The 104445-nt window shown below is 39.3% G+C and overlaps 1 protein-coding gene across 7 annotated transcripts; it reads left to right on the forward strand.

Annotated features, from left to right (window-relative positions):
• The first annotated feature begins 7662 nt into the window (after window positions 1-7662).
• Window positions 7663-70074, forward strand: GUCY1A1 (guanylate cyclase 1 soluble subunit alpha 1). Of its 7 annotated transcripts, XM_045997565.1 has the most exons (11): window positions 8048-8188; window positions 8314-8387; window positions 9671-9716; window positions 40185-40544; window positions 43919-43980; window positions 47406-47464; window positions 48794-49503; window positions 51081-51566; window positions 55086-55229; window positions 58680-58834; window positions 67858-70074. In XM_045997565.1, the coding sequence occupies exons 4-11, from the start codon at window positions 40290-40292 to the stop codon at window positions 68057-68059; spliced, it is 2073 nt and encodes a 690-aa protein (XP_045853521.1). In that variant the 5' UTR covers window positions 8048-8188; window positions 8314-8387; window positions 9671-9716; window positions 40185-40289; the 3' UTR covers window positions 68060-70074. The 7 variants fall into 7 exon arrangements, with proteins under 7 accessions (XP_045853517.1, XP_045853518.1, XP_045853521.1 ...); XM_045997561.1 differs by lacking the exons at window positions 8048-8188; window positions 9671-9716 and adding an exon at window positions 7663-7926; XM_045997562.1 differs by lacking the exons at window positions 8048-8188; window positions 8314-8387; window positions 9671-9716 and adding an exon at window positions 7663-7926.
• Window positions 70075-104445: the final 34371 nt, after the last annotated feature.

The following is a 104445-nucleotide window of genomic DNA, read 5'->3' on the forward strand; positions in this document are numbered from 1 at the left end:
TGCTTTTGTGCCATTGTCAGTTGTGGGCACAGGAAAAAAACCAAAGCATTTTTTTTTAAAGATTTTATTTATTTATTTGACAGACAGAGATCATAAGTAGGCAGAGAGGCAGGCAGAGAGAGGGGGGGGGAAGCAGGCTCCCTGCCGAGCAGAGAGCCCAATGTGGGGCTCGATCCCAGGATCCCGGGACCATGACCTGAGCTGAAGACAGAGGCTTTAACCCACTGAGCCACCCAGGTACCCGTATTCTTTTTTTAAACCAAAACATTTTGAGAAGAAAAACTTGTTTTTCTGCCAAAGATGCCAGGGCTACCAAGGATTACTCTCAACCCAACACTTGTCCTTGTTAACATTTTATTAAGTTGTCATGACAAATTTCCTATTCTCAATAAAGTGGAGGCCAGCAGGTTTTAACCTACACATTACCTAGAAGACAGAAGAATGGACCTGGAAGATGATGAAATATTCATATATTCATTCATCCACTCTATAGTTATTTTACTGAAATCCTCTTATGAACCATGTTCATTGCTAGGCACTTAGGCTGCAAAGATTCCTTCCCTAACAGCAAGGAACTCTTAGCAATTTTTTAGGGCATATCAAACATCCAGAGTAGAACATATGCTGCATGATCACCCATCACCCTAGATTGGTTACTTTTCCCACATTCTGCATTGCCTGACAGTCACAAAGGATGGGAGAAGGAGAATACAAGCCCTCTCTACCAGAAAGTCTATTCTTGGTAAAACTGAGTAGCCTGGGGGGCAGAGCTTACTGAGGATAAATGTAGTACTTGGGAAGGACTTTGGTGTGCACTGGAATATAAAGATGGTGAAGGCAGAAATGAATGAGTTAAGCAAGTCATGTGTCAGGATGAAAGGAATTTGGTACGAGTAAAGGAACACAAAAACAAAAACACAGATTTTATACAAGCTTATGGTCATGCAACTGGAAGACAGGCCAGTGGGGCCATTTGGCCCCAACTGATCTTTCCACTTTATCTTCCTAGACTTGTGTTTCTTTGTTTTTCATTTACTTCCTATTTTTATCTATTGACATCACTCTCTATTTTTTGACTATTGGTCTTCGTGCCTTCCTAACTCCATGCCCTTGTTCACAAGTTTCCCTCTGCCTGAAAACAAAACAAAACAAAGAAAAATCTCCTTTGATTAAGGAGTCAATTCCATTTACAGTTGCACCCAAAACCATAAGATACCTCAGAATAAACCTAACCGAAGAGACAAAGGATATGACTATAGAACAGTCATGAAAGAAATTGAGGAAGACACAAGATATGGAAAAGCATTTTGTGCCAATGGATTGGAAGAACAAATATTGTTAAAATGTCTATGCCACCTAGAGCAATCTACCCATTCAATGAAAGTCCTATCAAAATACCATCAACTTTTTTCACAGAACTGGAACAAATAATCCTAAAATTTGTATGGAACCAGAAAGGATACTAAACAACCAAAGGAAAGTTGAAAAAGAAAACCAAAGCTGGTGGCATCAAATTACAGACTTCAAGCTCTATCACAAAGCTGTCATCATTAAGACAGTATGGTACTGGCACAAAAACAGACACACAGATCAACAGAATAGAACAGAGAGCTCAGAAATGGACCCTCAACTTTACGATCTACTAATCTTCAACAAACCAGGAAAGAATGCCCAGAGGAAAAAAGACAGTCTCTTCAACAAATGGTATTGGGAAAACTGGAGAACGACATGTGGAAGAATGAAACTGGGCCATTTTCTTACACCACACACAAAAATAGATACAAATGGATGAAAGACCTAAATATGAGACAGGAATCCATCAAAACCCTAGAGGAGAACATAGACAGCAAACACTCTGACCTCAGCTGCAGCAACTTCTTGCTAGACACGTCTCCAAATACAAGGGAAATAAAGACAAAGAGAAGTTGATAGTATCTGATAGAACTAAATGTTTTATCAAATGTAGGGCTGGTATCCAAAACCTATGAAGAACATGTCAAAGTCAACACCCGAAGAACAAATAATCCAATCAAGAAATGGGCAGAGCATTTCATGAACATGAACAGACTCTTCTACAAAGAAGACATCCAAATGGTCAACAGACACATTAAAAAATGTTCAACATCACTCGGCATCTGGGAAATAGAAATCAAAACTGCAATGAGATTCCACCTCACACCAGTCAGAATGGCTAAAATCAATAAGTCAGGAAATGACAGATGTTGGCGAGGATGTGGACTAAGGGGAACCCTCCTACACTGTTGGTGGGAATGCAAGCTGGTGTGGCCACTCTGGAAAACGGTATGGAGGTTCCTCAAAAAGTTGAAAATAGAGCTACCCTAAGACCCAGTAATTGCACTACTGGGTATTTACCCTAAAGATACAAATGTAGTGATCCGAAGGGGCACATTCACCCGAATGTTTATAGCAGCAATGTCCATAATAGCCAAACTATGGAAAGAGTCCAGATGTCCATCTACAGATGAATGGATAGAGAAGATATATATATATATATATATATAGATAGATAGATAGATATAGATATAGATATAGATATATAGATAGATAGATAGATAGATATAGATATAGATAGAGATAGATATAGATATATATCTATATATAGAGATAGAGATAGAGATAGATATAGATATATCTGTATATAGATATATGAATACTACTTAGCCATCAAAAAAGGAAAGAGATCTGGTCATTTACAAAGATGTGGATGGAACTAGAGGGTATTATGCTTAGCAAAATAAGTCAATTAGAGAAATTATCATATGATTTCATATGATTTCATATGATCATATGATTTCATACGATTTCATATGATCATATGATTTCATATGACAATTATCATATGATTTCACTCATATGTGGAATTTAAAAAACAAAACAGAGACAGGAAAAGTAAAACAAGATGAAATCAGAGAGGGAGACAAACCGTAAGAGACTTTTATTTTATTTTATTTTATTTTTATTTATTTGACAGACAGAGATCAGAAGTAGGCAGAGAGGCAGGCAGAGAGAGAGGGGGAAACAGGTTCCCTGCTGAGCAGAAAGCCCAATGCGGGGCTCAATCCCAGGACCCTGGGATCATGACCTGAGCCAAAGGCAGAGGCTTAATCCACTGAGCCACCCAGGCACTGGAGACTTTTAATCATAAGAGAGAAACTGAGGGTTGCTGGAGGGAGAGGGGTGGGGGAATGTGTAACTGAATGATGGACAATAAGGAGGGCATGCAATGTGATGAGCACTGAGTATTATAAGAGACTGATGAATCATTGATCACTACCTTTGAAACCAATAATATGTTATATGTTAATTAATTGAATTTAAATTTCAAAGACATCTTTTTTTCCTTTTTTAAAAAAATTTTAAATTTCTTTTCAGTGTACCAGAATTCGTTGTTTATGTACCACACCCAGTGTTCCATGAAATACGTGCCCTCCATAATACCCACCACCAGGCTCACCCAACATCCCACCCTCCACCCCTTCAAAATCCTCAGATTGTTTTTCAGAGTCCACAGTCTCTCAAGAATCATCTCCCCTTCCAATTTCCCCCCAACTCCCTTCTCCTCTCCATCTCCCCGTGTCCTCATGTTATTTCTTATGCTCCACAAATAAGTGAAACCATATGATAATTGACTCTCTCTGCTTGATTTACTTCACTCAGCATAATCTCTTCCAGTCCCATCCATGTTGATACAGAAGTTGGCAGGCAACTGGGTGACTCAGTAGGTTAAGCCTCTGCCTTCAGCTTAGGTCATGGTCTCAGAGACCTGGGATCAAGGCCCTCATCAGGCTCTCTGCTCAGTGGGGAACCTGCTTCCTCCTCTCTGCCTGCCTCTCTGCCTCCTTGTGACCTCTCTCTCTGTGTCAAATAAATAAATAAAATCTTAAAAACAAAAAACAAAAAACAAACAAAAAAGTTGGGTATTCATCCTTTCTAATGGAGGCATAATACTCCATAGTGTATATGGATCACATCTTCCTTATCCATTCATCCGCTGGAGGGCATCTTGGTTCTTTCCACAGTTTGGTGACTGTGGCCATTGCTGGTATGAACATTGGGGTACAAATGGTCCTTCTTTTCACTACATCTCTATGTTGGGGTAAATATCCAGTCATGCAATTGCAGGGTCATAGGGAAGCTCTGTTTTTAATTTCTTAAGGAATCTCCACACAGTTTTCCAAAGTGGCTGCACCAACTTGCATTCCCACCAACAGTGGAAGAGGGTTCCCCTTTTTCCACAGCCTCTCCAACACACATTATTTGCTCTCTTGTTAATTTTGGCCATTCTAACTGGTATAAGGTGGTATCTCAATGTGGTTTTGATTTGAATCTCCCTGATGGCTAGTGATGATGAACATTTTTTCATGTGTCTGTTAGCCATTAGTATGTCTTCATTGGAGAAGTGTCTGTTCATGTCTTCTGCCCATTTTTAACATGATTATCCGTTTTGTGTGTGTTGAGTTTGAGAAGATCTTTATAGATCCTGGATATCAGCCTTTTGTCTGTACTGTCATTTGCGAATATCTTTTCCCATTCCATGGGTTGCCTCTTTATTTTGTTGACTGTTTCCTTTGCTGTGCAGAACCTTCTGATTTTGATGAAGTCCCAAAAATTCATTTTTGCTTCTGTTTCCTTTGCCTTTGGAGACATATCTTGAAAGAAGTTGCTGTGGCTGATATCGAAGAGGTTACTGCCTATGTTCTCCTCTAGGATTCTGATGGATTCCTGTCTCACGTTGAGGTCTTTTATCCATTTCCAGTTTATCTTTGTGTACAGTGTAAGAGAATGGTCGAATTTCATTCTTCTACATATAGCTTTCCAGTTTTCCCAGCACCATTTATTGAAGAGACTGTCTTTTTTCCACTGTATATTTTTTCCTGTTTTGTCGAAGATTATTTGACCATAGAGTTGAGGGTCCATATCTGGGCTTTCTACTCTGTTCCACTGGTTTATGTGTCTGTTTTTATGCCAGTACCATGCTGTCTTGGTGATCACAGCTTTGTAGTAAAGCTTGAAATCAGGCAACGTGATACTGTCAGTTTTGTTTTTGTTTTTCAACATTTCCTTAGAAATTCGGAGTCTCCTCTGGTTTCATACAAATTTTAGGATTGTTTGCTCCAGCTCTTTGAAAAATGCCGGTGGCATTTTGATCAGAATGGCATTGAAAGTATAGATTGCTCTAGGCAGTATAGACATCTTAACAATGTTTATTTTTCTGATCCATGAGCATGGAATTGTCTTCCATCTTTTTGTGTCTTCTTCAATTTCTTTCATGAGTGTTCTATAGCTCCTCGGTACAAATTCTTTACCTCTTTGGTTAGGCTTATTCCCAGGTATCTTATGGTTCTTGGTGCTATAGTAAATTGAATCGATTCTCTAATTTCCCTGTCTGTATTTTCATTGTTAGTGTATAAGAAAGCAACTGATTTCTATACATCGACTTTGTATCCTGCCACATTACAGAATTGCTGTATGAGTTCTAGCAGTTTGGGAGTGGAGTCTTTTGGGTTTTCCATATAAAGTATCATGTCATCTGTGAAGAGAGAGAGTTTGACTTCTTCACTGCCAATTTCAATACCTTCTATTTCTCTTTGTTGTCTGATTGCTGTTGCTAGGACTTCTAATACTATGTTGAACAAGAGTGGTGAGAGTGGGCATCTTTGTCGTGTTCCTGATCTCAAATGGAAAGCTGCAAGCTTTTTCCCATTGAGGATGATATTTGCTGTGGGTTTTAAATAGATAGATTTTATGAAGTTGAGGAATGTTCCCTCTATCCCTATACTTTGAAGTGTTTTAATCAGGAACTAAATTTCAAAGACACTTTAAAAAAAAAAAAAAGGAAAACCTCCTTTATTTCATCTTTTCGTAATGACCAAATTTTTAAGAATGAACTTTAATGTTGCTCCATTATAAAGTGTTTCTCCTATCAGAAGGTATCTCTTCTTCCTCTGAGCTTTTATATCACTGAATTTATTTTTAAAAAATAGTAAGAAGTCCTATCTCAATTAAGTTGTTCACTGAAAGAAAGCCAACCTCGTTAGGTAGTTCATCAATGCGTTATTCATTGTCTCTCTGAGGACTATAGCCTGGGTAGTATTTCAGATTGCTCTGAAGAACTGCTTCAAAGCTTGTGAGCTACAGGAGATTATAGATATAAAAGGTGAAGAATGCATATGTAGTTGTTCTCCAAATACTTGCACGTCACAAGGTATAATTCGGTTGTAAAAATATATATGCAGTTGTAAAATATAATACCGTTGTAAAAATTAAGCTTTTCTGCTTTCTAAATAGACACCAGAAAGACCCTTAGTCCTCTTAATACTTTGTTTCTATCATATCTGATTGTTTAAAACTATTGTTTGCATGCCTCTACTTAACTGGTTTTCTAGTTCTTCCTGTTCTTAATTTCTCCGTAAGATGATCTGAGACAATCCCACAAGGCTGACATAGTCACCTATTGCAGATTTAGTTAGTGCACAGTGTATCCCTGGGTTTTTATTTTTACTTTTTATTCCAGGTCTTCAATTCTAAGAGCTCTGAGGACAAAAGTCCTACTGACTTAAGACATTAACATGGGTTGTGAGCCTATCTCAGAGAAGGTTTCAGAGATGGTAGAACCAAAAAATGGTAATTTATAGCTCTGAACTTTTGCCTGATACTAAAGCAAAGTTTACTTAATTTTTATTTTATTTTTTTTAAAGATTTTATTTATTTAGTTGACAGAGAAAGATCACAAGTAGGCAGAGAGGCAGGCAGAGAGAGAGAGAGGGAAGCAGGCCCCCTGCTGAGCAGAGAGCCCGATGCGGGACTCGATCCCAGGACCCTGAGATCATGACCTGAGCCGAAGGCAGCGGCTTAACCCACTGAGCCACCCAGGCGCCCTTAATTTTTATTTTTAATTTAAATGGCTTTCCCCCCCTTCTTTGCTTCCTCTCACTAATGTTGGCCATGAGGAGAACACAGTACACAAGCCTGGGAGAAAATTTTGCAAATATAGTGAGTCTAACATGGGATCAGGTTATGTAGTGGGTTTTGGGAGAAATGTAAGAATTGCAGATAAACCACGAACGATTTGTTTCAGAGGTCCTGGGTTTAAAGAAGGAACACATAATAATCAGCATTAATTATGGATTCACAATGAAACAACATAATGAGATTTTTTTATGTCAGAAAACTGACCCAAAATGAATATCAGAACTTACTTTTCTGTGCTGGAATTCTCTCTCTCGCTCGCTCGCTCGCTCTCTCTCTGTCTCACACACACACACACACACACACACACACACACACACACACACCACCAATAGAATTAAATGCACTGAACCAAGCAGAATCAGGACTTTACTGGGAAGATGTGTAAGTTTTGCAACTGCAGAATCGCATTTGCAGAGGCGTAGATTGGCTTTAAAACCTGTAAAACAGGAAAAGAAAGCCATCCATTTGGTATTAACTTCCCAGTAGAAATGTTGGAGGTTTTAACTACTGTAAACGACAGTTTTTCTGGACGAGTGCGTAGTGCAGATTTTTTTTTCCTAAGTGAGCCAAATTTTCCTTGAGTTTCCTCCCTTTTTTGTTTCTCTTCCTTTGTCCCCGTCCCTTCTCTCTGTCTCCGTACTGTAACTGCGGGGCTGCCGATTGGGCGGCCGGAGAGGCCAGGACTCAGCTCTGCTGCCCTAGCCTGGGCGTAGTGGGTGGGACTCTAACACAGAGCAGATTTTCCAAAGCAGGTTTCTTTGCAGCTTACCGACACTTTGGCAGCGCTAAACGCGAGGCCAAAAGGCAAAGAGCAGCCTGGAACCGCCCCAGGCGACCGACACCTGCGCGGGGTTTGGGGGGTGGAGGGTGGGGAGAGGGGGCAAGGAGCGTCGCGAGCTTCAGCAAGACTCAGACCCCAGTGACCTCACCATGGTTGGTTTTAGTCGCTTTCTTTTTCAGTCTTTCGGTGCAGGGAAGGGGAAGGATTCTGATAAGAATTTGATTGAATGCAGTAGGGAAAGGGATTGTAAGGGATCTTTTGGAGTCGTCAGGAAGAGGGAGAGAGATACAGAGACAGGGAGGGACCACGGCCAGAGCTGATTGAGTGTTTGGGAGCAGAGCGGGGAATCCGGTTTGCAAGGCACGTCGCGTCCTGCCCAGCCTGTTGAGCAGGTAGACAGGAGTGAGCCCAAGTGTGAGTACCGCGGTCGCGCGTTTGGTGGATGCACTCGCGCCCGGACTGACAGGTGCGGCTGCAGGGTCCCTTCTCCCTCTCACTCTCTCCTGTCCCTGACACCCACTGTCTTTCCGCGTTCGCAGTGGGGATTTGCGGGACGCGCCCGGGAGCTGCCCGAGATCCGGAAACGCAGCCGCCGGGTCTGGGAAGCCAGCGAGTAAGTGGTCTCTGCGTGCCCACGCGGCTCGGGGTTCTCCAGAGAGGCAGTTCTTCTCCCCCGGCCGGTGGCCTGGGCTCATCCCCTTCCCCTCCCTGGGAAGACTTCCGTGCGCTCCCAGCTGCTCGGCCCCTGGGGGCCGGGGCCGGGTTCCCACGCTGGGGAGGAGCGAAGGAGCAAAGGAGACGGCGCCCGGGGGGCCCTGCTCAGTGCCCAGGGGGGGGGGGGGCGCTTTGCGGGGCCCGAGGGAAGAGGACTGACGGGGGTGGGCGCCCGGCCGTGCAGCGCCAGCGCCGGTGCTCGGAGAGCCGGGGCGTGAGAACGCGCGGGGCGCGCTGGGGCCGCTGCTCTCCCACGGCCGGGGCGCCGGGGCCTCGGGCGCACGCGAGGGCCAGCTGAGGCAGCAAAGGGCGGCCGGGACCTTAGAGCCGGCCGGGACTCGAGGCCGCGCCCCGGCTTCACCGCAACTTCACCCCGCCGGCTGCTGCGTGGGCGAGCCATTCGTCCTTGTAGGGAGCAAACCGCTGCGATCGCGCAATTGCTTAGAGAAAGCAACCAGCAAACTTCTAGCGGGGCTGCTCAGGGCTGAACCGAAGAGTAAGTGTGTGTGTGTGTGTGTGTGTGTGTGTGTGTGTGTACGCGCGCGCGCGCGGTCTAATCTGGCACACCAATTTTCTGTTCTCATTAAGACCGCAGCACTTGGGGAAATGGTGAGCTGGGATCAGGGCCCTCTCTGCGCGTCTGGGCTGTGCCTGCAGCCTGTTCTGCTGAGCTGAGCGGCCTCGCGGTGGCATTTGTGTGAGGGGCTGCAGTGCTTCGTGGTCATGTGATTTCAGGCTATGGATTTCATCGTCTTTCTTTTGCTCACTTATTTCCTGTGGTTCTTCCTTTTGCACTCGATGAGCAGTTTGCATCTTCCGAAGTAATGCAGGTTGGACGTCTGCCTTCATGGTAACGGTCAGAGGCACCGGGTTTCCAAGGTTCTGAAAACTCGTCAGAGTTTTAAATACAACAGGCCATATTGTGTGTGTGTGTGTGTGTGTGTGTGTGCGCGCGCGCGCACATTTATTATGTATCAGTAGTGATTTTGCGGGATCAGTCTTCCGATGGTGATATCATTAAATGTTTCCCTACTTGAACTAGTCTTGGTGGGAGCATCATTTACCCCCTGGTTACATACATAAACGTTGAAGCACTTAATGATAGAGATTTTTATAGCTTGGTTCATAGTGTGGAAGTAAGTAATCTGTTGCTTTTCCTAAAATGGCTGTATTTCTCTTCAGGAGTGGTCCTGTCAGGTGCTTTACTATGAAGAGTGGTAAAAAATCAGTAACAGTAAAAATATAACAACAATCTGAAAATCTGAAATTCCAAAGCAAACTTTAATTTGTCAAAAAGCCCTATAAAGCTTCATTACTCTTTGAGTGAGACTATCTATGTAATCTGTGTTCGTTAAGTTCTTAAGCAACTGAGTCCGTAGATCTCTGTCAAGGAGTCACGAAGCCCTTGATATTGTATGTAAACATTTGAGTCCCTGCATTTTTAGGGCAATAGTCCAGAGTCCTCAGATATCCAAAGAGATTTTTGACCCAACAGAAAACTAACCACAAAGTTGAAATATAAAAGCTTTACTTTTTCTTGTCAAAACAATAGGCTTTCTACATAAAGCCTACAGACATAAAATGGTGGGAAAAAATCTTGAATAACTCATGTTACAATAATTAAACATTTCATGTAAGATAGGCCCCCTGTGTGTTTTTAAATGTATCAGGAAACTTAGATAGAGGAACTTTATTTAGTAGAAATTTGTGATAGATAAATAGGTACATTCCGTTTCTGCTTGTACTGTAAGACCTCCTGCTAGTATGACACAGAAAATTAAAAAAAAAAAATTCTATTTTTCTCTATTTGAAACCAAACAGAAATATAAAGTACTTATACTTGGTGTGGTGTTTCAAAGTGTGTGAATATAAGTAATACCTTAGAGGCCTTGTTTTTAGATGTCTTGTTTTAGATGGTATAACATATCTAAGATAGTTTTCTGTCATTTAGAGAATGTGGAAGAAAATGTAAAGGTATTTGACTTACATCTGACAATAGCAAAGGAAAGAGAAATGTGGGCAACTTCATAAGCCTTAGTCCTTATAGTTCTTATAACTATGGTTTATGAAACAATCTTATTTTAAGGCATTATTTTGAAAAACTGTTTTAATATTGCACCAAAAACTAAAGAAGTGATAACTAAAATGAAATTACTTCTGTTATAAATACGTCAATAAAATATTCTTGTGCCTAAATGTCAACTGTTGTGTCATGGATATTTTTGAAACAAAAAGACTTAAATCTTTAATTAATACCAGGTTTGTTTGTTTTCTTATAAATTAAGATTGAATAACCTTGAATTTTGTCAGAAACCATATCGGGGAGATTAAATCCTGTATTTGCATTTGTAGATTACATTTGCTAACAATTAATAATGACTGTAGGGAGGAGATTTTTTAAAATAATATCAATACCCAAAAAATCTCTAGTTAAGATCAAATTTGCCTTAAGAATTAATTTCTCCAAGGAAGGAGAAGTAGAAAGCTAAAGCAGTATTTGAATAAACCAAAAGGTATGGTACTGATGGGAAAATTTTTGGAGAAAATTAGATATTGAGAATATTTTCTGTATGTCAGATCTGCCAGCAAGTTGCTTAGCTTTTCTTTTTTTTGCTGAAATACATAAATTTTATGGCACTGATTTTTATACCATTTAATCATAGATATTCACCCAAGATACTTTTCTTAAATACTACTAATTACTTTTCTGCGTATTTGTAGAAAGAGATATTTTATTTCATAAAAGAGCAATAATTTTAGGTTTTAGTCTCTAGGCCATCTGGATTTATTCAGTAAGTATTTATTAGGTGCCCTATGCAATAGTTTTGAGTATCTCTATCTTGACCTGATACAAGAAGAATTTTTGACAATTTTTAGGTCTTTATATGAACAAATTTGGTTGTCCGTGGACTCGTTGACTTATTTGAGGTTAGAATACTGTTTTGACTATCCTGAATCACACTTGCTAATTTTATTTCTCTCAAACAGTTTGGAAATGTCTGACCTATTTCATATTATTTTCTCTCTCTTGGGTTCAGGCCAACAGGTTTTATCTTCCTACAGTCATGAGGGTTATACAGTATGAATAGAATTATTTGCAAGGAGTGAAGAGCTTTAGGTAAGCTCCCTCCTCCAGCCTACAGTAGGAAAAAAATGAATGCTTTATAAAACTTGAGGGTCTCTGGGGCATGGTTACCCCTTGCCACAAAAATGTGATTTTCACTTCTTGTAGTTACTCCTATCACTTACCCGAAATGCTTTCTGGCAATTAATACTAGTTTTATAAAATGAACCCTCCCTTTCAGAAAATCAAAGGCAACTCAATTTAATTAACTCACATACCACCTCCTCCTACTCACCACAGTAGGAATTAGCAAGAAGCCAACAGAAGACAATGGCTTTGGGAGTGAACACTCTGGGGAAAGGAAGTTGGGCAGACCAGAAAAAAAACTTCTTAGTCCTGAATTTTCTTCCAGGTTTGACCTATCTACATGTCTCTTTCTCTCTGCGGCATTACATTAAAAATACCTGTAAATATCTGTATTGCCTGCCAAACTCAGATCTCTTTCAGGATACTCATCACGGGGTCCACAGTACCTGGCACACAGTAAGTGTCTAATAAGATTAGTTGTGTTGTCTTTGTAATTGTTGCATTAAGGTGGGGTTTTTTTGTTTGTTTGTTTTTAATTCTATTCAAGAATACATTTTTTTTTAAAGATTTTATTTATTTATTTGACAGACAGAGATCACAAGTAGGCAGAGAAGCAGGCAGAGAGAGAGAGAGAGGAGGAAGCAGGCTCCATGCTGAGCAGAGAGCCAGATGCGGGGCTCGATCCCAAGACCCTGGGATCATGACCTGAGCCTAAGGCAGAGGCTTTAATCCGCTGAGCCACCCAGGCGCCCCCAGTTTTTTTTTTTTTTTTTTTAATGAAATAGTCGTCTTGCACTGACGCCCTGTGGAATATTCTAGTCTTGATCATCCAGAGACTTTGCTGTGCTCTTTTCTCATATGGCTTTCAGCCTGTTCAGAACTGCTTGTGAACTGCTGTTTCTTTCACCATCGTCCAATTACCCTTTGTTTTTTTAATTTACATCTTTAACTTGTGTTACCCTGCCCCCATTACCAGTGCTTTTGGACCTCCTGAACATTCTGCTTTCCTTGGGAATCGAAAATAATGGGAGGTTGTTCAGGGCTTCATTCAACATCTACGATTTGGCTTTCACAGGACCCTAACCTGCTCGACCTCCCGGTGGGGGTCCACTAGTATTCACCCCCTCTGGCCTTCTCATCCCTCAGGGTTGCCCCAGCTGAACCAAAAGCTAAGCATTTCATATTTCTTACCAACAACATCTTATCCCTCCCCTAATTCCACTCACTCATTACTACCCAACACCCTTCTCTCCCAGTACTGTTAGTTGGGCACCCCCAATTTTCTCATGTTTTCCTCTTTACTTACCACACTCATCTTGAACGGCAATGTCAACTCTGCTCCAGACTTCAGATCTCTTGCCACCAGAGCTACCAGAATCTGATTTACTCTAACTTCAGCTTAAGAGCTGGTTAGTAGGGCACCTGGGTGGCTCTATAAGTTAAGTGTCTGCTTATGACTCAGGTCATAATCTAAGTGTCCTGGGATCGAGTCCCACTTCGGACTCCCTCACATGAGTCTGCTTCTCCCGCTCCTTCTCCTCCCGCTCGGTCTCTCAATCTCTCTCTCTCTCAAATAATAAATAAATAAAATCTTAAAAAAAAAATAAAAGAGGTGGTTAATAGTGCTAGGAAGCTATTTTATCCTCTCTTGGATAATTCCATATCAAATTCTCCATTTACTTCTTCCAGATTTTTCCAGATTTTCCAATCTGCCAACTTTAGCCTTACTCTTTTCGTTCTTACTAGATGACCTTATTTCCATATTCACAGAGAATATTAAGTTCAATTTAGGCAAACCATTTATCAAGATTCATCTGGAACTTAGGAAGTATTTCTTTATTTGACCCATCGTGAGCATAAGAACTCTCTTCTTATATTGAACAATACTATTTATCTCTGTAATATTTATGTGCTGATTATTACCTCTTAGAGTACTAATATAAAAGGCTTTTATATATGACAACTCTTGTGTCTCTGTGGGTTCCATCCAGTTCCTTCAACTCATCTGTATTTGACATGCCTTGAAAGTCTTATCATCATCAGGGAATTTCTCTTTTGGATGCCCTCCTATTTTTCTTACAGTGTGGTCCCTAGAGCTGAACATAGATGAGTGGACTGATATCATTGAATATATCTGGTTACATCCTCTGGATACTGTATACTAATCATCCTAAACTCTAATCTGTCTTTCCCCCACTTTTTTTTTTTTTTTTGCATCCACACTACACTGTTTAATTTTATCCACACTCTGATGCAGATATACTTCTCCCCAGTTTTACATTTGGCCACTTGAGTTGGGATTTTTAAAAATACTTACTGCAATTAAATTTAATCTTTACCATTAGTCTGTTGTTCCAAAAGGTCAAGGTATTTTTGGATTCTAATTCCTTGATAAAGATTAGCCATTCTTCCCAATTTGGTGGCATTAATAGATTTGATTAGGAACAGTTAAGATCTTCATCCAAATAACTGCAAAATGCTGCACTGGAGGGACATCTGGCACGATCCTAGATCCGAGACACCTTCTTCTTGCTTTACATTAGTCTGTGAATTAGTAGTCCTCTTTATGAGGATGTCCCCCCAATTATATCCTTAACTAATTCTTTTTCTTTGGCATTTACATTCCTTTGTGTAGCCCAGGAGTATACTGTGACAGATGTGGTCAAATTCCTTGGAAAAATGCATTTCCACTTTCTGCAGAATAGATACCAAATTATTATTTTTATGTAATGATATGCTCCCTGTGACCCTTCACTAGCTTGTAGGTAACAACACCTCACATTCTGAATACTCACATACCATAGTTTTACAAACCCTATGGGAATCATACCTATAGGGAATGTCAAGCTCTCTAGGCTAGAGTTCGTGAAATCACCTTCTCTATTTTGAAAAATGAGACAATGTCTGGATTCTCCCTTTTCTACCAACCCTTCTCCTCATTGTAATATTTTTAAAGATGATTTTAACTAGTCCCTTATTTCATCCACAAATGCTTTCAGTCCTTTGTAATGCGGTTCCTTCACATGAGTAGATTTAAACTCGTTTAGAATATTTAATATCATTCTATACCTTGGGCCTTAAATTTGTTATTTTGATTTTGGTCTTACTTTTGCCAGCATGAATATTGTTTTCTTGAGGAACGGAGATGAAACGAAACAAAAATAGAGTAATTCTGCTTGACCAGTTCTGTGCCATCTTTTGAATTTCCTCACCTCCCCCGCAAGTCCTCGGATTCTTCCTATACCCAAATAAATGCCATTATCTCCACTTTATCTGAAAGATAAATTAAAAGAATTAGAAGAAATTTTTAAAATTTATAATTTTTGGAGGCTTCAGTTTATTATATATTTTATGACAGTCTTCTTAGAGTCTCAGTCTCTTTCTGGTACTTCTCGAAATAAGGTTTATTATGGATTACGTTCGTCACTGGGCGACATACCAGCACAGTTTATGACACAGTCGCTGACTTGAGGGAATTTCAAGTCTGCATGTAGAGATAACAGAACCCAGAAGTAGTCTCAAAATTACACACAGCAGCACTTACAAATGAGCTTAATATCAGTGGTGCCTTTTTAGGAAGGTCTGAAGAACTTAAAGGAGAGAACTTGGCAGGATGGAAATACTGAAGGCTCCCTAGAGAAGATCAGGCTCTTCTTTGAGATTTTGAAAGAGGACTGATGTGGGACTTTGCAGGACCTGTAGGATTTAAATATAGAGAAGAGTGGGAAGGGTGCTCTGGGCAGAGAACAGGAAAGGCGCAGAGCCGCAAGCGGGTGAGTGGGCTGAGCGTGGGGTGTGCGCGTGTGCGTCCACGTGCGTGCATGTCCATGAGGACCTGGGGTCTGGTGGGAGAAGGGGTAACAGCAGGGCCCCTCAAGCACAGCTTTGAAGTATTCCTTTGTGGAAAATACTATTACTACATTTCCCTCCATTTCCTGATCTCTTTTTCCTTTGCTCGGTTTTCGGGTGGCCCATACCTACTCAACCTTGTAATCTCAAACTAGGCTCTACTTCTCAGAAACTTTCCTTGACCTTCCAGCCTGAGTTAAGTGCTTTGTTATGTTTTCCTTCAATGCCCTGTGCTTCCCCATCATATTATTATACTACCCTGTAATTGCTTGTTGAATTGCCTGTTTTCACCAGGACCCTCCTATTCCGTGGCAGGAGGTACCATTTCTGCCTAGTTCTCGTTCTAGTCACAGACACCTAATAGAAGTGTCCCATGGATCCTCAGCACTCAGTAAAAATGTGTCATATGATACAGGCCTGCTTGGAGTGATGAGGCTATGTTGGGGCATATTTATAAAAAGATTTAAGGTAAAGAGAGGTTAGGTTATAAAAGTCCAGGATGCCAGGCTGAGTTTTGGCTTTATTAGGGAATGTAGAACTATCTTGTTTTTTTGAGTTTAGGGACAGGATGCAGCGCATGCATGACTTTTAATTAAACCTTCGTAAATCAATTCAAACTATTCAAAATTTGATATGTTTTTGTAGATTTAACGAGGAAATTATTTGGCTCCTTACCTTGCATCAGGTGTTTCCATGTGTGAGGTTGAGAAGACCCTGTAACTTTAATACCATTCGTTTTATTAGAGAAGTTTTGTTCTTTTACTAGTCTAATTTTATTTGAAGGACATTGTAGCTGCTAATTGTTCTCAATTTTCAATCATTCTGCAGCTTCAGACACTCTCTATTGTTAAAGTTGTTAAATGTTACGTGGTTTATATCATTAAATCAATAACACACAGGGTGAGAAATTTCAGTGTTCCATTGGTATAATATAAACTTTTGAGTCGTATATTTGTGAGCATAAAATTTAATCAAGATAGCACAATGGGTTGAGTATATAGGGGATTAGAACTGTAACATGGAAGAGATTTGGATAAACACATTAACCTTGTCGGTACTTAATATGTCAAAATTTAAGACAAGATATTCTCACAATAGATTAGTATTCATTTTTAACTGTGATTAACAAAAGACACTTTTCCCAGTGAAGACTCTTTGGCTAAAATTCCATTTTTTAAGTGTTTTAAAATATTTGTAGTCACTAATTGTAAGCAACATTACTCTTTGTCTACCTCTACTCCCAAATAACAATTTAACGTGCCGTGCATCTATTTCTGGTTCTTTTCCCCAGTGACTGGCTTAGAGTAATTCTTAAGCTCTTGTCGTGTGTGTTGTCTTATGCTCTTGAAAAATCAGCGGTGGTATGTAGGAGAGCTGCGATCTTTCTTCAGACAGTCTGTTCCTTGGATAGATAGCAAATTATCTGAACCGAATTTGTTAACTTTCCCCATCTCCTCTTTCTCTGCCACCCTTTGAAGCTATAAGAATTTATCCTGATTTATACCGGATTACCACCTGCAACTCATTTGATAGCTTGGCCAAGGGTAAGAAGGTTGCATTTGAGAGGTATCATAAGGCCATCTACCACAAGAGTTTTTCTTCCACTGGTCATCTGCTAGGGACAACTGCTTTGGATCAATGTAATCCTTTGGATTTTATCTTTAGGAGGTCCTGGTATAACTGTTTTACTGGGAAGAACAGCATTACCTTGTTTGCCCAACAGCAAAAGTCACATTTATTATGTTGCCTTCTACCTTCAAGCAAGAGTATGGTTTCTTGGACCATAGGCCTTCAAATGCAAGAGAAAAAGAAAACTGAAAGACCTAGCATGTAACGCCTAAATGAGAAAGGTAGATACAAGTAGGGTACACTGGGGACAATATGGTGTTCAGACAGGAAGCTGAAGGCTAAAAAAAGTTTAGGGTCCTGAAAAGAGTTGTTTCTTCACACTTTTGTTCCCTATCCTAACTGGGGGTGGTTAGGACGTTTTCCTCACCAGCATGTTGTGGCCTTGATTATCTATCTACATCAAACCAGATTAACATCAGTTTAGTTATATTTATCTTAATACCGGATCTGTTTCACTACATAGTGGAAATTGGTAGCTGTAGGTTGTCACAGTCTATTTTACACACGGTAAAATGGTGTTTAGTTCTGTTTCTTTACATTAACTGTCCTTGGTAAATAATCACTGGTCATTGCTTGAGTATCAAGAATTTGCTCCATGCCATGTATTAAAAACCATGTCAAGTGGTGTAGAGATCATGCAGTGTTCATAATTTCAAGTAGTCCGCCAGCCTTACTTACTTTACGGTCTAACTTTGCTGGTCAATGTCTTGGTTATTCTCTTACTTGAATTCTGTGTTATGGACATGTTGTCTTTACTGTAATTGGTCACCAGGCTCGTTTTGTTTGTGTCTGCCATTGTCTTTTGCACATCTTTTTCTTCTTCTTGGAATTCCTTTCTTGTTTTCTATGCCTTGTTGTTTTGTACTGATTCTAGAAGATGCAGCTTGTCTTTTTTTGAGGAAGCCTTTACCAGTGTACTGTGTCATATTTAGATGAAGATTTTCTGGGGCACTGGGTGACTCCGTTGTTAAGCGTCTGCCTTCCAGCTCAGGTCATGATCCCAGGGTCCTGGGATCCAGCCCCGCATCAAGCTCCTTGCTCGGCGGGAAGCCTGCTCTTCTCTCTCCCACTCCCCCTGCATGTGTTTCCTCTCTCACTGTGTCTCTCTCTGTCAAATAAATCAATAAAATCTTTAAAAAAAAATGGATGCAGATTTTCTGTATTCCTATCACATGCCATGAGAGATCACACTTTAACTGAATTTGTGTGCTTTTACTCTGTCCACATCTGATTCCCTACATGAAACATTCCTTAAAGGTCTAGGGCAGGTTTATTTTTATTGCTTTTTGTTTTGGGTTTCTGAAATCTCATCTTTTAGAAAGTAGTCATAGATGCTGAATAAATATTTCTAGGATATATGAACAAATGGATGGATGGATGGATAAATTGAAGAATTCAGGTAGAAGAAAGAGGGAAGATTTTAAGGGAAGTTTAGGTCGAGTAATTATAAAGAAAGGTCCAAGAGAAAGCATGTTGTGATGGAGTCCAGAACAGTACATAGACTTTGAAGAGGAAATACCTTTTCTTGTCCAGTATCAGAGACAAGGATACTGAATACAGAATTAGTGTAAATGCTGTGGAAGAAAGAAGTGCTGTTACCCAAATGATTTGTGAAATATAAACCTGAAGTATATTATTTATAAGCACTATGTATTTGGTAAAAGAACCCACACTCATTATATACTTCTTTGATGTAAAAAGTAATATATTTTTAAAAGATTTTATTTATTTATTTATTTATTTAGAGAGAGAAAGAATGTGAGTGGGAGGAGGGGCAGAGGGAGAGGGAAAGAGAGAATCTTAAGCAGTCTCCTCCCTCAGCATGAGACTGACGCAGGGCTTGATCCCAAGACTCTCAGATCCTGACCAGAGCAGAAATCAAGAGTTGGACTCAACCAACTGAGCAACCCAGGTGCCCCAAAAGTAATATATTTTTTTAACATTTAACAAATTCAGGTTGTTTTTGTTGAAGTATATGAAAAAATTCCAGCCTTCCTCTGATATATAGTTGAAAAGGGAGGAGTCATTTAGTAGTATTTTCAGGTAATTATAGATTTTTCTGGTATAAAAATTTCAAAATTTGAAAAATGATTATAACTTAAAGGTTGCTTTCAGTATGGGACGTGAAACTATTAAAATCTATATTCTGTGAAGGGATCTTTATTAATGCATGATTTTGAAACATCATGGTCATTGGAAAATACTGGTTCACTGAGCTTTGCCAGGTCTAACACGTTGATACCCTTTACGTTTTATCATATAGTAACCAAAAATCACATTCATCAAATTCACCATGGATCTCATCCAGAAAAAATTTTAAGTATTGGGAAGCTGTCAAATTCACCATGGCAGATGTAGAAGGTACAGCTGTTGTGTGGTGTGAAGGCTGAGAAAATCTTCAAGCCAAGAATCCACCCATAAATATATGAAAAATACCAATAAATTTTCCTTTCAATTGGAGTACATATTATTAAATTCTAACATAGCAGTTTAAGTGAAAATTTGTAAGTTAGAAAACAACATAATTTAATATTACTGAAAAACAAAACAGAAAATTGTAGTTATTTTTTGTGTTCACATGCACGTGCAAGAAAAACTTGGGAATTTCAAAACAGTGATTTGTTGGATAGTGATGAAGTCAGGGAGATAATAGCAAGTATAACCAGTGATTTCTGGGAAACACAGAAAGAACACAGCAGAAGTTCTGAGAACAAACCGAGTTAATCCCTGAACATACATACATTTTTATACTAAATCTACTACTTTAGAGTATTCTACACAAGGGCACATTCTGTTAGCTGATAAAATGAGGACATTGTTAGATGTCGTATAGCTTCTGGAAAGCTGCACTCGTTACCTTTAAGAGAACGAGAATGGAAAGGCCACCTGTACCTCGGTACTGTTATGAAAAGTTGTGACGTTCATATCCTTTAAAGGGCCTCAGGGCATCCGCAAGAATTTGCGGATGACACTTTGAGAACTACCGCTTTAGGTCAACCAAGCCTGCAACAATGTAACATACATGTGCTAGAATAGTTTTATACCTAATTTCAGAAACTAGGAGTCAACATTTGTTAAGTACATATTATATTCCAAGCATTGTTAAGACTGAATTAAAATGAAACCTTTATTGAGTCCCTGAGAAATATTCTTTGTTATCACTTAATGTTCAGATGGGGAAATGGAGTCAAAGCGGAAAAGTAATTTGCCTTAGTGTCATACCTTCAGTTAGGGGTGGGTGGAACCAGTGTTTGTAGACAGTGTCCATGCTCTTAGATACTATGTTTTACCACCATTCCTGGCTATAGAACAGGTTTTCTGTGGTTTGTAAATGAATTTTGCCCATGATCAATAGCGTATTAGCTTATATCAGTAGTCAACTTAGACTCTAGATTTAGGTTTCGAAGACCTGCGAACTTCCAAAAATATGCATGGAACAAGAGACAATTAAGGTGTCTGAAAGAATTTTGATAGAAATTTCGTTAAATTAGGGATACTGGGTGGCTCAGTCAGTTAAGCATTTTCTTTGGGCTCAAGTCATGATCCCAGGGGTCCTTGGATGAAGTCCCGGATGGGCTCCTGGCTCGGCAGGGAGCCTGCATCTCCCTCTGCCTGCCACTCTCTCACTCTCTCTCTCTCTGACAAATAAGTAAATAAATAATCTTAAAAAAAAAAAAAAGGACTCTCTTTTTCCCTCTGCCCATCCAACCTCTCTCTCGTTCTCAAAATAAATAAATAAATAAATCTTTAAAACAAAACAAGGGTGGCTCAGCAGGTTAAAGCCTCTGCCTTCAGCTCAGGTCATGATCCCAGGGTCCTGGGATCGAGCCCCGCATCGGGCTCTCTGCTTGGCTGGGAGCCTGCTTCCTCCTCTCTCTCTCTCTCTGCCTGCCACTCTGCCTACCTGTAATCTCTATCTGTCAAATAAATAAATCTTTAAAAAAAAAAAATAAAAAAAAATAAAACAAAACAAAACAAAAAGAAATTCAGTGAAATTAAAATAAAATATCTTTAAATTTTCCACCAGTCTAAAGTTGTTATGAGGGGCTCCTGGGTGGCTCAATGGGTTGAGCCACTGCCTTCAGCTCAGGTCATGATCTCAGGGTCTTGGGATCGAGTCCCACATCGGGCTCTCTCTCAGCGGAGAGCCTGCTTCCTTTCCTCTCTCTCTGCCTGCCTCTCTTGTGAGTTCTCTCTGTCAAATAAATAAAAATCTTTAAAAAAAAAAAAAAGATAAACTTAAAGTTGTTATGATTGTAATGTTCAGGCTATTCTTTCCTTCATATGTATTAACTCTTAAAAGAATTTTTTGTTGGGTGTATAATTTAAGGGAAAAAAACTTGTTAGTTTTCTTTCTTCATTTCTTAAATTTTTGTTTCACTGTTTGCTACTTTCCATGATTCCCCGGCTGCTTTTTTTTTTTCCCTTTTTATGTTTGAATTTTAGAACTTTGGTAACTAAATGCTTAGGTGTGATTTTCTTTGTATTTATCATGCATGGGGATTTGCTGAACTTCTTGGATCTGTGAGTTAATGCTGTTATCAAATGTAGACTATTCCCAGCCATTTCAAATATTTCTTCTTCCTGCATCACCTCACTCCCTGACCCGGTCTCTAAACACCTTTTAATACTGCTGTATAGATTACATGTGCTCTCCTATTTTTATTTATTTATTTGCTGCTTATTCTCTTTGTGATTCTCTTGGGGTTGTTTCTGTTCACCTGACTTCAAGTTCACTGATTATTTCCTCTGATGTTAAGTCAATTAAGTGGAATTTTTTTATTGCTGATATTACATTTTTCATTTTTAGCATTTCCAATTGTTTCTTTGCTAGCCATTTCTCAATGGATACTCTCTATTTACACATGCACACATGAATATTAAGCTGCAAATATGGAACTGAGTCAATATAAATTGTGGGGCGTCACTGAGTTCTAATCTATCTTGCAACAGTTAAAAGGTTGATAAACATTTAATCAGTTTTCCTTGACCTCTGCTCAGGGGAGATTCTGTCACCTTACACCACTTCATCTGGGATGAAAATAGCCATGAGTTTCATCTCTCCCTAGGCCTGTTACTATTTTATTTTATTTTTATTTTTTTAGACCTCTTTTATTTAGATTTCTCTGAGTTCTCCACTGAGTTGTGTGTGTGTTTTTTTTTAAGCAACTTAGCCAATGTGTAACTTATGTACAATAAATCTCACATATATAAAATACAAAGTTGGATACGATTTGACAGATGTATACACCTGTGAAACCACCCATCATCAATATAAAAAAGATCTCTATCACCCCTTAAGTTTTGTTGTGTCTGTTTCCGATCAATTCCCCACTCCTCCTTTGTCCCCCAGGCAATCATTGATCTGCATTGTATTCCTGCGGATTTGTTTGCAGTATCTAGATTTTATGGAAAGGTAATGTATTCTTGTATGTGTGGTCTCATTCACACAGTTTGGATTTATCTTCCTTGTTGTGTGTATCAGCAGAGTAACCATCTTTTACATGTGTGGCTATACAACATTTCTTTTTATCTGTTGCCATGATCAGAGACGTTTAAATTGTTTCCAGGTGTTGACAATTAACCCCCCCCCCAAAAAAAACTGCTATCATTGTTTGAAAATAAGTTTACCTTTCTTTCTGGGTGAATACTTAGAAATGGGATAGCTGAGTGGTATGAGAAAGCATGTTTAACATTTTAAGAAACCACCAAACTACTTTACAAAGTGGTTGTTCCTTTTTACATTCCCACCAGCTGCATTTAAAAAAATTCCAGTTATCCCACATCATCACTAAGTCTTGGCATTGTCAAACTTTAAAAATTTAGACATTCTAATGGGTTTTTTGCTTTATAATTAGTATTATTGAACTCAGGAAGAGACATTTATGGGCTATTCATATATATATATATATATACATATATATATATATATTTGGTGGAATATCTTTTCAGATTTCTTGCCCATTTTTAATTGAATTGTTTGCTTTCTTAGTGGTAAAATTTATATATTCTGGATTTAATTACTTTGCTGATATATGTGTGGCAAATGTTTTCTCCCAGTGTGTGACTTAGCTTTCTGTTTATTTAATGGCATCTTTTGAAGAGTAAAACATTTAAAATTTTGATGAAGTCTAATTTATTATTTTCTTTGGTGTTTCATGATTTGTTTTTTTTTAATTTAAACATCTTTGCTGTGTACAAGGTCACAAAGATTTTCTCCTGTTTTCTTCTACAAGTATTATCATTTTAATCTCTACATTTATGGCTGTGATCCATAGAGAATTAATTTCTGTATGTGGTGTGAAATATGGATCAATGTTCATTTTTTTCCATATGCATATCCAGTTGTTCCAACATCATTTATTGAAAAAGCTTTTTTTTCACCCCTCATTGAATTGCCTTGATATGTTTGTTGTATAACTGAATACACAAATCTGGATCTGTTTTGGGGTTTGCTAGTCCGTTAATCTCTATGTTACTCCTTTCAAACCAAGATCAATCTCTTTCAATTACTTCAGCTTTATAATAATTTTTAAATAAGGTATATAAATCTTCAAGTCCTGTTTTTCTTCTTTAGTATTGATTTAGCTATTCTCTATATGCCATGTATTCCATTAAATCCTAGTATCATTTTTTCCATATCTCCTAAAATGATAGCTAGGATTTTAATTAGGATTGCTTTAAATTTATAGACTATTTAGGGAAATTGGTACATTAACAATATTAAGCATGGTATACCTCTGCATTTCTTTGGCCTTCCTTATTTTATCTGACCACTGTTTGTAGTTTTCAGTATAGAGGTCTTACAAACCTTTGGTTAGATTTATTCCTAAGTATTTTGTATTAATTGATATTATTATATATGGATTCTTAAAAATATTAGTTCCCAGTTGTCTACTATTAGTACAGAAATTACAACAGATTTTTGTAGATTAGCATACTTCCATAATTAGTTGTATTTGCAGCTTTGCTAAATTCACTTCTTAGTTCTACCTGTTAAAGGCACATTTCACTTCATTGTGCTTCACAGAGACTGTGTTTTTACAAATTGAAAGTTTGTGGCAACCCCAAATCCAGAAAGTCTTCTAGAGATATTTTTCCAACAGCATTTGCTGACTTCGTGTATCTGTGTCACATTTTGGAATGATCATAGTATTTTAGAATTTTTCTTTATTATATTTGTTATGGTGATCTGTGATCATTGACTACAACTCACTGAAAGCTCAAATGACAGTTAGCATATTTTAGCAATGAAGTACTTTTCAGGGGTGCCTGGATAGCTGAGTCAGTTAGGCTGCAAACTGTTGATTTTAGCTGTGGTCATGATTGTGGTGTGGTAAGATTAGGCTCTCTGTTGTTGGGGGGTGGCTCTCGCTCAGCAGGGAGTCTGCTTGGGATTCTCTCTCTCCCTCTCCTCCCACCCCTCCCCCCCAAACCCTGCCCTCTCGCTCACCTGCTCTCTAAAATAAATAAATCTAAATCTAAAAAAATAAAGTACTTTTCAATTAAGATATGTACATTTTTTTAGACATAATGCTATTGTATACTTAATAGATTATAGTATGGTATAAACATAACTTTTATTTGCATTGGTAAGCCTAAAATTCACTTGGCTCACTTCATTGCAATTTTGCTTTATTGACGTTATTTTTTTTTTTTTAGATTTTTTTTTTTATTTATTTACTTGACAGACAGAAATTACAAGTAGGCAGAGAAGCAGTCAGAGAGAGAGGAGGAAGCAGGCTCCCCACTGAGCAGAGAGCCCGATGCGGGGCTCGATCCCAGAACTCTGGTATCATGACCTGAGCCGAAGGCAGAGGCTTAACCCATTGAGCCACCCAGGTGCCCCTTTTGAGATTATTTGAACCTAAACTTTCAATATCACTAGATATGCTTATGTTTGGTATATCCCTTGGGAATTCCTACATGAACAATTATCATAGATACATACAACAAACTGGGACAGTTTTACCTCTCTCTAATCGTTCTGTCTTTTGTTTTTCTTTCTTATTGCAATGACTAGGATCTAACATCAATACAATTGATTAGGTGTGGTGAGAGGAGGCATCTTTGCCTTATTTTTGATCAAAGTAGAAAGTGTTAAGTCTTTAATTGTGGTATGACTTTCACTGTAGTTTATGCAGACCCCCTCTGATAGCGTTTTTAAAACTATAATTATGTAGTTTATCTAGCTAGTTCTCATTCTTGGGGCTGGAGTAGGAGTCTCTTGTGATTCTCTGTGATCTAATCAGAAGTGAAGACTCTGTACTTTGACTTTAAGCTAACTTGATACAGATGTGGATAAGTATTTCTATTTATAGAGAACTACCAGTATACATAAATAAAGAACAAGAGATTTCCCATTCTCAAAATCCTTCCTTCAAACTTGATGTTTCTCAGTGTCATCTGTCATCGATCACACTGTAGTATCTCCTCACCAAAACTCCTCATCCTTTCACCTTTACTCTACTATTTTTATTGAAACTTGTCTCATAAAAGCTATAAATGTCTTTTTTGATGGAAAAATCAGATGACGTTTTCTCAATTCTTCTGCTGTGGGCTGAATTGTGTCCTCACCCAAATTCATACGTGACAGCTCTAAAAATCCCCAACGTATTTGGAGGCGGGGGCCTTTGGGAGTAATTGGGTATAAGGTGAGGTCCTGAAGGTGAGACCCTCATAATGGGATTAGTGCCCTTAGAAGAAGAGAGAGAAGAGAGAGCAGAGAACTTGCTCTTTCTCTCTCTCCTTGCACCATGTTAGTCTACAGTGAGAAAATAGCCGTGTACAAGCCGGGACGAGAGCTTTTACAGAACCCAACCATGCTGGCATCTGATGTTAAGCTTTCAGCTTCCAGAACTGTGAAAAATGAATGTTAACTGTTTAAGCCACCCAGTCTATGATATTTTGTTATATTGGACTGAGCTAATAGACCTCCTTTCCCTCTTCAGACTAGCAAAATACACTTCTTTTTGAACATGTGTCCTCTTCTGTTTGCATTCTCATCACAGTTTTCTGATTGCTATTTCTCCATCTTAGTCATAACAATTCTTCTCTAACTCTTAAATATGAATATTCCCCCAGGATAATGAATTCGGCAGTTTTCTCTCTCTACTTGCAGCCCTTGACACTAAACAGTTTGAATTGAAGTCAACTTTAAGAGCTTCCTCAGTGTGGAGAACCACACACTCAATGCTTAATTAAAAGTTCCAATTTTCGGGGCGCCTGGGTGGCTCAGTGGGTTAAAGCCTCTGCCTTCGGCTCGGGTCATGATCTCAGGGTCCTGGGATTGAGCCCCGCATCGGGCTCTCTGCTCCGCAGGCAGCCTGCTTCCTCCTCTCTCTCTGCCTGCCTCTCTGCCTGCCTCTCTGCCTAGTTGTGATTTCTCTCTGTCAGATAAATAAAATACTTAAAAAAAAAAAAAAAGTTCCAATTTTCAAATGTATCTCTACCTAGATGCCCTGCTAATAGTTCAAGATCCATGTGTACAAAACAGAATTCAATATTACTTCTCTCAAGACTTCTTCTATTCCCTCTTTCTATTAATGGCACCATTATCTTTCCAGACAAAACCTCAAAGTCATCCTGTTCCTCGGATCTAGTCATTTGCCTCATGATGCCAACTTTAATTTTATAATATCTCTAGAACCCATCCTTTCCTGCCCCTTCCCACAGCTTCTTTCACTCCGCACTTTCACTTACACTGTTTTCCCTCTCTGGGCTGAGTTTTTGCTAATAAGGACTTTATGGCCAAACCCCTAGTCACTTTCCTTTTTTTTTTTTTTTTTTAAAGGTTTTATTTATTTATTTGACAGAGAGAAATCACAAGAGAGGCAGGCAGAGAGAGAGGAAGGGAAGCAGGCTCTCCGCTGAGCAGAGAGCCCGGTGTGGGACTCGATCCCAGGACCCTGAGATCATGACCTGAGCTGAAGGCAGCGGCTTAACCCACTGAGCCACCCTGCGCCCCACCCCTAGTCACTTTCAAAACTAAATTCAAATTCCATGCATTCCAAGAAGTTATTCCTTCCTTTTTGCTGCCACTGCCTTAAAGCAATGTTTCTTATAAATATCATTAATTTTCTGCCTGTGCCTATCCTCCACTTCTTATTATAGCCATTTGTGAAAATATATTATCATCCATACTAGACTTTGAAGAAAATTAAAGAAAGGAATAATTTTATCTTTTTCAAAGCTCAATAAATATTGATTGAATTATAAGTTCATTTATTAATGTTTCATTATAAAACTTGTTTTTAAGAAGCAACACATTTTATAGGCTCCAATTTAGCCTTATTTTACTTCAATTTTGTAATTTTTTTACTGTTTTGTCTTTTATATTAGATATAATAATAGTCTAATAGTATATTTTATTGACATTAGCTCATATTTATTGAATACCAAATAATATATGATGCTGTGCTCAGTGCTTCTGAAAAGCAGTGAACTGTAGGAAACATGTCTGGTTTTGCACTTAGCTACTCTCACAGAGAACTGGGAAAAGAGGGTAGGTAATTACTTAAGCCATGTTGGTTTCTTTGTCACACTTTAGTAAACTTCATAAATTTCTATCTATAACAAGATTTCTCCTTTCCAAAAAAGGTAAACAATAAATAAGAAAAGAGAAGGAAAGAAATAATAAAAATAAATAAGTTGGTGAATGCAGAATAATAAAATAGAAAAGGAAAATATATGGGAAAACATTTTGAAACACTTTTCTTCTCATATATATATACAAGATCCAGTGAAAATAAAATGAAAAGATTGAGGGAATTTGATAAGAAAGATTTAATGAGCTACCCTAACCCCTTCCATGTTTATAACAGATGAGTTCAAGCCAGTTGTTCTGTCATTTAATTACAGCATAAAATAATTCATTTGAGGGACACCTGGGTAGCTCAGTGGTTAAGCATCTGCCTCAGGTCATGATCCCTGGATCCTGGGATTCAGTCCCACATAGGGCTCCTTGCTCAGCGGGTAGCCTGCTTCTCCCTCTGTCTGCCATTCCTTCTGCTTGTGCTCTCTCTCTGACAAATAAATAAAATCTTTAAAAAATAATAATAATAAAATTTTAAAAATAACTAATTGGAAGTAAAAAATTGATTAAATTGCGATCTACATGGATCAGTTAGATTAAGTCTGGAAACATACGTACTTGCTATTTATTTATTTATTTATTTATTTATTTATTTACTGAAGACTTTGAGCACCTGGGTGGTTCAGTCAGTTAAGCATCTGCCTTTGGCTCAGGTCATAATCTCAAGGCCCTGGGATCAAGACCGGCATCAGGCTTCCTGCTCAGCCAGGAGTCTGCTTCTCCCCCTCCCTCAGCCCCTGCCCTCCACTCCCAGCACCACCACCCTGCTCATGCTAGTGCTCTCTGTCTTTCATTTTCAATCTCAAATAAATAAATAAAATCTTTATTTTTTTTTTAAATTTTTAAATTTATTTTAGAGAGGGAGTGCGAGAGCAGTGGGTTGGGGGAGAGTTTCAAGCAGACTATGCTGAGCGAGAAACTGAGGTGGGGCTTGATATGATAACCCTGAGATCACAGCCTGAGCTGAAAATAAGAGTTGGATGCTCAACCAGCTGAGCCACCCAGGTACCCAGGTGTCCCCATACTTACTTACTTTCTTTCTTTTTTTTTTAAGATTTTATTTATTTATTTGACAGAGAGACACAGTGAGAGAGGGAACACAAGCAGGTAAGTGGGAGAGGGAGAAACAGGCTCCCCACTGAGCAGAGAGCCTGACAAAGTGGGGCTCGATCCCAAGACCCTGAGATCATGACCTGAGCTGAAGGCAAACGCTTAACGACTGAGCCACCCAGGTGCCCCCCTCACATACCTACTTTCAATTAAGTGGCAAAAATTGGATCATGAGTAAGGTTATTTAGAAAATATTTTTAGGTAATTGAAAAAGGGCTAAAGATAGCTTCTTGAGAAAGTGCAAAAGGTGATGAGAAAATCATGAAAAAGAGTCTGGGGAAATACTGTAGAAACTACAGACAGCCAAAGCAATGTTATGGTATGTTTTAATATTAATTCATTAATCTTATTAATAATGATGTATGGGTGAAATGTAAGCCTCTGTTTGGACTAAGTAAAGTATTTTTTTTGAGCTGAAGTATTTTCAGCTCTCAAATTATTAAGGGTGGAACTTGAACTAAAATTACTGTTAAAAGGGGGTGCCTGGGAGGCTCAGTTGGATAGGCATCTGCCTTCAGCTCCAATTGTGATCTCAGGGAGGGTCCTGGGATCGAGTCCCGCATCGGGCTCCCAGCTCCATGGGGAGTCTGCTTCTCCCTCTGACCTTCTTCCCTCTCATGCTCTCTCTATCTCAAATCAATAAAGATCTTAAAAACAACAACAACAGAAAAAAAACATAAGGAAAATACATGGACAGTACTGTATCATATTTATTGGAAAACAAATCTGTGCCTCAGCAGACCAGTGCAGTTCAAATTCATGTTTCTCAAAGTTCAGCTGTATATTGGAGTAAATTCTGGGCTGCTTGTAGTCCATCTGCCTGAGTTGAGTTCCCATCTGACCCCATTACCTCAGTAACTTTGGGGTTTGGGCCAAGTCATTGAAATCTGACTTCTGTTCTGCCATCTGTAAGTAGGAAGAGTTACAATACATAGTCTCTAACATCTTTCCTGGTTCTAATCTTCTGTTATGTAAATACCTATGTCTTTAGGTTCACTTTCACTTTTGTGTTCAAAATTGCTTGGGGCTTACTGTGAACAGGAAGGCTTCTTTTAACTTTTCCCATTTTGAATCAATTAGATGTAAAAATCATTAAAATAATATGGTTGTGTTTTTGGATTGAATGGGAAAGAACTCAGCCTTTCTCAGCATGCAACTTTGTGAGTATCCGAATATTTACCTGCAAAGGACACATCCAGAAGCCAAAATTTACTTCTGGTAATGATTTCTTTTCATTTCATCATTATGTAAAATTCAGAAGGAATGGAATCTGTGCTGGACTCTTGCTGGCCTGGTTCTAAGCATGAGCATCAAGGGTCTGTACCCCACTGCTGGTGACAGAAGTTCATCTTCTGTCTCAAGAATCAGAAGATCTCAGCTGCTGAACTGAGAACTCAAGAAGTCCCCTGACTATCCATCGTGTCCCCAGGAGCTTCCAGGGGAACATCTTTCCTGGGGTCTCCAGGGTGGGATTTTGGGGTGAATTATAAATTGTAGAAGAAGGAGGTCTTTTCACAATACAGCCTTTACATACCTTCTCCTCATGTGTTACCCACCTAGCCCTTTCATGTGTTCACCATCACAGGAGCTCTCCAAAACCCCTTTGGTTAGGATTTTTTACGGAGGCTTCATTAGATAGGCATGATTGATGAAATCATTGACCATTAGTGATTAACTCAACCTTCAGACTCTCTCTTCTCTCTAGAAACCAGGCTGGGATAGAGAATTCCGATCCTCTAATCATAGATATGGTTGGTTCCCCTGGCAACCAGGCCCCATCCTGAAGCTATCCAGGAGCCTTACCACTTTGGAGATTCCTTGGGTTTCAGCAGTTGTGTGCCAGGAAACAACAGGCAGAAGCCAAATATATATTTCTTATTCTGTCCCAGCGTGGCTGTGTTCCAGTGAAACTTTATTTATGGACACTGAAATTTGAATCTCATATAGTGTACATGTATCATGAAATATTCTTTGGATTTATTCAACCATTTAGTAACATAAAGACCATTCTTAGCTCTAGGGCAGAACAAAAACAGGCAGCAGGTTGGATTTTGCTATTGTTTGCTGACCCCTGCTTTCAGAGGTCCCAAGAAGGGTACCTGGGTGTCTCAGTCAGTTGAGCATCTGACTCTTGATTTCAGCTCAGGTCATGACCTCAGTGTCCGAGATTGAGCCCTCCCCCTGCCTCAAGCTCTGCGTTGGCATGGAGCCTGCTTAAGAGTCTTTCTGCCCACGTTGCCCCCCCACCCCACCCCCGCACACACATTCTCTTTCTCTTAAAAAAAGTGAGGGAGCATTCCTGAAAGTCCAGTGTTTTCCTGAGTCGTGGTTTAGCTTTATCTGACCTTCCCAGTCCTGGCCCAGTGTAGACATCTTTAGTGCCTGTGCTTCTATTATTGATATGTTTGTTCCTGTTCTTGTTTTTTCTCTTTGTTGAGAGAAGGTACTTACAAGTCTTAAGTTTTCATGGCTTTAGAGTTTTAAGCTTTTTTTCTCAAGGATCTTGAGAAAAGTTTCATGGGCTGAATTAGAATCAGGAGAGTCACTATTGTGTTTTCTTTCAGAATCTTCTTTCCAGATATGATAGGTTAAATCTATTTTCCTCTACCAGAGGGTGAGTTCTGTACTAGTCCAGTTACCCCTTTCTTCCCACCAAAAATGAGGCCACTTTGATATGATATCTCTTCATTGTTAAAATGTTAATTCAAATGCCCCATAGGTGAGACAGTCAAAACCAGAATCCACTTCACTCTTGTTAAGAATCCCAACATCTCTTATTTTAATCAGAGTCTGGGTGACTTAACTTGATTTCACAAAGATCCTAAAATTAATATGCTAGTTAATCTCTCCCTACTCATCTCTTAAATCTTTCTACAAGAGAAGTACACACTTAGAAGTTAGGTACATAAAAGGGTTAACGCTGAGTCAATATGGAGAACAGTTAACTTATGAAAGCAGTGATTGAAGGCAAGATTGGTCATATAACAATATGAGTCATTTGCCAACCTAGCATTCTAGGAAAAGAAAATCAGGTACCACAGAATTTCTATTTCAACTTGGTTGTTACAGGTTTATTTTATTTAAAAATTTTGCACATTGGGAATAATGGTGGGCTTATAGAAAATAGTATATACTTCCGTGATGTAAAGCATGCTTAACTTATATCACAGGTTTGGTTTTATGAGTGGAAAAACAGATTTAAAATTTAGCATAGTCCATCAGTTCTTAATTCTAGTATTTTACTAAAGAAATTTGGCATGCAACTCAGCTAATGGAATTATATAAGATAAAACCGAATTAAAATCTTACTCTTCTGGACTATACTGTAAACTCTATTATTTTGTAAACCAATAAAAGGCACCCTAATTACTGACATAGATATTATTTTCTTGGTATGCATTAATGTTTTTCAATTCGAGAATGTTTTGCAAATTTGTACAGGACCAAGCAGTTGGTGTATATTAGAGTTCCCTTAAACTGGCTTTGAAAGGTAATAGGAAAGGTGTCATAGGTTTAAAACCTGACTCAGTCTTTCTGAGGAAATAAAATAAATTTGTCAATCTTTTATTTAGTGACTTCGTTTAGCAGGATTCTCTTGTACAACACCTTTGCATAGATTTTTTTTTTCCTAGTCCTTCATACATCCCTGTTTCATCACCATTTTACCATTTTACAGTTGAGGTAACAGAAGTTCAGTGAAATTAAGAAACCTTTCCATTGTTGCGCTACTGCTAAGTAGGAATTGTGACAGTCAACATTAATCATTATGTGTTGGGCACCAGGCACTTTCCTAAGTGCTTTGCATTTATCATTTTGTTTAGTTTCAAAACACATTAATGAGACAGTTGCTATTAGGTCCCTGTTTTCCAGATGGAGAAATCAGAGGTGAAGTTAAGAACTTAACTGAGGTCACAGAGCTGATAGATGGTAGAGACAAGGACCAGACACAGACCACCTGGTCCCAGAACCTGAGCTTGGTCACTGCTCCACTAACTCTACTACCTGAGGGCACAGTGGTGTGAACTGATGTCTCCAAGCATGAAGTCTGTCTCCTACCACTCATCTCCAGAGATAGTGATGTAAATATGAAATCTCAGGCACTTAAAAAAATTGGCATTGCGCAAGAGGGCAAATAAGTGTGTACATGTACGTACACATGTATATGAAATGGAAGAAGTGTTTCCAGGTCTTCCTGGCTGGCCAAACTTAAAAAGAAAAGAAGATAGAGAAGTTCTGATGTTAGATGGTCATTAGTTTTATTTTCCCACTTAAATGAAATTTATCCGTCAGCCCAGTTGTTTAATCGTCATGGACTTGTTTTCATGCTATAAGTTTCGTCAGGCTGTATTACCTATATCATAATGGACTCTGTAGGCTGTTCAAGAATGTGACCTTACCGAGTGTTTTTTTTGTAGGTAGTTCAGGCAGCTTTTCACCTTACAGGCAAATTTAAATCAAACATTGTTGAGAGTACAGGCATTTCTAAAACAACACCATATATGTATTCCTGAAAAACCTCATGTGCTGTAAAACTGCACTAAAAATAAAAAAGCTTGTGGGAGGAAAATGTGTTAGGGTGAAACCAGCCCAAAGTCTGAGCACCAACAAAAGCAGTAACAAACGTAAAAGCTACATATACTAGCTTAGGCAAAAACAAACAAACAAAACAAACAAACAAAAAACGGTTGCATTCTAAGGAATACTGTACTACTGCAATCAATGATGGATCCGACATGAGGGGAAAGGGTGAAAGTAGTTTGATGGGCAGGAACTATAAGAAAGAGCAGAGCCTGCTGAGTTAGGGCGCCAAGGAAGAAAATAGAGGAAAACCACCATAGTAAGTACTACTAAGATGGAACATGAGGTCAGTTGAGCCAGGAGGAAGAATGTGAAGTAGTTAGAGATTCAGCATAACTGCTACTTTATACTAACATTATTCCCCTCTTTATGACTGCATCTGAGCTGGTTCATATCACAGAAATACACAGTATTTATCTGAAAATAGATAAAGGCAAAATGGTTCTTTATGGTGTAGAAGGGAATTCCATTTTGCATTTAACTCCTTTCATAAAATTGTTATGTTTTCAGTAAATGTATTTTTAAATGACTGAGTCTCTAAGGAACTATTTTAGTAATAAAACCATGATGGGAATCACAGAAATAGATTCAGGAAATTGTTTTATATATTTCAGGAGCAGAATATTGAAATATTTATCTGATTTCCTTATGACCTACATGACTTACTCTAAGTGGTAATTATTTTTAATTTGAAGACATACTAACTGCATGTATTCAAATTTCAGTGATAGTCACACTAAAAGTCTTAAACATAAAGATTTAGGATTTATAATTCCAAAGGTTTTGCTGTTTAGTTATAAAATGTCTGTGAACATTTTGATATAAAAATTGAGAATCACATAAAACCTTCTGCATTGTCATAAAAACAGAATCTTAGAGTTAAAATCTCTCTACTATAGACGATACTAAACTCTATTACTTCAAAGATGTCAGAGAATTACTCCCAATTCCAGTGAAAAAAATTGTGACTCACATACCTGCCTTGTTTTTAATAGAGAATTAACACAGTTTGAGGTAACTGGGTGGCTCAGTTGATTGAGTGTCTGACTCTTAATTTTGGCTTGGGTTGTGATGTCAGGGTCCTAGGATTGAGCCCCATGTGTGTCTCTGTGCTCAGCGGAGTCTGCTTCTCTCTCTCTCTGCTCTGCCCCTCACACTTTCCCTCTCTCAAATAAATAAATAAATCATTAAAAAAAAAGAAAATACAGTTTGTTAAACTAGAATTATCAGTATTAAATATAATTTTCATTATAATTATTATTAAACATAAGTTGTATGGGTACTCTAGCTTTGGGGAGGCAGTTGCCATGGGGGGGGGGCAGTTTCTGGCGTTTTGGCCCCTAGAACTGAGGTTGCTATTGCCCTTAGAGTTGACTTCTTTGTTTTGGGAAGGTTGGCAGTATGGGCTCTCTAGTTACAAAAATTCAAGGTAAGTACCCTGCACTCTTCTTAAAATAGCTGAGGACACCTTACATTGGTATGCAGATGCAATCTTGGAAAGTGAATGCTCTGTTGTATAACATAAACTGGAGTCAGCTTTCCCACCTCTGGGCTTTTGAAGAGGAGAAATTACTTTCCAAAAGGAGATTTTAGCAAAAGAGCTGGAGCACACTGACTCCCACAAGGTGTTATGTAATAGTGAAAACCCAAATTCTGGGCTCAAAATGATTGAATAACCAAAGTCGTGGGAAATGGATTATGGACTCTTTGATTGCTCTCCATGAGCCCTAGAGTCTTTCCTTGGCTGCGGTATTGAGAAGAAAATTCAGAGGAAGACATCTTCACGGTCCTTCAGCCCCCATATCCAGTTAGTAGCTAAGGGCTGTAGATTCTCTACCTGAAATACTTCTGGAATTGATCCACTTTTTCATGCTAAGGTCATTATTTAGTCCAACCCAGATCAGCCGCTTGGTTGATCTGACACATTTCTCATTCTCCATTCCAAATCATCCTTCAAAAATACAATCTAATCTATTCACATTCTTACATCTTAGTCTTTCAGGTGGTTGCTCTTAGAATAGTTTTTCTTTGTTTAAGGAGGTTTAGAGAGCCCTCTACAATCCTGACCTCTGCCTGTCTCAGCTCCCTCTGCCATCACCTTGCTCTCCCTGACCCCATGCTCTGGCCATGCTGGAATTATTTTAGTTCCTAGATCATGGCTAGGTCTGGTTCCGTTTGGAACTCTCTTCACCTGGTTCAGGGTCACAGCTCAGCTCAGATGTCTCTTCCTCCTGGGACGGGGTTTGGATCCCTGATTTGTGCTCTGAGAGCACTCCCTTATCCTTCCCCTTTCTGGGGAACTGGTATGTCAGAAAGAGTTCTCCTGCCAGACTGTGAGCTCCAAGAGGGCAGGTGATGTCCCTTATTCATTGCTCTGTCCCTGTGCCTGGAAGAAGGCCTGACACATAGTAGGCTACTACAAATACCTGTTGTACAGAATGAAAAGTGAATGAAGGTGAAGTATCAAAGAGTCTGTGGGAGTGGAGATGATGAAAAAGAAAAGACAAAAAGACAAATGGCACTTGAGATCCATCAAGTATGTTAAAAGCCAAAAAGTCCATGAGCTTTAAGTTTTTGGAGGTCATCGTGTCAGGGTGTCAGTGACGCAGCAGAAGCAAAAGCCAGGGAATTGTAGACTTAGGAATAAATTATTTTTTAAGGAAGTGAACACGGTACCTAAGTCCTGATCTTTTAAGAAGTGCAGGGATAATAGTAAAGCTAGGAAGGCATGATGAGTTGAAAGAGTCTGACATTGGCTTGCCTTTTTTTTTTTACCTTAGTCCTGGGAGTGACTTGGACATTCTTACCAGTTTTTCTAATACTTTATTCTGCTTTCCTGATAGATCACAGGGGAAAGTTCTATAAATAGTTCCCGCTGCAAAATGAAAAGAAACACATTGTAAAAGGCTGATTTATGGGATTTTATTTATTTCTTTCAATTTTTTGAAGAATAAAACATTTTTAGATTTCTGGTCTACCTGAAAATTAAGCTTGACACCAGTTTATGAAAATGGCAATGACTTTGTGCTGCTGTATGCTAACTTTATCCTCACTAAGGCAGTTTTTGTTTCTAAGTTCTCTTCTTCTTTCAGCTACTCTTAAAAATTTAGACTTTGGAATTCTCTCTTTAAACACATCCCTTTCACACAGATTTTGGCCTGGCTAGGTGCTAGGCCTGAAATTGGAAATCAGATATAACTATTTGCTTTTACTATGGAGACTTAGTTCTTAAGCTCCTCCCCCTACCCCAATTTCTAATTTGAAATCTGCTCTTTAGGACCTGCTGTCGTAAAAGAGGATTTCTGTGTCAGAGTTTTCTTTCAGATTTTTTTATAAATGGAAAACAAGACTTTTATGTGTAACTCTGGCGTTGAAATCATGGATAGGCCCTTTACCTGAATAATCACACATCTTGGTTATTAATATGAGGCCAACAGCTGGGTCATTATTCTTACCATAGCAGAGTTAATCACTTACTAGTAAAAGGAAGAGAACATTTAATACATTTGAGGGCTGTTTAATCATCAACCTTGAGGATGGCAGATACCTCTCCAAGTTTCTGAGAACATATATCCCACTACTCACCAAGGCCTTGTCACCAAGTTTATTACTTTAATTAATTTTTTTTCCTGTTACCGTGTTACTCTCACTTACCCAATCAGCCACTGACCAAGCCATTTCCAAAGTCACTGCTAATGTTACACCTGAAAATCATCACTTGTTTAGTTGAAGAATGTATTCTGTATTCTTAGCAAGCAAACACAAAACAAGCATAGGTTTCCAAGGTATCAGCACTGAGTGCATCTGTTTTGTAATGTAATTTCATCGGCTGAGCAGATGAAGAATGCTAATTAGCTTGTTTATACATATGTCATTTAATGAGACTAAACACTTAACTGATTTTAAAGTAAGCGCAACTTGTTTCCTGTTCCTGTTTTTACTTAATAAAAAACAGTGTTAGACACATTTTCTGGGAATTATAGTGTTGTGCAATATAGGAGAAAAAAGAATTTCATGGTTGACTGGTCAGTTTTATCCTGCAGCAAAATTGAATAGGAGGCTGAGAATCAAAATATTGGGTTTGGGGACAAGGATTGAAATTCAACATTAATGAGAAGTTAAACTTAGTGGGAGACTTTATCATAAACTGTATTATGACAAACTCCTAAGTCCCAAACTGAAATTCTGATATGTTCCAGAATAACTTATCCTAGGGAGGCGTTCTATACTGTCATCAGATCCAATCTAAAATCTTCTCATTTTTTTGTTGTTGTTCTTGCTTGATTTCTTTCTTTCTCTTTCTTTCTTTCCTTTTTTTTTTTTGAGTACTCTCTTCTTCTGGTTATTATAGTTAATTTTGATATAACTGAAATCATGGCATTCAGTTAATATAGCCCTTCTTCCTGAAAATTAATATAAAATAATGGTATTATAATTTTTATAGTTATTTAATATTATCCACTATGCTGCCTTTTTTTACTTTAAAGTTGTACAAAACTGAATCCACGCAGGCTGCTATGTTTTGGGAGTGAACTGGGTAGAGGAGATGAGAAAGTGACTCTGGCCCTAAGCAGAAGTCTGTTTGGATTAAAATGCTTCAGTTAACCTGCTCAGCTTTCTAAAATCAGGAGTCAGCAAACTATGGCTTGATCCAAATTGGTAGGGTGAATCTGAAGGCCAAATCCACAGGCTGTTCTTGCAAATAAAGTTTTATTGGAACACATCCGTTCCTCCTTTGTATATCAGCTATGGTTGCTTTCATGCAGCAATGGCAAGAATTAAATCACTGATAGAAACTCACAAAACTGAAATTATCTACTCTCTGGCCCTTTACAGAAAGGTCCATTGTCCACTGATCTAAAGCATTTATGAGGGTGGGAGTTAGTGAATAGTAATAGTTACATTCAGTTGCATTTAAGACTGAGTGATATATATTTTCTCAGAACTGAATCTTAAAATAAATGTGGTTGAAAGCCTGGGATTTTTAGGTCTTTCAGACTCCAAGTAACCATTCCCTCTGTCACTGAATTACCTTTGGGTCACTCGGTAGCCTGCTGAGAGAACTCCGTATTCTATTCTAGCAGAAAATGTCATCTGCTCATGAATAGATAGGATCTTCCTTGCATCTTCTTGAAGACTCATAAATGACATGTGATCACAGATTTGGGGGAGGACTTCAAGTAACAGAGTAGCAGCAGCTTCTACTGACCTGTCAGCATCCGTAATCTTCCCCCATACCTAATAATCCATGACACTCCCCGAGGGCCGTCAGATGACAAATTTAGATTCTTTAGTTGTCCCAGTTCAGGAAATGAATTGTCCATTGTCCTAAACTTATTAGAGAACTTATCTGTGACAAATTACAAGCTGTGGCTTGTACACATTAACAAGATATTAAAAGCACTGAGGCACACAGAAAAGAAGCCACTGAACTCCAGTTCTAAAGACTGAAATACAAGGCTTTATCCTGCCTCATTCAACTACTACCAGCCTATGAGCAGGAGAATTATGTTCTTATTTGCTTTTTAATATAAACTTGTAAACCATATCTTTAAATGAATCCTGGTTTATGAACTAAGCCTGATGATGTAGAAACTAGTCTAGGAATTTGGGTTCATAGAAAATACATTGGCTCTGGTGTCGCATGGACCCTATTTTGAAGCCTCGCTCTGTCACTTTCTAGCACATCAAAGGAAAGAAAATAACCTCAATTGTTGAGCCTCTGGCGCATTGAGGATAATAATAATGTGCCATATGGTTGCTGTGAGGCGTAACTGTAAATACAGAATCCTCAGCACTGTGGCAGGCATGTCACTGGAAGTAGGTAAACTAGGGCTCTTTTGCACTCTTTGTGTGTGTGTGTGTGTGTGTTTAATTTTCAAAGAATGGAAACAATGATCCCAGTTAATCAAGATCATTAGTATTACTGACAAACTGAATTCCCAGCTAGACAGTTTCAAGTGACAGATAACTAATTATCAATGGGTTGTGGATTGTGTGTGGGGATTCATGGTCACAACGTCAACACAAACAAAAGTACAAGGGAAATGCCCTGGAATAGCCATACGTATGATTTCAGCTGGCCTTTGGGAGGAGATGCCTTCTTAGTTTATTCCAGTGGCATCTAGACTCAGATCCAGAGACCCAGGAGTACTTTGAAAAAGTAGTATTTGTTTTTAATTTTGATGCTATTTTTAAATTATTTTGCTATTTATAGAAAGAAGTATCTTCTTTCGCTGTAATCATTTCAATTAATCTTTTTTCATCTGAAACTCAGAATTTCAGATCCCAAAACATATCCTTGAGCAGCACTTACATACATTTTTTTTCCCTTTAAATATTGGGAGACACTGGTTTCTGTTATCCTGATTTTTCAGAAAGGAGAGCGTAATGAGAATGTAGTGCTTAGCACTGAGACATAGATTTATTTATACTTGGCTTTTGTCATAAAACTCTAAAGTTCCATTCTTGTGGAATCAAAGTAGACCAAATGGACTATAAAAATGGAAATCAGTAATTTGTGGTAGGGACAGTTGGGAGAAAATTATGCTCCATTTGAAAACTACTAAAACCAAGTATTTTACTAGTATACTAAAATGCACAGATACTAAATAAAGATCTTTACCAAATGGTTCATCCATTTTGTAACTGACACGTCCACCAGAATTTTCTTCTTCTTGAAAATGACACATGAATGTATCGTCTTTGCTTTTTTACACCTATATTTTTCTGTTTTCCTAAGTATACAAAATCACTTATCTTTCTGTTCTTTCTACTTCCCATAGACACCCCAGTCACCCCAATCCTTGATCTGCTAGTGGCTTCCATTGGTCAGTCACACATAAGAAGAACGGCTCACCCGGAAGTACTCCGCAGCAGCTACTAACACCATGTTCTGCACCAAGCTAAAGGATCTCAAGATCACAGGGGAGTGCCCTTTGTCCTTACTGGCACCCGGGCAGGTTCCCCAGGAGCCAGCGGAAGAGGTAGCAGGAAGCTCAGAGAGTGGCAAAGCAACCCTGCCCATCTGTCAGGATGTCCCTGAGAAGAATGTACAAAGAAGTTTTCCTCAAAGAAAGACCAGTAGGAGCCGAGTCTATCTTCACACATTAGCAGAGAGTATTTGCAAACTGATTTTTCCCGAGGTGAGTGCTTTACCTTTTGAGATTTTACTGATATGGTGAAAATGGTAAAAGAATATTTTTTAAGGAAAACGTTAACCCTTGCTTTCTCACTTGCAAGGCTATAACATATACACACACTTCTTGAAAGTGATTGTGTTCTTAAATTGTGTTTACTCTTAATAAATGTTTAAGATCTTGAATTCTTTTCGGCTGGATCCTGCACTCTGATGAACTTTATGACTTTGAGCAACTGCTTAACTCCTGTTATCCTCACCTTCCTTATCTGTGAAATGATGGTAATTTTTCACCATCTCCTACTCCTAGAGTTTTAATGAGCACGATGGGACTTAATCCACGGCTTTTACCATACCATAAGTGCCTGGTAGTTGTTACCTATTCTCTTAAAATTAAATTCCTGGAAGAATAACTTACCTCCTGTCCATTTTCTTCTAATTCCAAAGAGCATCATATGTTCCCTGCCAATTTGTAGAGTTGGGAAAATCTCCATTTTCCTTCTCCAGCTCTGCATCTGAGGTCTCTGCGAAAGCCAGTTCTTGACCTGCCTCCTCGAGTCAGCATCTTGGCCCTGTGCTTGGTTGCCCATTAGCTTGGACACTTCTTGATATAGCTCTGTGAGCTGCATAGCCTCATGTCACATTGATATCTGGAGCACCTTCTGCTAATCCACCTATAAGAGAACCTGGGGACAGGACAGTACCTAATGAGGTCACATATCTTAGAATAGAGGGGTATGTGGAGCGCTCCTCTCCCCCTGCAGGGCTAGCGAAGAGTAGCTGACAGGTCTTCATGATGTCTTCCTCCCTCCGGCAGTGTTCACAGTTTTCTATAAACTCACTTTATCTAGGAGATTGGACATTGACCTGATCCGACTCCAGCTATAATAATTCACTGAACATTTTTAATTTACCCAACACTCACCCTGTTTTGTGCGGAGCACTGAAAAAACCATGGACTGCTGACTTTTAAAACTTAAAGGAACTTCGGAGGTAATCTTGTTTCATTCCCAGAATGACTTAGGGAGGTTAAACGACTAAAGTCCCACAGCTTTCGAAGGATAGAACATTACTGCTGTCAACAGGATGGCTAGAGCGACTGAGAAAGAAGAGACTAGCATTAAAGCTTGAAGATGGAGAAATTAGAATCAGAAGAAAGTTGAACGAATTTACTTCAGATACAGTATTAGCACATAGTACTTTGGTTAATGGCCTTTGAAAAGGAAATATGTCATTATTGTCACCCCACCCCAGTTACTAGACAGCCAGCTTTGGCTGGGATGAGCGATGTCGTCCTTCTCAGGGAGTTGGTTGGCATCATCCTCTGGGAGGTGGTTGGGACTCTCATTTCCAAGAACAGAGTGAGACGCGCAGAGATGAACAGATGGTGAGGATGGGAAAGCTGGAGAGCTTCCATGCCTTCTCTGGGTCCTGTCATTACCATGTTGGCTTTATTATTTTGTTGGATAAATTTTGAATTCCTGCCATTGAAGTCAGACAAATGTTGGAATCGCTTTTAAAAACATTCTGAATACCAACTCTAAATGATATTTTACCTTTTCTCTTTTTCTTCATTTGGAATAATCTCTGTTGTTTGTGAACCCACAGGAAAAAAATCAAAATTTGACTACAGTGTCATGTAGCAGGGAAGACAAAGCTGTCGGAACGCTAGGGGGTAAAATGGGTACATTTGGCATTAATGACTAGAACTCTGACAACTGAGGCCATTTGTCTTATAACAGTAAAATGTGCAGGTGCTGGATGAGTTTGGACTGGGCGGTGTTCAGTGTGGATTACTTCAACTGTCCAAACATCAGCATGCCTTTAATCAAATATAACTTTTTTTTTTCACTGATTCTTTTTCATGTGGATAGGTTTGTATGTAAGCCTCCATACTTTATAAATATTTGACGATCTGCTAATCTCTCTTAACAGCTTATTTTCTCTAACTTGTTGGTAAGTAGGATGTAGAGCGTTTAGTTTGGCTAAGTTTAGTTTAGTTTCAATTCTATCAACAAGAGACTCAAAACAGCATTGGACAGCATTGTAGTTCTTGCTTTAGATAATTAGATTTGACTCCGCAGTCATGGTGTTTTGAGTTTGGGGTTTTTTGGGGGGGTTTCTTTGGTGGGGGAGGGGACAAGTGTCCTCAGCAGATTGAGAACGGGGAGCTGTCATTCCAGTTGTGGAATAGAAGGACCTGAAAAGGTGTTATTGCTCATCCAGTGCAAAATTCTCATTTCTGTTTTTTTCAATAAATTCCAGATTTTTCCCCCTAAGCTCGATATGTTCTTTAAAACTGAAAGTCCTTTCCGTAACTCATTTTATTAAAACAGAAGCTTGCTCTATTTTGCTTAACTCTGCTGCCTCACTTGACCAGTGGAAACTGTAAGAGGGATATAAATAGTTCTTAGGGGAAAAGGAATTTCCCAACTTGGAACACAACCAGAAAATTCTTCACTTTCCTCTGGGCAAACTATAGAAAGAATCAACAGTTATATATACACATATAGATACATATGGTTTTTATATGGAATGCAAAACATTGGCAGTCCAGCTAACCTGTACTCTATGTCCAGCTTACCAACTAGTTAGAGAAAACAAGCTGTTAATAGAGATTAATAGATTGTCAAGTATTTATGAAGTATGGAGGCTTACATACAAGTAACTTACAATGTGGAAAAACTCATGAAATACTCAGAAACCAAGAGAGTAAAAAAGTAAGGTAAATGAGAGATTTGTTTCAAATCAACCATCAAGCTGGCCTTGGTGAAAGCTTGGATTTAAGGGTTTAGAGAAAGGGGAAAGATGGAGATAGCTGAAGTTTTCTAGGCCAGGACCTGTAAATCAAATATGAAACATAAACGTGCATCTGTAGTTGAGAAAATCGGGGGGGGGGGGGGGGACTGGGTGTAGGGTTTGTGAAGAGAACAGGAATTTGCTTGGCTGGAGCCACGCTGAGATTGAAGCCTTGGCAGCACATCCAAGAGGATTTCCTGACCCAGCGGAAGTGGTGCCCACAATTCCTTCATGGAAGACCTGGCATTACCAACTGGAATTTGGTTTCCATTCTATTTGGATTCCAATTCAGCCTGACCTTGTTTCGTAGCTGTCAGTGAGACCACCCACAAAGCGTGAAGGCTGTAAGGCATAGCCCACATCATCCAAACTCAAATTAGTTAAAGGGCATTGTTTCTTCCCAGAGCTGAGAAACTCCTAGAAAATCAGTCTCCGTTTCCAAAGCGTAAATTCACCGTACTCATCAGTAAAGTAATCATGTTTCTGCTGGATAGAAACTTTCAGGACACATTTTTAAAATATCTGTCTTCAAGTAAATTATGATTTAAGGGAATGTTTAAAACTTTTCTTTTCAATTTTTAGTTGGAGCGGCTGAACCTTGCACTTCAAAGGACATTGGCGAAACACAAAATAAAAGAAAGCAGGTAAACTGAACCACTTCAATTGTGCGACCCTCCCGTTACACTTAACTGATACCACTGCAAATAACCACCCCTTAGTGAAGGCACGCCATGTTTCAAATCACTGTGGTATTGGAGAAGCAGTCTAAGTGTTTTAACTGCCACTAATCTGAAAGTTAGTGCATTTATTTTTCACACTGAATACATCCCTGAGCTCAGATTTATATAAAATATTTAGGATTTCACAGCTGTTCAGGAAAAGTCAGAGATGAGTTTTAAGCCTGTTCTTTCCGGAGTCGGTGATCTTAAACCATGTTTCGCTATACTGCTTCTTTTAACAAGCCATAAGACATATTCTTTCCTACTAGAGGTAATGTCAGTACTTCACAGGTAAGGCAGGGATCCCAGGTGATCAGTACAGACTTCTGCCTGAAGGATACAGCAAAAGGTGGCAAAGGGTCCCAGTGCCCAGTGCAGGGGGTGGGGAGAGGAATTCCCACACACGTTAAACTTTCAGCTGCCACAGCCAGAGAAGACTGAAGAAGAATCAAAGTTGGGAGGGTGCTTAAAAGGGAGGGGTTGACTCAGGAGGCCTGAGGCAACAGCTGTTTATCAGTCCTAAGGGAAGTGGTTCCACATTTTCATAACCAGTTGGATTCTATTTGTATGCGCTGGCTGAGTATCTTCCGTTTATACTTTTTTCTTGCATGCTGTCTTTGAAATTTTTTTTAAAGAAAGCTTTCTGTGAAGGGTTAATATATAAGGGTTTTTTGTTTTTGTTTTTGTTTTTTTAAGCTGCTTTATAGAGTTAATTTTGCACAAATATCTTAGTGCGCTTACTGCTGGAGGGTTATTTTATTGGCCTTGTTTTTGATTCCTTGGATTCACAAGGATTGTTTTATTTACAAATGGAACAATTTGCAGAATTGAACATTGCAGCTTTGCAAACCAACGCCATTGTTGGGAATATTTTACACGTTCATTCATCCAGTTCTCATGAGTGGATTATCTGTCCTTCATTTTCCCTGTTGACTAACTGGCCCAGGACTGCAGGCAGCAGGCAAGCCAAGAAAGGGTCAGGAGGGGTCCAGAAGGAGAGAGTGTGACTCTGTGTGTCTGACAGAAGCTTTGTTTGCACAAGTGATATGAAAAGCATTCCAGAATGCCTCTGACCTTAATTCTCAGTCAAGCTGATAAGATAGCCAAGTCATTGTAGCTACGCTACTGTGCCTGTCTGCTTAAATCCTTGGCAGCCAGTTGGCTCAAAATTGATTCTCAGGGCTCTGTGTTCTGAAATGTTCCTAAGCTGGATGCTGCAGGGGTTCAGTTAGGATGTATTCCCAGTTGTGCAGCTCTTTAAAAATACCTCAAAACTAAAAAAAAAAAAATCATTTTTTTGGAAAGCTGAAGTTTTTTTACTGCTTCCTTGATTTCTTAAAGAGCTGATCATACTTTTAAATTGTGCTAATGATAATTATTCAGTTGTTGAAATAAGATGACAAACTTTTTTTCTCATGTCTGCCTGCTGATATGCTAAATGGCTTCTCTCTGCTTTGCTTTTTTAGTTCTTGGATATATTTTGTGTTTCCTTTTTTCCCCCATCTTCATTTTGGAAAGTGTGCTGTCGTATCTACTGCTCTCAACCTGCCAACCACACTGAACATAACTCTTTTTTTGGACTGCCTATTATATCATTTGAAAAGCAAAAAAATCAATATATTAAACAATAAACTGTCCCTAAATGAAGACTGGAGCCCCCCCTTTAAGTGAATTAATTGTAATACAGTCATTGTGATATCTCTCTGGGTTGGTTTCACAGAGAGCTTTTCCTTTTTTCTTTTCCTGGGATCTTCTGATCACATCAGCATATCTGTGCAAGGCTGGAGTGTGTGTGTGTGTGTATGTATGTGTATATGTGTATGTGTACGTGTGTGTGTATAAGCACACACACATTTGCTGGCACATATGCAAGTTTAGTCTTTTTTTTTTTAAGGTAAAGCTAGAGGACTTATTTTTAATTGCATTATTCGCTGTTTGCACTAAGTTTTGCTCACATCTCATATCATGGGCTCAGGGAATTGGCAGAATTAGGGTTATCCTGAGCAGAAATGCTTTCATTTCTTTAGGAAAATAAGACAAAACAAAACAGAAATTGAGGAAATGAAAAAAATAAGCAAGTCTGAAGATGATTAATATAAAATATAATGAGAGGTTTGGGGATATCTAGACACAAACTAAATAGAAAATTAGATAGTGAGCCTCAACCAATTTAGATAAGGAAGTATTTCTACCTAGCATTTTAAACAATTATAAGCAACATACCTTTATGTGATAAAGTAGTGGACTGAGCAGTTTTCTTTCTTGAAAATATTTCCTTTTGAAACTTCCGTACATGTATTGTGTTTTACCAAAATCTGTTTAAAATTTAGATTTTTTTTTCTGTTTGTAAACTTGGCTTATCTAATGGCAAATTGAACTATAGATAGAATCTTAGGTGTCTTTTAACATGTTAGTAATTTGGCCAATTTGGTTATCTTAAGTCATCTCTGTCAGAAATCACCAAAACATAATTAGGCAAACATGAATCAGTAAGTCATCTAGTAGAAATTACTAAAACTTTTTATTGGTCAAAATGTATGCTATTATATTATCAACTTCTATGCTGTAAAAACCAGTGCAGTGATTGAATAAAGAATAGATTTCTTTAGTTACTAATTTTTATACACATAGCTCAATGTAATAATGCCTGAGAGTTAAATATATAGAACTTTAAACTCAGGAGCAATATATGCTATGTATTTGCTCTAGAAAAGAAGATGGCGGGGGTGTCTGGGTGGCTCAGTCTGTTAAGTGTCTGCCTTTGGCTCAGTTCATGATCCCAGAGTCCTGGGATCCAGCCCTGAGTTGGCTTTCTGCTCAGTGGAGAGTCTGCTTCTCCCTCTGCCCACTTCTCCCTCGCCTGCTGCTCCCCCAGCTTGTGCCCCTCTCTCTCGGTCAAATAAATAAATTTAAAAATCTTAAAAAAAAAAAAAAGAAAGAAAGAACGAACGCAAAGAAGAAAGATAATGGAACTTAAAAAGGGTAATCCATCAGTGCATGAAATTTTCTTCTTGGTTGTATTATCGGAAGAACCCTGGACAGCTTTATTACCATCCCCTACTTGGCCATTTCATATTCTGATTCCCTGCCACTGTAAACCTCTATAGTATTAGCTTTCTAAACTAAGGTAAATATGGTAAATATGCCTCAAAAAATGAGGAAACACACCAAATCAGTGTATTCTGGGGTTGCACTTGTCATTGCTCCTTTCTTATAAACTTGATAGTCAAGATTTGCCTCTACAGAAAAGGCAACTCAAACTGTTTTCTGTCGTCATGTCTGTATGTTACAATCAGAAGTTGTAGCGTGCATTTATCAGTTTATAATTTAAGATGTGGACATATTTTCAGGAAATCTTTGGAAAGAGAAGACTTGGAAAAAATAATTACAGACCAAGCAGTTGCAGCAGGTAATAAAATTGTTTAAGTATATGTAATTAGGGAGTAATCATACTTACAGAACTAATATTTTACCTGTAAACTAATATTTTCTACTCGTAGAAAATATTTACCTGTAGAACTAAAATTTTCTCCTAAAATATTCATATTTATTTTTTGTGACTTCCAGTATGAAGTATTCAGTATAATATATTGTTGTTAACATAAAGAGTAATTCTTTTTCATGCTGTGTATTTTTGTTTGACGGAAAACATTTCCTTTTCTTTATAATGTTTATTTGCTGAGACATAGATAAGGCTGCATGGGAAGCTGACTCATAGACATTTACATGCTTTGGCCTTGAACATAACTAAGTATTCCTTATTTATTCATGAAAAATCTTATTCAACAAAGTAAAATAAAGAAATTTTTTGAAGGTTGGAAGCAATCTTGGGAAAAAGGATTAGCAGTGTTCTCATATTAATAATTAGTTTATGGGAAGGCTGTAGATGAGTAACTTTGCTGTACTGTCCTTTTTAAAGGACATGGACCAATGGGCTAAATCTTTCCAAAGGTACAAGATATTAAGAATTTAATGATGATGATGATGGTGACGGCTAACATACCGAGCCCTTCCCGGGAGCTGGGCACTATTCTAAACAGTCTCTACACATCACAACAGTGCTATGAAAAGGGCACTATTGTTTTTCCAAATTATAGATGAGGGGGAAAAAATGACACACAGAATTTAAAGAATAAGGAAAATTAGGGAAGGAGAAGTTACAGGAAGTAAATGAATTCCAAACAAATATTCATTCCAGTAACATTAAACAACAAGAATGCTGTTTTGCTTAAAAAAAAAAAAAATAAATGACTTTATATCATCTCTAGAGAAAAATGATAAAATTGAGTTTCATGACCAGTGATTTCAGATTCATTCCTGTTAACATTTCTACTGAGGGAGGGAGGCCCTCCAAGCATGGACAGTGCCCCTTCATCAAAATGTACTGTACAGAATGTCGGGAGAGCTTTTTCTAAAATGAACTTGATTCTGGAGTACTGATTGTTCTTTTGAAGAGCAACAGTCTCTTCAGGGAAATTAAAAGTTGTGTATTATACTTAATTTATCGTGGTTTTGTAATTAACTGATGGGGAATTTTTATTTGGAGTTTCCAGAATTGTGGAAACTCATCGATGTGGGTAATTTGAATATAGATGGTTAATTTTGGTCAGAACTCTTGTTACCAGAGGTAAATGGCACTAAATCCTCAAATCAAACTGTGTTAAAAATAGTAGTAACTGTGCAGCTCTTCCCAGAACGATATAGCTGATATGGCAGAAAATGTATTCTTTGCTTTCAGGAATTCCAGTGGAAATCGTCAAAGAGTCTCTCGGGGAAGAGCTTTTCAAAATATGTTACGAGGAAGATGAACACATCCTAGGTGTGGTTGGAGGAACCCTCAAAGATTTTTTAAATAGCTTCAGCACCCTCCTGAAACAGAGCAGCCACTGCCAAGAAGCAGAAAAGAGAGACAGGTTTGAGGACGCTTCCATTCTGTGCCTGGATAAAGACCACGATTTCTTAAATGTGTACTATTTTTTCCCTAAGAGAATCACGTCCCTGATTCTTCCTGGCATCATGAAGGCTGCTGCTCGCGTGTTGTACGAAACCGAAGTGGAGGTGTCCATCCTGCCTCCCTGCTTCCGGAATGACGGCAGCGACTTCGTCAATCAGCCCTATTTGTTATACTCCCTCCACATCAAAAGCACCAAACCATCCCTGTCCCCGGGGAAGCCGCAGTCCTCGCTGGTGATTCCCGCGTCCCTCTTCTGTAAGACCTTTCCTTTCCACTTCATGTTTGACAAGGACTTGACGATTCTCCAGTTTGGCAATGGCATTAGAAGGCTGATGAACAGGAAGGACTTCCAAGGAAAGCCGAATTTTGAGGAGTACTTTGAAATTCTGACTCCCAAAATCAACCAGACGTTTAGCGGGATCATGGCTATGCTGAACATGCAGTTTGTCGTCCGAGTGAGGAGATGGGACAACTCTGTGAAGAAATCTTCAAGGGTAAGGAAAATGTCATAGTAGTTGGAATATGAAATAAATCACTTCTTGTTTAAGGACTAGAAACAAAAAAAGTAAAGAGATATGCATCACTTCAAACGTTTTGATAAAACACCCATTATGTTTAAGACAATTCTAGTAGCATTTTATGGCTGAAATAAACTTAACATCATTTCTTCGTTCATGTGCGGGTTACTTGATTCATTACTTCACAAATATTTATTGGATGCGGTCTCCCTTTTAAAATCCTCTCAGGGTATTTTATAAACCAAATTAGATAAATATTTATATAAAAATATGTTTTTAGTCATCAAATACCTGGCAATTTGGAGTAACAAGAGGCATTATTCTGCAACAAACAAACAAAAATTACTTGTTTCCTGGAGGAGACAACTAAATGGATTTTTAAATCAATTTTTTTAAGATTTTTATTTATTTATTTGACAGACAGAGATCACAAGTAGGCAGGGAGGCAGGCAGAGAGAGAGGGGGAATCAGGCTCCCCGCCGAGCAGAGAGCCCAACTCAGGGCTTGATCTTTGGATCCCGGGACCATGATTCTAGCCGAAGGCAGAGACTTTAACCCACTGAGCCACCCAGGCACCACTTTAAAATCAATTTTTAATAGACTTGGAAAATCGGTAACTTTTTTAATTGTTAGAGAAAGTTGTGGGGCTTTTTCTCATGGTAGAGAATCTGGGTGGTCATTTAGTCCAAGGAAGGAGTTTGCAAAATCATAGTTGATTGTACAAGCAAAGCTAACATTCAGGCTTATATGTATATAAATTTTAAACATGTATAATTCCAGGAGATGTGGTTTGTTCCCAAAATGAAAACAGTTTTTCCACTCTTCATCACAAAAGCAATGTAGCTAAATGCTCAAAATAGGTAATATTTAGAGATGTTCCTTGCAGCCAAAAAATCAAGGACATTAGTTGGATACATTTTTGTGTGTGAAACAAAACAAAATACTACTTGAAACTTCCTTTTTCTCACTAAGCAACACATTTCGGGTATTCTTCCAGGCCATGGTGTGTAGGCCTGTTTCCTTTTTCCAGAGACTGTGTAGAATCCCATTGTACGCTTATCCTCTATTTAACCAGTCCCCTTCTGAAGGCCATTTGGGTTGATTTTGACTCTTTGCTGCGAAGAACGCACTTACACGTATTTGTTCTCACTCATACAGTGAACCAGGATGATCACCTACTCCTCACGTTTCTCGAGGCTTCCTTGGTACAATCCTTTATACTATCTGCTACTACTAAAAGAAAATAATAGCAGAAATATCAGCCTTCCGCCTAGTGAGAAAATCTTGAGGCAAGAATTTTTTGCGTGGTTTATTGAAAATCATGATCTCTGCAGAGCTACCCCCCTCTACCCATTCTCCAAATGTCCATGTGCATTTTACAATGCACAGTCAATTGGGAACTATAAGTAAGCATATTGTTCCTTTTCAGCAGGTAGGAAAAAAAATCGAGTTTAAACACAAAGGGATCTTCACCGTATCTCTGCTTTTCCTTTTGTCTCAAAAAGATGTTGGAAACTGAAATAAACCACAGTTGGTTTGCCTTTACTTCCCAGGTTATGGACCTCAAAGGCCAAATGATCTACATTGTTGAATCGAGTGCGATCTTGTTCTTGGGGTCACCCTGTGTGGACCGATTGGAAGATTTTACAGGACGCGGGCTCTACCTGTCAGACATCCCGATTCACAATGCACTGAGGGATGTAGTCTTGATAGGGGAGCAGGCCAGAGCGCAAGATGGCCTGAAGAAGAGGCTGGGCAAGCTGAAGGCCACCCTGGAGCAAGCCCATCAAGCCCTGGAGGAGGAGAAGAAGAAGACGGTAGATCTCCTGTGCTCCATATTTCCCTGCGAGGTTGCGCAACAGCTGTGGCAAGGGCAAGTTGTGCAAGCCAAGAAGTTCAGTGACGTCACCATGCTTTTCTCAGACATCGTGGGGTTCACCGCCATCTGTTCCCAGTGCTCACCACTGCAGGTCATCACCATGCTCAACGCACTCTACACTCGCTTTGACCAGCAGTGCGGTGAGCTGGATGTCTACAAGGTAGGGGCAGAGGAGGGCAAGGCCCATGGGACAGGCAGAATTCACTGAGAAAAAGCACCAGAGCCAGGACCCCCTAGTTACTGAGTTACCATGCAGATGAAAGTCTTTCTCTGCAAACAGCGTCCTGGGAGCAGGCATTGTGCCTTAATCCCGTGGGTGTGCTCTAGCCAGAAATATCTCAGAATCTGCTCAGAAACTGAGATCATTATTCCATTAAAGGACTGCCCCATTGTCTTCTCAAAGAATAATAAGCATAGCATGGAGGGGTGATAGGCTGAGTGGAAGATGGGGCATAGGACCCCTGAACAGGGACAATTTAAAAGTCAGTAAATGGGACACTTGATGGTGGCAACTGAGCTGACTTATCAAGCATGAGATCATTCCAAGCGTGACTTGTATGGAGAAAAGTTATCCTCTGTAAAAGGAAAAGTAGAAAAAAAAACATGGGTCTTATACAAACTGTCTTCAAATAGGTTAACTCAGTATGGAGTTAATGTGATGCTTTGAATGGCTGAGTCAGAGGAAAAAAACACTGACTTAAGTCATTATTGAAAATTCGAGGCCAAGGCAGAGACATAGGTTCAGAGAGAGGCCTGGCTTCAAATCTTGTTCTCCACTTGTTCTGTAAGCTAAGAAAGTGAAATAGCCTTTCTCATTTCTAAAACAGAGAAAGTAATATCCACCTACAGAGCTTATACGCATGAATAACATACATTATGTCCTATAAGGAACAGGCCTGTTGCAAAGATGATGGTAAATTGTATCAGTTATTCATGATGTAGCAGGACTTACTGAATGAGTCTACCACATACTGGGCATCATTCTAGGCACATGGAAGCTCATTAGGGAAGTAATTATCCCTAATGTGTACCAGCCTTTTTTTTTTTTTTAATGTAACTTGATAAGCTATAAGAGAACTAGTAAAGTAGTTTTGTGTTCTGTGTTTCTAGAATTAACCCCCCCCCCTTTTTTTTTACTAATTTAAAGTCTTTCGCATTATTTTAGCCACTGGCATTAAGAACAAAGCACCCCTCTCATTTGTGTGGCTTGAATCCCATTTTAGTTTGTGACATACAATCTGGCATTTCGGAGATTCACCCAACATGAAATAAGCACATCATTGAGGAGAAAACAAATATTATTTATGAGACTACATAAGCCTCTGCTTTGTTCCAATCTAGTGCCCAACTTAAAACCTTCCTTTTAAAAATTTCCAGCAGGAAATTCCAGACAGAGCCATGATCCCCTTGGGGGCGGGAAGGGGGGTGGGAAGAATTCCATGTATAATTACTGATAAAATAATTGGCTTTAGTTAGGTTAAGCTTGATGGCCTCTTGTGCAATTTACTATTGTTATTTGTAGATAGTTTCTATCTTGACATTGTCTCCTCTCGGAATTGTAAGAAGAAAGCCTCACTCTCCTTTGCGACTGCTACGATGGCTAGCAAAAGTAGTAGCCCTCTTCTACAAATTTCAGTTTGTTGAAGCTAATACAATTCAGTTATTCCAATCAAGTATTCAGAATCTGTGCTCCTTACCATGTGGATGGTAGCCACAGAGTTCCGTGGCTAATCCAGCCACAACCCAAGCTAAATAGTGCATCATCTGCTCTGTCCTTATTTCCACCTTCTCTTCGCTTCTGATTTTGCATGCAAATACCTGGAGACAGCTGTGAATAGATCAGGAAGGGGCTTCACCAGGAGATAAACGTAAGATGCACAGTATGTGTAATCATACGCTCACCTATGAGTGTGGTGGCTTCCAAGGAATAGTCTAGCTTCCCCGCCGCACCCCAGGACCTGTTTATACCAGGACTTCATTTAATCTCATTTGCTTATTGTCCTTTCGTCTTCTGTTCATTTTTCAATTTTTTCAGCTTTCATTTATTGATTGTTATAGCAGATATTCACTGTCATCCAGGATTGGTCAACTTGAGTGAGAAGATCTCATATGTGGGGGGATAGGAGGGTGGGGCTGACCAACGCCAGATTTCCATGTGACAAGGGGAATGCCTGGTTGGGAACACAGGTGTACAGGTGCTATGATAGAGAATAGGCATCTAGTAGGAGTGAGGGCACCACTTCTTTTAATTAAATAAGGTGCACTTATTGAGCACCTGAAGATACGTCAGCCATTATTTTAGGCAATTCTTATACATTCATTGCTGAAGAAAATCTTCTAAGAGGCACTGCCACCTGGTTCACTTGTTAGCAAATATACTGGACACTGGTAATTTAGGAGTTAGTAAAACAGTTTGAGAGAGCTGACATTCTACTGGGGAATAGAAGGGAAAATGAGCAAATGAGTCAACTTTTAGCATGCCAGTGGGTGTGCTATTCTGGATAAAGTTAAGGAGGAGAAGAGCAGAAGGTAAGGGTGATTGCTGTTTTACAGAGGGCGGGTGGGATAGGTGTTTCTCACGTGGTAATGTTTTAGCGGGTGCTGGAGGAAATGAGGGACACGCCAAGTGGCTGTGTGCAGGAGATTGTTCAAGGCAAGGGAATAGCAAGTGGGAACATGTTTGGTATGTTTGAGGGATAACGAGAGGTCAATGGCACTGGGACAAAGTAAGCAAGAGAAAGGATGAAGAAGTAAAATCAGAGATTAGCAGAAAGGTGAGAAGGACTTTGGAGGCATTTTAAGAGTTTCAGCATTAATTCTGAGTGAAATGGAGACTCACTGAGGGTTTGTCTCCCTTTCTCATTTTTCCTTTCTCATCTCCATCCCTCCACACTAGAAAGTTTGGATAAGAGGAGTGATATGATCTAGTAAGTTACAGTAAATATTTAGAGGAGAAGAAAAACGCAGTGATTATGATTTGGTGGATTATTTGTGGATTCACATTAACTGGTAGCTTTGCCATCAGCATTGCGGACAGATAAAAATTCCCCATTACAACAACAGTAATGACAATGATAACACTTGGAATTTATATAGCAGCTTGGTTTTCAGTAGCCTTCCAAGCACCATAGTTTGACATCTTGATTTCTGTACCTCGTGACTGATACTCCTGTAGACCCACTCAGAGTTACTATGAGAATCCCCAATCCTTTTGAAAAACTAGAATGTCTTAGCTTTATAGCATACATTTTTTACTAAATTCATATGAAATGATTGAGCAGCGACTATTCAAAACACTGTACTCTAAGAGACTATAAAATCGGCAAGTGATTCCAATATCTTTAAGTAAATTGTTACAAACACACAATATCATTTACATTACATCATTGGCCTCTACAGAGCGCGTTACATGGGGTCGAGGGAGTGAAACGCTCAGCTGGTCTGGGAGGAGACGCCACCTCCTGACGTTGTGCTCCCAGGACCACACCGCCTTCCAGAGCAGCACCTGATGTAAGGCGTCTCCACTTGATGAATTTCCTGAAAGGGAAAGCCATTTCTGAGAGTATCTGATTTACTCTGATGTTCCAGAGAGCCCAAACACTGCGGTGTCTGCTCTATGACGTGCACTATCATTCTTTCCGAACTTGTATTTGTAATACTGAAAATCTGTTACGTGCAGGTGGAGACCATTGGCGACGCATACTGTGTGGCCGGGGGACTACACAAAGAAAGTGACACCCATGCTGTTCAGATAGCGCTGATGGCCCTGAAGATGATGGAGCTCTCGGATGAAGTCATGTCTCCCCACGGAGAACCTATCAAGGTAAGGCAGATTATATATTGCCCAGGAAATGTCATGGAGAGTACATGCTTATTAATTATTTATCCAAAGAATAGTGCATCAGTTGGGGTCAGTTGCAGAGAGCAAAATCTCTGAAGTTGTTGAAGCCTGAAGAAATTTACGATAGGGTCTTAAGGGGTGTGCAGAATCACCAAGGGGACTAACGAAGCCATCCATAAGTGAAACCTTAAAAAAAAAAAAAAATGACTCTCAGAGCTGCGCTTGAGTCCTTGCTTTTTCTGAGATGGAGAAGCTGTCTCCAGAACTTTACCACCCCAGCCACAGCAGGAAACCACTGTGCTCAAAGAGCTGCCGCCTCTATTACTAGCTGCAGAACAAAACTGCACTTAATATAATTTGAATCAGTAACATGGAAATCCTGCATCACAACCCTCACAAGACGAGTGACTGGAAGCTGGGCTCTGTGCTAAGCACGCCATAGGAAACCAGGAGACTGCCACAGCCGTCCATGCTCTTGGAAGCTCCAGAGGTGCAGTCACAGCAGAAATCCTGGCTTCCAAATCGCTTGCAAGTGTATCTGATTCACCAACCGAAATGCATCTAGAAAATGCAAGCAAGTTTAGAAAACATCATTTCCCCTGTAGGGCAGGACATTATACTCTAATGAAAATTGACTGCTACTCCACCCCAATATTTTCCAAAGCATGTAACACTCTAAAATTTCTACATTATCTCAAAATAATGTCTTATTGCAGATGAGAAGATAAAATGACCATGTTAGGCATTAATTTCATAGAATACAAGATCACCTTGATTTGTCCTACTTGTAGTGAATCTGCCACTTAATTTTTATAAAACAGTCCTCGATGGATGACCGTCAGAAATGGGACTTTGAGGGCCACCTGGGTGGCTCAGTCAGTTGGGCATCTGCCTTTGGCTCAGGTCATGATCTCAGAGTCCTGAGATTGAGCCCCACTTTGTCTTCTTCCTCTCTCTCTGTTCCTGTTCTAGCTTTCATTTTCTCTCAAGTAGATAAATAAAATCTTTAAAAAAAAAAAAAGAAAGAAACGAAAATAAAGGGGACTTTGAAGTCCTATAGAGTCCTATCTGGCATGCTATAAAATAATAGAGAAAAGAAAGAAAAAATGTAAAATACAAAACTATTAATACTTAGAAGTGTAGCCTTGGCTCTCTTCATAATAGAAGCTGTATGCTGAACCCAGCCTTTTCCCTCTTTCTTACCCTGCTACCCGATGGAATGGAATCAAAGTGAAAGAATAGGAAATATTTCCTTTTTTCAAGCTCTATGTGTTTCTCCAACATGCCATATGTATAAATCGTCTGTCACTGTGGATTTCCTTACTACCATCCACACACTCTGGCTTAGAAAGCTGCAGGTGGAGTGTTGATAGAAAGCAGAGGGCCGAATGTGATAAGGGAAGTCGGTCAGTGCAAAGCGAATTTGGAAAAGGACTCCTGGACCTTCCTTCCTACTCTCAAGGCATCTGTGATGAGACATGTGCTGTGTCAAACATGGTCCCAAATGGAAGATTGCACCAGCAGCTTTCTGTTCAGGATGTGCTGTGCGTCTTAAACTTAGGGTCTTTTTCTTATGAATTTGAAATGAAATTTGTGAATTTGCTGGTGAATATGAAAAGTTCGCTGATAAGAAAGTTGTGGAGTTGAGAGCGAAATTCAGAACCAGAGAAGGGAAGAGAAGGAGGGAGAGTGGCATGGGAGGAGCTAAAGGCCATTTACTTTATCTGCCTTGTTTGGATTGATTGATTCTGAAATAGAAAAAAGTCTTGTCATAAATTTATCAAGACAAAGCTAGAATAACTAAGTACAGAGAGAGAAACAGGTTTAACGAGGAGAGTGCCCAAAGGGAGGAGCCTGATCTAAATTAAATTGTATTTTTACAGAGAAGATAGACTTTTGCTTATATTGATCAGTTGGTATATGTACAAAACCATATTCTCCTAAAGAAGAAAATACCAGATGTAATGGATATCTAAACTTTGCTGATTAAGATGAAATTGTGACAAAGAAGGGACTCTAAAACTAATTCAACCCTGTATTTTATAGATGAGGAAACACTGAACAAGACCTAAAGAGACTCACAGAAAGTCTCAGAGTTTTGTGGCAGATGCAGGTCTCCTGATTCATACTATATAGTGCTTTTGTTTGAAAATTGTGCAAAATTCATGATTTGACATTTTATAAGCAAATGATTCTGGAACATTCTTAGCAGATACCTAAAATCGGTTGTAAAACTAGGCAAAACTAGAGTCTTCTGAATAACATTAAATCATTGAGTACTTGGCCTTTGTTTAAAATGCATATATCTAACAAAACTTTTTTTAAATGGTCAGCTGAACAGAGGACTTGAAAAGAATGAACGTGGTACCCAGTTGTCATACAGAATATCCTGACTTTAGCTTACTATATTGTAGCCGCGATTTCAGAATTTGTACATCCCCTGAGATCATCAAGAATTCAGATCTTATAAAAGATGCCAGTTTAAAATATTGTTTTAATTATTTTTCAAATCACTGGTAACCTTCAGAATTCCTAAACTTTTACCCCAGCATATCCTAAACCTCTCCTTATTTCTGGATATGGCCCAACTCCGGTTTTCCAGGCATTCGGGCAGGTTTAACAAAAGTATGTATGTAGTCATTGTGATGTGGGTCTAAGCCACTTCAGCTCTGCTTCCTCTGTCTGTGATGTGTTCTACTTAAATATCACAATTCCTTTCTCCTTTCATGTTCGTCATTAAGAGGGGGGACGTGTTTGCCATAAAGTTCTTTTTATCCTTTATATTCTAAGAGCCGGCATCTCCTGCCCTTCTCTGACCGTGTGTTGGGAAACAACCCTTGGGGACCAGGATACTGTCTGTCTCCTTTGATGGACAGAGCAGGTTCCCATAAACAGAAGCGCACAGACACTTCGCCTTGTCATTCTGGTGACCGTGATAGGAATGCATAGAAATATGTTTCAGACATTGAAGGCAGCTGAAACAAAAATGCTTTGTGGAACAGACCTAAGTGCATAGTGGAGAAGAGTTAAGAAGTCTGACAGATTTTGTACTAGTAATTTTTTTTTAAAGATTTTATTTATTTTTTTGACAGTGATCACAAGTAGGCAGAGAAGCAGGCAGAGAGAGAGAGAGGAGGAAGCAGGCTCCCCGCTGAGCAGAGAGCCCGATGTGGGGCTTGATCCCAGGACCCTGGGATCATGACCTGAGCTGAAGGCAGAGGCTCTAACCCATTGAGCCACCCAGGCACCCTGTACTAGTAATTTTTAATTGGATGTGAGTAGAGGGAAGCAGGCAGGAGGTTTTGCAGAAGAGCAGAATGGTGTAGGGACAGCAGAGGGTAAAATCATATGAAGGGCATTCATCCGGTATGAACCAGCGAGCGAGAAGTGTTTTACCAATGACGAGGACATTGTGTGACTTTGGGCTTTCAGATGCGAATTGGACTGCACTCCGGGTCGGTTTTTGCTGGCGTTGTTGGCGTTAAAATGCCTCGTTACTGTCTTTTTGGAAACAATGTCACCTTGGCGAACAAATTTGAGTCCTGCAGTGTTCCACGGAAAATCAATGTCAGCCCAACAACGTACAGGTACGGTTTGCACTAAATGCCTGAAATCCCTTCTTTTCACTTACACAGTGTTGTCTTGTTTTCCCATTGGTTTATATTATCCTCCATAGCATTTTCTTGCTTAGATAATCTGACAAGAAAGAGAAAAGCAATAACTTTATCATCCTCGCCTTTTTTAAAATTACTCAGCCTCATGAGAACAAGTCTGAGGTGCTTATTGCCCAGGGGGCTCCTTGACTCATGTCCCGTCCTCCTCCACTGTTCTTCTCAAAGCACGGATTCATGCTCTCCAGACTTGGATGGCCATTCTGACAGCAGCACCTTCCCGGTGCTGGCCACCCAGACTTAGCATGGGCCGCACAACTTACAGGGCATGGTCCTCAACACACCTTTAGCTCAGATGCCAGAAGGGGAAACATTCCATCTCATTTGAAGAATCCAGTTCTAACAAAAGCTTGAATAGCAAAACGTGTTCAGACACGTGTGGTAGCTAACGTACCAAACTATACCCAGAAAGTTATCATTCCTGTTCTCAGAGAAAGCTATTTTATAGCATCTTCTTTCTCCTGAAAACTCCATGGCATTTCCTTTTAGAGTTGATAACTTCATTTCCTGTTTCACCAGAGAAGACATGAATGCATCTGATAAGTGCATCACCACCTTCCCCCGGGGACAGACCCCATCAGCCTAGATCCCCACCTCCCCCAGGGCCCTGGTCACAGCCTCTTGCTCTGGTGACAGTGCCGCCATCTTGCCTGCTCCTCCTCCAGACGATCCCCCAAGTTTGCTCTGAGTGTGACCACTTCTCGCTTTCTCAAGAACTTGTCTCCTGAAAATGCCTGGTTTCTCTCTATGATTAGTTTCTCTAGTGAAATGATTATTCCCATCAGAAAACAGATGTGTCTTCCTATTAGACCTCTTATAATAGTATCTTCCTTGTTTCCAAGCATATTTCAGCTACCCCCGCAACACCACCGCCATATTTTTGTTCTTTTTCCAACAAAACTCACTGCAAGAGTTCTTCATACTCACTGGCTCTATTTTTTTTTTTTTTTAAACCTCCCGTTGGCTCTCTGACTCATACCAATCAGCATGTGTCCCTTGCACTCCACTGAGATGGTTCTTAATGGGGTCACCGGGGTTCCTTGCTAAAATCATGATCAGTTCTTCCCTCTTATCTTCCTCAACATGTCAATGGCGGTGAATAACTTGAGAAGTCCCTCTGTTGAACGTTATCTTCCTTAAGCTTATGTGACTCAATACTCACCTGGTTTCCTCATTACCCTGTGACTTCACCGTCTCAGTGTTTTATGTTGTTATTCTTTTCCCTACCATAGCTTCGAAGTGCCCAGAGCTCTGTCCCCATTGTCTTCTGTGTCTGAACTTTATTGACTCACAGTTTTTTTTGTTGTTGTTGTTTTATCCCTAGCCCATCCTACAATTCTTCACTAAACTACAGACTCATATAACCTATTGTATATTTCTGCTCAGATGACTAACTGACAAACTAAAATTATCATGATGGTCTTAGAACAAGTGATTTCCTACATAGAGCAGCCTGATGAAATCCACTCCCCCCCCACAGCCTAGTTTGCTTTATCAATCTCCTTAAAATGGCACCACCATCTTAGACTCTAAATCTCAGGGCGATCATCGCTTTCTCCCCCTCACAGCTTACCACATCCACCCACAGATTATATCCTGAATATATCTTTTTTCACTTTCTTCTGTATCACACCCCAAGGCAAGCCTCCCTCCTCTGTCCCACCCCAGCCAACCCAAGATCACCCTCACTCTTCTGCTTGCTTTCTTGTACACCTCCTCCCCACAGTCCATCCCCCACACAGCAGCCAGATTGTCTCTCTAAAATCCAGTCTCGTCACTCCTGTGTCAACCCCCCCCCCCCCCAATGGCTTCCCATTGCAGCCAGAATAAAATTGAAGTATGCTACCACAGACCAAAATGTCCTCTTTGGTCAATGTCCTGCCAGCCTGTGTCAATTTTCTTTCACTTTCTCCTTCACTTACTGCCACCCTGCCACCCTGGCCTTCCTTTTTTCCTTCAGACTTGCTAAACCCATTCCTGAATCGAGGATACTGGCTGTGCCTCTGCTTTCTACTTGTTCCCTGGATCATCCTGCGTCATCTTCTTCCTCATAATTAGACCTTAAGTCAAATGTCACCCCTTCAAAGAGACACTGGTTAGTTAACCGCCATAGCGAGAGGAATAACTTTTGCCTCACACGCCTCACGTTATTTTATTTTTTCATCTTCTTAGCTCATACCTGTGTCTGAAATGATGTTTTCTTTCAGTGTTTATTGCCTACCTCCCCTCGGAGTGTGTCAGCCTCCTGTGGTCTACACTTCATAGCCCCAGTTCCCAGATCAGTACCTGGGATGCAGTAGGAAAGCAATAAGTATTTATTGATTGACGGTCTACTCTTTGACATAAAAATGAGTCACTATAGCATGAGAATTGGAAAAGTCCTCGGAGATTGTTGTAATGGTAATAGTCTCAGAGTCTTCCCAGATAGGCCGTGTAAGGAGAAGAACTCAAGTCCTTAGAGGATATGACTCTGCTCTCTGGAGGAAGTGAGAGTGATAGTCCTGAGATAACTTGAGTAGTTTCTTGTCCTTTCACTGCTGTTGAGTGTTCAGTAACATGATATATGTGCATGGACACCATGAGGAGTCCTTGGGTGTGTATGTATCCTTAAAACCAAACCTTCACATAGAAAAAAGTGTATTTTCTAGTTCTTCTATTTTAATTGTTTTCAGGAATTACAAGACAAAACTTTTTCAAATTCTTCCTTTGTTTCATTTCTCAAAGTCTTTTTGTCTTAAATCTTGATAGGAGACATTGATATCAGCTACTCTTTTTATTCCCAAAATATAATTTAAGATCTTGTGTCTTCCAACAGAGTATCATGACACCTCGATATACATTTTCAGCAACAGGAGAAGGCTCATAGCTTAAATCCTTAGGTTCATCATACAGAAAATGTTACTGGGCATGCACATACAAGATTTTACACCATACCTAGTGCCACCTTCCTTTTAATAAATTAGCTGTTGATTATAATAGTAATATATTATTTTAGAAAATCTACAATGTCAGGAAGTTATAAAGGAAATAAAAACAGTTCATAATATCACTATCCAGAGACAGTAACTATTCACATTTTTGTGGTTTTTTAATTATTTCTTAGTATGTATTTTTATGCACATCTATAAAGGATAATGAAAATTTAATCGATACTGAACATCAATGTTTTTACTAAATTTCTTTCTATCTTTTGTAGACAAATAAGGTATGGTTTATTTTTTTCCTTTTTCAATTTACTTACCTCTTACTTTCGTATAAGAAATATATATGTCTTCTCTAAAAGGCAAGTGGTAGTTAAAATGCTTTATTTAGGCAAGAAATAAGTATTTAATGTGAAATATGTTTAGCCACATTTTAAAAGTCTTTCTCTTAAAAACTATCTTATTTTTTTTCCCCAAATGATAGGAAAATTTAGAATTGATAATATAAATTTCAAACAAAAGTGAACACTTTGTGAAATTTAACAACTGGATTGTGAAATAGAGACATAATTCCAGTTCTGTCAAAGTTTGGGACAAACAGTAGACTCTACTAGAAGTTACAAATATAAAATCTAATTATTTCTTGGAGAACTTCACTGGTTGAAATCTGGGGTGACATTTGTCAAAAAAAATCATATTTACACATGTAAGTGTATCCTTGATACACTAATAAAACTTGTAAATTCAGGACACAGACTACATACCCCACATGCACAAAAAATCCTTAAAAATCCTTAACTTCAAATCTTACCTTTCACTTCCAGTTCTGATCAGTAATTTAGAATGTTGCTGTGTTATGACAGTTACACATTCCTTCATTCTAAATGGCACCAGGAGTTTTATTTTCAGGGACAATGTTCTGCCCTCTTGTTTGATCTCACTGAAGTGCAGAAAACTGAGACGAGACTAAATATTGTCCAAGTTTCAGGTCAGTGGATTAAGAAGACAGGTTTATGTGGTGATCCAGGGATCATTAAAGACAAAAATGGCCGGTGAGGGATATAAATGGATACTGCCCAGGACGGGTGGGAAAGTACAACCAGGAACTGCTGTTTGCAAGAGAGATCTGAGAACCTAATAAAAGACAAACAAGACTTCAATTCTGTAAAGGGAAGGAACAAAGAGAATATGGAGAGCTGACAGAAAAAAAGGAGAGTTAATACAGCAATTTGGGGGAAAATGGTATCTGGTCAAGAGAGAGTAAAGAAAAACTACCACCATATGTGGATATCTGCCCTGAAACTTTTGTTGCTTTTCTTGGCTCTGGCCTCCATCAGACTTTCATTTAAATGGTATTATTTTTCCAACCTCTTTTCCTTAAAAATTCTGATCTTTGTGGGACAGCAGGGTGGTACAGATGATTAAGCATCTGACTCTGAGTCTCAGCTCAGGTTGTGATCTCAGGGTGGTGATCTCAGAGTCTGGAGATTGAGCTCCACATCAGGCTCCATGCTCAGCACGGACTCTGCTGAAGATTCTTTTCTCCCTCTGCCCCTCTTCCCTGCATGCTCTCTGTCTCTCTCAAATAAATAAATAAATCTGTAAAAAAAAAGAAAATCTGATTTTTTCTTAAAGATGATTTAATGAACATTTCTAACTCCATGACACTCTCATTGTATTTACCTTTAAGTTTCTTTAAAAAGGATAGAATTTGTATTCAGAAGACATGCTTTACAGTCCTAAACATAGAGCTTTTCAGAGGTGTCTTTGTGAGCAAGGCACTTAAATTCAAATGGTATACTTTAAGGCCACATCTAAGTGCTGAATGTTTTATATAAACTCAAACATAAGGTTATGATTATAATCACCATATTCATTAGGAAAGGCTGGGTTGATATAGACAGAAAAAAGAAAGGTCTTAATTTTATATATTGTTATTTGTCAAACCCTTATAGTTTTATGCACTTTATAAGTAATTTTTAAACGTTTTAAACCTACAGAAAGAAAAATCAAAGAAAAAAAGAAAATATGGCACCCATGGCCACCCATGTGGCCAATACTAATATTTAATAAATGTCTGTATTTTGTCATTTTTCTTTCAGATCCCTGTTTTATTTTATTTTATTTTTTTAAAGATTTTATGTATTTATTTGACAGAGAGAAAATCACAAGTAGGTAGAGAGGCAGGCAGAGAGAGAGGGGGAAGCAGGCTCCCCGCTGAGCAGGGAGCCTGATGTGGGTTTGATCCCAGGACCCTGAGATCATGAGGCTTAACCCACTGAGCCACCCAGGGGCCCCCAGATCCCTGTTTTATAAAAAAAAAAAAAAGAAGAAAGAAAATATTCTCCCCCTATCCCCCCAACCCACTGCTGTCTGACAGACTGGACTCTGTGCCCCTTAGGGTTTGTAGGAGCAGCTGAAAGCATACATTTCCTGCAGGCAGGAGGGCTCCCAAAGAGAGGCAGGAAGGCACTGAGAAGAGCAGGCTCAGCAGCTTCTCCCAAAATCACTACCAGGAAAGAAAGTGGGCAGAGAGAGGCCAAGAGTGTAACTCTCATTTAGGTTCCTCCAGGTAGAAAAACAAAACCAGAGAAAAATAGATGCCCGTTCAACTTGTCCATACCCTTTCACGACTTGCCTTAAATCTGCTGCCTGTTATGTTTTTGCGATTTTTTTTTTTGATGAATTATAAACTTAGTTCATTTATTTAAGCTGTTCCTAATGCAGCATTGTGCGGGTACACCAACATTAGGAGGAAAGTGGAGTCTTTGATTTTTAGCATTTCTGTGGCGTATGTACTCCCACCACAGCAGGTTTCAGCCACAGATGGTTTAATTGACTCACAAAAATCCCTGAATGTTTAGCAGTTGGCTCTCATAGGTCGGTCTGAGCCAGGTCTAGCAGGTCACTGAATATGTACTCTGGAGCTTGAATAAGCCATGGAGAACTATACTACACCCCACAGATTCCCAGATCATAGGCTACATCGTCCAGCCCAGCTTCACTAACCATCCATTTGCTGTCCAAATTGGTCTTACCAATTTATATCCCACCAACAGTATATGAAGGTTTCTATTCCCCAGATGTTACCAATATGATGAGTGTGAACTGATAACTAATTGATGCTTATCCAATCATGTTTAATCTATTTAATCTTCACAGCGGTCCTAAGAGAACTGTACTATTATTACTCCATCTTATAGCTTAGAAAACAGACATCTTTGCTGCTAATTCAGCCTAGATCTACCAGACTTTCAAGCTTATACTTTTAATACTATGGAATTCGGGAACTTCTTATTATGTATTACCAAATATTATGCCTTACAAATAATAGGCACTCAGATATGTATGAATCATGACTAAAGCATCATTTCATTAATTATTTTGCCGATTGCATATTTATTGATGAGGCTTTTTTAAATTAGCTAATTGAATATTCACATATTCTTCTCTATTTGAGGTCTGCCATTTTTGAAACCTAGATTTCTGTTTGGTTGGTTTCTTCAGTACACACGGTGTCACGGTACCAAATCTAATGCAGCGCCATCTTCTGCTACATTAAGGCATGACGTCACAAGCTGATGAGGTGGAGGTCATGGTCTGGTTGGGCATGTATAATATGTGGTTTTCTGTGGAAGTTGGTTTAGGGCCCAGAACTATCAACATTTGATATGTTGAATATCAAATGTTGAATATGCTGAATACATATCATACATATCATATCAAACGTTGATATGCTGAATACATATGCCTGAATAATAGGTTAGAGAAATGCTTACTAAGTTTGCATTTGGGGCGCCTGGGTGGCTCAGATGGTTGGGCGTCTGTCTTTGGCTCAGATCATGACCCGGGATCTAGTCCTGGGATCTAGTCCGCATCAGGCTCCCTGCTGAGCAGGGAGCCTGCTTCTCCCTCTGCCTCTGACTCTCTCTCTGTGTCTTTCATGAATAAATAAAGTCTTTAAAAAATTAAAAAAAAAAAGTTTGCTTTTGACAGAAAGTTAAGGAAGGAAATAGAAAGAGGAGCAAGTAACTTCATCAGTAGGATTGGAACTTAAAATGCATTTAACTTATATGTGGAATTTAAGAAACAAAACAAACGAGCAAAGGGGAAAAGAAAGAGAGAGCGAGATCAGGCAAGCCAAGACACAGACCCTTAACCACAAAGAACAAACTGTTGGTTACCAGAGGGGAGGTCGTTGGGGGAGTGAGGGAAATAGGTGATGGGGATTAAAGAGTGTATTTGTGATGAACATCAGTTGTTGTATGGAAATGTTGAATCACTATATTATGTACCCGAAACTAATATTACACTGTATGTTAACTACTTGGCATATAAATAAAAACTTTTTTAAAAACTAAGCAAATACAATAAAGCGAGTTTACTGCAATGGACAAGTAGTTAGTAGCAAATAATAAAATGTGGTAAACAGATAAATATGAGAAGAAATATTTCAAATACCAGATAGTAAGAAGAGTGTTAATTTGTATAATTAAATTTCCTTTTAGTCTTACTAATCTACAATTCATAAAAATTCTATTGAGAGATTCATATGTTCTTTTCACATCATATATATATATGTATGTCACATTATACATAGAAATATATATCACATTATATATAAGATATATGTGTGTGTATATATATATTTTTTAAAGATTTTTATTTATTTATTTGACAGAGAGAGACATAGCAAGAGAGGAACACAAGCAGGGAGAGTGGGAGAGGGAGAAGCAGGCTCCTCCAGAGCAGGGAGCCCTATGTGGGGCTCAATCCTAGGACCCTGGGATCAAGACCTGAGTCAAAGGCAGACGCTTAAAGACTGAGCCACCAGGCTTCTATATGTAATATATCTTATATACAACTTTTTTTTCACAACGTCTTGTCCTAGATTACTTCCCCATAATATATACAAAATAAATGAATCAATAAATGGACAATGTCTTTTCTCTTTCAGCTTAGGAAGCCTTATTCTATAACACTATGTTTATGGATGGGATTGGGTTTTTTTTTTTGCTATTATTAGACTTTTGAATTATTTTGCATTTTTTCCCACTACTCTGAATTTACTGTTATATGAATTATTGATTTTATCTTTACAAAAATATTTTATATTTTTCCTAATATGAGTGAAATACATTATTTGGAGGATTTTCTTTTGTTATTGTGAGTTGATTCTTCTTTGTTCTTCTGTGAAGATGTTTTTAAAATCATTAGGATCTTTCTGCCAATCACACTGAAAATGGTTGGTTTATTAATACAGACAGTCCCCAGCTTTCGATGGTTCAACTTAATGATTTTTCAACTTTACAATGGTGGGAAAACCATATGCATTCATTAGAAACCGTAGTTTGAATTTCAAATTTTGATCTTTTCCCTAACTAGTGATATGCCACATGACAGTCTTGTTCACAATCATTGGGATGAACAACTGATAAACGTACTATTCTGTTTTTCACTTTCAATAAAATATTAAATAAATGACATGAGCTATTAAACACTTTACTCTAAAGTAGGCCATGTATTAGAGGATTTTGCCAAACTGCAGGCTACTGTAAGTGTTCTGAGCACAGGGATGCCTGGGTGGCTCAGTTGGTTAAGCCGCTGCCTTTGGCTCAGGTCATGATCTCAGGGTCTTGGGATTGAGTCCCACATCAGGCTCTGTTATCAGTGGGTAGTCTGCTTCTCCCTTTGCCTGTGCCGCTCCCCCTACTTTTACTCTCTCTTTCTCTCTCTCTCTCTGTGTCAAATAAATAAATAAAATGTTAAAAAAAAAAAAAAGTGTTCTGAGCAGGCCAGGCCAACCTATGATGTTCCTAGGTTAGGTGTCTAAAATGCATTTTCAACTTATGGTATTTTCAGTTTATGACGTTTTCAACTTATGAAGATGTAACCCCATCATAAGTCAAGGAAGATCTGTTTGTCAGGAATATTGATTTAGTTAAGTTGTTTTTTCTTGAGTAGACAGTTACATCTGTATTAGACTCTAATTTTAATATTTTTATTTTAATTTTTCAGACTACTCAAAGACTGCCCTGGTTTTGTGTTTACCCCTCGATCAAGGGAGGAACTTCCACCGAACTTCCCCAGTGAAATTCCTGGAATCTGTCATTTTCTGGAAGCTTATCAACCAGTAACAAATTCAAAACCATGGTTCCAGAAGAAAGATGTCGAAGATGGCAATGCCAATTTCTTGGGCAAAGCCTCAGGAATAGATTAGCAAAATACATATCTGCTTATTAGTCTTTGGGTTTTGACTCCTATGAGCAGGTGCGGAATCTTTGAAAGCACTTTATGATTGCGGATGACTAAGAACAGTATTAACATTTCAGGAGCTAAATCACGATCTACTTTTTCTTCCACTTAACATGATAAAAATGTATTCACTTCAACACTTCAGAGGGGAAAAAAAAAAAAGGAAAGGAACCTCAAAAATGGCCTCTGGGTGATATTTCTCTTACTATCCCCATCACTTATTACCTGTACTCACAATTTAGCATATTGTACATCTGTCAGGTAGGTGTAGTACCCTGACCTGCACGGTCCGACAGAGTGACCCGCAGTCTTGTGTCCTGGTGGAATGCCGTGGTTGTGAAAGTGCGTTTGTGATAATGTGCCCCCACCAAAAGCTTTCCAAATAGAAATTAGAGTCTTTGGTACCATTAGCTCTTTGAACCTTTCAACTCTGCATTTTATTATATTTCTTCATTTCACTGTTGGTGTATGTAACAGAATAGGTTGGATATTTTTTCTGTTGCACTTTTTCTTTTTTTTAAGGAAATAAGCAATTATGGGTTAGATGCAATATGACTATAAAGTAGTTCTTCTATAAATATCAAAGATTGTTTTATAAAAATATCTGCCATAATGTAATGTGTCCTATCAATAAATACTACCTTTTGTTTGACATTTTTCTATTCTGCACTTGGGTGAAGGCTATATTAATTCATATTAGTAGTTTAATTCCTAGTAATTCATTTTTGTGTCATGATATTTGGGATAAATGAGGGTTATAGCCTATATTAAAATGCAATAATATCATTCTAATTTAATTTAATAAGAATCAACATGAGAGTAAAGTAAGATTCCAGGGGATATGGATATACCATAATGTCCAGAAGTAAAACATTTAAACATACACACCCAGAAATTTGGATTTATATCAGCAGATATCCTGCAGTGCTGTGCTGAGCCATACAAAGTTCCAGTGAGAAAACCTAAGTTCAGAAGTGGGAAATGAGACTTGTTCTTTTTGCTAATAGCTTATTTTTAAATTTGTGTTGGACACTTTGGTGTGTACAGATGTCCTAAGAGTCATCAATTTTTTTTTCTCAACGTACACATTTGTGAATTTTTTTAACTCTAGTTGAATGATCTCAATATTTTTTTGAAGAGAATGTTAGTATTGATGAAGAAAATGATGCTATGATTTCATTAAGAAAATTCTTAAACATTTTTCTGGAGCTGGAACTTCTGTTTTTAATGATACTAGTCTAAGCTCTCTGAAGAGCTAAATAACCTGCAAGTTTGGGTTGGGATAAGGATCTGATTTTTAAAAGAGCTCAATTTCAAAGCAAGAGAAAGATGAACATTATAATTTTTAAATCAGTATTTGTAGAGTCTAGATACACTAGCCTGGTGATCTCAGGAATAAAAATCATTATTGATTGGCCTCTAGTATCCCAGGTTTACTATGAGAGCTACACGACAATTTATGTACTAAATGATAGCTCAGCATCTTGAAGCACTGACTGTAGCTTGTTAAATACCAGTCCTATTACTGGAAAGTGCCATAGGCCTTGGGAAAATAGAGTTATAGTCTCACAATTATACGGAGTTAATAACCATGTTTAAAAGAAAAATAAAGACTTAAATACATTTTTCTTTCTGGAACTGAACCCTTAAAATTACAAAAAAATGATATGAATTAAAGGAAATTAAAAAGCATAAAACACAATGTCTTCTTTATCAAAATTTTAAACAGACCCTAATTTAGCAATAATTGTGTTCTAAGTTTGTAAGTTAATTAAAATTCAAAAAAATACAAAAAAATATTTTCTCTGTATACACACATACAATGTAAACAATGTTGAGTAAAAGCTATATGGGAATTCCTTGTGCTATTCCTGTAACTATTCCATAAGCTTGAAATTATCTAAATAAAAGTTACCAAAAATGTAATTTCACAGAGAAATTAAATCTTCTGTGATGGATACCCCAGGCCAGCCTACAAAACTCATTAATTATGGAATACTTTATGGTTCTTACGATGAACACACATTTCCATGATAGGATCTATTCAAAATTCATAGTGTGGATGCTCAAAAAAAAAAATTAAGGACTCCTTTTTTTCTCTCTAGCTTATCCACTTTGGAGGGTAGCAACTATGGATACATTTTCTAATCTAGACCACTGATGGTAGCCAGAGACAGAGAGCCTAGAGGGTAAGTTTTCAAGGAAAGTAAGGGATCTGACTTGCAGCTCTGAAGTTAGGAGTGGAATTGAGCATGGAGGAAAGAATAGACAGAGGGTTTTTGGCAGGGTTGGGGGCTGTGGGTCCTGAATATTGTTGCCAGGTTAACTATTCCATAAAGAAATGTAGGTCCCAAGAGTGCTTCCCAATCAGCCTGTTTCTCCTAATATCTGGAATTCCAGGAACAGTTTCTTCTGTTCTGGTCTTATTGTTTCCATTCATGGCTTCTTGTTCCTTCTATATCTCAAAAGAAAATGATTCATGCTTTTTCCTGGGTTTGAAAACAGGTATGAACATAAAGCTGGCATGTCTGGTATGGAATTTCATATTACTCTAAAGGCCATTAGTCCTTCAGATCCTTTGATGGGAAGGAAGGAAAAGTTGCTTTAACATTTTACTAACCTTTCCTCCAAATTACTTCTCCCTCATATTGCCAGTCAAGCTCAGGCAGACCTTTCGAAGCATATCCTATGGTTAAGTCAGAAGCAGTAATAGAATGGAACAGAGTGTTCTATGGTGGGTCTAGCAAGTGAATGAGGTGAACAAAGTGGAGTGTCTACTCCACATGGTGTCTGAGGGTTAGACATGGCTCCCTGAGACTTCCCAAATGGGAAGGTGCCCAACTAGAGCTTTACATGCAAAGCCTCAGTGAAGTCTGGGGCTATATAATGCTTTTTTTTTTTTTTAATAAGATACTTTTTTTTTTTTAAGATTTTATATATTTATTTGAGAGAGAGAAAATGAAAGAGAGAGAGCATGAGAAGGGGGCAGGTCAGAGGGAGAAGCAGACTTGCAGGAAGCCCGATGCAGGACTCGATCCTGCAACTCCAGGATCAAGAGCTGAGCTGAAGGCAGTCGCCTAACCAACTGAGTCACCCAGGCGTGGGGTTTTATGACACCTTAAAGCAACTTTCAAATCGCTGTTGAAACAACAGTTAACGGTCCCAAAAAGAATGGGTTAGTGAATTATTGTAGTAGTTTTAAGTGCATGGGTTTTACCTGGATAAGCATTATTAAAAAGTGGAAAGGAATCTCTCGCACATACTCATTGGGGTGGCTTGACCTATCATTCACCTTCACTGAACAATAAAGCACGAAGTGTATTTTGTCTGCGCACCTTGGTGCTTCTTCACTCTTCAGATGGCTGTACCTGGAGAGTTCAGTGAAGGCAGAGCTGAGGGGTGGAAGACTGGGGATATGACCTGTGTGTGAGATGGGAAGGCGGTCACTGCAAGGAGCTAAGCCGGGGTGTTGCAATCCCTGTGTTGACTGACTTAACCCATCTTCTGCAAAGCAAGAACGCAAAGCTGCAGACGCCATAGACAAGTGCCATCCCCTTGTCTAAATACAAGCTAAAAGCAGGGCCAACTTGCTTTATCATGCAGAGAACACAATGTACTTTAATTGAAGTTTACAGCATTAAAATGTACATTTGTGGTTAGGCTTCTTCGCAAAGTCTGGGAAATCTTTGCATTCTCTAGTGAGAAGGGGAAGAATCACACTTGTCCTGAAAAGCATACGCTTATGGGAGTAATTAGTCCTTCTTTGTCTTTGTTGAACTCAGTTTCCTTCTGTTCTTAGTATGTGTGCTTCCAGATTTTAGACAAAGTTGGCTTCCTTTTAAGTGCTCCTTTTATTATGCTGATGATGTGCACTCAGTTAGTATTCTTTCTTTCAGCCACTTCAAACATTTTACATTTTGTTGCCATCTATACATTTCCTGTGAAGCAGCTTTGCTCTTAACCTGTCACACCTGCATCTGTTTTGACTATAGCTCACACAACCTATGCACTCTTTCATCCAAAGCTATTTTCCTACCTGTGCCCATTTCTTCTATTCAATGCCTGCATAAATAAATAAATAAATAAATAAATAATAAAAAATTTTTTGAAATAGCATAGGATCATAAATGCATAGATTCTCATTTCAAAAAATAAAAACAAACAAAGCAAAAGGAGGAAAAAGGTGATACTCTTTTTTGAGGGGGTTGGGTGATATTCTAAAAGCCAAGTTTCTTTTATCATTAGTGCAGACTTTCTTTCATTCTTTTTTTTTCTTTTTAAGATTTTACTTATTTATTTGACAGACAGAGATCACAAGTAGGCAGAGAGGCAGGCAGAGAGAGAGGGGGATGCAGGTTCCCCCACTGAGCAGAGAGAGTCTATTGCAGGGCTCAATCCCAGGACCCTGGGATCATGATCTGAGCTGACGGCAGAGGCTTTAACCCACCGAGCCATCCAGGTGCCACATTAATGCAGACTCTTTTTCCACCATAATAAACTTCATTTCAGGAAAATGTTAATATTTTAGATTTAAAACTGGAATAAAAATCAGGACAAAATTTAAATGGCAGGACTAGAACTTCTCAGATATTCTAGTAGAAGATTTTGCCTTTCAGTTTTTTTTAGTATTTAATGTCAAAATATTGCATTGCAAATAAACCTTACAGATTGTGAAGAAATTTGCTTGGCAGAAAAATGACTTTGTGTAACCTTAAAGTATCTCCTAAGATGCTGGTTTAGTCTGAAATGTTGCCAAATCCATTTGTATCGAAGAAAGATCTCTGAAGTAGTCCCAGAGAAAATTAAAACAAAGTGAAACAAAAATGCACCTACAGCAATTGGACAATCAGGTATTACACAGCGGGAATAAGAGGGGCAAAACTGAAGCCTTCTGGAAAGTTATAGTGACGTTGGTCATGGAATTCTATGTCTTCAGTAATAGCAATGTCCAGTGAAGCAGGGATATGCAGCATCTAGGCACAGTTCAGTCACAATAAGCTACCTTCTTTTCCAAACAAATTGTGTCTTGGAAAGTTGAAGTGAATAAAAATATGTTAGTATTTGAGAATGCACTGTTCCTTCACCTCCTCCCACATGTTAATTAAAGATGCCTTGCAAAATCTTATGACAACTTGATATTCACTCATCTAGGGCAATGTTCTTCAATCTTTGGATACCTGCACACTATCAGTAAAATATTTTAGCACACTGACAATATATTATATATATATATAAGCATAAATGTAAATATTACTAAGATTTGTGATCTATAAATAAAATATGCTGCCCTCAATCTGATATAGTGGTGAAGCTTATTTTATTATTTAAATGAGCATGAATATAAATAAAAATTCTAGTATTTTCTTCACTTAGCCCCAGTAAATTATCTTTATATTTTACTTTGGAAACTGCTGCAGTTAGGGTAGTGGGTCTTCATTTTCACTGAGTCACGTTTTCACTATGAATACAGGATAAAAGATGAAGGATACAGACTATCTTCCTTCCAAAACTGTACAAATGACCTTATCTGTATTTCTAGAGTTTGGGGGGGGCTCCCTGGATTCTACAGCTAGAACACCCCTATGAGGTAGCATAACCCTCAAATTTTAGAAGTTATTATCAAGAGTGGAAAAAATGTAAACAATATTTAAAATGAGAAGTGTAGGAGTGCCTGGATGGCTCAGTTGGTTTTTTTTTTTTTTTTCCATTTTATTTATTTTTTTCAGTGTAACACTATTCATTGTTTTTGCACAATACCCAGTGCTCCATGAAAAACGTGCCCTCCCCATTACCCACCACCTGTTCCCCCAACCTCCCAACCCTGACCCTTCAAAACCCTCAGGTTGTTTTTCAGAGTCTATAGTCTCTTATGTTTCGCCTCCCCTTCCAAATTTTTTTTTTTTTAATAAACATGTAATGTATTTTTATCCCCAGGGGTACAGGTCTGTGAATCGCCAGGTTTACACACTTCACAGCACTCACGATAGCACATACCCTCCCCAATGTCCATAGTCTCCTCCCCCTCTCCCAATCCCACCTCCCCCCAGCAACCCCCAGTTTGTTTTGTGAGATTAAGAGTCATTTATGGTTTGTCTCCCTCCCAATCCCATCGTGTTTCATTGATTCTTCTCCTATCCCCCTAACCCCCCATGTTGCTACTCCATGTCCTCATATCAGGGAGATCATATGATAGTTGTCTTTCTCCGATTGACTTATTTCACTAAGCATGATACGCTCTAGTTCCATCCACGTCGTCGCAAATGGCAAGATTTCATTTCTTTTGATGGCTGCATAGTATTCCATTGTGTATATATACCACCTCTTCTTTATCCATTCATCTGTTGATGGACATCTAGGTTCTTTCCATAGTTTGGCTATTGTAGACATTGCTGCTATAAACATTCGGGTACACGTGCCCCTTTGGATCACTATGTTTGTATCTTTAGGGTAAATACCCAGTAGTGCAATTGCTGGGTCATAGAGTAGTTCTATTTTCAACATTTTGAGGAACCTCCATGCTGTTTTCCAGAGTGGTTGCACCAGCTTGCATTCCCACCAACAGTGGAGGAGGGTTCCCCTTTCTCCACATCCTCACCAATATCTGTCATTTCCTGACTTGTTAATTTTAGCCATTCTGACTGGTGTGAGGTGATATCTCATTGTGGTTTTGATTTGTATTTCCCTGATGCCGAGTGACGTGGAGCACTTTTTCATGTGTCTGTTGGCCATCTGGATGTCTTCTTTGCAGAAATGTCTGTTCATGTCCTCTGCCCATTTCTTTTTTTTTTTTTAAAGATTTTTTATTTATTTATTTGACAGAGAGAGATCACAAGTAGACAGAGAGGCAGGCAGAGAGAGAGAGAGAGGGAAGCAGGCTCGCTGCTGAGCAGAGAGCCCGATGCGGGACTCGATCCCAGGACCCCGAGATCATGACCCGAGCCGAAGGCAGCGGCTTAACCCACTGAGCCACCCAGGCGCCCCCCTCTGCCCATTTCTTGATTGGATTGTTTGTTCTTTGGGTGTTGAGTTTGCTAAGTTCCTTATAGATTTTGGATACTAGCCCTTTATCTGATATGTCGTTTGCAAATATCTTCTCCCATTCTGTCAGTTGTCTTTTGGTTTTGTTAACTGTTTCCTTTGCTGTGCAAAAGCTTTTGATCTTGATGAAATCCCAATAGTTCATTTTTGCCCTTGCTTCCCTTGCCTTTGCCGTTGTTCCTGGAAGATGTTGCTACGGCTGAGGTCGAAGAGGTTGCTGCCTGCATTCTCCTCAAGGATTTTGATGGATTCCTTTCTCACATTGAGGTCCTTCATCCATTTGGAGTCTATTTTCGTGTGTGGTGTAAGGAAGTGGTCCAATTTCATTTTTCTGCATGAAGCCACTGCCTTTGGCTCAGGTCATAATCCCACAGTCCTGGGATCCAGCCCCACATTGGGCTCCTTGCTCAGTGGGGAGCCTGCTTCTCCCTCTACCTGCTACTCCACCTGCTTGTGCTCTCTCTCTGTCAAATAAATAAATAAAAATTATAAAATAAAATAGGGCGCCTAGGTGGTTCAGTAGTTAGATGTCTGCCTTCAGCCCAGGTCATGATCTCAGGGTCCTAGAATCTAGTCCCGCATTGGGCTCCCTGCTTGGCGGAAAGCCTGCTTCTTTCTCTGCCCCTCCCTCTTCTTGTGTTCCCTCATCTATCTGTATCTCTCTCTGTCAAATAAATAAAATCTTTTAAAAAATTTTTAAAAATTAAAATTAAAAAAATAAAATAAAATTAGTGTATAACTAGGAGAAATCAGTGACTTTTGCTTTAGGTGAAACCACTTTATTTTTGAAGAATAAAGGGAATTAGTTTAGTTGGTCCCATTCTATGGAATGATTCATGGGGCTTCACATATAAGCAACTAAAGTTTTCTTTTTATCAAATATTTAACATATCAACCTATTTTTCTCCAGATTTTAGTAAACATGTGTTGCTATAGGTGTCCCAATTTTTTTTTCTAATTTACATATTTCTTTTCATTTTCCTTCTGTGTAAAATAGAATCACTGTTGGCCCTTGCACTGAAAACCTTGAAACTAATAACACTCCTTTTATTATTACTTTCACGGTCACTTGAAATAACACATTTATTTTGAGTTTGGCTTCTGGCAGAGTTGCAAAGTCTATCAAAAAGCAATCCTGTGTCTCAGAAGCTTGTTAGATATTGCTACTACATAAATATTGTAATAAAAGTGTTAAATAAAAATGTTTCTAAAATATAAAATGAGTGCTGTTTAAAAAGAAAAAATGAGGGGTGCCTGGGTGGCTCAGTGGGTTAAAGCCTCTTCCTTCGGCTCAGGTCATGATCAGGGTCCTGGAATCGAGCCCCACATCGGGCTCTCTGCTTAGCAGGGAGCCTGCTTCTCTCTCTTTCTCTCTTTCTTTCTCTCTCCCTTTAAAAAAAAATAAAAAGAAAAGATGAACTGTCAGGTCAAGTAAAAGCAATGTTGTTCCAAGTCACACAAACACATTTGTTCTGATGTGGGTCTTGCTGCTACAGATATAAGAAACTTCCAACACAGTAATGTGGAAAAACAGGACGAACAGCTGTTACCCCTTTTCAAAAAGTTGCTGTCAAATACGGCACTAACATAACCAAAATACATTTCTTTAGACATGTAAAGCTCCTATTTTCAACAAAATCCATACCTAAGTTTTCAAATTACCCATCAAATCAACTTTAAAACCAAACCAAACCAAACAAAAACCTGAACTTAAGAACAAAACTCTCCTCTGCCTATCCAAGTGTAATGGTCAGTAGCACAAGCTCTGGGGACAATTTGTCTCAGCTACATTCTGCTAAAAAACAATTTTCCATCAGTGCCTTTGTATTTTGTAGAGAAATAAGAGCACAATCTGCCTTTGGTCTACACTATCTTTTCAGGATGTTTGTATAGGAAACCGCCTTAGAAAATCAAGATGAAGTTTCCCTTGAACAAAAAGGCAGGCATATTTAGTAAATGTTATAAAAATTTGTGTTCCTGAACTCAGGGCGTCTTTCCTATAATGCAATTGTGTGCATATAATCCATTGTGTGTGCAGGTCACTTGGTTCTTTTACATTGTCCTGTGGAAACTGGGGTCCACGGAACCAGTACAAGATCAAGCTGATTCTCTCTGTCTGCAATCATCGTTGTGAGAAGTGAAGTCTTTAATCTCTGACCCAGGAATATTGTGTCTTCTGCCAACATCCATGAAACTGTGGCAGTTTAACTTGTTAATTTGTAACCGAAGTAAAATCTCACTCCTCATAGTTATTGACAGTTTCGGCAATGCAAATGGGATGCTGACAGAGATATGACTTCCTGGAAGAGGGAGTATGAAGGTCTTGTGGGCTGATTCACAGGACTAGAGAGAAGAGTCTCTGGAAATCGGTGGCAAGTATGGTAACCAAATCATATGTTCAGCAGGGTGATAAATGGTCCTCCATTTTGTTGTCTGCTAGTAAGGAAGAAGTAGGGAGGAATTTGCATGTTGAGTATCAGAAAGAAGGTTCAAAGCCAGTTGCCTGAACAGTGCCTTGGTTGTTGCTTATACTCCTCCCAGTGAGAAGACCTCTTCCCAGTCAGGCTACCAGCCTCTAGTCTACCTCATTATCCTCACTGATGCAAAGATGAGTCCTGGGTTAAAGGAAATTCACAACCCTCTTTAGACAATAGTTACAGAGGTGTTCACTTACATTCAAAACAAAGGAAGAAAATCTGCATGCCCTATAAGTGTAAACCAGGTGAATTATTAAAATTTCAGCTAGTTCACTTGGGAGATGAGCATGCTAGATGCACAATGATTGTTAAGGAAGAATGGCAGCAGCTGGGAAGTCTTAAGGCTTGGCCCTTCCTACAGGCTTTCATGCTAACCTGAGATCTTCTAGAGATGACAGTCAAAGTTTTTGAAGTGCTTTTCAGTAGTCTCGGTTGCCATGGTGGAGCTTGGTTCTTTGGGGAAGATTTCCCTGAAACAGACAAATGCCCATGGGAAACCATAGTAAAACATTTTTACAAGTTGAATTGTGTTACTCTAAATTCATCTGTTGAAGTCCCAGTTACATCAGAATGTGACCTTATTGGGAAAAAGATCAGAGCAGATATAACTAGTTAGGATGAGGTCATACTGGAACAGATAGACCCCTAATCCAATATGACTGATATCCTTATGAAAAGGGGAAATTTGGACACAGACACACATGGAAAATGCCATATGAAGATGAAGACAGAAATTGAGGTGATGCTTTTACAAGTCAAGTGATACAAGTTATTGGCAAGAAAAACTAGAAGCTAAGTGAGGGCCCTGGGACAGATTCTTTCTCATAGCCTCATAAGGAACCAACACTGCTGACACCTTGATCTTGGACTTCAAGTCTTCTGTCCTGGGAGACAATAAATTTCTGCTGTTTAAGTCACCCAGATACTTGTTTCAGCAATGCCAGCAACTAATATAGGCATCAGCCTTTAATACCTTGAACAGATTTACAGTGCTGATCAAAGAGACTCACTGGAGAATGAGAGACTGACACAGATCAATTATTGAAGTCAGGCATGCAGCCCCAGAAAACTCCTCTAGACTTTGCACTTAAATTGGTTAAAAATTTAAGGATATTTTCCTAGTAATGGTGCAACAATTGCCCCCAGATTAAAGTGATCTACTTAAAAAGAAGTTGCTGCTGTCCATGTCAATCACTTGTCAGCGGAAGTGAGCAAACTCCTCCATGCTCCCAGTTGGAATACAGTGTTGTTGTGGCTGCTGTGTCAAGGGACCCCCACCTGCTAGAGTGTTGTCCAGGTCAGACTTTGGAAGTTCACTGTTAAGCCATGAGCTGGCGCTGTGTGCTCCAAACTAAAAGCAAATGCTCCTGGCTTAGGGATTACAGCCACTCTTTCCCTCTATACCCCTTTACCCATTCTTCTCTACTCTGACCTCAGCAGCTTTAGGGAGAAAGACAATTACAGGTGACACCAAGGTCTCCCTGCACCCATGGAGAATCAAACGTCATAAGCACCGATCTAAATATTTGAGCATTGGGAGTCTTTGGGGAGGGGTAAGGAAGGAAATAAAAATTTTATACCTGTGTTGTACACAAGTCACCATCCTACCTGTCCATGCTAGAATGGGGCAGTGAATTCAATTAGTGAGATTTAGGCAGGAATCATAGTGGAGAAGGGAAACAAATGTGCCTTGTGTTTGGGGCCTCTTAGGCTAATTCAGTGCATTGTTTTCACATCAATATTTGAATGGATAGTAGGAATCGATGTGTTATATGCTCATACTTCCTTGTTCCTTAAATGCCAAAAGGAATTCTCCTCATCAATAAGAGAAGCACGTAGTTAAGTTCTAGTAATTTGGTGCCCTGCAACTTGAACCACGTCTCTGAGCTACAAGTCTCTCCTCTGATATTTCTGTTGACTACAGCCTCTGGTAAGAGGAGTCAGCCTTCCCCAGAAGTCTGCTCTGAAGTTTAGACTCATTGCCTCCCTGACAGAGCTACTAAACAACTCTTACTCTCAGGCCTCTATTGGTTTGCCACTAGGCTCTTGTCAAATCGAATGCCCATGAGGGTCTTGAGAGTGTCCAGCCTGATATTCCCACTTCAGAGTAGGTTGATTCAGATTCAGTGATTAACAAGGTGGGAATGGCTCACCAGCTTCACTTGGTAAATAGAAACAGGATGTCCAAGCATGCAACTAGCCTAACCCCAGCTTTCCATGGGAAAGTAGCAGCTGTCACCACAGCGGAAACCTCATATCCTAGTCTGCTGCTTAGAGCACAGCTACATCAGTGGAGCCCTTGGTCCCCAGAAGCTTCCTACATGTCTGGGCCTAGCTCGTTGACAGTTCAAGTAAACTAAAATCCAGGTGCTCTTGTAGAGTTTTACTAATTTCTGGGTTGTTGCTAATGGCCTAGCTCTTTAAACTGCTACATATTAGCAGACTAAAGATACCCATCTCTGGGGCCAAACAAATTACAATTGCTGAATCATTCCTGTAAATGCCTGTGATAAGGACCAATTCTCTAAAGATATGGAACAGAATGCAGAGACTGAATGAAACTGTATTTCTGAATGCAGACTGAATGAAAATGCAGAAACTGAATGAAACCATTCACATTTCCACCTTCGGCACCCTGGATCCATCCATAATTGTAGCGAACACGGCAACGTGCTCATCATCACAGGCCATGCGCAACAACTTGTTTCAGACCTTCCACCCCTTCGTGAAGATATCCGTGGTGCATCACCAATGTTGACACTTTTTTTGGATCACAGTTGCGTTCCAGCTGGATCAGCTCACAGCAGTCACATTATTGTAGCTCTTGGAAATACGTTCTGTATTGTCTTAGCTTTCTTGGAACATTTACAGTCTAACAATGTTGTACTTTTTATTGCAAAAGCTACTCAATAATGTGCTGCTGGTCGTTATTCAACTTGTGTCATTGACCAATAGAGTATCATTGTATCATTGGTACTAGAATGTACTTGTACATTCAAGTACTTGTATCATTGACCACTAGAATGAACTTCTCAAAGACTGACTAAAATCTTTTTGACTCTACTCCAATCACCTCCTCTTGGTTTACACACCTCAATAAGGAAGGTTTATTATTGAATGCGGTTGTCTCAAGAAAGGAATCATCTCTTCTAGGCTGCTTCTTGAGTAATGAGCAGAATGAAAAGGAGAAGGAGCTTCCAAAGAGACCTAATTTAAAAATTCAGGACTTTGGCTCTGACTTTACCCCAGCCATGATCTTCTTTCTGTTCCTAACAGAAATCCCAGGCCAGCATGGCTTCCCAGCCTCCAGGCTTGCAGCCCAGATACCATGGGACCTAGAAAATTCAGACTGAATTTGGGTTTGGCTACTTGGTTTCCCTTGTGGGGTTAACATGGTCCTATATCAGAGGATGACCTCTTGATAGAGTATAATTTTTACGGAGTCCCCATGTAGGCCAAAGGGGAGAAGTCAATCAATTTCTCTAAATTGTATTAAAAATGCACTTGTCTTTCACCATCTAGCCTTTCCAGGTGAATGGTCTGGATGAAATTAGGGGAAGATCTACAAAAGGTGAAGTTATATCTACTCAAATGGGATCTAGATTCATGGTGATGAAGGAGGAACAAAAACGTTGGCCCCTGGGGCGTGAACATATTGATCCCCAGGAGATGTGGCCAAGGGAAGTGTATTAATGATCTTTATCATCCAGAGCCACCCCTGGATCCTTCCTCATAAAAGAAAATGCTTTAGTTTGGCTCCAAACCGTTTTACATCAGAAAACATTAGTTGTTGACTACTGGCCTGCCATTTCCTAGGAGACAACTGTAAACATGAATTAATTACTGTTCCCTTAATATTACTGAATCCATCAGACACAGAGGATGGCTCCAGCCCATGCATATCCTAGAGAAACCATCTTTCCCACCCTGCTCCTGTTGCTACTTCTCAGTCATATCATGGCCCTAATGAATACCATTGGTTGATGGCATTGATGTATGGGACAGTTGGGCCAATGGTGCTCAGTGCTTCCACAAACAAAGACTAGACTCATGTATTCAAATTGAACTGGGAACCCCACAGTCTACTAGCTTTTTGGGAAGCAACAGAGGAGACTTTATCGACCTGTTTCCCCTGACTAAAGTAAGTTTCACTTGAGAGATTCCAAGAACAGTAAACAAAATCATTTTCTTTCCAGGGGGTGCCACATGCCACCTGGCACTATGCTCCTCATGTGGAAGCCCAGCATTAATTTTCCTTCATTCTGAAAACAGTGATTTGTACTTTAGGGGTATGGGGTAATAAGGAAGGAATATGGCCCCTTGCAATACCAAGAGTAGACACCTGCAGAGAAGAACAGAGATCTTTCCAAAGTGGGACCATCCTTGATTACTCAGGGAAGCTTCCTAGAGGGATAACAGGCTGATTATTTATGCATACCCTGGAAACAGACAGGAGTCATACAGTTAGAATAGCACAGTAAAATTTCTCCCAACTTTAGCTGAAGTCAAAGTCACCACGTAGACCCATGAAGGCTTCACACCCAGCCTCACTGGTCTGGGTGATTATGAATGATGATAAAATTGCCCTAGACTTTCCTCTTGCAGGTCAAACTGGAGTCCATGCAATCTCTAACATGACCAAGTGGAGAGGTCCACTACAGAAACTTGAAGAGAAGGCCACTTGGCCTTCTAAATTAGACTTTGTGGTTTATGGGGCTTGTTCAGCTGTTTGGGTCTGGGATTCTAGGGCAAGGCTGAGGTCGGTATTCAGCATGGCCTCATTCTGCTGCCCAGAGTGCTGTTGATACTAGCTATAATTAAATGCTGTATGAACCAAATTGAACAGATTTGGACTCAGTTCTTTCAATAAGATCAATCAGTGTGCTATACTTATAAAATTCACCAGAAGCTGAGATGGTATAGAAGCTAGCAATGAGGGGCTCCTGGGTGGCTCAGTGGGTTAAAGCCTCTGCCTTCGGCTCAGGTCATGATCCCAGGGTCTTGGGATGGAGCCCCACATTGGGCTCTCTGCTCAGCAGCGAGCCTGCTTCCTCCTCTCTCTCTGCCTGCCTCTCTGCCTACTTGTGATCTCTGTCAAATAAATAAGTAAAATCTTAAAAAAAAAAAAAAAGAAACTAGCAATGAATATTGTTGAGAGATAATTTTCCATGCACCTCATGCTTTTGTGTATCTTATGAATACACTTGGGCTCTGACTGCCTTTTTTTCCCCAGTATCTTTTTCAAGGTCGTTTGTATTGCAAACTACCTCAGAAGGTACAGATAGTATCTCCCTCTAGAGCAAAGGGAGGCATGCCTACAGTCCAGGATAAAATACTCAGATTCCCTTAAGTCAAGGTTCCTAGGTTATAATGTAATCCACTGCATGCCCGGGGGCCTCCTAGCCCACTGTGCATTATTCTGTGGGAATTGGAACTCAAGCAACTGATTATTGACATTGCTATGGGTAATACCATCCTTAGTCACAATCCCTAGTCACCGTCCCAAGAGTGTGATGTCTTCTGCCAGCATCCTTGGAACTTCCTCAGGCTAACTTATTAGCTTGCCAGTAGGAAAAGGCTAGAACAGAATGCCAAAATTTAAAAATTAGATGATTCTGCATAGAAATCTAGATCATAGATCTCACTAAGGAATTTCAGCATACTTAGCATTACTGGCCCATAATCTATCCTGTTAATGAAAGGCTGTCCCTGAGTAGCAGCTGCCTCATTTGGGCTGGAAAAATATTCACCTGCTCACTGCATTCCCCAACACTCCTTTTGTCTTAAATGTACCCAATCTGTCCCACATTTTCTATTACTTAGCCAACCTAGTGGGCTTTAGAGATGTGGCTCTTGCATATTTCACTAGGATAGCAAACGTGCTTTCAGAAAATTATGATAAAACGGAATGTTCACTGAGTCAAAAGACTCTTTCCTTTATAACTCATAGCTCGTATTAGGATTTCACTAAATATCTACCCTCGATACATCTGAATGTGATTTCGTTTATGGTCTCCAGAACCGTATGTAGTTGTGGAGAGTACAGTTTTTATAAAGTGGTAGTTATGTCAGTACTGTTCTCTCATAGTTCTGATATGAGATAGCTGTGTGTCTTTACTTAAATTGTAGATGGCACAGTGTGGTAGCTTTGCATCCTAGAGCTGGCCCAGTAGTACAGACATTCATTAACTTTTGGATTCAGTCCCCACAGAATTGTTGTGTCAATAACTTGAGCATGATGACTCATGGCGGTATTTCTTCCTGATGATTTTGAGACCAGATAAAGTCCACGTTACACCTTGTCTTCCTGTTTATGGAAGCAGTAATCTTCATAACTGGAATTTTGATTCTTAACCCAAGGGTAAGGCATAGTCCCACACCCATTTGGATGGACAGTGTATAAAGCAAATAATTTCCTCAGCTTCCTGTCCTGCGAAGCCTGTATATGATACAGGGGGCAGAAGTATTACTAGAGTGAGCAGTCAAGTATGCAAGCCCTCAGTACTGTATTATTTAAGGTAGGCTAACCCTCAAATAAATAAAACCTAAAATGTTAGTAGCCCACATGAGCTGTTTATCTCTTACAAATTTGGGTGGGGTGGGGGGGTGTGATGCTTCACTAGTCATTCAGGGCCCAGATGGACAACCCTCTCATCTTCAGCAACGCCTTAGAATAGACAGCCATTGGGCAGATGGGGAAAGAAAATGAAAACGTTGTGTGGCAGGTTGTTATGCTTGGGCTTGGAGGTGACACGTGTCCCTTCTGTTCATATTTTGTTAGCTTCAACTGCGTGACATGACCAGTCTCACTGCAAGGAAGGGGAAGGAATTGATCACATGTGTGATCAGCACAGTTCCTGGCACCCAGATTTATGGAGGAGCTATTTAGTACCGGGCAGTGTCCTGCAATTTGTGCCACACGTTATTTGGCAGTTCCACATGGTCAGGAGATTGAATGCTTTGGGCCCCGACAGGCCCACCTTCAGCTCTGGAAGCAATGTAGCACTGCTACATATCTATGTCATCATACATAGGTGACGATGAAGCCTCCAGGGGAAGACCAAGATGTCCTCTCATCCCTCTCCCAGAACAGGACAACTGATGGTGCTCTCTGGATTTGGTCCATCATCTGCTGAACGTACTGGACCAGGGCCTAGAACCCTTTATCTCGAGGGAAAGATGAAATACATCTGAGTGAGGAGCAAAAACCACCCTCCCTATTGGTTCCAGGGGGGGTCGTAGGGCACGCCAAAAGAGAAATCCAAATAATGAGTCTTGTTATCACCCCGCAAACACGAGGAAATGTCTGTGACTCATAGATTGTTTATGCAGATAATGGGTGTCACCACTTTTTGCTACAGCATGGGCTAGGAAGGGACTCTGGAGGGGTTCATTCTCCTTTAATCAGATGCTCTGGCCAATCAGTTCTTGCATGTTCATTCCCTCCCACTCAACCAGTTGCACACTAAGGGCAATTTTTTTTCCAGGGCACGTTTTACACTAAGAGCAGAAATCTTATATAACAACCGCTAACAGGAGCTCATCACTACCAGAGCTGGAAATAGTTTGTACCAAATTTTCTTGCAGCCGACACAACCTGCATAGGAATCTTTTGAATTTTTTTACAAAGTGTTCCCTGCACATTGGTGTTATTCATTTTTCAAGCCTGATAGCAAGTGAGAGGAGACCAAGAGGACCATGCATTAGACTTCACCTGGAATCCAGACAGTGGACCTCTAAATGTGAACCAGTTGCTTTAGAATCGTTGGAGGAATAGGATGCTTGCTAAAGTTGTAGAATCCCAGGGAAACAATCACAGACCTAACAATTAGAGTAGAGGATTGGGGACCAGGGATCTGTATTATACACAAAATTCTCAAGAAATTTTTATCAGCATTTTCAGTCCTAGTAACCTATTATAGTTGTTCCCAAACAGTTGGGGTCACTTAAGGTTTACCCCTAGATGTCAAGATGTGCTAACAACTAATATTTCTCTAACCCCAAGGATTGCTTGGTAAGCATTTCAACCCACAGTTCCCCTACTTCCTGGACCATAGTGATATTTATGGAGACAAGGGATATGAAGCTTCCTTGGATTCCTTCTGTGTTGCTTATTCCTAGCTCTCCAAGGCTTGATAAGGAAAAAACTGTACTCTAAGATGGCTGACCAAACCAGCAAGGGAATTCCAGTCCCTGTCTCAAAAACCCTTCCAGGTTCTTCTTCCCTACCCCATTTCCTGCGCACACCAAAAGTACCAAGTATGCGGAAGTAGAATATAAATTACCTCTCAAAAAAAAAAAAAAAAAAAGAATATAAATTACCCTCTGCTCATGCTCAGGGCTCAGACCCATGGAGAACAGTCTCCTCTGAGCCCACCCGTGTTACATGAACCTCCGAGCCTCCAAAGTCTCCAAGTGCCGCTTGGTTCTTCCGTCAGGACCCAGTCCAGATTCCGTAACATTTGGTTCCCTGACCAGAAAACTGAACCTTGCTGGCCTATTGTTGCCACTAGTTTGGGGCAATGGCAGGGCAGTGATGGAATGAGGGAGGGATTGTAAGGGAAAAGGCACGCCCTGCCTAATTTTCAGCAGTCTCCCGCCTGGTCGCCTCAGGCTGGGCACCCCACTGTTCCCATCTAGACTCAGGAGATTTGGCAGGTTAGGACCTGATGTAGGATTCCGGTAAGGCCTGTGACCCCAGCACCCAGTCAGGGCAACCCGTGAGGATGGAAGGGAACTGATCACTTCCCAGAGACCTCTTAGAGGTCTCACAAGTAGAGACTCCTGGTGGGGGGAGGTCCCTCAGATCAGGACAGGACCCCCCCAAAAGGGGGGGATAGGAAGGAATTCCAGAGGTCAGGGCCTCCCGGGGTGGGGGGTTGGGGAGAGGAACTGTAATAACTTCTGGAGTGAATGCGCAAGTGAATGTGCAGTTTGACCTGGTTTGTCAGATGGACTGATTTTGTGGCTCCACGGGTGGGCAGACTTAGAGTCCCCAGATGCCTACAGAGTCTGAGTGGGCCTAACCTGTTCCTGTCATGACCTCATAAGGTCTAAGGCGAGTCCCTTTGGGGCACCAGTCCAGGGTGCCACCATATGGACTCACTACAGCCAAGAGGCACCCAGGTCTCTTCCAGGAGGGTGGACAGGTGGGCATCTGACTGATCTCTCCTTTGGAAGGGCACCCACCCTTTTGTTTGTCTTTATGCCAATGACACAGGGAGAGAACACACAGGGTGGCCAAGAGACCACCCTGCTCCTCATGGGTGGAAGCTCTTCAAAACCTACGGTTTTAGATTGTATGCTCAAAATTTTAAGAAGCAATTCTCAGAAGGCTATGGGATCAAAACATCTGGAAAATTAGGCAATTATATGAACTGGAATGGGCCACCTTTGGGGTCGACTGGCCCTCCGAGGGGCCCTAAGACCTACCCACTGTCAAGGTCACTTACAAAATTATGGTCAGGACTCCCAGACACCGTGACCAGTTTCCATACATTGATTCTTGGCTTCAGATAGTCCAAACTGTGCTCCCATGAGTCCAATTCTGTGCTAATAGGAAGGACCAAAGTGTAGGATATTTGTAACCCAACTAAAATAGTCCAAAAGTTCTAAGGAAGCAAAGCCTATCAGGGAGGCCCTGCTCGGGGGCATCAGGGACAGCAACACAGATGAGCTCTGGACAAGGATGAACCCATCAGAAAGTGTGGGGGCCACAGTCCTCCTCTGACCCGGGTCCTAAATATGAGCTGCAGGAAGACAGTGCTCCTGCTTCTTATAAGTGGCATGTGTGGGGACATACCTGATTTAGCAGCTCTGAGAGCCCACAGGAAACTTGATCCAGACAAACAGGATGTAAAATAACAGGAGCTCACATATTTATCTTTAAGAGAAAGTCGGGGAGGTGCTTGGGTGGCTCAGTTGGTTACGACCCCACCTTCCGCTCAGGTCATAATCCCAGCTGGCCTTCAGGATGGGGACTTTAAGGAATATTTCCAAGCAGCTGCTGAAACTCCCTTTGTTTCTAGGAAGTTCTCAGTATTATCTGGCCCAACATGGACTGCCTATCCCCCCTTGTTGGCAGGAAAACATGGAGTCTGCTTCTCTGGAGCTGATGAGTCCCTGAACTGGGAACCCTTTCTCTGCCCTCTGGAAGCACTTTTGTTTCTTCGGCCTCTCCATCCCCCTTTTCCTGTTTCTGCACCATCTTGGTTGCGGCCTGCATTACTGGCTTCTAGACCATCCTCGGTGCTTCAGGTACCACTGTCAAGGAGCAAAAAGAGCATCCCCAGGACCTAATACCACCCACTCCAGATTTCCCCATGTGTCTCAGGTGAAAATTGACTATGGGGGAAGATCCAGGTGGAACATAATTCAGCATTTAAACTAAGTTTGTTTGTTTAAATAAGATAGATGTGTCTTTTAAGCTATCAGTGGTAAATGTGGGACTTTCAAATAACCTATTATCTCTGTTGGGTTGTTAGTAAAAAGATGACTAAAATGCTTAATTGTCTCATCAAAATTTTCATGGGTAATTGTTAAAATAGCTTTCAAAGTCTTTGGTAACCTGAATCTTTAAGGTTTTGGTTTGATGACAAATGGAATTAAATTTGTTGGACCTCTAGGTCTTTTCCAGATGGGATAAAGTGATATAGCATTGTTTACTGGACATAGGTTTGTGCTTTTGACTTACTGCAAAGAACTAAGGATACTTAAATCTGTTGGTAAACATGTTTTGTGCTTAACTGATTCACAAGTTTTCTATTTAAAAATTCTGGTCTAACAGTTCACAGTTGGTTTCTCCTTGGTCTTTACTGGAGATTAAGGTTTTTAAAGAGTGCAAACTTCTGCTAAATGTAACTAAGACTGATGGAAATAAGGGAATCAAATCTGTATGTAGAAAAGTGGGAGATATGTAAGAAAGGCAAAGAATGGGAATGCATTTTGTTGAAGGTAAAAGAAGGTAATTCTGTCCTAAATGAGATGGTTGTTTGGAAAGAAACAGCTTGAGACAAAACCTAAATACAAAGGAGAATTGTAGAAGGTTTGTGACATGAAATCTTTGGAAATGAATATTAAGTGTGGTCAGGATGGACTAAGATGGAAATGAATTTTAGAAAGACACTGATATAGAAAGTTGGTTTTCACTCTCTTCAAAAAGACAAAGTGTTCTTGGGGTGCCTGGGTGGCTTAATGGGTTAAAGCCTCTGTCTTTGGTTCAAGTCATGATCCCAGGGTTCTGGGATCGATCTGGCTCTCTGTTCGGCAGGGAGTGTGCTTCGCCCCCTCTCTCTCTGCCTGCCTCTCTGCCTACTTGTGATCTCTGTCTGTCAAATAAATAAATAAATAAAATCTTAAAAAAAAAAGGACAAAGTATTCTCAATTGTTGGTCTATTCTTGATAAGAAAATGCAAATAGTTGTTTTCTCTCCACCTGCTTAGAAAAACCAGTTTCTATGTCTTGCCTTTATCAGGTTTTGTTGTTGTTGTTGTTGTTTGTGTGTGTGTGTATATGTGTGTGTGTGTGTGTGTTTGCCTTTATTAGGTCTTTAACATCCCTAATCCTATGTAGGCATGTGCTTTAAAACTTCCTAAGGTTTTAACAAACTTCCCCAAGATTTAAATCATAAACAAAGTCTTGTTGACTAATTAGGCTTACTTATTTGATATGTTAACATTCTGGTTCTGGCTATTGAAATATTATGTATCACAGAATAACTGAGTTTTCTTGTCAATCATCTCATAGTGAACTCTCCTGTCAGATCATTAACCATGTCTATTCTGAGTTTTTGTTATGTAACATTGTTCTAATTCTCTTGTAAAGGGAGTTATATCTTCAAAGAGAGTCATATAAAGGACTTTTAGGACTGATACAGGTATCAGTATATTAAAAATCCTAAAACTGAAATGATTAAGAACTTTCAGAACTAAGAAGCTGCATTCAGACTGAACAAGAATCAGTAACATAGGACTAAATGAGCTAAAAAGATGATTATAGTTTTGTGATCCTTGTTTTAAAAACATTGCTGGTTCCTTAATGTTCACTCTTCCTTATTAAGGAAACATAAGATTCCTAGGACATATAGAAACATGATAAAATAATCATTTGTAAACACATTAAAGTTTCAACTATTCTCTCTATCTGAACCCTCTGAAACTCAAAAAGTCTCAGTAAGTATACCTTCTTCCATGGCAATCCTAGTCATTTGCATAAGTTCAGTAATAATCTGTTCTCCTTGTAACAGGACACCATTGGAAACATTGGTTATTTTACCAAGTCTTTGATTGGAATGTCATATTTGAGCAAAGACATGCATAGATTCAGAAATGACCAGACAGCTTTAAGGAGCTAATGTTGACTTTATGAAACCTAGAGTCATAAAGCCTGATACCTTACTTACAGATGTCCCAGGAACCTTACCAGGTGAGTGAAGAATGTCACTTCCTGGTAAGTGCAGGAACCTCAGGATACTTTGGGGATTTCATTAAGAGGAATCTGCCCAAATCTTAGAGGTATTGCAGGCATGTCTAATGGCAAGTACATGGCTTGGCTTCTGGCCAAGAAAGGCTACTAAAGGTTCAACCTAGAAATTCCTTATGAAGTTCCAGGAAAGCATATTCTTAAAGAGCTATATGATCACTCACTGTTCTTGCTGAGCTTATGTAAATAATTGGGCCAGGTTTGTTAGAACTGGACTTGTTTCTCAAATAAATTAGTCCTGATTTGGCTATCTCTGGAAATGAGGGTTATTTTAGAGAGAAAAAGTGACATTTAAATAACCCACCTTTGTAGATGTAAGTTCTACATTTGATTGTCTTTAAGTGTTTGTTGTTTACCTAAGCTAGACAACTTGAGGTAAACTTCAGAGAAGTTGCACAATAGCTCATTTAGACAATGTTCTTCTTTTTATTCTATGGGGCTGATAATAACAGGACCCGTGGCACATGATTAAACAACTGGACAATGGGATTGATTCCCCAACAATTGTATTGACCAGTTCTATGTGGCTGGGATAAAGAAATCATTCGCTAAAAGCCAGAGCATACCCCACTCCATAGGGTTAACTATGGACTTGTGGAGATAATGGATGACCCCACTTTATTTATGTTTGGATTGGGTAATGCACTTGGGGATAGCCTTATTTCTTGAGACAAGTTTTCTCCCACTTGCCAGTGATTCTTTGTAATTAGAATGTTAACTATTTACCTCAAACAAAGAGGTGGCCTTAATGGTATTTTTCAGTCATATTTATCCTAGAAGCCATCATTATTGAGGTACAATTGCAAACAAAGGCTTTAGCTAAGCATACAATAGCCCTCCTGGTAAAGGAGCCTCAAAGATCACTATGGGACAGTCCCTGACTGTAATGATTTCACATCAAGTCCAGAGTGTCTTAGAAACCAAAGGCCACCAATGGATGATGGAGGCTGACTTATTAAATACCAGGTACGCTGATAGATATACCTGAAATAATACCTAAAACCTGTCAAACTTTAAATCCAGTTACCCTTATGCCTGGACCTGAATGTCATACTTCCATTGAGGAGAACTGTTGGAGGTCATTGATATTTCTTATTCTAGTCAACTGGATTTAAAGGATTGCTGCAGATATAATTCATCTCAAAGGTCCTATGGTGGGCCACCCCCTATCATAAGTAGGCTTAGAAGAGACCTCAAACAGATTGGAAACTTGGAAGTGTCCCAACACCTCCAAACCTTGGGAAAAAACCTTAAGATGGATTGCTAAGTCCATAGAAAACATTGTTGTAATGAATTTTGGAACACTGAAAAAAATAAAATAAAATAAATACAATTCAAAAAAAAGAAAAGAAAACACTGTTGCCAGGTGAGCTGCTGAATAGGGCCATCATAATAGATAATGATGCCCTCTAAACTAGGTGTTTAAAGGGGCATCTAAGGAGTGAATGATAAGAAAACTGTACTCCAAAATGGCCGACCAAACCATCAGTGGAATTCCAGTCCCTGTTTCAAAGCCCTTTCGGGTTCTTTTTTCCTACCCTGTTTACTGTGTGCACCAAAAGTACCAAGTATGCCGAAGTAGAAGGATATAAATTCCCCTCCCTGCTTGTGCTCGGGGCTCAGACCTTTGAAGAACAGCCTCCTCTGAGCCCACCGGTGTCAAATAAATTCCAGATTCTCCAAACTCTCTGAGTGCTGCTTTGTTCTTCTGTCAGGATCCAGTCTAGGTTCCATAACAGGCTTGGTAGGTACAATGGGTGTGGAGTAAAAGAGGCCCTAAAATGCCAAACCATACACCATTGGATTACATCTGGGACCAAGACTAAATGACAGTTACTAAGAAACTGTGCCGAGGAATGATAGGGAAGCCATGAACCAGAAGATAAAATGGTAGAACTGAGACTTGGAAAAGCCTATCAATTGGTTTTCAGTGGTTTCACTGCATTTATTCTCAAATGTATAATCAGTATCTTTAGTGTATTCCATGATAAATAACCTTTTGATTTTTATTCACACACTCATCACTGAAATGTGACTCATCTCCTCTGAAATTTTTTCCTACCCCCAAGATGATTAGTTTCATATGCTGCTCCTTTTTTCCTTTCCCAGCCTTCTAGTTCCACTGCTGGCTTTTTCTCAAACCTCATTCTCAACTCACAGGATGAAGTACCTCCCTCTGCATATTTCTGATGTTCAAATGCAATTTTAAAAATAGAAAAATTAATTAGTGTTGGGAAACAGACCAAATATTTTGGTAATGGTAGAAGAAAGGCTTCTATCTCTAAGAAGACTGGCAGAAATAAACCTGCAGACCCTGTAAAGCACCTACCTACCAGCACAATGAGCAAAGATAATTTTTTAGTTCCCCAAGTCAAAAACTATTAAATAACGCTGTTTATTTTGTAAAAAGGAAACCTCCCCATACCTGCATACTTATGTAATATATACAGTTGACTCAAATCAATATCTTTTGGGTCACTTTTCATGCAGGAAATGAATAGAATTACATGTAATTGATGTTTTTTCCCACGATTTTTCCAGTCTTTGTGATTCTGTGAATTACTCAGTATTCATGTTTTTTTTGTGTGTGTTTACGTCAGCCACAGCTAGTTTCTGTTGCTTGCAGTGTTGAACTTTGAGGAGCAGACCAGCAACTTCTGTATCAGTTAATTCTGGGGAAGATAATTCTTTAGAAGAAGGCTGTGGCTAACCATGGGGGGATGTTGCACATGATCCTGTATTATATATGAACTACATCAGCATGATCCTTTTCTCAGTGAAACACAACATAGCCAACAGGCGAAGAAGAGACCAATATACATAGTAATAGGATAGACATGGATACAAAATGGGAGATTTGCTACTATTACTAATATCTCTGAAAGATTAGTATAGAAATATAACTTATAAAAAGGGGGGGAACAAAATCATAAGAGACTCTTAGCAATAGAGAGCAACCTGAGGGTTGATGGAGGTGAGTGAGGGATGAGCTAGATGGGTGATGAGTATTAAGGAGGGGATTTGTTATGCTGAGCACTGGTTGTTGTATGTAAGTTATGAATCACTTAATTCTACCCTTGCAACCAATATTACACTCAATGTTAACTAGCTAGAATTTAAATAAAAATTTTAAAAAGAAAAATAAAAGAAATACAGCTTATAATTCTATCTAAGTCAGCTTGGGCTGTTATAATAAAATACCATAGACTGGTGGCTTAAATATCAGACATTGAGTTCTCACAGTTCTGGAGGCTAGGAAGTCTAAGATTAAGCTGCTGACAAATTAATTTTCTGAAAAGGCCCCTCTTTGTTTGTAAATGTCTTCTTGTTGTGTCTTTACATGGCTGGCCTTTTCCTCTTCTTATAAGGACACTAATTCCCTCTTAGGGACCCCACCCGTATGACTTCATCTAAACCTAATCACCTACCAAGGGCCCTAATACCGTCACATTGGGAACTGGAAAAAGTTTCAATGTATGGATTTTAGGAGACATTAATATTCAGTCCTTAATAAGATCAAGAGATCTCAAAATTTGACTCAGAAGATACTGAGAAAATTGTATTAGTGTCTTATTGCTGCTCTAGCAAATTATCAAAAAGTTAGTGGTTTAAAAAAAAGGTTATTACATTATAATTTTGAAGGTCAGAAGTCCTACAGTCAAGGTGTCCACAGGGCTGCTTTCCTTCTAGTGGTTTTAAAGAAGAATCCATTTTCTTGTCTATTCCAGTATCTAAAAGCCACATGCATTCCTTGGCTCATGGCTCCTTCTTTGAATCACTCCCACCTCTTCCTCTATCATCACATCTTCCTGATTTTGATATTCTTGTCTTTCTCTTATAAGAACCTTTGTGATTATATTAAGCCCATTCAGAAAATCCAAGATACTCTCCACATACCAATATCCTCAACTTAATCATGTGTACAAAGTCCATTTTGCCATATAAGGTAACCTATTCACAGACTCTGGGGAATAAGGACATGAACATCTTAAGGTGAGGAAGAGGATGGGGAGGGGAGGGTGTGATTCTGCCCACCACAGCATATCAAATGTTACATATGTGGGAAGAGCCATGTCACAGCTCAGGACTTCCTATTCAGTTCACAGTTCTCTCTACTGTACCACCTTTTTTTTTTTTTTTTTTTACATGGGTTAACTTCTGGCTTCAATAACATCATCTATACCTAAGATACCCTGGAGAAACCACAGATTTCCATAGCAGGTCAAGAAAGTATGTCTGAGTGGTTTTGAAAATTATAGCCATTTATTTGTGGTCTTTTTTAATGGGTCTCTTGGCAGAGATGAAAGGAAAGGAAAAGGAAAGGGGAAGAGAGGGGAAAAGAAGGGGGAAAAAGAAAGAAAAAAAGAAAGAAAGAAAGAAAGAAAGAAAAAAGGAAAGGAAAAGGAAAGGGGAAGAGAGGGGAAAAGAAGGGGGAAAAAGAAAGAAAAAAGAAAAAAAAGAAAAAAGTGCAATAAAATGAATGCACATTATTTTTATTGATAATAGCCATGCGCGGTTTGATTTCCCTTCCCTTAGGGTAATAGAATGTAGAGCAGTTTTATTTTGTTGACTTCAGCTCCTATTGGTTGGGCTGGAGTTTTAGAGGAAGGGATCAGGAAACCATGGCTTCTATTCTCTATAATGTCATTTAAAATTCAAGTGTTACCTTACCGCCTGTTAAAATGGATATTTATGTTTTCTATGAATACATTTCTTAAATGGATTGTAAATTCACATGTGATGAGTATTTACTGTGTGCCAAACACTGTAGTGTGTCATTTACATACACTATCATATTTTTTCTTCACAATTGCCTTACTTTCACAGGTTCAGACAATTCAGCAGCTTGTCATGGTAGGGCCAAAGGCCAGGAGTCTTATTGAGCCCATTCTCATATCTCCTTTGTGGTATTTTCTCACAAGAATGTTCACAATTCAAGCAATTCAGACAGAAAATCATATAATAAAAATAACAAATCCAATGTACATTAAATTGTACTGTACATAAAATGCATTCATATGTATCTACTCATTTGATCCTTACCAAAACCCTACAGAAGGTATAAAAGTTACTGCCTATAATGTCTTTGTTTTAAAGACAAGAAAGGTGAGGTTTATGTCAATTCTTTCCAACCTACATAGCCCATTGCAGATAACTTCTCCTTTGATTTATTTTTATTCCATCATCCATTATAATAAACACCAACTGATGATTTCTCTAGACACATGAAGGAGAAGAATTATGTCATAAGGAAAGAGCTCTAGGTTTGGAATCTAATGATCTGCCTTGGGGTCAATGAGTAGAGCCATGGGCCCTATCATTGCATGACTCTGGGCCTTGGGTCCCCAGATCTAAAATGAGCAAAACCATCTCCCTCATAGACAAGAGGATAATGTCTATGAAATTACTTGGTAAACTGCAAAGGTTACTTAAGGCAAGATTTTTTTTTTTTAACTAAACAGCTTTAAAATCATTTTAGTAGAGCAAGTGTTGTTTCACACTCTAATTTTTCAATAAGGTTTTGATGCTTCTCAAGTGAAACCTCATTGCCAGCTTTTGAATCTGGTTAAAACACTTCAGGAATTTTTGTGTCTGCATTCCAGTTTGACATTCTTTGCTATATAGGGAGCTATCATACAGAAACACTAGAAATCATAAAGGTTCTTCAAAATGCATTCTAAATGACATTTTATTAAACACTTCTGTTTTGTAAACATACTCATGATTACATTTAATGAAATTGTTTTGTTGCAAATGTCAATGGAAATGAATATTTTCATATTGGCATGGGCTAATTTTAACTTTTTATGTTGCTGACAAAGTTCTAATTCAGAAAAAAAAAGCCCATGCTCTATGTAAATGGATCAATGTACAATTTACTTCCTTTTCATTATTTTTACTCAGGTTGCATTTGTTAGAAAATGCATAACATTATTGTACTGATAGAGAAAAACTGTACTCTAAGATGGCTGACCAAACCAGCAAGGGAATTCCAGTCCCTGTCTCAAAGCCCTTCTAGGTTCTTCCTTCCTACCTCATTTCCTGTGCGCGCCAAAAGTACCAAGTATGCGGAAATAGGAGGGTATAAATTCCCCTCCTTGCTTGTGCTTGGGGCTCAGACCTTTAGAGAACAACCTCTCCTGAGCCCACTGGTGTTAAATAAACCTCTGATCCTCCAAAGTCTCCCTAGTGCTGCTTGATTCTTCTGTCAGGATACAGTCCAAGTTCTATAACAGTACCATTTAGTTAGGTTTGGATTTCATTTTCAACATAAAAGAAAACAATATGAATGTCAGAGGTAGATGCAGCTGTTGGGAAGAAAGAAATTTCCTATGCCCTCAATATCCTTCTAGCTGGATCAAGAATCAAATCAACATGAGAGATCACATTAACAGGGAGAAATCAAGTTGAGTTTCATACACGCAGAGAAGTCACATAGATATGAAATTCCAAAGACAGTGAGGCAACATGAGGTTTATATGAGCTAAGGAGAGTGGTAAGACTCTGAGGATATAGAGGAAAAAGACCATTAAGAGGAAGGTGAAAAGGGCGCCTGGGTGGCTCAGTGGGTTAAGCCAGTGCCTTCAGCTCAGGTCATGATCCCAGGATCCCGGGATTGAGCCCTGCATCAGGCTCTCTGCTCAGCAGGGAGCCTGCTCTCCCCCTCTCTCTGCCTGCCTCTCTGCCTACTTGTGATCTCTCTCTCTGTCAAATAATTAAATAAAAAAAAAAAAATCTTAAAAAAAAAAGAGGAAGGTGAAAGAAGATGTTTGGAAGACAAAACAAAGAGTTTGCTTATTATTATACAAATAAGTATCTTAAAGAGGAATCTCTGTTAATAGGTCTCCTCCTGGTACCTGCAGGCAGTTGAGTGGGAACTTAAAAAGCTTTTTCTGAATTTGCTGGATTTTGTTTTATTTTAACTCAAAATAATGTTTAAACCAAAGTGGCAGCCTGCCCTTGACCTCTACACAGCCAAGAGATTGTCTAGTTGTCACTTATCACTCAGTGCTTCTTGTGTGAGTCTTTGATTTATTCAATTGCTAATTTCCTACAATAGGTAACAGGGTAGGGTAGCTCTTTAAGGTTTATGAGGAACCTTCAAACATGTCTTATTTGATTCTACTAGTACCTTACTTTAGGAAAGTGGGCCAAACAATGTTATCATGATTAAAAAATGGGGAATTTGGGATTCAGGTTAACTTGCCAAGCAGTAACTGACAAAGCTGATTTGATCTTCTAATTGCCATGTTTTGGTTCTTTTCACTATGCATTCATTGCCACTGGATGCCAGTTAACTTTAGGGCTGGCTAAGCCTACATTTCTGTAGGGGGGACCCAAGGGGTTTAGTCACATTAATGGTTGATTATGAAAACAGCAATAATAGAAAAAAAAACCATTAAAAATAATATTAGCTGATAGTTTCTCAGTGCATATGGGTGCCACTCTTATTTTAAGCATCACATTTGTATTATCAATTTCTATTCACAATAAACCTGTGAGATAGATACTATTTTTAATCTTCTCAAGACAGGAGTGTATTGACCTACTATTTTCCCCATTATATAACTGATGAAACTGTATTCAAGAACTCAAGTGACTTGTTCAATGTTTACACCACTACCAAATCATGGGGTGGGGGGTGGTGGAGAAAACCAGTCTGACTGAAGAATCTATGCAATTAATTACGTTACCATATTGTTCTCAGAGCTGACTTTGTTTGTTGTTGTTTCTTTCTTTTTTTTTTTTTTTCAATACGGAGAAGATAAAAAGAAGTATTCAAACAAATGAATTGGTGACTCATTCTCTCCTATTTCCTTTTGTATCAGTAATACTCAGTCATGTAACAGGATATAGACTAGAAATATCTAGAGGCTTTTATGAATTGTGAACTGTTTTGGAATAGATACAGGTAGCTCAAGTAATGGAGGCTCCATGGAGATATGGTAACTGGGCTCAGAACCATGCAGATTAAGAAGCAGACAAATATGAATAAAATCAGAATTGTTGAAAATAAAGGGCATGCTGCTCCATGAAATGATCCAAAACTAGAAGCCCTGATTCCATGGTAGGAAAAACTGGCAAAACAGCCAAACCTTGAAAAACGCAGACACAGACCTGAGAAAACCCTCCCAAAAATGTGTTCCTTTTTATTACCAACCTAAGGCTTATTATTTTCATTTCTGGAAAAACCTTGAAAAGAGTAGTTACAATACATTTAATATTTAAGTTACTCAACTAACTTATTGTGAGTCATTTCAGGTGATATTTCTGAAGGCCACATACTGCCTTTTTCTTTATTTATTTTTCATGAATTGAACTGATCTTCAAATAGTGTTAACTTTAGGGTTGGCTAAGCAATTCCTTAAGCTCTTCCTATTCCTACATAATTAATTCTTCTCAGCATGGGGTGCACAGAGAAGAGAGTATCGGGAGTAAGAATTCCTTTCCCTTTCAAGGATCCTTCTAGCTAGACCAAGAGTCAAATTGACATGAGATTAACAGGAGATAATCAAATTTAATAACTTACATACAGGGAATCCACACAGACATAGGAATTCCAATGACAGGAAAGTGAGGCATATTTGTCATCCTGAATTAAGGAGAGGGGGGCATTGGTCTAGAACTTGAAAGGAATGCAATTCACAGGGTAATAAGAAGAGTAGATGTTTCATAATTAGTGTTTGCCCTACCATACAGATGGGTCACTCGGATAATATTTATGTCTGCTATTAACCCTAATCTGGAAAAATCCCCAACTTAGATTTCTCTATGTAGTTAAGGGAAGGACAACAATTTCTCAGGAAACTGCAGGGTCTCAATTGCCCTCAGCTCCAATAGTCTGCATGCCAAGTGGCTCATGCGGGGGCAGCCTGCCTTTGGCCCCTACAGCTCCCTCTTCTGAAACTTCCCAGAAGGTGAGCTAGTATACTGTTCCATGTCCTTGAACTGATCTATTACTGTTGACAACAGGTCAGTTCTGTTGGGTTCATTTCAGGAGGCAGTGATGCAGTCATGTTCTCAAACTTAGGCCTATGGTTCCAGTAGTCAGGTATTAAATGAAAGGTATTTCTACGGAAACAAAAGAAAAACAACAGTTAATGATTGGATCAAATTATAAACTGGTTTCTGAGTTCTCAAAGGTAGCTGGTCAAGATTTCTAGATGTCAGCCTCCAAACATCTTCAGAGAGAGAGAGGGCAGGCAGTGGCAATCAGACCGATTGTCCTAGTCTGTAGTTTAAATGTCTGGGGATCTTTTTGAGTGGCCCGCAGAACAATAGACACAAAGATCGTCGCTACATCAACTATTATGGCAATTTCTCTGAAGTTTTACATCAAGTTGTTTATATTCAGTTTGCAGGGCTCTAGGAAAAAGGCTAGTGTTAACTCTCAAAGGATTCCAAGTCAAAAAGATGGGGGGGGGGTGTGGAATCAGATGTTAGTTTAAAGAATTGTAGCCAGGCATTGGAGAACACTAGAATAAATCAGGATTTAGTCCAGTTTATAATGAATAGTATTCAAATCGAATATCTACAAAAATGCTCTATTGAAACACATTTTCTCTCTAAAATTGTTCTCATTTTTATTAAAGATAGCCAAATTAACACTAACCTGCAAAATAAGTCTAGTTTCAAAAAACAAAAACAAAACTTGACCTGATTATCTCCATAAGTTCTGTAAGAACTATGTAGACTCTTTAAAAACGACTTTACTGGAAATTTTCATTAGGAATCTCTAGATTGAACTTTTAACAGCCTCTGAAGGCCAGAACCCAAGCCAAATACTTGTCATCAGACTATTCCTGCAGAACCTTTAGATCTGGGTGAATGCCTTTCTTCTCGAGGTCCTCAAAGTATTATTTCCTGTACCTGCCAGGAATGACCTTCTTTACTCACCTGGCAAGGCTCTGGGAATTCTGTAAGCAAGCTACCAGGCTCTTATTTCCAAGAGGCTTTACTGGCTCTATAAAGCCAACCCGAGTTCCTCAAAGCTGGTCATATCTGAGTATGCATGTCTCTCTCAAATATCACATTCCAGTCAAAGTTTTGGTAATATAACCAATGTGTTTAGTTGTGTCCTATCATGAGCAATGCAGATTCTTATTGAACTTATGCAAACAAATATTTTGCCATAAAAATTTAAGAATACCACATGAGAATTTTTGAGTTCTGGAGGGTTCAGGTAGGGAGCAAGATAAATATTTCAATTTATTCACAAAGGTATATTTTATCAAATCACTATCAGTTTGCCTAAAAGAAAAATTTTTCTTAAATTGAGAAAAACAAAGCATTTTTAAAGAGTCATCAGTGTTACAAACAAAAAGTTATATAAAATTTATAATTATTTCCTTAGTTTATTCAAGTCCCATGATATTATTTCTTGCCCTGCTTGAATTCAGTTTTTCTAGTCAAACCAGAATTTTTTACCTAGTTCAGTTTTATGATCTTAAGGCTATCAGGAACCTGCACTCAGAGCTCTTTCCATGAATCTCATTAAAGTTGAAACACATCCGCAGGAAGATTTTACAAGAGCTTCTGAGTAACAGTGTAACTCTCTATAAGTGAGAAAAGACGTAAAAATGGCCTTGCTTAAAGAGCCGATTCGAGTTCATTATAATGCAATTGGTAAGAAAATCTGGTTATTTTGAACACACAACACTTCAAGATAATAACATACTTGGTTATTATCATCAGCTTTCTAGTTTTCTACAATGTTTAGAAAACTTATTTTAATAACATATCTCTAGAAATAGAATCTAAGAGGGTTTACTATCACTTACTCTTCCCATGCAATTTGACATACAAAGTTAGCCTAATTAGTTTTATTTCTCACAATGTTATTGTTTGGATAGGTTTCAGGGGCCCACTTGAAAATTTCAGTTAGATTGTGGTCCAAAGGCCTCATTTTAGAGTTTGATTTTGGGAAGTATCTCGATAAATATTAAAAGGTTTGAATATTTGATTAAATACAAACAGAAATCATTATGAAACAATATTGAATTATACATTTAATCAAAGTGACAATAAAAGATATCAAAGGCAAATACAGAAGGCTGCACAGTTCTGAGCAAAACTGCCTTTGGCTCGGGTCATTAACCCCGGATCCTGGGATCAAGTGAGCCCCACATTAGGCTCCCTGCTCAGCCAGGAGCCCAATTCTCCCTCTCCCTCAGCCCCTCCCCCCTGCTCTTGTGTTGTTTCTCTCTCAAATAAATAAATAAATAAAATCTTTAAAACAAAAGAGAGAAAAGTTACATCCAATGTAAGTTTCAAAAGAAAGGCACAAAGAGATTATCTGAGATTTTTCCAAGGTGGATATTTGGAACATACTTGCCTGTCAGAGGAGCTAGACTTTGTATTTTAAAAAAGCCTCTGTCTTGGGGCTCCTGGGCAGCTCAGTGGGTTAAGCCTCTGCCTTAGGCTTAGGTCATGTTCTCAGGTCCTGGGATGGAACCCGGTCTTGGGCTCTCTGCTCAGCAGGGATCCTGCTTCCCCGTCTCTCTGCCTGACTCTCTGTTTCCTTGTGATTTCTCTCTGTCAAATAAGTAAATAAAATATTTAGAAAAAGATAAAAAGGCCTCTCCCCTCTTTTTTTTTTTCTTTCTTCAGTCTCAGGCAACTGTGAGCTGTGTTTACATTTCAAAGATATAATAATTATAATTTGAAGGGACAGAAAAAGAACATAATAAAAAAAATTCCCTAGAGTTTCAAGGTAATTGCTGTTTAAAATTTACCTTTTTTTTAAAGTACAAAAAGATTTGTACCAATATCCTGATCTTTTATAATATGCACAAGCATTTTGATAGGAATAGGTGAGCTTTATTTTATTTTATTTATTTCACAGAGAGAGACACAGAGAGGGAACACAAGCAGGGAGAGTGGCAGAGGGAGAAGCAGGCCTCCTGCGGAGCAGGGAGCCCTATGCAGGGCTCTATCCCAGGACTCTCAAGGACTGAGCCACCCTGGCACCCCAGTAGGTGTACTTTAGTGATTGGTAAAGATGGGTGGGTTTTTTGACTTGCTTCTAGAGTTACATTTCTGTTTTGCAGAAATTTGTAAGACAAAAACAGTTATTTCCAATTCTGCGAAGAACCAGATTACAGCCAGTTCTTGTTATCAAGGGACAAGCTAGTCTTTTTAACTAAATTTGCTTTTTTATATCAGAGAGAATTTTTAAATAAAATAGGAACCAAAAGATCTATGCTTTTGTAAAGTCTGTGCAATGCATTTTAACAAAAGCCTTTTTTCTAGATCAACTCAACTCAATAATAATTTCAAGGGACAGAAAAAGAACGTAATAAAACGCAATTCAGTTCAATTCAATTCAATTCAATATGCACTATCAGCTCCTGAATATTGGCCTTCCACTATCCATTTGTAGGAGGACCTATCAAAAATTTTGGTCATCTTGTTTCCTCTTTGAAAAGATGGTTGTGAATATAGCCAAAAGATCTAATCTTTTGAAAGTAGAGGTAAAAGGCCTTTATAATTTGAAAGATCTACTGCCATCCAGGGAACACAAATTCTTTTGCAGTGGGGGTCTAAGATACACCTAGAAAGGATATTGCATAGTAATAAGGTCTGAAATTGGCAGAGCCTGATTACAAGAGCACTGGAAGGTAGACACAAAGCAAGCCCTATGTCCAGTCTGGGTGTTTTTGTTAAATTCATTACTGGCTTTCAGCATTTACATGAACAACCTGTATACTTTCCACCTAGAGATTAGGCCAGAGTGGTCTCTGTAAATCTTCTAGGGAAATGAGGCTGGATTTTAAGAAGGGGACTTTACATTGGATGAGGGCATTTATCTTTGTCCTAAGTCTAATTTCTGTTCTTTTATCTTGTCAAGGGGGTCCCTAAGGCTAACGGTTATACTAATAAGACAAGGATGGTTTATCTCTGGTCTCCAATGAAAACAGGAGACGTCTCCAGTCCCAGGCCCACTAATCTGTGACACCAAGTGGGTGCTAGTGAGATGAAACTTTCCAGCACCAACAAACAGGGAAGGTTGAGATGACAAAGGTTTCTATTGATGAAGTTTTGGATATAGGTGAGGTCCAGAGCCGACAACCAAGAAAGAATTCTTCAGGCATCTCTGCTGCAAAAAGGTGATCTTATTAAAGCACAGGGAAAGGATCCGTGGGCAGGAAGAGTCGCTGCTCCAGGGTTGTGAGGAGTGGTCCATTATATACCTGCAAGTTGGGAGGGGGTCAGGAATGGCTTTCAACAAGGAATTTTGAAGCAAGGTTTCCAGGACCTTGAGGGGCTAGCTATTGTTGGGAAAAGGTCATTGTTTACAGTCTAATAAAACCTTAGTCATGAGACCCTTCAGATGTATATCGGTGGGCCATATGCGTGGGGATGATTGTCAAAACATATCTCAGGGGATTCAGAGATAAAGGAAGTTTCCAAAGGAATTTTTATACATTAAAGTAGACCCACAGGATCCTGGTTGGGGTGGGAGGAGCAGTCAGGCTAGGATGGCCTTTTGCCCTTTGCAAAGGATTAAGGTGGAGGCAGTTGAGTCCCTAGAGGAATGTCACTCTGCCCATTACAAGGACTTGTCAGTGGGCTCTAGATAATAAGGAAATTTAATAACTTTTCCTCTGCCTCTGTGTTCCACATCACTATGGGCTCATACCTCTCACGAAAAACTCCCGTAAGAACTGGCACAGCAGGACAGAGAGACTCAAAACCCCAGTGTACTGGACCAGCTATCAAAGCGCACCCTAGTAAGTGCACTCCCAGAATGGTGGAGACCAAAGAGAATATTCTCCCTGGTCACAAAACCAAGTTTTGAGGACACAGAACAAGATGAGAGAAAAACTCCTATGTGCAATATGTACCTTAACAGCTTTATCTAAGCCTTGGGTCTCTTGGAGCCATGCTCATACCTAGGAGGGATGTATCATGGGCTTGGGGACCACGTGATGTTTTATAGTGTACCTGGTTGCATGGAAGTTTTCTAGAAGGTGGTGAATGGCCTAGTGTCAACCCATCTCTGACCAACTTATCCTATCACGGGAGTCTTTGAGTTTGGTGGCAAGCGCTCTAACAGCTAAAGGCTTGACTCCTGCCCACCAGTTTTGCAGCTTTGGCTTCCATGGTTGTCCATGGGTGACAGCCTTTACCTCATGCTCACACATTCCAAGTCCTTTTAACAAACCACGTGAAAGACACAGACAAAAGAAAACAAAGACCATCTCTGGGAGGAAAGGGATCAGTAACCAAAGAGTAGCTAAGCCTGAGGAACTATTTCCACAGATATTTTCTCCAGCTAATCTAAATTTAGGAAGAGAGAAAAATGACTCTCTCCACTCTTGCTCCACGGGACTCCACAGATGGATTCCAGGGG

This window comes from Meles meles, chromosome 2 (assembly GCF_922984935.1).
Source record: "Meles meles chromosome 2, mMelMel3.1 paternal haplotype, whole genome shotgun sequence".
In the NCBI taxonomy this organism is placed as follows: domain Eukaryota; kingdom Metazoa; phylum Chordata; class Mammalia; order Carnivora; family Mustelidae; genus Meles; species Meles meles.

What these genes read in the sequence shown, in the direction of transcription:
- GUCY1A1 (XM_045997561.1), top strand. Translation starts at nt 40,290, where the DNA reads ATGTTCTGCACCAAGCTAAAGGATCTCAAGATCACAGGGGAGTGCCCT. An exon ending in CACAAAATAAAAGAAAGCAG is followed by an intron (nt 43,981 to 47,405) that starts GTAAACTGAACC and finishes ACATATTTTCAG; the next exon opens with GAAATCTTTGGAAAGAGAAG. An exon ending in AGACCAAGCAGTTGCAGCAG is followed by an intron (nt 47,465 to 48,793) that starts GTAATAAAATTG and finishes CTTTGCTTTCAG; the next exon opens with GAATTCCAGTGGAAATCGTC.